The sequence below is a fragment of the Pelophylax lessonae genome (genome assembly GCF_965119305.1).
Source record: "Pelophylax lessonae genome assembly, chromosome: 2".
NCBI lineage: Eukaryota > Metazoa > Chordata > Amphibia > Anura > Ranidae > Pelophylax > Pelophylax lessonae.
The window spans coordinates 645847521-645991699 of NC_138769.1; the positions used below are offsets into that span (position 1 = coordinate 645847521).

The 144179-nt window shown below is 43.1% G+C and overlaps 1 protein-coding gene across 1 annotated transcript; it reads left to right on the forward strand.

The window, feature by feature from the left end:
* Positions 1 to 628: 628 nt before the first annotated feature.
* On the forward strand, positions 629 to 90028 carry SERTM1 (serine rich and transmembrane domain containing 1). Its single transcript, XM_082247436.1, has 2 exons — positions 629 to 903; positions 88765 to 90028. Exon 2 carries the CDS (start codon positions 88874 to 88876, stop codon positions 89204 to 89206), a length of 333 nt encoding a protein of 110 aa, XP_082103562.1. The 5' UTR covers positions 629 to 903; positions 88765 to 88873; the 3' UTR covers positions 89207 to 90028.
* The last annotated feature ends 54151 nt before the right edge of the window (positions 90029 to 144179 follow it).

Consider the following 144179-nt stretch of genomic DNA (forward strand, 5'->3'; position numbering starts at 1 on the left):
TATTAATTTCCTTCACTTGTTCAGTATTAATTTTTTAGCGCAACACATAGTGGTTTTATATTGTTTTTTTCTTTCAGTCTGTGTATGCTGCTTGGTATTATTTCTCATTTTTTACACTGTTTTTTGACTTAGCGCAGGAATTTTTTTGATTTATATTGTAACCATGAAAGCATGTCGGTGAATATCCCTATACATAGTCAGCTATTCTAGAAGACACATGATACCAGTGAATGAGAACTTTTCTTTTGGTTTAAACCCCTTCTAATTTTTTTTTTTTTTTTTTTTTTGTATATGCTGTATGATACGGTATGTGTTTTGGAATATGCTACAGGGTCACTGAGTTTAATAACATTTATTTAGTACCAGCTGGGCACATATTCTTTGTATTTCTATATGAGATTGGAGTATACCGTATGTATAAATGTGTTTTCCCTGTTTTTCTACAACACCAAAAAAACAGCACAGACTGATGCCCAGTGGTCACACTTCCTTTGCCACACAAATTCTGAGCCTACACACAGGGAGAACTTGCAATCTGTGCTTTTCTCTGTCACCGTACAGATACACAGCAGGAGCACTGCCAGTCCATCCAACAATGACAGCAGCAGAAGCACACATGCAAGTTCATTATAAAGCATTGTCTCCTTTTCCTTATCACACACAGATAGCGGATAGAAATACTGCAGCAGTCCCTCACTGAACCCCTGCATCAGCATCTGCCTCCTCCTTCTGCTCCACGTGTTCTGCTAGGTATAACCCACCCTCTCCCCTTCCACTCTGGATCTGCTCAGAGTGGGCTGTTAGTTGCAGGGAGAGAGCTAGTGCAGATCAATGCTGCCTTTTGTCTCATGCTCCAACCCAGCCATCATATTAAGGAACTGCAGGAAAACAAGAAAAGGACAGGTACAGTCATTCTTTGTAAACATCTGCTTATCCTCTCTGCTTTTTCTAGGCTAGTAACTAATTTCTACATTATAGCCTTGTTTGAGTATTATTAAGTATAATAATAATGATTGAATTACTTTATATTTTTTCTTAATATTTTTAATCATATCTACAATGTGAATTGTATTTATTTTTTTGTACACATTGCACAAATTGTATTAGAATTTAATGTTTTTATATTTTATTTTATCTTTTAAATTGTATCAAATATGCAAAGAAAATTACATAATATTATCATCTGATATATAATATCTTTAGAAGTAAGATTTATATTATTTTCATATTATTATTATGAGTGTCAAAATAAATATAGAATTGACGGACCAGTCTGCCCATTGGGGCCATTGTGCATTTTTTTGGCCCCCATATGCCACTAACAACAATAAAAAAGGCACTAAAAGTTAGGGGACAACTGTCACTTTTAAGTTGTAACCTTGCTCTTGGGACTTTCCCAGGCCCAATTAGTAGCATTATTATCACTAGTATTACCATTATTATTATCTTTATTTCTTGTTTTATTCTTTTTATTTTATTATGGTTATTATTATGATTAATAATATGCCATCATAGTTATCTTTCATGTTTTGTTTGGGATGGAAATGACTTTGCTTACAGTTTATTGCCTCCATGACTTCTTCTGAGGAATAAATATACCTTCTGCACCTGTATAATGCAGAACTCAGATTGACGGCTTGGAATGCCTTTTGAGTTGATGGATTTGTAGAAGTATTCTTGAGGGGAGATGAAATCTTTTACAGTTTGGTTTGATTTTAGTTATATTTTCAGGGTTATTAAGAGGGAAACATGAGGGAGGAAAGGTATGATTGACCACCGTTCTTCTTTCCACATAGATTTGTAAATTATTTACAAACACTTGTCAGTTGAAATGGATGCCTCCAGGAAGCTCGTTGATGTGATTTTGCTGTCTGATTTTCTCCATCCTCCTAATGGGTTTAATGTTAGACTCTGTGAATCAATTACAAGCTTTTAAAAGGAGAGCGTATTCCTTGGTGACAATCAGAATACAGGCAGCACTTCAAGTTTGCCACAACATTTTATGTACACTTTACACAACTTCTGTCCCTTCTGTAGAAGACGACTCGTTAATGGTCCACAAAACCTAAGAGACAGGGTGTCTTATAAGAAAAAAAATATAGTGCCATTAACAGCGTATAGTGTAGGTTTTTGGTTTAGCATTTCGATTTGAGAAATATGGAGGATAATAGATGTCCTGCAAGAAACTTTTTGGAAAAAAGGTCAGGTAGATGGCAGCGTGAATCATTTGGCTTTTTATATTATTTTAAGACTCTAGTGCAGAAATCCCAGCTCTGCCAACCCCTGACATCAAGTCTCACTTCTTGTGCTTCTTGAGTCTCAATCCCTGCAATATCATCCAACTGAAAGACTTGGTTTGAAGACTGAGCTACACTTTGTAGACAACTGGTCATGATAGGGTTTCTGCATTAACCTTAATAGTCTTTCATTAAAATTGCATAGGTGCCTTATAAAATATTTATATTTACCCTCTTATTTATTTTCCTTTATCTTGCCTATGTTTGACTTTTCCTGCTTAAAGCAGACCTTTGCCCTAAAAAAAAAAAACATATCTTCCTCTGCCTTCTCCCCCTTTTCTCTCCCACATTTGGTTATTTTTTTCTTTATAGTGCCTTTCCACTGCAATGCAGCATTTCCATCTTTCTTGCCGAGACGAGAATGACATTTGCCCTCAGATTCTGTGTAGGCGCAGACTTGGTTCCCAGCAAAGTTTTACAGCACATCTGTGAATATGTGGCTTTCCCATGCATGTGTGAAGATTGAGCCCGAATGGAAATACCAACATTTTCCTTTTCTGCACATGCCTGAAAATCTACCCCAGCACGTGCGCAGGTGTGCTGCAGGGCTTTGCCAGGACCTAAGGGCCAGTCAGAGCCTTGTGCTCCCACAAGTCCGAGCCTTGAGCTCTCGCACATGCGCAGATGTGCCACAGGGCTCTGCCAGGACCCAAAGGCTGGCCAGAGCCTTGTGCTCCCCCCAGTCAGAGCCTTGAGCCCCCATACATGTGCAGATGTGTCGCAGGGCTCTGCCAGGACCCAAAGGCTGGCCAGAGCCTTGTGCTCCCCCGGTCAGAGCCTTGAGCCCCCATACATGTGCAGATGTGTCGCAGGGTTCTGCCAGGACCCAAAGGCCAGTCAGAGCCCTTTGACACATTTGCATATGTGTCAGAGTGAAAAAGATGGGGCAGAGCTCGATTCTAAAGGAGTCTGAAGTTTTAGCAATGAGATTGTTACAGATGCTGTTCTGATGACATCACATACTGTCTCCCAGATTCTAAGTGTGCATAATAGTATCATATATACTATATATATATATATATATATATATATATATATATATATATATAGTATCATGTATAATAAAGTCCTGTAATTGCTAATATTACTATGAACTGGTTCTGTTGTCGGAGGCTATTATCCATTCTTGGAAGTTGTGAGTATGAAAGCAGGCAAGTTGACTGGGCAGCAGCTGTCAAACTTTAGGTAACCTTTGACCCCTGACTCATAGCAAGCCTCTGGCTCAGGTAAGGTAAGTAAAGTTAATAAAGGGGCAAGTATACATCTTTTATAGGTAAGCTTGCACAGTTATTAAAGCTGAACTCCAGCAAATAAGCCTAATATATATTTGAAATACATACAGTATATGCAATCGGGTTTACTTGCCAAAGGATTTGTATTTTTGTCCACCCAGTCCTGGGATGCACATAACCTTAAGTCAAGATCACCAACATGGTATGCCACCTCCCTGTCCCAGCTTGTGAACACAGTGGAGGAACAGCATCAGTTCAGCCCTCTGTTCTCTCTGTATTTTCTTCCTGTCGGCACATGCAAATGCAGCATACCTGATCTAGAGATGCCGGTCCCTCTACCAGTCTAAGTTCTGCTGTCCAGAGGATTACAGGAGCCTGAAACCAAGGAACTGCACAAGCTGCATTAAAAAAAAAATACTTTATTCTAAATAGAATACATAATTGCCTCAATCTGAGTTTTTTTGTAATCTGTGTCTGGAGTTAAACTTTAGTTTAAGACAGAATATTCAGATTTTTGAATGATTCTCTTCAATGGCCACGACTGTGTCTGGAGATGGGAAGTATGTCAGGTGTGTGATTCAACAAACTGGCATTCTAAAACTGAATCATCAGCTGATGGTCAACTCTCTTGAGGAATGATCCTTAAATGACAAGAAAGAACTGGAGAGCCTCAATGTATCACATCTTGTTTCAGTGTCTGGGGATCTGAGTTCCTTCCCGCTAATCTCAATGATTCCAAACTCATTACACCTTTCTGAATAGACGTGTTCTTTCTGCTAAGAAGGAGAAGAGAAGAGGTTTTTGAATGCTCTCACTGTTCAGTATAATAGCCACCCCATGTTCCCTGTTTTGTGTACGTTTGGTGAAATCACTCAAGGCATATCTTTTGTATCGATGGCAATCTCTTTAGAAGAGAATTACTATAATTAGAGAAGAAAGCCTAGTGGGATATTAAACATCTATACGTATAAATAGAGTGTACTGGGCTAGGCAGCGGAAGTGTCAGTGCTTATATGCTCCCATACATATATTTCGCAGCAATTGTTATTTTGGCATACTCAGCTCGATTAGACCCTATAAAATGTTCTTTGGCACAGAATACTTGTGCTTTGTTTTGGAGATAATATTTGATCTAATTGTCAGGCTGTGTTAAGTCTAATTAGCATTCTCAGCAGTTTGAGTTGGAATAGATTTGTTTTATAGCATTCTATGGGCTTCCCACAATGCCAGAGAGAACGAGACTTGGAGCAGAGACATCTGCTTTGGAGTCTGCCTTATTTAGTCAGGGTATAGGAGGGCAGCAATATGTCAACTCTGGGATAAGCTCACCATAGGTCTCAGGGGCTTACCTCTTTCAACCTTTGTATTATTAATCAGATAGCTGGAGCTTCAATAGCCACCTGTGATCTCTAGTGATTTTTTTTATTTCTGTGAAAAAAATGAAAATATTGCAGGGATCTAATTAAATCATAGGATCATTTTCTTTGAGTTTTTATCCAAGCATGGAAAATTAAATGTATCCTAAATGCATGGCTTTTACCGTTGTATGACCCTTTGATATAAGTATTGTAAACTGTTGTCTTAGCCATGCCTATTTCCTTCTTATGGTTAGCCATGGCCCTGGCATATTTCTCAGTGGTGTACTGTTCCGAGGCATGCAACGATGCCATCTGCAGGCTGAAATGCAGAATGCACAATAGGTACAATCATGTGTACTTGTGAAGTCAGTAGATGACATATTGTAATGTGGTGTTTCTCAACCTTTTTTTAGTCAAGGCACCCATTTAAAATTCTGCACAATCTTGAGCCACCCCATTCAAAAATGCAATACACTAAACTAATAGTTTTACAGAATGCAGCAACATCCACACACACAGACACCCAATGTTAGTAGTGATTTATCCTTTCAAAGCAAGCACAGCTTTGCACGCTGATACTGACTAGTATTACAATGTTTCTCTCCTTTGTTTAGCTAATGTGACCCAGGTGCTGACAGAGAGGGGCAGGGGAAGGGCAAACAAGGATGCTGTGCAGGTGCCCTTTTTATCAACCGATGACATCATTGGTTTTTATGACGCCAGAAGCTGGAAAGTTGTAATGATGCACAATGAAGACCTATGGCTTGATCCATCTTCTGGCTTGTGTACAATTTGCGGGCAATTTTTTTAGCCATTTTGCCAAATCACCCTTGAAGAAACATAAAGGCACCCCAAGGTGCCTGGGCACCCTGGTTGAAAAAGGCTGTTGTTGTGTACTAAAACAGTGCTAAGATTCCTAATGGTTCATTTTCACACCTTGGCATTCTGTTTTGCAATTCTTGTTACTACTTTGGCTATGACCCTGGTCTGTGTTCTGTATTGTTGGTTTTCTGCTCTGATCTGTTCCTGTGTTATGACTCTGGCTAAACATTCCGTGGCTTGACAAAGCGCATGCGCGCAAAACAAGGCGTCACGGCAACCTGTTGTTTCATGCAGTTCAAGCTGGTTCCACTTCCGGTTTTGTCATTTCCGCTCTGCTTGGCTCTGCATCGTGGGAGGCGCCTCATACTGAGCACCAGCTGGTCTGGCATTGCTCCCAGGCTCCACTAACTGGATGCCCAGCTTGGCTGGGGTTCCCCCTATCCAATCCTGGTGTTTCAACTCCTCACCCAGTGGCCCTGCAGGTCATTACTTCTCACCATTAGCAGACACAGCCCGGATGGATACTGGTTTGAATTGTTTTTTATTGATTGAGATATTCATAACGTTTACTTCATTAACGTTCTCTACAATAAATATGACTTTTTCCTATGGGCTGTCCTCGTAGCATCTATAATACTAAATTTTGGATAGCGCTGCTCTTCTCTCTTTTGGCAAACTTTCAGGCTGGAATCAGCATCTTTTAGGCAGCAGCACCACTGGTTAGTTTGGACCTTTGCCAAGTATAATTGCTGCAGTGTCAGAGCTGGAATTTTTGTTATAGTGTTCCATGCCCCGATCACTGCTTGTTTTTGGACTGCACTCTTGTCTAAATTACATTGTAGATATCTGCATACCTATCAGCATTTGTCAGTGGTCACAATCAAAGGGTTGGCCTTTTTACAGTTTATCTTGCCCTACTTTAAACTGGCCTAAATAAGGGTTTGTGAGCAAAAAATACACATCAGTGTACAGTATAAGTTGGGGTGAGGTTAGCATGTTCCTACCTATGTTACAAGGTGGAGGATTCCCTTGTGCATTTATAACTGATCAGCAAATCAAATTATTCTTATTATTATAATATTATTATTATTATAAGTGTCTGAATATGATAAGATTCTCCTTTTTTATAATCCATATGATGAAATGTTCCTCAATTTAGAAGAGGGTGGTATACAAAGTCAACAAAAGGCAAACAGTTTTTGGTCCCTCCGTACTGCTGAAGAACAAATGTGTGTTTACTGCATGTAGAAAGAAAGAGAGATAAATAAGTAATTAGATGCAGATGACACTCTGAACTTGCTCTAGTAGACAGATAAATAGATAGATGGGGATGACACCCTGAACTCGCTCAGCTAGACAGATAGATAAATGGATTGATGCAGATGACATCCTGAACTCATTCTGGTAGACAGATTGATAAGTAGATTGATGCAGATGAAGAACAGCATTTGTGATACTCTTAAATCACTCATAGTTCACAATATGCAACTGGAATCAGGCTGGAAACATCCCTTCACTTCTAACCTAATGGTGTCAAAGGAATATGGAGAAGGGTTCTGCATGTTTTTTATTGGAAGTTGTTAGGCAGGCAGTGAATAGGGACCAGGCTCAGGGTTGTTGCTATCGTGAGTTCAAGGAGAATTCTGTGGTTTCAAGATCAGTGAAGATTTGCCTGGAAGAATTTTTAAAACCGTAAAAGGGTGAATAAGGGAGCTTTTTGGATAAGTCCTCTCACTAAAAAGGGGGGGGGGGGGCAGAGCAGCCATGGTGTTAGTGAATTGGAAGCTGCTCTAGGGAAAGATTACAAACTGCATAGGGAAAAATGGGGGTCAGGTAGGAAACTGATTGCTAGCTCTTTGAGCAATCAACACCTTCACTTTTTTTTTTTCAATTTCAGTTCTTTTTGGAGGCTTTCTTTTATTTTCTTGTTTATTTTAGATCAGTGTTTACTTTTTTGCTGCAATGGTTTCCTTTAAAAAAATTAACTTTTTTTCGGGTTGGTATTTTGTGGTTTTGATTTTCTTAGGGGTATACTGTTCATTATTTTCTTACTGTTATTTTTTTTGGGTATATTGGTATTCTTGTTGATAGGTCCTTTTTAAGATTAAACTGCTTTTAAAAAAAAGTGTGCTTTTGCTTTGGGGTTTTCTTTTTTTTTTATTTGTTCTGATAAGGCTTTTTTTTTATTGTAATTTGGGTTGCTTAATGTGGAGCATTCACTTGCTTCCGACCATCTGTTCTTGGAGCTGCCTTTTTGTTTGCAGCATTTCACTGCATCATTTGAAAGAAAAAAACTGCCAGAACAGCGTGCACCTAAACTACCTCAAATTATGTCACTAACATTCACAGCACTCCGATTCCAATAGATAAAAGAAAAGTTAGGCATACACCAGTTAGGCCTAGCGTCCATGATTACAAATGTCCTGCTGCTAGCCAGTTTAAAAGCCTAGCTTTTTAAAATTGTTCTGCTGATGGCCACATTTATACTGCTGTGTTGTCTGTGGTATCTTAATTCTTATACTAAAAGGATAAAAGTCTGACAGATGCTTTTCTAATAACATGGCATCACATGCTGTTTCCCAGCTTCTAAGTGTGCATTATAATAATAATAATATAATGATATAAAACAGTCCAGCAAAGTGACCCATTTTTCAAATGTCTTAAAACTGAGCAGTGTCCAAGTGGTCTCAGCATGAATGGGTCAATAAGTCCAAAAGGGCCCTTGTGCAGCTGCACAGTGTTCACCAATGTTATGCCCACCCACAGACATTAGAAAACTATGGGTTTCCTATTTTCATTAGTAGGCACTTTGCTGAGGACCCACAAACATGTAGGGCTCATAAATACTTTTTTAACTGTCTCCCAATTGTTCACCCCATCCTAGAGCCACCAATGTCTCATAGGGCATGCCAAATGATCTGCCAAGATCCACAGACCAAGACATTGCCTGTACTATGGCTTGCCACTTCACAATCTAACAGGCACTCTTGCAATCACTTTGTGGAAATTATACTTAGGATGGCAATCAGGGTTGCCAACCATCAGTAAATTTACTGACAGTTCGTAAAAATCAGTGACTTTTGCAAATGTCCGTAAATATAAGGGACTGATAATTTGTCATGTTGTGTTGACTTTTTGAAAGGAAACAAGGCCAATTACCTGTTATGGGTACTGTCAGTGTTTACAGGTTGTGTTTATACTGTTTAAATATCGATTGATTTAGATTCTAATATGAGTTCTGTCATTTATTCAGGTTGTCAGTAAAAAAATGTGCTCTGTAAATTTTCCATGTTCTGTCAGTAAAAAAAGTTGCGGGAGGTTGGCAATCATTATGGCATTGATCAACCCCTATTAAGCACATCATAAAAGGAAAACAGACAAGGAACAAACGCAAGAAAATACACACAAAAAGAGATAGGGAAAAAAAAATGTAATACTCACTTCTTAAATGCCTATGCCATTGCCTATGCCCTAGGGTAGTGGTCCCCGGGAGGCTGGATGTTTCCCTTTGCTTATCTTTATCCAGGCCTTAGGGCACTATTCGTCCCTTTGATAAAAGGCACTGTACTCTCCATTGACCCAACAGTGGGGCATAATTTGTGCCACTGACACCAACAATGGGCCATAATTCCTCCCATTGACACGGATAGGGCACTATTCCTTCCACTGACCGCAACGATGGGGCACTATTCTGCCAACTGACACCAATATTGGGGTGCTATCCCTCCCCTGATACCAAAGATGGGGTATTGTTTACTTCCACTGACGCCATGAGATTTTCTGTCCCCACTGGCCACAGTTCAGCCCCCCTAAAGCCTGAAGGACAGTAAACTGGCTCTTCGTTGGAAAGTTTTGGAGACCCCTGCCCTAGGAAGTATGGGAGGGAAAATCAAGATAAATAGATATATGATAGATAAATAAATAGGTTTGTGGGCACCAGCATGTGTGCATCAGCCTGACACAAGCCCTTCAATACCGAAGATATTGTAATACAAATACTAAATTATACAACACTTGTGCCTTAAGGACAATCTTAATATCATCTAACTCATATAATTAATGTAAAAAAAATGTAGTTTGCCTTTGAGACATTTGAATAAAAAAAGGAAGAGCATAAATTGGTGAAAAACTAAACTTTCACATAGCAGCAGTTGTCAAATCTTGATGGATCCATGCTCATTTTCCCACAGGATCTATGTGCATAAAATATATATTAGAGGACATTTATTAAACTAGCGCAGGTTGGAAGCAAAATCTGTGCTGCTGGACAAATACTCTCTTTAGTGTATATTTTTCTGAATTAAAGGCTTTTGATAAGACACGCACTTTAACATTTTGTTGGGTAAATATTTAGCAAAGTTGTGCCTTTTTTTTTTTTTGAGCCAAAGCGACCACCAATTTATCAGCCTGCATTAGTCTTATACAAATGCCCTCCAATGAGCTACTGCAGGGAATAGCACATTTCAGTTGAAGGTACAGTTTGGTAACTGAGCTTGGTATTAGCACAGCTTTGACTTGGATTATCCTTCCTTGTTATGCAATGGTGGTAAAGTTAGGCTGGCCATACATGATCAATTGTCAAACCATATAATATGAGATCAAAACTAAACAACTTTCAATTGTATCCAATTACAGTGCATCCGGAAAGTATTCACAGCGCTTCACTTTTTCCACATTTTGTTATGTTACACCCTTATTCCAAAATGGATAAAAATCCTTATTTTCCTCAAAATTCTACAAACAATACCCCAAAATGACAACACGAAAGAAGTTTATTCAAAATCTTTGCAAATTTATTAAAAATAAAACATGAAAAATACATCACATGTACATTATTATTCACAGCCTTTGCTCAATACTTTGTTGAAGCACCGTTGACACCAATTACTGCCTCAAGACTTTTTGAGTATGATGCTACAAGCTTGGCATACCTATTTTTTGGCATTTTCTCCCATTCTTCTTTGCAGGACCTCTCAAGCTCCATCAGGTTGGATGGGGAGAGTCAGTGCACAGCCATTTTCAGATCTGTTCATTTGGGTTTATGTCTCGGCTCTGGCTGGGCCACTCAAGGACATTCACAGAGTTGTCCCATAGCCACTCATTTTTTGTCTTGGCTGTGTGCTTACGGTCATTATCCTGTTGAAAGTCCTTTGCCCCAGTCTGAGGTCCAGAGAGCTCTGAAGCAGGTCATCAAGGATGTCTCTGTACATTGCTGCATTTATCCTTCCCTGGATTCTGACTAATCTCCCAGTTCCTGCTGCTGAAAAACTTCCCCACAGCATGATGCTGCCTCCACCATGCTTCACTGTAGGAATGGTATCGGCCAGGTGATGAGCAGTGCCTGGTTTCCTCCAGACATGACGCTTTCATCAGACCAGAGAATTTTGTTTCTCATTGTCTGAGAGTCCTTCAGATGCCTTTTGGCAAACTCCAGGCAGGCTGTCATGTGCCTTTTACTGAGAAGTGGCTTCTGTCTGGCCATTCTACCATACAGGCCTGATTGTGGAGTGCTGCAGAGATGGTTGTTCTCCTGGAAGGTTTTCCTCTCTCCACAGAGAAATGCTGGAGCTCTGTCAGAGTGACCATCGGGCTATTTGTCACCTCCCTGACTAAGGCCCTTCCCCCCCCCCCCCGATTGCTTAGTTTGGCCGGGTGGTCCCCTCTAGGAAAAGTCCTGGTGGTTCCATATTTCTTCCATTAATGGATGATGGAGGCCACTGTGCTCATTGGGACCATCAATGCTGCAGAAATTTTTCTGTACCCTTCCCCAGATGTGATGCAATCCTGTCTCGGAGGTCCACAGACAATTCCTTGGACTTCATGAATTGGTTTGTGCTCTGACGTGCACTGTTTACTGTGGGGCCTTATATAGACAGGTGTGTGCCTTTGCAAATCATATTCAATCAACTGAATTTACCACAGGTGGACTCCAATCAAGTTGTAGCAACATCTCAAGGATGATCAGTGACAACAGATGTACCTGAGTTCAATTTTGAATGTCAATGCAAAGACTGTGAATATTTATGTACATATGATTTTTTTATTTTTAATAAATTTGCAAAGATTTCAAATGGGGTATTGTTTGTAGAATTTTGAGGAAAGTAATGAATTTAATCCATTTTGGAATAGGGCTGTAACATAACAAAATGTGGAAAAAGTGAAGCGCTGTGAATACTTTCCAAATGCACTTGTAGGCAGGCCCTTGCACTACATAGTTTAGGGTAAATGTAAAGGAAAATTGTAAAAGACAATTGAATATGTATGAAAGCCTTATATAACAAGAGGCAATTCTTTTTATTCCAAAAACTTCAGTTTTTTTTATGTGTTAATGAGTCATTTTGTTTTCTGTTGGTTTGTTTGTATACTACGTTGCTCACTAACTACATAATCTGGACTCAGGATTTTTAAATGGAAAAGACTAGTAAGATTGTGCCTGGAAACTGTACAAGGAAATGATAAAATGATTTGACTGGGGCACTAGATTAAGGAACGTGTTCTGGACATGGAAAATGATGCAGGGAAAGATACAGCACAATTATGGCACAGGAAACATTTGGAACACAGAATGTCATCAAGACTACCATCATTAAAAGGTTTGCTTTTATAAACTGGATGTAGCACAGTATTTTATCATTAGATACCAAGATAATTGTAAAAAGCAACTGAAAATATGAGTCATTATAGAAGTTCTGAGTTGCAAAGTGATTCTAGAGCTATTCACTACCAGAAAGGTATTATAAAAAAAAAAAACAATCTGAAGTAAAACAGTATGGTAAACAAGTTACTCAACCCCTCCAGCTAGAGACCCTCTGATGCCCACCATCACCATTCCTTCCTCATTACTTGGATCATCATTGCCATCCTTTCTAAATTAATAGCAGTTTCCTACAATTCCTGACAACTGGCAGCATATGCTTTGAGTGTTGTTTTATGGGAGAAAGGTGATGTACTCCTTCATACCTGGAGGTACTAGACCAGGGATCCTCAAACTACGGTCCTCCAGCTATTGGGGAACTACACATCCCATGAGGAATTGTAAAACTCTGACATTCACAGATAAGACTAGGCATGATGGGAATTGTAGTTCCTGAACAACTGGAGGGCCATAGTTTGAAGACCCCTGTACTAAGCTTTTAAAGAGCAGAGGCCAGGATCAGTGGGGCTGGGTTAAAGTAAGTTTAGGTACCAGGGGGGTGTTAAAATCCATGTCTTTTACACACCCCGTCTCCTAAAGGTTTGAACATCGAACTGGATATTAATTGCTTTATTAGTGAGTAGTGTTGAGCGAACACGGACCGTATTATTCGTGTTCGTACCGAATAATTGGATTTTTGTTACCCGAACACGGACCCGAAAACTTTACTGTATGTTCGGGTTTAAAATCCGTGTTCGGTCATTTTATTTCCTGTTTTGTATGTAATGGCGCGCTTTTAATGGCGGGCTTTCAACAGCCAATCAACAAGCGTTTAACTGGTGTGCCTTAAGCCATCCCAGCCATGCCTACTAATGTATTAGTAGTTGTGATTGGCCATCTGAAGCATGTGACCATGTCTTTATAAGTTCGAGAGCCCCAGCGCGCCGCGTCATTCTGCTGTAGTTTAGGGACAGAGTACACATCATACGTGCTGGCTGCTGATTAGGGACAGACAGTGATTCTGTGAAAAATTGTGTCCGAAAAGAATGCAGGGACAGGTCGGAGTGCAGGCAGGGAAAGTTATTAGAGCATTTTAGGGCGAGGCTGGAGATTAGGCAGGGTCAGTCTTCTACATAGATTTTGCTGTGTGGGGGGTGGTGCAGTGAACGATCTTATTGAGCATATTAGGGACAGGCTGGAGATTAGGCAGGGACAGTCTACATCGATTTTGCTGTGTGGGGGGTGGTGCAGTGAACAATCTTTTTGCCCTCACTTGATCCCACTGAGGAGGAGGAGGAGGAGGGAGAAAAAAAATCTATTTTTATCAGTCTGTTGTGTGCAGCGTTCAGCTATATTTCACTACAGATTGCTGTTCTAATCTAGGGGAATTTTTTTAAGAGAACTTGCCATGCTCTTAACTACATTTTGCTGCCATTTGCAGCACTCTAGCCCTTTCCATTGGTGTTTTAGAGCCATTTTAGTGCCTGAAAGTTCGGGTCCCCATTGACTTCAATGGCGTTCGGTGTCCGGGTAAAGTTCGGAAAAAGTCCGGGACACGGACCCGGACTTTTTTTTCAAGTTCGGGCGAACCCGCCGAACACGGACATCCAGGTGTCCGCTCAACTCTATTAGTGAGTATTAATGATATTTAATTGTGGATGGGTTCCATAGCTAGATTGTTTTTAATATATATTTTATTTTATTTGCATTTTAATAATATTTTTTTAGAGGGGTAGATCATATTAATGTGTTATATGTATTAATACATGTTGGAATTAATATTAAATGCGCATCCTCCTCCAAATTACTCCTGCACTCTGTCATAATTCTATTGCATTTAGGTTAAATAATACATTTGGGTATACCACTTTTTGAGTTGTGTCCTGTAAATTTTAACCACTTCCATACAGAGCAGTTAGACACCCTTCCTGCCCAGACCAATTTTCAGCTTTCAGCACTCTCACACTTTAAATGACAATTGCTCAGTCATGCTTCACTGTAACCAAACAAAATTTTTATCATTTTTTTTTCACACAAATAGAGCTTTCTTTTGGTGGTATTTGATCACAACTGGGTTTTTTTTTCTTTTTTTTTCGTGATATATGCAAAAAAACAGCAAAAATTTTGAAAAAAAAACACTTTTTTTTAGTTTCAATTATAAAATTTTGCAAAAGATTTATTTTTCTTCATACATTTGGGCCAAAATGTATACTGCTACATGTCTCTGGTAAAATTAACCCAAATTAGTGTATATTATTTAGTCTGTGTGAAAGTTATTGAGTCTAGAAGCTATGGTACCAATTACTGAAAATTGATCACACCAGATGTACTGACGGCCTATCTCCTTTCTTGAGGCCCTGAAATGTCAGGATAGTACAAATACCGCCCAAATGACCCCTTTTTGTAAAGTGGACAAGTCCAAGGTATTTAGTAAGAGGCATGGTGGCTTTTTTGAAGTTGTAATTTTTTCCCACAATTCTTGGGAAAATGAAGAAAAACATTTTTTTTTCTTTTTTTTCCCACAAAGTTGTCAATTTATAAGCTATTTCTAACACATTTTTTACACAAAATTACACCCAAAAATACATTCTGCTACTCCTTCTGAGTATGGCGATACCACATGTGTGAGACTTTTACACAGCCTGGCCACAAAAAGAGACTCCACGTCCAAGAAGCACCTTCAGGCGTTCTAGGAGCATAAATACACATAAAACTTTTTTACTACCTATCACACTTTTCAAGGCCCTAGAGCACCAATACAATGGAAAAGTCCACAAAATGACCCCATTTTGGAAAGCAAACACTCCAACGTATATTCTATGAGGCATTATGGGTCGTTTGAACATATCATTTTTTTCCACAGGTTTTTGGAAAATGTGGAAAAAAAATGAAAACTTTTTTTTTTTACACAAAGTTGTCAATTTATAGGATATTCCTAACACATAGCATGTACACAGCAAAAATGACACCCCAAAATACATTCTGCCACTCCTCCTGAGTATGGCAATACCACATGTGTGAGACTTTTTTACAGCCTAGCCATATAGAGGGGCCCAACATCCAAGGCGCACCATCATGCATCCTAGCCACTTGCCTAGGCCTATTTTTGACATTTGGTGTTTACAAGCTAAAATCAGTTGTTTTGCTAGAAAACTGCTTAGAACCCCCAAACATTATATATTTTTTTTTAGAAGAGACCCTAGAGAATAAAATGGGGATTATTGCAATATTTTTTATCAAACCGTATTTGCGCAGTGGTCTTCCAAACGCATTTTTTTTGGAAAAAATTCACTTTTTTTAATTAAAAAATAAGAAACCAGTAAAGTTAGCCCAATTTTTTTCCATAATGTGAAAGATAATGTTACGCCGAGTAAATAGATACCCAACATGTCATGTTTCAAAATTGCGCACGCTCACGGAATGGCGACAAACTTTGGTACTTAAAAATCCCCATAGGCGACAATTTAAAAATTTCTACAGGTTGCCATCTTTGAGTTACAGAGGAGGTCTAGGGCTCAAATTATTCCCCTTGCTCTAACGATCGCGGCGATACCTCACATGTGTGGTTTGAACACCGTTTACATATGTGGGCGGGGTTTCTGTATGCGTTCGCTTCTGCGCGCGAGCTCACGGGGACAGGGCACTTTAATTTTTTTTTTTTTACTATTTATTTTATTTATTATTTTTTATTTTTACACCGTTTAAAAAAAAAAAAAAATGATCATTTTTATTTCTATTAAAAGGAATGTAAACATTCCTCGTAATAGAAATAGGTACGACAGGACCTCTTTTTTGTGAGATCTGGGGTCAAAAAGTCCTCAGATCTCACAAGTATACTAAAAGATAGAAAAAAAAAAATTATTATATAAAATGAAAAAAAAAAAAAGGACCTTTAAACCGGTTGCTAGGCAACAACATTTTCCGTAGCTCAGGTCCTCCAAGACCATAGAGTCAAGTGAGGGCAAGTTTGCCCTCACTCGACATCCTGTCTGTGAGGATCTGGGACCGGATCGTTTTCCCCGCTGCCGGCGGGTCCGGGAAGCGGGGAAAAGGACCGGAACGTGGCGGGAAGGGGGGGGGGCGCGCCTCTTCCGCCATCCCGGAAGGGTGATCCCACGGCGAATCCGCCGCTGGGACCACCCTTATCGGAAAGCCAACCGTCCACCGTTTAAAAAAATACCAGGGTTATGGCAGCTATCTGCTGCCATAACACCGGTATTTAGGTTTAAACGGAGGACGTATATAAACCTTTTTGGACTTGGACATGGTGGCTGTATGAAGGGTGATAGGTACTCGGGTACTTTGTTGGGCAGGTGACAGGTACTCTGGTACTGATGAGCAAGTGGCAGGTACTCGAGTACTCCGATAGGCAGGTGACAGGTACTCGGATACTCTGATGGGCAGGTGACAGGCAGGTGATAAGTACTGATGAGTAGTACTGATACTGATAGGTGATACTGTACTGATGGGTACTGATGATCAGTACTGATACGTGATAGGTACTGATGAGTACTGATGAGTACTGATGAGTAGTAATGGGTACTGATGAGTAGGGTTGAGCGGACACCTAGATGTCCGTGTTCGACGGGTTCGGCCGAACTTTAAAAAAAAGTCCGGGTCCGTGTCCCGGACTTTTACCGAACTTTTCCCGGACACCGAACCCCATTGAAGTCAATGGGGACCCGAACTTTAAGGCACTAAAATGGCTCTAAAACACCAAAGGAAAGGGCTAGAGTGCTGCAAATGGCAGCAAAACGTAATTAAGAGCATGGCAAGTGCTCTGCAAACAAATGTGGATAGGGAAATAACTTAAAACAACAAAAAAAAACAGAAAAATAAAACAATGTTCTTCTTCATCTCTGAAGGACGAGGCCCATATGGAGTAGGAGGGAGGTTGAGGTGGTGGTGGATGTGGCGGTGACATAGGCGTGCGCACAGGGTGTGCTGGGTGTGCCTGGGCACACCCTAATCACCTAGGGCACATAGCATTGCCAGTGAGGAGATGGGAAAGATCTCCCTGGGACCTGCTCTGCTCTATTTCTCCTTGCCTACAGGTACATGGCCCCGATACATTACTCTCCCTGCTGGCAAACACATGCATGTGTATTTCAACTTTGGGGTGCACACCTTAATGCAATAGGCTGCGCACACCTATGGGCGGTGTAGGTGGAAGCGGCGGTGGAGGAGGACCAGGGCCGGATTAACAGCATCATGGGCTTGGTGCTGAGGATTTTGAAGGGCCTTAAGGGCCGTGCCTTGCCATGCACCCAGAGGAGGAAGGGTGCAGCCATGCATGCCTAATTCAACATGGGATGCTGTCTCTGAAGCCCATAAACACATCCATGCATCGCCAACTGTCCCTCCTTGTCCGGCCTTCACGCTGTGTGGGGAGGTTCTGAGGGTGCTGCCTGGGGAAGCGAGCATAGAAGCCAGACTTCTGTGTTTACAAGTGACAGAAGAGCGGTAACAGTGAATATGGCCAACCCGGGGCCTATATAAAAGGTAGGGGCCTGGAGCTGCAGCTCCAATAGCCCCTACATTAATCTGGCCCTGAGGAGGAGGACGAGGTAGCCAACACTGCTTCTTTTCAAAAATTTTAAATGAGGGTACACCCCAAAAGAGTGAGAAAGAGCAAAAATGGAACAATGGGTGGGTAAGGTCGGTATCCATTGCTATTCTGCATAAGGTACGGAAAAGTCCCGTGGGATCCATGCCTGGTTCATTTTAATGAACGTGAGCTTGTCCACATTGTCTCTGGACAGGCGGCTGCGCTTGTCTGTTATAACGCCCCCAGCCGTGCTAAATACCCGTTCAGATAATACACTGGCTGCAGGGCACGCCAGCACCTCCAAGGCGTAAAGGGCAAGCTCAGGCCATGTGCCCAATTTGGAGACCCAGAAGTTGAAGGGGGCAGACCCGTCATTCACTACATGTAGGCGTGTGCACACATACTGCTCCACCATGTTGGTAAAATGCTGCCTCCTGCTAAGACGTTCCATCTGAGCTGCTGGTGCTGCTGTTTGTTGTGGCGTGCTGACAAAGCTTTTCCACATTTCGGCCATGCTAACCCTGCCTTCTGAGGTGCTGGCGGTGCCCTGGTTGCGTTGGCGACCTCCTCCTCCTCCTCCTCTGCCTTGTGCTTCCACTGTGGCCCCGCTGTCAGATGGGAATGCCAGCAGCATGGCGTCTACCAGCGTGCGCTTGTACTCACGCATCTTGCGATCGCGCTCCAGTGAGTGAATTAAGGACGGTACGTTGTCCTTGTAACGGGGATCCAGCAGCGTGGCCACCCAGTAATCAGCACAAGTTAGAATGTGGGCAACTCGGCGGTCGTTGTGGAGACACTGCAGCATGTAATCGCTCATGTGTGCCAGGCTGCCCAGAGGCAACGAAAGGCTGTCCTCTGTGGGAGGTGTATCGTCCGTGTCCTCTGTATCCCCCCAGCCACGCACCAGTGATGGCCATGAGCTGGCCTGGGTGCCACCCTGCTGTGAACATGGTTCCATCTCCTCCTCCAGCTCCTCCTCCTCCTCATCCTCCTCATCCTCCAGAACTGTGCCCCTGCTGGACAATTGCGTCCCTGGCGTTTGCGTGTGCAGGAACCCACCCTCGGAGCCCCTTGCGAATGACTGCCCTGAAAGCCTTGGAAATGTTACCTCTTCATCCTCCTCCTCCTCCTCATCCTGTGCCACATCCTCTTCCATCATCGCCCGAATTGTTTTTTCAAGGAGGCATAGAAGTGGGATAGTTAAGCTGAGAACGGCGTCATTGCCACTGGCCATGTTGGTGGAGTACTCAAAACAGCGCAACAAGGCACACAGGTCTCGCATGGAGGCCCAGTTATTGGTGGTGAAGTGGTGCTGTTCCGCAGAGCGACTCACGCGTGCGTGCTGCAGCTGAAACTCCACTATGGCCTGCTGCTGCTCGCACAGTCTTTCCAGCATGTGCAAGGTGTTCCACCTTGTGGGCACGTCACATATGAGGCGGTGAGCGGGAAGGCCGAAGTTACGCTGCAGCGCTGCCAGGCGAGCAGCAGCAGGGTGAGAACGCCGAAAGTGCGCACAAACGGCCCGCACTTTCTGCAGCAGCTCTGACATATCGGGGTAGTTTTTAAGGAACCTCTGCACCACCAAATTCAGCACATGCGCCAGGCAAGGGATGTGCGTCAAACCGGCTAGGCCCAGAGCTGCTATGAGATTTCGCCCGTTATCGCACACCACCAGGCCGGGCTTGAGGCTCGCTGGCAGCAACCACTCATTTGTCTGCTGTTCCATGCTCCTCCACAACTCCTGCGCGGTGTGTGGTTTGTCCCCCAAACAGGCAAGTTGTAAAACTGCCTGCTGTCGTTTACCCCTGGCCGTGCTGAAGTTGGTGGTGAAGGTGTTACGCTGTCCGGATGAGGAGGCGGTAGAGGATGAGGAAGCGGAGTAGGAGGAGTTAGGAACAGGAGGCAAACTGAAGCGCCCTGCAATCCTCGGTGGTGGAAGGACATGCGCCAAATTGCTATCCGCCTCAGGCCCATCCGCCACTGCATTTACCCAGTGTGCCGTTAGGGAGATATAACGCCCCTGACCGTGCTTACTGGTCCACGTATCCGTAGTTAGGTGGACCTTGGCACAGATGGCGTTGCGCAGTGCACACCTGATATTTTCCCCCACTTGGTTGTGCAGGGAAGGGATGGCTTGCCTGGAAAAGTAGTGGCGGCTGGGCACGACGTACTGTGGGACAGCCACCGACATAAGGTTTTTAAAACTGTGCGTCTCCACCAGACGGAATGACAGCATTTCAAAGGCCAATAATTTTGAAATGCTGGCATTCAGGGCCAGGGATCGCGGGTGGGTAGGGGGGTACTTCCTCTTCCTCTCAAGTGTTTGGGAGATGGAAACCTGAACGCTTCCACGGGACATTGTGGAGATGGTTGTTGGTGACCCAGGTGGTGGTGTTGCTGACAGATCGTCTGTTTGCGGGGTGGCAGGTGCCGGTATCACTACAGATGTGGCTGGAGCGGCCGAGACTGCAGCAGAAGAGGAAGCAGGATGAGCCAGAGACGTTTCTTGGTTTTGAAGGTGTGTACTCCACTGCAGCTCGTGCTTTGCACTTAGATGCCTGATCATGCAGGTTGTGCTCAGGTTGAGAAGGTTTATGCCTCGCTTCAAGCTCTGATTGCACAGGGTGCAAACCACTCGTGTCCTGTCATCAGCACATTTTCTAAAGAACTTCCACGCTAGAGAACTCCTTTGAGCTGACTTTGGTGCGCTCGTTCCCTTGCTGCGTTGGGCAGTAGCGGGCGTAGTGTCTAGGGCACGGCCGCTCCGCTTCTGCACCCTGCTCCCTCTTCTGCTGTGCTGGTGGCTCTGTGCGACCACCGCCTCTTCCTCCAAACTACTCAGGTCACCTGCATGACGTTCATTCCATGTGGGGTCGAGGACCTCATCGTCCTCCACATCATCTTCCACCCAGTCTTCACCCCTGCCCTCCTTGTCGGTCTCCACAATGCTGAACGCCGCAGCAGTTGGCACCTGCGTTTCGTCATCATCGGAGACGTGCTGCGATGATCCTTGCATGTACTCATCTTGAGAAATAAGTGGTTGGGCATCGCTGCACTCAATCTCTTCCACTTCTGGGGCAGGGCTAGGTGGATGGCCCTGGGAAACCCTGCTGACAGAGTCCTCAAAAAGAATAAGAGACTGCTGTATGGCTTGGGGCTCAGACTGCTGGCCTGATTTGCAAGGGGGTGAGGTGAAAGACGGTTGGACATTGGCTGCAGGTGCCAACTCTGACCTTTCTGCAGTAGACTGGGTGGGAGACAATGTGAAGGAACTGGAGGCACTGTCAGCAGCAAACCAATCTACTATCGCCTCAACTTGTTCTGGCCTCATCACTTCTAGGGGCGTTTGATGCCCTACCAAATACTGATGCAGGTTCTGTCGCCTACTCACACTTGAGGAAGGTGTTTCACTTGTGCGTGTAGCTGGCACAGATCGACCACGTCCTCTCCTTGCAACAGGAGCTCTACCAGCAGCACCACGACCCAGGCCACGGCCCTTATTTGACGGTCTCCTCATATTTCTGTAATTTAAGATCTTGCCCTAGAAAGGTTTTTATTGAATAGCGGAATAGGAAATATGATCCAAAAAAGTGTATGTATCTCGCACGTACAAAACCACACTAGGCCCCAATTACTATTGTTTCTACCCCTAAAAGGATGGATGAGGAGTAGGAGGAGTATGGAACAGACAGCACCCTCAAATCTTCAGAAGTATGAGATGAACCCCAAAAACTTGGAAAGGTGGATCTCACACGTACCGACACAGACTATCCCGCAATTCAATTGATCCTCAAAGGTTTTTATTGAATAGCGGAATAGGAAATATGATCAAAAAAAGTGTATGTATCTCGCACGTACACAACCACACTAGGCCCCAATTACTATTGTTTGTACCCCTAAAAGGATGGATGAGGAGTAGGAGGAGGAGTATGGAACAGGCAGCACCCTCAAATCTTCAGAAGTATGAGATGAACCCCAAAAACTTGGAAAGGTGGATCTCACACGTACCGACACAGACTATCCCGCAATTCAATTGATCCTCAAAGGTTTTTATTGAATAGCGGAATAGGAAATATGATCAAAAAAAGTGTATGTATCTCGCACGTACACAACCACACTAGGCCCCAATTACTATTGTTTGTACCCCTAAAAGGATGGTTGAGCAGTAGGAGCAGGAGTATGGAACAGGCAGCACCCTCAAATCTTCAGAAGTATGAGATGAACCCCAACAACTTGGAAAGGTGGATCTCACACGTACCGACACAGACTATCTCGCAATTGAATTGATCCCCAAAGGTTTTAATTGAATAGCGGAATAGAAAATATGATCAAAAAGAAAGTGTATGTATCTCGCACGTACACCACCACACTAGGCCCCAACTACTATTGTTTGTACCCCTAAAAGGATGGTTGAGCAGTAGGAGGAGGAGTATGGAACAGGCAGCACCCTCAAATCTTCAGAAGTATGAGATGAACCCCAAAAACTTGGAAAGGTGGATCTCTCTCACACGTACCAACACAGACTATCCCCCAATTTAACTGATCCCCAAAGGTTTTTGATTAAATAGCGGAATAGAAAATATGATCCAAAAAAAGTGTATGTATATCACACGTACACAACCACACTAGGCCCCAATTACTATTGTTTGTACCCCTAAAAGGCTAGATGAGGAGTAGGGGGGGTATGGAACAGGCAGCACCCTCAAATCTTCAGAAGTATGAGATGAACCCCAACAACTTGGAAAGGTGGATCTCTCTCACACGTACCAACACAGACTATCCCCCAATTTAACTGATCCCCAAAGGTTTTTGATTAAATAGCGGAATAGAAAATATGATCCAAAAAAAGTGTATGTATATCACACGTACACAACCACACTAGGCCCCAATTACTATTGTTTGTACCCCTAAAAGGCTAGATGAGGAGTAGGGGGGGTATGGAACAGGCAGCACCCTCAAACCTTCAGAAGTATGAGATGAACCCCAACAACTTGGAAAGGTGGATCTCTCTCACACGTACCAACACAGACTATCCCCCAATTTAACTGATCCCCAAAGGTTTTTGATTAAATAGCGGAATAGAAAATATGATCCAAAAAAAGTGTATGTATATCACACGTACACAACCACACTAGGCCCCAATTACTATTGTTTGTACCCCTAAAAGGCTAGATGAGGAGTAGGGGGGGTATGGAACAGGCAGCACCCTCAAATCTTCAGAAGTATGAGATGAACCCCAAAAACTTGGAAAGGTGGATCTCTCTCACACGTACCAACACAGACTATCCCCCAATTTAACTGATCCCCAAAGGTTTTTGATTAAATAGCGGAATAGAAAATATGATCCAAAAAAAGTGTATGTATATCACACGTACACAACCACACTAGGCCCCAATTACTATTGTTTGTACCCCTAAAAGGCTAGATGAGGAGTAGGGGGAGTATGGAACAGGCAGCACCCTCAAACCTTCAGAAGTATGAGATGAACCCCAACAACTTGGAAAGGTGGATCTCTCTCACACGTACCAACACAGACTATCCCCCAATTTAACTGATCCCCAAAGGTTTTTGATTAAATAGCGGAATAGAAAATATGATCCAAAAAAAGTGTATGTATATCACACGTACACAACCACACTAGGCCCCAATTACTATTGTTTGTACCCCTAAAAGGCTAGATGAGGAGTAGGGGGGGTATGGAACAGGCAGCACCCTCAAACCTTCAGAAGTATGAGATGAACCCCAACAACTTGGAAAGGTGGATCTCTCTCACACGTACCAACACAGACTATCCCCCAATTTAACTGATCCCCAAAGGTTTTTGATTAAATAGCGGAATAGAAAATATGATCCAAAAAAAGTGTATGTATATCACACGTACACAACCACACTAGGCCCCAATTACTATTGTTTGTACCCCTAAAAGGCTAGATGAGGAGTAGGGGGGGTATGGAACAGGCAGCACCCTCAAATCTTCAGAAGTATGAGATGAACCCCAAAAACTTGGAAAGGTGGATCTCTCTCACACGTACCAACACAGACTATCCCCCAATTTAACTGATCCCCAAAGGTTTTTGATTAAATAGCGGAATAGAAAATATGATCCAAAAAAAGTGTATGTATATCACACGTACACAACCACACTAGGCCCCAATTACTATTGTTTGCACCCCTAAAAGGCTAGATGAGGAGTAGGGGGGGTATGGAACAGGCAGCACCCTCAAACCTTCAGAAGTATGAGATGAACCCCAACAACTTGGAAAGGTGGATCTCTCTCACACGTACCAACACAGACTATCCCCCAATTTAACTGATCCCCAAAGGTTTTTGATTAAATAGCGGAATAGAAAATATGATCCAAAAAAAGTGTATGTATATCACACGTACACAACCACACTAGGCCCCAATTACTATTGTTTGTACCCCTAAAAGGCTAGATGAGGAGTAGGGGGGGTATGGAACAGGCAGCACCCTCAAACCTTCAGAAGTATGAGATGAACCCCAAAAACTTGGAAAGGTGGATCTCTCTCACACGTACCAACACAGACTATCCCCCAATTTAACTGATCCCCAAAGGTTTTTGATTAAATAGCGGAATAGAAAATATGATCCAAAAAAAGTGTATGTATATCACACGTACACAACCACACTAGGCCCCAATTACTATTGTTTGTACCCCTAAAAGGCTAGATGAGGAGTAGGGGGGGTATGGAACAGGCAGCACCCTCAAACCTTCAGAAGTATGAGATGAACCCCAACAACTTGGAAAGGTGGATCTCTCTCACACGTACCAACACAGACTATCCCCCAATTTAACTGATCCCCAAAGGTTTTTGATTAAATAGCGGAATAGAAAATATGATCCAAAAAAAGTGTATGTATATCACACGTACACAACCACACTAGGCCCCAATTACTATTGTTTGTACCCCTAAAAGGCTAGATGAGGAGTAGGGGGGGTATGGAACAGGCAGCACCCTCAAACCTTCAGAAGTATGAGATGAACCCCAACAACTTGGAAAGGTGGATCTCTCTCACACGTACCAACACAGACTATCCCCCAATTTAACTGATCCCCAAAGGTTTTTGATTAAATAGCGGAATAGAAAATATGATCCAAAAAAAGTGTATGTATATCACACGTACACAACCACACTAGGCCCCAATTACTATTGTTTGTACCCCTAAAAGGCTAGATGAGGAGTAGGGGGGGTATGGAACAGGCAGCACCCTCAAATCTTCAGAAGTATGAGATGAACCCCAAAAACTTGGAAAGGTGGATCTCTCTCACACGTACCAACACAGACTATCCCCCAATTTAACTGATCCCCAAAGGTTTTTGATTAAATAGCGGAATAGAAAATATGATCCAAAAAAAGTGTATGTATATCACACGTACACAACCACACTAGGCCCCAATTACTATTGTTTGTACCCCTAAAAGGCTAGATGAGGAGTAGGGGGGGTATGGAACAGGCAGCACCCTCAAACCTTCAGAAGTATGAGATGAACCCCAACAACTTGGAAAGGTGGATCTCTCTCACACGTACCAACACAGACTATCCCCCAATTTAACTGATCCCCAAAGGTTTTTGATTAAATAGCGGAATAGAAAATATGATCCAAAAAAAGTGTATGTATATCACACGTACACAACCACACTAGGCCCCAATTACTATTGTTTGTACCCCTAAAAGGCTAGATGAGGAGTAGGGGGGGTATGGAACAGGCAGCACCCTCAAACCTTCAGAAGTATGAGATGAACCCCAAAAACTTGGAAAGGTGGATCTCTCTCACACGTACCAACACAGACTATCCCCCAATTTAACTGATCCCCAAAGGTTTTTGATTAAATAGCGGAATAGAAAATATGATCCAAAAAAAGTGTATGTATATCACACGTACACAACCACACTAGGCCCCAATTACTATTGTTTGTACCCCTAAAAGGCTAGATGAGGAGTAGGGGGGGTATGGAACAGGCAGCACCCTCAAACCTTCAGAAGTATGAGATGAACCCCAACAACTTGGAAAGGTGGATCTCTCTCACACGTACCAACACAGACTATCCCCCAATTTAACTGATCCCCAAAGGTTTTTGATTAAATAGCGGAATAGAAAATATGATCCAAAAAAAGTGTATGTATATCACACGTACACAACCACACTAGGCCCCAATTACTATTGTTTGTACCCCTAAAAGGCTAGATGAGGAGTAGGGGGGGTATGGAACAGGCAGCACCCTCAAACCTTCAGAAGTATGAGATGAACCCCAACAACTTGGAAAGGTGGATCTCTCTCACACGTACCAACACAGACTATCCCCCAATTTAACTGATCCCCAAAGGTTTTTGATTAAATAGCGGAATAGAAAATATGATCCAAAAAAAGTGTATGTATATCACACGTACACAACCACACTAGGCCCCAATTACTATTGTTTGTACCCCTAAAAGGCTAGATGAGGAGTAGGGGGGGTATGGAACAGGCAGCACCCTCAAATCTTCAGAAGTATGAGATGAACCCCAACAACTTGGAAAGGTGGATCTCTCTCACACGTACCAACACAGACTATCCCCCAATTTAACTGATCCCCAAAGGTTTTTGATTAAATAGCGGAATAGAAAATATGATCCAAAAAAAGTGTATGTATATCACACGTACACAACCACACTAGGCCCCAATTACTATTGTTTGTACCCCTAAAAGGCTAGATGAGGAGTAGGGGGGGTATGGAACAGGCAGCACCCTCAAACCTTCAGAAGTATGAGATGAACCCCAACAACTTGGAAAGGTGGATCTCTCTCACACGTACCAACACAGACTATCCCCCAATTTAACTGATCCCCAAAGGTTTTTGATTAAATAGCGGAATAGAAAATATGATCCAAAAAAAGTGTATGTATATCACACGTACACAACCACACTAGGCCCCAATTACTATTGTTTGTACCCCTTAAAGGCTAGATGAGGAGTAGGGGGGGTATGGAACAGGCAGCACCCTCAAATCTTCAGAAGTATGAGATGAACCCCAAAAACTTGGAAAGGTGGATCTCTCTCACACGTACCAACACAGACTATCCCCCAATTTAACTGATCCCCAAAGGTTTTTGATTAAATAGCGGAATAGAAAATATGATCCAAAAAAAGTGTATGTATATCACACGTACACAACCACACTAGGCCCCAATTACTATTGTTTGTACCCCTAAAAGGCTAGATGAGGAGTAGGGGGGGTATGGAACAGGCAGCACCCTCAAACCTTCAGAAGTATGAGATGAACCCCAACAACTTGGAAAGGTGGATCTCTCTCACACGTACCAACACAGACTATCCCCCAATTTAACTGATCCCCAAAGGTTTTTGATTAAATAGCGGAATAGAAAATATGATCCAAAAAAAGTGTATGTATATCACACGTACACAACCACACTAGGCCCCAATTACTATTGTTTGTACCCCTAAAAGGCTAGATGAGGAGTAGGGGGGGTATGGAACAGGCAGCACCCTCAAACCTTCAGAAGTATGAGATGAACCCCAACAACTTGGAAAGGTGGATCTCTCTCACACGTACCAACACAGACTATCCCCCAATTTAACTGATCCCCAAAGGTTTTTGATTAAATAGCGGAATAGAAAATATGATCCAAAAAAAGTGTATGTATATCACACGTACACAACCACACTGGGCCCCAATTACTATTGTTTGTACCCCTAAAAGGCTAGATGAGGAGTAGGGGGAGTATGGAACAGGCAGCACCCTCAAACCTTCAGAAGTATGAGATGAACCCCAACAACTTGGAAAGGTGGATCTCTCTCACACGTACCAACACAGACTATCCCCCAATTTAACTGATCCCCAAAGGTTTTTGATTAAATAGCGGAATAGAAAATATGATCCAAAAAAAGTGTATGTATATCACACGTACACAACCACACTGGGCCCCAATTACTATTGTTTGTACCCCTAAAAGGCTAGATGAGGAGTAGGGGGAGTATGGAACAGGCAGCACCCTCAAACCTTCAGAAGTATGAGATGAACCCCAACAACTTGGAAAGGTGGATCTCTCTCACACGTACCAACACAGACTATCCCCCAATTTAACTGATCCCCAAAGGTTTTTGATTAAATAGCGGAATAGAAAATATGATCCAAAAAAAGTGTATGTATATCACACGTACACAACCACACTAGGCCCCAATTACTATTGTTTGTACCCCTAAAAGGCTAGATGAGGAGTAGGGGGGGTATGGAACAGGCAGCACCCTCAAACCTTCAGAAGTATGAGATGAACCCCAACAACTTGGAAAGGTGGATCTCTCTCACACGTACCAACACAGACTATCCCCCAATTTAACTGATCCCCAAAGGTTTTTGATTAAATAGCGGAATAGAAAATATGATCCAAAAAAAGTGTATGTATATCACACGTACACAACCACACTAGGCCCCAATTACTATTGTTTGTACCCCTAAAAGGCTAGGAGTAGGGGGAGTATGGAACAGGCAGCACCCTCAAACCTTCAGAAGTATGAGATGAACCCCAACAACTTGGAAAGGTGGATCTCTCTCACACGTACCAACACAGACTATCCCCCAATTTAACTGATCCCCAAAGGTTTTTGATTAAATAGCGGAATAGAAAATATGATCCAAAAAAAGTGTATGTATATCACACGTACACAACCACACTAGGCCCCAATTACTATTGTTTGTACCCCTAAAAGGCTAGATGAGGAGTAGGGGGAGTATGGAACAGGCAGCACCCTCAAATCTTCAGAAGTATGAGATTGTGTTCACTGTACCCCACAAAGATTGAGTTCACTGCACCCCACAATGATTGTGTTCACTGCACCCCACAAAGATTGTGTTCACTGCACCTCACAAAGATTGTGTTCACTGTACCCCCCAAAGATTGTGTTCACTGCACCCCACAAAGATTCTGTTCACTGTACCCCACAAAGATTGTGTTCACTGCACCCTAAAAGGATGTTGTTCACTGCACCCCACAAAGATTGTGTTCACTGCACCCTAAAAGGATGTTGTTTACTGCACCCCAAAAAGATTGTGTTCACTGTACCCCCCCAAAGATTGTGTTCACTGCACCCCACAAAGATTGTGTTCACTGCACCCCAAAAAGATTGTGTTCACTGTACCCCCCAAAGATTGTGTTCACTGCACCCCAAAAAGATTGTGTTCACTGTACCCCCCAAAGATTGTGTTCACTGCACCCCACAAAGATTCTGTTCACTGTACCCCACAAAGATTGTGTTCACTGCACCCCAAAAAGATTGTGTTCACTGTACCCCCCCAAAGATTGTGTTCACTGCACCCCACAAAGATTCTGTTCACTGCACCCCACAAAGGATTTTGTTCACTGCACCCCAAAAAGATTGTGTTCACTGCACCCCAAAAAGGATTTTAATCACTGCACCCCAAAAAGGATGTTGTTCACTGCACCCCAAAAATGATTTTGTTCACTCCACCCCAAAAAGATTGTGTTCACTGCACCCCACAAAGATTGTGTTCACTGCACCCCAAAAAGATTGTGTTCACTGTACCCCCCAAAGATTGTGTTCACTGCACCCCACAAAGATTCTGTTCACTGTACCCCACAAAGATTGTGTTCACTGCACCCCAAAAAGATTGTGTTCACTGCACCCCAAAAAGGATGTTGTTCACTGCACCCCAAAAAGGATGTTGTTCACTCCACCCCAAAAAGATTGTGTTCACTGCACCCCACAAAGATTGTGTTCACTGCACCCCAAAAAGATTGTGTTCACTGCACCCCAAAAATGATTTTGTTCACTGCACCCCAAAAAGGATTTTGTTCACTGCACCCCAAAAAGGATGTTGTTCACTCCACCCCAAAAAGATTGTGTTCACTGCACCCCAAAAAGATTGTGTTCACTGCACCCCACAAAGGATTTTGTTCACTGCACCCCAAAAAGATTGTGTTCACTGCACCCCAAAAAGGATGTTGTTCACTGCACCCCAAAAAGGATTTTGTTCACTGCACCCCAAAAAGATTGTGTTCACTGCACCCCACAAAGGATTTTGTTCACTGCACCCCACAAAGATTGTGTTCACTGCACACCAAAAATGATTGTGTTCACTGCACCCCAAAAAGATTTTGTTCACTGCACCCCAAAAAGATTGTGTTCACTGCAGCCCAAAAAGATTGTGTTCACTGCAGCCCAAAAAGATTGTGTTCACTGCAGCCCAAAAAGATTGTGTTCACTGCAGCCCAAAAAGATTGTGTTCACTGCAGCTCACACACAGAAAAATGGATGTGGATCACTGACACCTGCCTATCTCCAATCCCACACCACACAGCAATATCGATTGTAGTTTGTAGAACACAGTTTCCCTAAAATTCAGCAGACTCTGTCCCTAACAGGATTGAGAAGAGATCGTAGATCAGGATTGAGTGCAGATTCACCCCACCCCCCACACAGCAATATCGATTGTAGTTTGTAGAAGACACTGACCCTATAATTCAGCAGACTCTATCCCTAAAATGCCAACAACTCGCCCTGCCTAAACACTCCGACCTGTCCCTCAATTCTATCCGGACACAAATGGTTTTTTCCTGCCTATCTTTCCCTAATCAGCAGCCAGCACATTGATGTGTGCTCTGTCCCTTAGCTAAGCAGCAGAATGACGCTGCTGCGGCGGCTGCCTCGAACTTATAAAGACTTGGTCACATGCTTCAGACGGCCAATCACAGCTACTAAGACATTTGCAGGCATGGCTGGGATGGCTTAAGGCACACCAGTTAAACGATTGTTGATTGGCTGTTGAAAGCCCGCCATGAAAAGAGCGCCAAAGCATGCAAAACCCGGAAATAAAACGACCGAACACGGATTTTTACCCGAACATACAGTAAAGTGTCCGTGTCCGTGTTCGGGTAAAAAAAATCCAATTATTCGGTACGAACACGAATAATACAGTCCGTGTTCGCTCAACACTACTGATGAGCAGGCGGCAAGTACTCGGGTACTTCAGGCGTCAGGTACTCTGATGAGCAGGTGGAAGGTACTCGGGTACTCTGATGGGTAGGTGACAGGTACTCAGGTACTCTGATGACGGGTACTCCATTGACAGGTACTCAAAATACCCGAGTACCTGTCATCAGAGTACCCGAGTACCTGTCATCAGAGTACCCGAGTACCCGTCATCAGAGTACCCGAGTACCCGTCATCAGAGTACCTGCGTACCCCTCATCAGAGTACCCGAGTACCTGTCATCAGAGTACCCGAGTACCTGTCATCAGAGTACCCGAGTACCTGTCACAAGCCCATCAGAGTACCCGAGTACCTGTCATCAGAGTACCCGAGTACCTGTCATCAGAGTACCCGAGTACCTGTCATCAGAGTACCCGAATACCTGTCACCAGCCCATCAGAGTACCCGAGTACCTGTCATCTGAGTACCTGATGGGCTGGTGACAGGTACTCGGGTACTTTGATGGGCTAGTGACAGGTGCTCTTTATTGGGGGGGGCAATCAGTGTGTTTGGGGTGCACTATGATTGGTAACTAGCTGTTACCACAATCTCTTCCTCACACAGGATCAGTGTGTGAGGAGGAGAACACGGTGACAGCTAGTTACCATGTTCTCTGTTGACATTTGTGACCGGCTGTGATTGGACACAGCCGGTCACGTGGTAAAGAGCCAATTTTATTGGCTCTTTACCTAGTTCGAGGATCGACTCTGTCCGAGGGACGAGCCTCGTCCCCGATCGCTGCTCTGAGCGCCCCCGGGGCGCGCATTGCAGAGAGAACGAGCGGCTCGTGCTGGAGCCGCTCATGTGATCGGCTGTGATTGACACAGCCGATCACGTGGTAAACAGCCAATTTCTATTGGCTGTTTACCTTGATCAGGGATGGGCTATGTCCGAGGGACGAGCCTCACCCCCGATCGCTGCGCTGCGCGCCCCCTGGGGCGCGCAGTAGAGGGGAGATCCGGGCGACGTCATATGACGGCGGCCCGGATCCTCACAACCACTTTGCCGACGTCATTTTACATGACGCGGTATGGAAGTGGTTAAAGTTACTATCTTCTATGTAAAATTGGATGCCATAGGATTTTTCTAATTGGCATATTAATGGTACAAACGGCCGGATTGTCATTAATTTGTGCTTCTTGTATTGGAGTTATATTGGACACACTCATTAGAATAGGCACTTATGGTAGTAATAGTATAGGTGGCTAATGGGACAATGAGTAAACCCGATATGGTCAGATATTTAGGGGTTAATGGCGTAGACGGATAAATGCTCGAGGGAGTAATATATTGCAGCCATGTCAGAGAAGTTAACAGCCTTTGAAGGGCTAAGCATGTAGAGGAGGAGGATAGAAAATCCGGACAGCGTTGTATAACCATGCCCTGTGACAAAGACGGATATGACGAAACGCGTTGGTTACGTGGCAACCAGATGTGACGTTGTAACGTCAGGGGGACAAGTGGTGAGACTCTAGCAATGTAAATGTGAGTGGATTTTGTTTTAAACAAAAAAAGCCTGTGGTGGACAGTAATACACTATTGGAGGCTATTTGGTTCTCATTCTTCTGCATATGTTTGGGGAGATGAGAACTAATAAAATAAGGAATTTGGAGAGTCGATTTGGAATTTACAAAGTTGAGTTACATAGTTACATTGTTAGTTGGGTTGAAAAAAGACCAAAAAGTCCATCTAGTTCAACCAATAAACAACTGTTAAAGCGCTATAGCAACTCATTGGGTGTCAGAAATACAAGCACAAGTTACTCACTAGGGAGGGAACCTCTGGGTGAATCTAAGATAGAAAAGGACCTGGGGGTCCTAGTAGACAACAGGCTTGGCAATGGCCTGCAATGCCAAGCCGTTGCAAGCAAAGCCAACAGAATACTGGCATGTATAAAAAAGGGGATTCACTCCAGAAATAAAAACGATAATTCTCCCACTCTACAAGACTCCGGCCCATCTTGAATATGCTGTCTAGTTGTGGGCACCGTTACTCAGAAAGGATGTACTGGAACTGGAGAGAGTTCAGAGAAGGGCCACAAAGATAATTAGGGGAATTCAGGACATCAGCTATGAGGAAAGACTACAAGCATTGAATTTATTCTCTCTGGAGAAGAGACGCTTGAGAGGGGATATGATATCAATGTACAAATACCGTACTGGAGACCCGAGCATAGGGAACAAACTTTTCAGAGAAAGGGAATTCAATAAGAAATGTGGCCACTCACTAAAACTAGAAGAAAAGTGGTTAAACCTTAAACTGCGTAAAGGGTTCTTTACTGTCAGAGCGGTAAGGATGTGGAATTCTCTTCCACAAGCAGTGGTATCAACAGGGAGCATCTATAGTTTCAAAAAACTATGAGATGGGCACCTTAAAGACCACAACATACAGGGGTATACAGCAAACACACACACCATAGGTTGAACTGGATGAACTGGTGCCTTTTTTCAACCTCACTAACTATGTAACTATAGGAATGAGGGGCAGTGTGTGTGTGTGTGTGTGTGTGTGTGTGTGTGTGTGTGTGTGTGTGTGTGTGTGTGTGTGTGTGTGTGTGTGTGTGTGTGTGTGTGTGTGTGTGTGTGTGTGTGTGTGTGTGTGTGTGTGTGTGTGTGTGTGTGTGTGTGTGTGTGTGTGTGTGTGTGTGTGTGTGTGTGTGTGTGTGTGTGTGTGTGTGTGTGTGTGTGTGTGTGTGTGTGTGTGTACATTTTGAAAGATTTGTTGGCATTACTGTGGATTATTATTAGTGTGTCACTGATGATTATTTCACCTTCCTTTATATGCTTTATACTGTATGCTTTATATATTAAGTAGCAGCACAAATAGTATTGTCACTAGTTATTGTATTTGATCATTTTTAGAAGTGCGGATTAGCATGGGACTAAGCCATGTATTTGCATATGAATAAATAACACTGAGATTTGCATATGAATGAGCGGTCTTAGCATTTACATATGAATAAGCTGTGGAGATAATGTAACAGGGCAAAGCTGATGGTCAGAAGTAGTGTCAGACAGACTAAGACAACTTCAAACTATGATCCTGAGACCCGCTGAATGAAAAGCAAGATTGTCCATGCACATTCAGGACCGCTGGTAAGTATCTATATGGGCAGTCTTAGTGGGGAAATAAATTATGTAGAATGAGTGATTCGCCTGTGCAAAAAAAAAAAAAACAACTCCACAAGTTCTCTTCCTTCGAAGAACAAGACTTTTTTAATGTAGCTAAGATAGGATTGCTTGTACTGTATATGGTTAGGGTGTGGGATTTCGCACTACCTCCATCTTACATCACTTTATAAAAATGGACTTCCATTAATTCGATGGAGGAGGCCCAGCCAAGAGATATGTGAAGAATTGTCAAATATTATTAGGTCTGGGCTGTAGGAACAAATGACAATGACAAAGTACCTTCAATATCTGGTAATTAACAGAAAAAAGCAGAAAACCACTTCAGGCAAGACACTCTAACTTGTATCAGCTAAGGCAGGCTCCCTTGGGATTGCTAGCTACATCAAGTCTCAGTTCCCAATTCAATGTTCTCAAGAATTTGAAATCTGACACAATACAGTGAGGAGTCAAACATTCCAATCACAGTGATTACAGGCCATGAAATTTGGAAGCTTTATGGGCAGCTGTTGACCAATATCAAGGCCTTGCAGTCAGCAATTCATTACAGCAGTTTCTATCAAGGTTGCTCTGAATGTCTGAGAAATGTTCCAGCAGCCTACGTGGCACTCTTAAATATCAGAAACAGTGAAATAGAAATATACACTACGAGTTACATACCACTGATAAATCCCAATGTCACCTCCTTCAGGCAATGTATTTAAATCAAAAGTAACGCTTGCTCCTATAGTGTTTGGGGAGTGAAAAAGAAAGAAAAAGAATAGATTATAGAATATAGATTCATGGTGCAGCAGTTCACAGGCATTTACACATTGTTCTACATACAATATATATAATTAGACAGTTATATAAATGTGTATGGACTGGAAGCTAGGCACATTCTGCAATGATGTATTTTTTAAAAATGTCTGGGTTTTTAAATTAAAGGCCATTTTTATACACAGTTATTTTGTGATTTAAATACTTTGGAAATGTATATATTTGTACTAAAACAAAATATACTGATAATTTATAATTTTAAACTATTTTTAACTTCCAGCAGTCAGTAAACCGAGTATCCCATTTTGAATATTGTCAGTCTTTCTTGTGAATTGGAATATTTGCATAATTACTTTTGGGTTCTGTGCAGCAAGTATTACAGGTCTGTCTGCCCATTTCCTTTACACTGGTTACACCTTCCTAAAAATATCTCTGGAGGGTCCTGATCCATACTGTATATGACTTGATACACCAAATCCTTTTTTTATCTTTTCTAGTGGACTTAGAGCACAAAGTGTATGCTTGTCAATAGTTCTGAATTTCTCAGACTTGAAACTGATTGCAGAGTTTTTAAATACCAGGGGTTGAGTGGAAATGGGTGTATATGATGTCTACTTGGGGCAAATAAGGGTAGGGTCCTTTTCGTTACAAAATTAGATTTTAAACATTTTAGCAGATATGATTGCCTTTAGTTTTTAACCACTTTACCACCGGAGGATTTTGCTGTCTTACTTCCAGGCCACTTTTTGCGATTCGGCGCTGTGCGACTTTAACTGACAATTGCGCGGTCATGTGACGCTGTACCCAAACAAAATTTACGTCCTTTTTTTCCCACAAACAGAGCTTTCTTTTGGTGGTATTTGATCACCTGTGCACTTTTTACTTTTTGCACTATAAACAAAAAAACAGCGTTTATTTTGAAAAAAATAACAATATTTTTAACATTTTTTTATATGAAATTCCCCCCCCCCCCAAAAATGTAAAAATCAAAATTTTTTTAAATTTTTGGCCAATTTGTTTTCTGCTACCTATGTTTGGTAAAAAAAAAAAAAATCACAATAAGCGTATTTTGATTGGTTTGAGCAAAAGTTATTGCGTTTACTAAGGGAAAGATTTCTGTAATTTTTGGTGGTTTTTTTTTAACGCGTAATGGCGGCGATCTGCAATTTTTTTTACGGGACTGCGGCGGACAGATCGGACCCTTGACTGATATGTTTTACACTTTTGGGGGTACCAGTGACATTTCTATAGTAATCAGTGCTATAAATATGCACTGTTACTGTAAAAATTACACTGGCATGGAAGGGGTTAATTTTATTGGAGAGGGAGGGGTTAATGTATGCTTGGTGCTTACTAACGTGTGTGGGGGGGGATGTGACTGAGTGACACAAGGACAGATCGCATGTTCAGCTATGCTGAACACTGCAATCTGTCACTCCTTGTCACTTAGGAGATCCGCCCGCTTTGTTTACACAAGCGGGCGGATCTCCAAACTGGATTCCCAGACGATCGGGGAAGAGCAGCGGCGATTGCCACCGCTCCTCCCCTGGCCCGACTCCCGCTGTAACTGAAAACAGCGGGAGCGCGCCTCCGGTGGCGTGCGAGCGCCGCCTACAGGGGGAGGAGTCCAGCGACGTAGGTCTACGTCGCTGGACGGAATCGAGCCACTTTGCCACAGTACGGTCAATGTGACCGGTCGGCAAGTGGTTAAACAATAGGTGGTAAAAAACAATGCTCTGTAAATAAGAGACTAAAATATATTTTCATTCAATAAGTGGACCTTTCACATTATTCTCTGCCCCAGATAAGTCTGCAATCTTATGTCCCTACAGTGCTACTAGAGTAAGTTTGTGTGGAAGCCAGTTAACCTAATTATGTTTTTGGTTTGTGAGAAGAAGCCAGAACAGCCAGTAAGAACCCATAGAAATAATATAATGTAGTTAACAAGGAGTGCCCTGATGGGAAGTCAAGCAACAACTTGGGAAGACAAGAGGAAGGCCACTAGTCAGTAAAACTAGCAAATGGAAGTACACAAGTACATACTCCCAGGGGTTTTTTGGCAGCAGAGAAACTATGTAAAGAGTTTAGAAAACTGTATTTTGATTTTTTTTAAAAGTTCCTTTATTTGTGAAATAGAAAAATATGTAGAACATACATGATAAAATTCCCAACGAGGGATAGAAATATATTATGAGCTCTGGTTACAAATGGAATGACATAATGTAACAACAAGGAAATGATAATCACATAAAATAGATCATCACATAGAAAATGCAAAAACTGTGACATGTTTCGACCTATGGAGTGAGGCCTTCCTCAGGGGGTCTGTGATGTCTAGAAGAAACATGTTTATCAATTAAACAGTGTACATGAAATGTAGCACATTACAAAATATACATACAAACATGTGCAATATCTTTACCAAAATGGGGATATCATTTGGAGACCAGAGAACATATTAATGACTAGAAGGTCATCTTCCAAAATGGAGGCATGGGTCCTCCCTCCAAGGGCGATGTAAAAGGTGCCCAGGACTGCAAGGAGCCACACATATGATGTGTATATGATGTCTACTTGGGGCAAATAAGGGTAGGGTCCTTTTCGTTACAAAATTTGATTTTGAATATTTTAGCAGATATGATTGCCATGTTTTCATTTTTAAACAATAGGTGGTAAAAAAACATTGCTCTGTAAATAAGAGACTAAAATATATTTTCATTCAATAACTGGACCTTTCACATTATTCTCTGCCCCAGATAAGTCTGCAATCTTATGTCCCTACAGTGCTACTAGAGTAAGTTTGAGTGGAAGCCAGTTAACCTAATTATGTTTTTGGTTTGTGAGAAGAAGCCAGAACAGCCAGTAAGAACCCATATTAGCATAGAAATAATATAAATAACTACAAGGAGTGCCCTGATTTGAAGTCAAGCAACAACTTGGGAAGACAAGAGGAAGGCCACTAGTCAGTAAAACCACCAAGTAAGTAAGTAGGAAGGCTACTAAGACTGGCCATACATTTTTTTTTTTTCATTCAACTAGAGGGTTGAAGGAAAAAGAATAAATTGATTTCCCCATCCACACATTCGATGTGAATGGGGGATCACTCTCACCATTATTGTATTCTGACTGCAGGGAGCCTTTCTGCGAATAGAACACAAAGATCAGTGCTGCCGGCTATAGCTGGCGGCAATGATCGTTCAGGAAAACCCAACAGGCTGGCTGTACACAAGTCAATCAATTGGCAAGACAAACAGTGGTCATACCAAATATTGATTTGATTTGGATTTCTCTTCTGTTCATTAACTTTCAATTTTTTTTAATTGATAAACATAAACTAATAACACTTCTATTTCTGAAAGCATTCTTAGTTACTCTTACTCTCAATGTATACCATTTATTCACACCTGGCTAAAATGTTTGCACAGTACTGTGTTTATATACATATATTTATATATACTATGTGTTTCAGGACATAATTTTACATATGAACAGAAGTACAGTATCCCTGATATCACTTCCAGCCCAACAGTCCAGTTATGTGGGCTTGTATCCCTGTGGGAGGTCACTGCTCACTGTCCCCTTTTGCATGGGAATACCACCCCATATTGGTCAGCATTAACCACTTGCCGACCGCCGCCCGACTATATACGGCGGCGGTCAGCCCGTCCCAGGCAAAGTGACGTACCGGTACGTCACTAGCCTGGGAGCCAATAGGGGGCGAGCGGGCACCACCGGAGGCGCGCTCCCGCCCCGCTCGTTCCCTAAGCAGCCCACACGTGTGACCGGCGGACCCGATGTCCGGCGGACCCGATGTCTGCCGGTCACTCGCGATCGTTGGGTGGAGAGGGAGAAAGGCAGGCGGATAATGTAAACAAAGCCGCCTGTCATTCTTCCCTGTGTAAAAGCACAGATCATACGGTCCTGCTATGTAGGACCGTTGATCTCTGCTGTTACACACACAGCCACATCCAATCACAGTTAGAAGCACGCCCCTAGGGACACACTTAACCCCTCCCTCTCCAATAAAGTTAACCCCTTCCCTCTCAGTGTCATTTTTACAGTAACAGTGCATATTTATAGCACTGATTACTGTAGTAATGTCACTGGTACCCCCAAAAGTGTCAAAAATGTCAGTCAAGGGTCCGATCTGTCCGCCACAATGTCGCAGTCCCGCAAAAAAAAAATCGCAGATCGCCGCCATTACGCGTTAAAAAAAAAACAATAAAAAGGACAAAAATCTTTCCCTTAGTTAGTAAACGCAATAACTTTTGCGCAAAGCAATCAAAATACGCTTTTTGCGATTTTTTTTTTACCAAACATATGTAGCAGAAAACAAATTGGCCTAAAATGGTAAAAAATTTTGATTTTTACATTTTTTTTGGGGGGGGGGGGGAATTTCATATAAAAAAATGTGAAAAATATTGTTATTTTTGTAAAATTGTCGCTCTTTTTTTGTTTATAGCACATGATCAAAAAATCGCACAGGTGATCAAATACCACCAAAAGAAAGCTCTGTTTGTGGGAAAAAAAGGACGTCAATTTCATTTGGATACAGTGTCGCACGACCACGCAATTGTCCGTTAAAATCACGCAGTGCCGAATCGCAAAATAGGCCCTGGTCAGGAAGGGGGTAAAATCTTCTGGGGCTTAAGTGGTTAAGGATGGCTTAAAAGGGGTTCTAAAAAAAGGTGTCCCTCCCAAAGCACCGGTAACCAATGCTGATGGGCAGAGGACACTTTGGCACCTCCAGCTGTTCTTTAAATGGTGTCTTCAGGTTGGGGTATATAAGCAACCAGCCTTCATCCCATGTGAGGTAAGTAGGCTCTCATTCCAGTGCATTTGTGTGTGTGAAAAGCAAAAGCACATGCATTCAGCACACAATTAAATGTTTTAAATTTAGCCAACTATCCAATGACTTTTCAGTTGTTCCCATAGCATCTCCTATTCGGTTGTTGTTAGGGACAATTTCACAATCCAAGTAAAACACAGGTTCAGCACCGTGGAGAGTGCTAGTAGTTACTGTACTTAAAACATTCATTGACATTTGCCGGGTTGAACTTTTGGTGACAGTAATTTGTTGACAGATGTGCAGCAAATGCCACTGAAAACAGGCCAGCAAATGTTCCTGAATGTAATCTGATAGTTTATAATTGTGCCTTTGAAAATTAGTATATAAACCTCAGTTTAAACAAACTCAATGATTTGTATGGTTATATAATAGTGCCGGTACTGACTTATCCAAAATAATAGCTAAAATTGAAATAATTGAAAACATACATATAGTACATACACTCACCATTCACTTTATTAGGTACACCTTGCTAGTACCAGGTGGGACCCCCTTTTGCCTTCAGAACATCCTTCATTCTTCGTAGCATAGATTCAAAAAGGTGTTGGAAACATTTTTTGGTGCATATTGACATGATAGCATCACGCAGTTGCTGCAGATTTATAGGCTGCACATACATTATGTGAATCTCCCATTTCACCACATTCCAAAGGTGCTCTATTGGATTGAGATCTGGTCACTGTGGAGGCCATTGGAGTACAGTGACCTCATTGTCCTGTTCATGAAACCAGTGGTGAGATGATTTGAGCTTTGTGACATGGTGCATTATCCTGCTGGAAGGAGCCATCAGAAGATTGGTACACTGTAGTCATAAAAGGGATGGACATGGTCAGCAACAATACTCAGGTAGGCCGTGGTGTTTAACCACTTAAGCCCCGGAAGATTTTACCCCCATCCTGACCAGGGCCTATTTTGCGATTCGGCACTGCGTGACTTTAACAGACAATTGCGCAGTCGTGCAAAGCTGTACCTAAACGAATTTGACGTCCTTTTTTTCCCACAAACAGAGCTTTCTTTTGGTGGTATTTGATCACCTGTGCAATTTTTTGATCATGCGCTATAAACAAAAAAAGAGCGTCCATTTTGCAAAAATAACAATATTTTTCACATTTTTTTAAATGAAATTCCCCCCAAAAAATGTAAAAATCAAAATTTCTTAACATTTTTGGCCAATTTGTTTTATGCTACATATGTTTGGTAAAAAAAAAAAAAAACGCAAAGAACGTATTTTTATTGGTTTGCACAAAAGTTATTGTGTTTACTAACTAAGGGAAAGATTTTTGTCATTTTTGTTGTTGTTTTTTTGTAACGAGTAATGTCGGCGATCTGCGATTTTTTTTTTTTTGCGGGACTGTGACATTGCGGCGGACAGATCGGACCTTTGACTGACATTTTTGACACTTTTAGGGTTACCAGTGACATTACTACAGTAATCAGTGCTATACGTATGCACTGTTACTGTAATAATGCCATTGGCAGGGAATGGGTTAACTTTATTTGAGAAGGAGGGGTTAAGTGTGTCCCTAGGGGCGTGATTCTAACTGTGATTGGCTGTGGCTTTAGGTGTAAGAACAGAGATCAACAGTCCTACATAGCAGGACCGTATGATCTCTATTCTTACACAGGGAAGAATGACAGGCGGCTTTGTTTACATTAGCCGCCTGCCTTTCTCCCGCTATAACGGACACTCGCGAGTGCCCGGCGGACATCGAGGTCCGCCAGGCACACGCGCGGGGGGGTCCGTGAATGAGCGGGGGCGGGAGCGCGCCTGCGGCGGCGCGCGCTTGCCCCCTAGAGCCTCACAGACGAGCGACGTAGACCTACGTCGCTTTGCCTGTGAGGGGCTGACCGCCGCAGTAAATATACTGTGGGCGGTCGGCAAGTGGTTAAATGATGCTCAATTGGTACTAAGGGGTCCAAAGTGTGTCAAGAAAATATCCCCCAAGCCATTACACCACCAGCCTGAACCATTTATACAAGGATGGATCCATGCATTCATGTTGTTTACACCAAATTCTCACCCTGCAGCTCAATGTTGCAGCATCGAGACTCATCAGACCAGGCAACATTTTTCCAATCTTCTATTGTCCAATTTTGGTGAGCCAGTGCAAATTGTAGCCTCAGTTTCCTGTTCTTAGCTGACAGGAGTGGCACCCATTGTGGTCTTCTGCTGCTGTAGACCATCTGCTTTAAGGTTCGATGTGTTGTGCGTTCAGAGATAGTATTCTGCATACCTTGGTTGTAACAGTTGGGTATTTGAGTTACTGTCACCTTTCTTTCATCTCAATCCAGTCTGCTCATTCTCCTCTGACCTCTAACATCAACAAGGCATTTTCCTGACAGACTCCATGGCAGCACACGTATGGGTAGGCTCCGCCTCCTCTCCTACCCTATAGGACCCCACTCCCATAAATTTTTGCTCCAAGCCAGGAGCCGTGTTCCTTTTTTGTCCTCCTTCCGCAAGAGAAGTCTTACCTTATAGGATGCGTTTTCTTACATACCTGGTGGCGTGTGGCTTTCCTGGATGATGCCTTTCTACCTTAGTCCAGCAATCTCAGTACTACTGGGTGGACCCGGGCAATTTGAAATGATGCCGGAAGATGCCATAAATCCTGAATGAGAGGTGGGCTGCATCGCTTGGCCAAACGTCCTTGCTACTAGCGGGAGGCCCTTATGCCCTGACGCACACGCTAGTCTCCGGTTGAGGAGCGTTCCAGGTCCTTCTGTCGGTATTGGTGGTAATGTATTGCTTACTTTATACTTTATATCGTTTTGCTTCCTGGTTAGTATGGCGGCTGGAGCGCTCCTGCGTTCCAGGCCGTCGCTCTCGGCTCCTCCCCCTGCCTCCTGATTCCCAGTTGGGTGTTCATTGCGAGGCTTGGTTCCTAAGTGGTCTGCGCATGTGCGCACGCCACTTCCGGTCCTCCATGACGCGGTGGCGTCGGGGGGGGCGTGGCTTTACGGCTCCCGGGAAATTTAAACAGCTGATGGAGCTGTCATTCTTGGGATGTCTGTGGGCTTTTGCGGCGGCCTCCCCACGCTGTGTCTCTGCCTGTGTTTGGTAAGTCCTGTGCTGGGTCAGTCCTGCTTGAATGGGGGAGGGGAAAGGCGGCTATGGGAAGGTAAGATTGAGTTCTTACATCCTTCCTATTGCAGGTTATCTCGCTGTGATTTGCAATGGATGCCTCACCGCCCCCCGGTGGCCAGTCCCTGCGCAACAGGTGAGCTTTAGCTTTTAACTCTCGCTTGTCTGCCAGCTGGCTTACTGTAGCCTGAGCTTTTCTTTCCTTTGTTTTCAGCCCTTTTAGGTCTGACCAACGTCCTGCATCGGGATCAAAGGATAGATCACCTTCAGGCCATCACCATGCATCATCCAAATCCAGGCACCATAGATCCAGGTCTAGGTCTAGGCGCCATGATGATTGTCCAAGCCGGTCTTCCCGCCATGCTGACCGCCCCGCACACAAATCTTGCTGGGGTTGTAGGGCTGTAGTCCCTGAGGATAGATCCTTGTGTGATGCCTGCTATTCTCGGGCAATCAAGGAAAAACAAGTCCCAGATCCACCAGTGGAAACCCTGGTCAGGCGGATCGTGCAAGAATCCTTAAGGGATTGGGATTCCAACCGGCTGTCTGGTCATACAACTGATACTCCAGTTCTCCCTCAGAGGGAAGACGTAGAGCCAGGCACTTCCCAGCCGAGTCGCTTCTCGGATTCCTCTGAAAGTGAGGATGACCTAGAAGACCAAAGTTCAGGTTTTGATTTTGCCATGATCTCTCCGCTAGTAAGAGCGGTAAAAGAGGCGTTAAAATGGGAAGAGCCAGCAGACTCCCCAGCAAAACAGAAGAAATACTTTAAACATCTCAAGAAAGAACGGGATCATTTCCCTTTTCTGAATGAGCTGGGGGAAATCATTACAGACGAATGGCATGGAGTTGAAAGAAAGAATTCCTTATCGTCCAAATTTTCCAGGTTATATCCTTTTAAGACCGACAAAGTGAAGCATCTTGATTCTGCACCTACAATAGACGCAGCCTTGATGAGGCTAGTCAAACACGTTACCCTACCTTTGGAAGATTCCGTCTCATTTAAAGATGGTCTGGATAGACGAATTGATACGGATCTCAAAAAGATCTATCTGTTAGCTGGTATGATCTGCAAGCCAGCCCTAGCCCTTGCAGCCACATCCAAAGCTATGGAGGCTTGGGTAGATAACGTGGAGACCACACTGAAAGGTGTCTCAGAAGAAGCAGCCAGAAGCTCGGCTGTGTATGAACTAAGGTTAGCAACGGCCTTTTTGGGAGAGGCTTCCATTGATATCATTCGCCTGGTGGCGCGGGTCATGCTCTCTTCTGTCACGGCCAAACCTGCTTTATGGTTACGTCCCTGGCTGGCCGATCCTGCTTCCAAACAAGCCTGGTGCAGGATTCCGTTTGAGGGTGCGTCCCTTTTTGGCAACAAGCTGGACAGTGCCATTACCCGTGCCACTGGTGGTAAATCAGGTTTCCTCCCTCAGGATCGCCGTTTGTTTGACCGCAGAAGATTTCAGCACAAACCAAGTTCGGATCGATCCAGAGAAGCTCGATCTTACAGGCCTGGACGTGAGTTCAGAAAGAATTGGAAAAGATCTCAACCTACAGGTCAGAAGTTCAACAAGGGAACACCTTCTAGTGGTCGGGAGACCACAAAGTCTTTTTGATATCAGGCCTGCTCAAGCGTTGCGAGTAGGCGCTCGTCTACGTCAGTTTGCGCACGTTTGGGCAGCCTCGATTACGGACCAGTGGACCGTCAAGACTGTGTCTCATGGTCACGTTTGGTCTTTCGAAGAAACTCCAATTCTGCGGTTCATCCCGATTCCCTACGGCTCTACCTCGCGTGGAAGAAAAGAAGTCAATTCTTCTGTCATACGTAGATTCCCTGATCTCTCAAGGTGCTGTCATCCCAGTTCCGGCCGAAGAAAGGTTTCAAGGCCTTTATTCACCTCTATTCATGGTGCTAAAGAAAAACGGTTCTTGGAGACCGGTCATAGACCTGACTCATCTGAACTCTTTCATAAAGAAAGAGAGGTTCAGGATGGAGACACTCTTCACTATCCGCCAAGTGGTGCAACCAGAAGATTGGATGATCTCCATAGATCTAAAAGATGCCTATTTCCATGTCCCAGTGGCAGCAGAACTACAAAAGTTTCTTCGCTTTGCCGTGGGTCAAGTGCATCTCCAGTTTACCTGTCTCCCTTTCGGGCTTACCACCTCACCTCGAGTCTTTTCAAAGATCTTACTGGCTATTGTAGCTCTGATCAGATCGAAAGGGATCCGACTGTTTCACTACTTAGACGATCTGCTTCTTCTTTCTCAAGACCAAGCACAGATTCTGCAACACAGATCTCAGGTAATCTCCACCCTTCAAGAATTCGGGTGGCTCTTGAATCTGGAGAAAAGCCATCTGGATCCGTCAAAATCCTTGATCTTCCTGGGGGCACTCTTCAACACCTCCAGAGGCACCATCTCTCTTCCAGTGGAGAAGATTCCGGTGATCCGCAGCAGAATACAACCGGCAATGTCAACTCCTTATCTTCGGGCATCACAGTGTCTGAAAATAATAGGGACCATGGTCTCCACGGCCCCCATGGTCAAGTGGGCACAGTGGAGGATGAGGCCCTTTCAAATCGGTTTCCTCCGCCAATGGAGCTCTGGGAATCCAGACACTCCTGTACGGATAACATCCTCTATGAGGGCGAGTCTGTCTTGGTGGCTACAACGGGAAAATCTCCTGAATTGTCATTCGATCGTTCCCGTTCCTTGGATCGTTGTGACATCGGATGCCAGCCAGACGGGCTGGGGTGCGCACTGCCTGTCAGAGGTGGCCCAGGGCAGGTGGGACTTTCCCACCCTCGGGTTGGTCTCAAATGTCCTGGAGCTTCGGGCAGCTTTTCGTGCCATCATGGCTTTCCGTCACTTGCTGAAAGGGTCCTCGGTCCTTCTACGGCTAGACAATACGACGGCAGTCGCATATATCAAGAGGCAAGGGGGCACCCGCAGTTCCTCCCTTCTGGAAGAAGTGAAACCGATCATGGCATGGGCCCAACGGAATCTTGCCAATCTATCAGCTGCTTATCTTCCAGGAGTCCAGAACGTTCAGGCAGATTTTCTGTCAAGAACCAATCTAGACAACAACGAATGGTCTCTTCATCCAGAAACCTTCAAGTGGGTCGTCTCTCTGGGGATTCTTCCGGAAGTAGACCTGTTTGCCTCTCCAAACAATGCCAAACTGACGAAATTCTACTCGAGATGGCGTTACCCCCAAGCCTACGGGGTAGATGCTCTGACGGACCACTGGAAGTTCCACAAAGCATATGCTTTTCCCCCGGTCCCAGTGATATTCAAGTTCCTGCAGAGACTCAGGAGAGAGAGGGTAGAAATCATAGCAATTCTTCCGTTTTGGCCAAGGAGGCCCTGGTTTCCTCTGCTGCTCCAACTGAGCTTTCGGGATCCTGTTCCCCTGCCATTCAGGTCGGACCTTCTATCTCAGGGTCCAGTGCTGCATCCATGCCCAGCGCAGTTACATCTCATGGCATGGTCCTTGAGAGGGAAAGACTAAAAGCTCTTGGCTGTCCAAGTGCGGCAATGTCCACAATGATGAGTGCCAGGAGACCGGGCACCAACAAAGTCTACGAGAGGATCTGGTCTAAGTTTGAGGATTACATGTCTAATGAGTCCGATTTCATCACTAATCCTAAGATCCATCACATTCTGGGGTTCCTCCAGACAGGCTTAGACCTATCTCTGGCTGTTGGCTCTCTCAGAGTACAGATCTCAGCAATCTCTGCCTTCACGGGGACCTCATGGGCAAAACATCCTCTGGTCCGGCAGTTTTTCAGAGGTGCGTCAAGAATGAGACCTCCCAGGAAACCCAGGTTCCCCAAATGGGACCTTCCACTAGTCCTTGAGTTTCTCTCAACAACAGTTTTGGAACATGGAGATTCCTTCTTCCTTAAGAATCTGTCTATGAAGACGGCCTTTTTAGTAGCCATCACATCGGCTAAACGTGTCTCTGAAATTAGTGACCTAGGTTGCAAAGAACCTTTTCTGACATTTTTTCCCGATCGGGTTGTCCTGGTCCCTATGCTAGGGTCCAATCCGAAGGTAAATTCAGTTTTTCATGTCAACCAAGAGATTGTTTTACCTACATTCAAGTCTCAAGATGACCAGAGTACCCATCCGTTGGATGTGGGCGAAGTCCTTCAAACATACTTGAAGTTCACAGCTTCCTTTCGCAAGTCAGACTATCTATTTGTTCTCTTTTATGCAAAGAACAGAGGCAAGAGGGCTTCTTCCAGAACAATTTCTAGCTGGATAGTTCAGACCATCCAGTGGGCATATAGAGCCAAGGGACTGGCTCCTCCGGAAGTGGTGACGGCTCATTCCACCAGAGGGATTTCTACGTCTTGGGCGGCTTCCCTTCATGTTGCACCAGATGTCATTTGCAGAGCGGCCTCATGGTCCTCAATTAACACTTTCATGTCACACTATTGTGTTGAACCTGCTTCTTTATCCTCAGTTGATTTTGGTTTAAAAATTTTGTCTGTTGACGGTGCAAATTAAACCTATTTCTGTTTGACCAGCAGTTGCCCACCCGGGTGTGTATGGCTAGTTATTTCCCATACGTGTGCTGCCATGGAGTCTGTCAGGAAAACGGAAAATTTATATCAATACTTACCGTAATTTTCCTTTCCTGATAGAACTCCATGGCAGCAGGAGTTCCCTCCCATCTGCTGGAGTAGTCTATATATGGAACACGGCTCCTGGCTTGGAGCAAAAATTTATGGGAGTGGGGTCCTATAGGGTAGGAGAGGAGGCGGAGCCTACCCATACGTGTGCTGCCATGGAGTTCTATCAGGAAAGGAAAATTACGGTAAGTATTGATATAAATTTTCCGTTTTCTTCAACGCAACTGGAGATTTTCTCTTTTTTTGGACCATTCTCTGTAAACCCTACATATGGTTGTGTGTGAAAATCCCAGTAGATCAGCAGTTTTTGAAATACTCAGACCAGCCACATTCAAAGTCATGTAAATCCCCTTTTTTCCCCATTCTGATGCTTGGCTTGAACTTCAGAAAGTTGTCTTAACCACGTCTAGATACCTAAATGTATTGAGTTGCTGCCATGTAATTGGCTGAATAGCAATTTGTGTTGCCAAGCAATTGAACAGGTGTGCCTAATAAAGTGGCCAGTGAGTATGTATGTATATATATATATATATATATATATACAGTATATACTGTATAATGTATACATATCCAATACTAGTTTAAAGGCACTCACGGGTCTTGCAGAGAAGAAAGTGACTATCTATTTGATGAATTATTGTTATCAGGGCCGGCGCTACCAGTAAGGTGACCCAGGCAGCCGCCTAGGGCTCAATCCAGCAGGGGGCGCCAGCATCCTGCTGCTGCACCCGGAATCAATCAAGTAATGTACTGCTGGCGGGTACGGGCGGCCAGGGGTGGACTGGCTCGGCGAGCAGGCATGCATTCCCCCCAGGCAGCTCTGATGGACTGTAAAAAGCCTGCTTCTGCAGCACCAGTCATGGGACTATTTTTTTTTTTCGGCAGCTTAGCCTTACTTCAGAGAGCAGAAGCAATCACTTCCGCTTTTCCTGTCACAGCTAGATATTGCAGTGAAGGGAGTCTGCTGCCTGTCCCGTCGCCGCCCACTGTCTTGCTCCTCCCTCACACTCGACTTCCTGTTTAATCTGATACTCCTCCTCCCATTTGTTTCCAGCCAAACTCTGTCTTCACTCCAGCCCCCTACAGGCACTGTGCGTCTGTGCTAGAGGGCTGCATTGGGTTTGGGCTCCTGCGGGACCCGCGGGACCCAATGCAAATCTTGCGGGAGTGGGCGGTTTTACCTCTGCTGCGGGAGTGGGCCCGCGGGCAACTGTGCAATTTGGCAATTTGGTGTAACGGATTTTCCTGTGTATAAGACCACTTTTTTTATAATAAAAAAGATACCCCAAAAATCCGGGGTCGTCTTATATGCCAGGTACTGTAGCTTCAGCTAGTTACAGAACATCCCTATTAAAAATGTTAGCCCGCTGGATGTGTATACAGTACAATGGCAACTTACAGAACGTCCCTGTGCTGTAATACTCTACGTACCATGCTGAGCCAATCACGGCAAGCGGTGTATTCTATTAATGCATACAAAGCCTGCTCGGATTGGCTGAGTCAGAGAGGCAGGCTTATACAACCTTTGCCAATCGGAGCAGGCTTTGTATGCAATAATAGAATACACAGCTTGCCGTGATTGGCTCAGCGTGGTACATAGAGTATTACAGCACAGGGACGTTCTGTAAGTAGCCAAAGCTTACTGTATACACATCCAGCGGGCTAAACTATTAATAATAAAGAAGTTCTGTATGTAGCAGAAGCTACAGTACATATTAGGGCACATCCAGCGGGCTAAAATATTTAATAGGGACATGATGGCTGCACTGATGTTATGAAATGGTGTTGCCTCAGAAGATGGGGTAGTCTTATACGGCGAGTATAGGGCAAAACCGCAGGAGTGGACACAAACATTGTGGGTGCAGGCGGGAGTGGACACAAACATTGTGGGTGCAGGCGGGAGTGGACACAAACATTGTGGGTGCGGGCGGGAGTGGACACAAACATTGTGGGTGCGGGCGGGAGTGGACACAAACATTGTGGGTGGGGGCGGGAGTGGAACACAAACGGTGCGGGCGGGAGTGGTCATACATTCAGCGGGTGCGGGCGGGAGCAGGTTTAATAAAACAGTCCCGCGCAGGGCTCTAGTCTGTGCTTATTCTACCTGTGGAGACCAGCCTGAGGGGAGAAACTTAATTTGTGAGTGAGCTATCTGCACCCTGCACAACCCCCTCTCTCCCCCTCTCTCCCCCAACCTCTTTTTGCTTCTCTTCTTTCCCTTTTCATTTCTTACAGTGCAGACTTGGGGGAGGTGGGAGGTGGGATTGTGTAAACCGAGGGGGGATTGTGAAGACTGGGGGGAGGTGGGATTGTATAAACCAAAGGGGGGATTGTGCAGACTGGGGGAGGTGGGATTGTGTAAACTGAGGGGGGGCTGTGCATTCTGGGGGAGTGGGGGAATTGTGAAGACTAGGGAGGAGGGGGATTCGGTAAACTGAGGTGGGCTGTGCATTCTGGGGGGGGGGGATTTTGAAGACTAGGGAGGAGGGGGATTCTGTAAACTGAGGGGGGCTGTGCATTCTGGAGGGGGGGAATTGTGAAGACTAGGGAGAAAGGGGATTCTGTAAACTGAGGGGGGCTGTGCGGGGAATTGTGAAGACTAGCGAGGAGGGAGATTCTGTAAACTGAGGGGGGCTGTGCGGGGAATTGTAAAGACTAGGGAGGAAGGGGAATTCTGTAAACTGAGGAGGGACTGTGCATTCTGGGGGGGGGTAATTGTGAAGACCAGGGAGGAGTGGGGTTCTGTAAACTGAGGGGGGCTGTGCAGACTGGGGGGGGGGTTGTGCAAACTGGGGGGAGGGGGGATTGTGCAAACTGAAAGGGGAGTGTTCAGACTGGGGGAGGGGGACTAGGCGGAGGGGGACTAGGGGGAGGGGAAAATGTGGAGACTGGGGGTGGTATGTACAGACTAGGAGCATCACCCTCCCAGGAGTCTGTGCAAGGACCTGTTAAGCTGCCATCGCTGAGGTGAGAGACCATAACACAGCTGACCCTCACAGCAGGCTGCATTGATGGATACTAGTGAGGCTGCATTGATGGGTACTGGTGAGGCTGCATTGATGGGTACTGGTGAGGCTGCATTGATGGGTACTGGTGAGGTTGATCTGATGGACACTCATGAGGCTGAGCTGATGGGCACTGGTGAGGCTGAATTGCTGTTGAGAAAGGGGTGGGACATATGTGATGTCATGATATGGGCAGATCATATGGGTTTGTGATGTCACATCGTGGGCCGAGCATATGTGGGAGGGCAAAATTTTTTATTTTGCTTAGGGCGGCAAAAATCCTTGCACCAGCCCTGATTGTGATTTGCTCCTTTCGTGGTCTTTCTCTACCCTGTATATGTTTTTTAACCCTTGCACTGTCTGAAGTCATCACTAGGGGTGTTGTTGGTGGGTGGGGCTTTGAGTTTATTAGTCTGTTCACTTCTATATTGTAGGGTCTTGAGTAAGATGGACTGAGGTTCATCAAAATGTAAATGACAATAGAAACACTGCTGTTTTTGATCTTTCTCCTAAACCTTGTGGACAGCCATCTCAGAAGAGTTGAAGCTGCTATAGCTGCAAAGGGTGGGTAAACTTGATATTGAACCCTACGGACTAAGGCTGGAATGCCATTAAAATTATTGTGCGTGTAAAGGCAAGTGTCCCAATACTTTTGACAATTTATATATAGATATATATCATATATAATGATTTATATATATCTATATATATATATACCCAATGGAGTTTAAAAATAAAAAAATGCTCTATTCAAATGTCTCAAGCATTCGCACAGCTATCATGAATAAGGCCCCTTTCACATGGGGTGAATCCGTTTTGAGGGACTCCACTTGCTCAGTGGGGATCACTCCATTGATCCCCACTAAGCAGGCAGATGAAAGGTCTGTCTCTGCTCACTGTGCAGAGGTAGACTTATCAGAATTCCGCTCTCCTCTATGGGGAGATCGAATGATCCGTTCCAATCTGATTCGCTGGACGGATGCCGGATGTATCACCATCTGTCTGTTTTCAGCTGATGTTGTCGGATCGGATGCCAGGCGGGTGTCAGCGGACACATGCCTTCTGACATCTGCCTCCCCATAGAGGAGAATGAGTGGCCCGATCGGGTCCGCCTGAAAAACGAACAGGCGGACTCGAATGGTCCGATCGTGTAAAAGGGGCCTTATCCCTGTAATTAGCCTAATTTGTTTATTTCCTATGTTATATTATATATATCTATTTTTTTTTTTAGGTGCTCCCATTGAAGTCTGTAGGGGCCAAAAGAAGCTTTGTCGCTCAATCTCATGTAGATTTTTGAGCTACCAGCTTCAAGCGACATTACTCTCAGGTGTGAAAAAGCATCATTGGGATTTTAGATGTTAAGGCTGGGTTCACACATGCCACGGCCGCAGCTCACAGCAGGGGGTCCAGTGCATTCCTGTTCACTGATTCAGGTGCGAATCAGGTCCCGTTGTTTGCCTAAATTCGCACCTAAATTGGAACCAAAGATGCACAGGACCCTTTCCAAATGCGGACAGCGACTGACCCGGAGCTGTGTGAACCATCTCCATTGAAAGCCAGTCAAACTCTACTGTCATACGAAATGGCAATTTGCACATGTGTGAACCCAGCCTGAACATTTTGGAGCTTCCAACTACAAAACGCTCAGGTGTAAATGAGGCCGTAGCCTTCTGTATTGTACTTTTATAAAGTTAGAGGTTATCTTCACATCATATTATCTAGTGATCCAAGAACACATTGCTACAAAACTGATTTAAAGTGTAGGTATACCAACTATTATATTTTTTTGTAGTTTTTTGATAGAATTGAAGATTTAAAAGCCCTATTAGGTTCCCACTTCAGATATTCTTCTTCACTCCCTGTCCTGGAGATGCAACAATAAATTGGAGGAAATCTCTCCTAAGTGAAGAGAATTCCCATGTTAGAGAGTTTTCATATAAACAGGTGTCTCCAGTGGAGTATTTTACCTTACTTCCTGCTCTTGTGACAACTTAAATCTTTTTAATTTTGCCCTCACTTTCGGTCAATAGTCAAATATAGAGGTTGAAAGAACATAAACAGCAATACACTTGACAAATGGTCTAATCCTTCCCTATTTGGCTAGGGAGTTTTGAAGAGTAATTATATGAGCTTCTGCAAGTATTTTACCATAGGTGTTTTTTCAAAGAAAGATGCTATGAACGGTATTACATTGTATAAATTGTTACAGATACTGATGAGAAGATTCTCTTTAATGACTGCAGATATAGTAATAATGCTTTTATTCTAGTATTAAATCCCTTATACACATTTCAACATAGATATTCCAGACAGAGTGCTGAAAAACGGACGCTGAATCATTTTTTTTTTAGCAATTTTAAAATTCTTTGTTATATCATCAGCACTGACGGTATAGCAGCCATTTATTATGCGTAGCTATGTGAGAACTTGTTATAATTCTGCTCTGTCCCTGATTCCTAAAGCATTTGAGTAGCTATGGCTATGTGATTTATGCTACAGTCTGGATGCTTAGATTCCATTATAATTGAAGTACAGGGAATGTTTGTAAATCCATTCAAGGGAAAAATCCAGATAGGTATATGTATAAAACTAGAGCAAGATGGAACAGCTATGCTTATTGTGTACCTAAATCCAAAAATGTAATATATTGCAGTCCTTGGATGATGTGGCTGCATTTGTTTTCTTTTTTTTAGGGTTTTTCTTTTATTTTCACCCCCTAATCCTGCCAGCAAACACCCTTCCTGTCTTAGGATGACAACACTCACTCACTGTACTGAATCTATGGAGGAATAGCATTGTCACAATGGGCCACTTTCCCCTTTAGCATTACCCCTAAAAGAGCTGCTGGTATTTTTGGCCAGGTCTTGCCCCTTCTTGCCCTGCAGCCAGGCACAAGGTAGATTCACACCGCTAGCTGCACACACTTCTGCTCGTTGTCTTCAATGACCAGTTTAGGGGTTTTGTTTTTGTTGATTTAGTTTTAAAAAACTTGGATAGGGAAGGGAATTTAGTGGGATAGTCCAAGAAACAGAACTATTCACACTTGAGGACATCTAAATGATCTCTCAGTTAAGCTCCAGTGGAGACCTTGCTGACAGCAAACCTCTCCTTCAAAGTAGTACAAAGTAGTTTCAGAAGTGAGCAAATTCCCTATACGGTAGCAAAGAGTTGGATAAGCTCTTCAGGAAAACAAAGCAGTGTTCCCTCATTCAGACCCTCAGCTGACTATATAGCACATCAGAAGGAATTAAAAGCACAAATCTGTAGACCTATTAGGTTGTCTGTACTCACAAAATGTCCAGGGACAGCTGGTAGCCTCCCTCCAACTTCCAGGCGACACTCTATACCAGTGATACCAGACCAGATTTTGAATAGACAGCCCCTTCAGCCAGCTCTCGGCAGAACCAGGGTCACTCTCACTAACTTCAGACCCTCAGGACTCCCACCTGAGGGCGTATAGCAGCACACTCTCTCTCAATTCAGGCCCTCAGGTCGCCCATCTGAGGCCACATGGCGGCAGATGCTAGGGAATTCAGTGCCTCCCTCCCTAGTTCGTGCAATCCTCTGCTTGGAAAGACCCAGTGCTCATGTGCTCCAAAAATGTAAATACAGGCACCCAGCATTCATAGGGATACTTCCCGTTGTAATTGGTCAGGGCTTTATGAATATCCATGCTCCCATCTGCATGGTTTCTGCCTATTATCGAGAACTTTCCTTAGTTGGTTGGATACAGGGAAACTCCAGACAGCATTAGCAGTACCAGAACACACAGAGCAGGCTACACTAGCCAATCACCACTCTCTGTTAAGCAGACTGCAATTAAATGTACCTATCTGCCCCTCTGTAAAGCAGAGAAATCTGGAAAAAAAAAAAAAACTATAATACACTAATCCTAGCACCTATCTAGGAGGGTGCTACATCCCATTTGGACTACAAACCCCCTATCCTGTTCTCTTCTCTATAACTAGATGGAGGTGCCTTGTAATTCACAGATAATAGATGTGAAGGCTGATTAGATTGCTTGAGACTTCAGTTCAGCACACAGAAAATTATTAATACATAATTGAAATATGTTTTCGTACTAATAAGATTTTTAGACAAACTGATTTTATGCACTGTACTGTACATGTTTATCCATGAAAAAAATCGAAAGACTAATTTCTTTAATTGTATTAGGAACTCAGTTTTTTTGGTTTTCATAAATCATCTTCAAAATTTCTGTATTGTATCGGTGTAGGCACTAAGGCAAGTACATATGTGAAAAGAATCTTAGCGCTATATCTGCTGGCTGAAAATGTACCATAAAAATAGTTAAAAAAATGTTCACATGAACAATAATAATATATATAAAACATACAGAACTATGCATTTATTTGTAGAACTGCCCCCTTGAGAGCTGCTGAGAACGGATTCCTCTGGGTTACCCTTAGCAACAAATTGTAAATTCTTAGCACTTTAAGTCCTTGGCTCAGTCAGTAAACAGTCCAGGGGATTTGTTTTTTTTTTTGTATTTTAATTGAACTTGGATGGGAGAAGGGATGAGCAGGATACTCCAACCTAATAACTATGCAAAATCTTGAGGACTTCTATCTGTATTGAGTGCGGCAAGGCCGCTGCTTCACCCTGCCACTGAGGTGAAGTATTGAAAGGCGAACTATACAGTAGATTGCTCTTCAGGGTCTAACTTGGCACCCCCTTTCTTGCTGACTGTGTGTGCTGACCTTCTGTCCACTGACCTCACTGGAGTGGTCCCCTTCCTGGGCAGACCCCTGGCAAGCCCCCTGGTACTCACGGACACTGTTTTTTCCAGGTAGCTCTGCCTTCAGCTCTGCTGTCAGTTTCCTGAGGACTTCTCTGGCTCAGCTCCACACCTGGCTCACTAGGCCAACTGCCTGTGACCACCTTCCTCTCTGACAGGAGGAGAGACAGCCATCACTCTCCTCCTGGGACCTGACCAAAGACACCCTGCCTCATGTGCTCTCTGCTTTTATGGTCAATCCCAGGATGCACTGCTGTGGTCCCCCCCCACTGGGACTGCCACAAAAGCCTGTGTATTATTGGCCAGGTTTCCTCCACTGCCCAACAGGCCTCCCTATTGGATGCAGTGGGGACATTCCCTCAGACCAGATGAATACACATTGAGCACAATGAGCAGGTTTAACTAAAGATCAGGGTCCCCTGATAAGCAAATGGAGCAAAACAAATGCTTTTACCTAGCACCTGTCTAGGAAGGTGCTACATATAGTATCCTAGTAAGTCAGTAGGGGCCAACTTGCACAGTGGCCTGCAGGATTAAGGGTAGATGAATATTGCCATATTGCCCTGGCATGGTCCTTCTTATCCTTCCACTGGAAAATGACTCAATTAGAGAAGGGCATAAACACTACTAGTGCACCTAGCTGGATGTTATTAATTATTTCATAACGTAGTATGTATTGCAGTGTGACTCAAGACAAGCTCATTTAGGTAGTCAATGGTGGTAGTCTCATCTCTTGCCTTTAACTGCCCCCTTGACTGTCAGCTTTTTTTTTGTGTTAAAAGGAAAGGCCAGAACAGCATGATAAAGCTCAATGCTACATGCAAACCCAAAGAAATGTAATTTCGTTGGAGTGCTAGTAACCAGATCATAGTTACATGCAAAAAGATCAAACCTGGGATCAGGCCACACAGGCAAGAACCTATTCTGTGGCAGGAGTGCAATGGTAGTGAATTTTCTATCCACTAGTGTTAGCAACAGCATTAATTATTTTTTTTCCTGTAATTATTATAAGAATAGGTAGTAGAATCAAAGAAAGCTGATGCGTTTCATCCAATCAGGGCTTAATCATAGACGATCTCTACGATTAAGCCCTGATTGCATGAAATGCACCTGCGGGACAGTCATAGGGTGGCGATTGTTATTGCCATGCTTGTGGTGCATAATTTATACAACAAATGAAGACTTTTGTGATACATCCAGTGTGCAGTGGCTTTTCTCTTTGCTTCTAGTTTATGTGCGGAGACAGCTCAGCTTGCCTCTAGCACCTGGGGTTCAGCAGCAGGGAAAAGCTGCTTGGAGCAGAGAGTTCTTTCTGTTTGGTGTTATCCAAATATAAAGTAATAATTTTATATTCTAGTTTCTTTAAAGCGGAGTTCCACCCATTTTTAATAGGTTGGGATACATAGATCTTTGTAATCCCCTTTAAAACGGCTTTTACCAATGGAAACTTTTTTTTTTTTTTTTTGCTAGTAAATACCTTAATTTCGGCTTTATTCCTCCTCTCCTCACTTCCTGGTCCGATCGGCGATGACGTCATTCGGCGATCCGCAGTGTCTGCTGGGATGTATTCTATTCCAGAAATCTCAGTAGCTGTATCTGTACTGAGCCGTGCCTGCCCCGCCTCCGCCCCGCCTCCTCTCATTCAGTTGCATTGTATGAATGTATTAAGGCCGTTCTCTGCCCCGCCTCCACCCCGCCTCCTCTCATTGAGTTGTATTGAGAGGAGGCGGGGCGGAGGCTGGGCAGAGAACAGCCTTAATACATTCATACAATGCAATTCATTGAGAGGAGGCGGGGCGGAGGCGGGGCAGGCACGGCTCAGTACAGATACAGCTACTGAGATTTCTGGAATAGAATACATCCCAGCAGACACTGCGGATCGCCGAATGACGTCATCGCCGATCGGACCAGGAAGTGAGGAGAGGAGGAATAAATCCGAAATTAAGGTATTTACTAGCAAAAAAAAAAAAAAAAAGTTTCCAATGGTAAAAGCCATTTTAAAGGGGATTACAAAGATCTAAAGTTCCAAAAATGGGTGGAACTCCACTTTAAGCAACAGGTTTTAGGTATATGATAGGAAATGATGTCCATGTTTTCTCAGCATAATAAAGAAGGCTGAATATAAGACAGGGTTTCATAGAACTCTAGGGTTCCTCCAGAGGTTGCTAGGGGTTCTTTGAGCAATGAGCAGTTTCTGACTCTCAGATAAGTTCCTACAGACACCATTGATCTTTTTAGCTTTTTGTAATGGGGTAATTCTTCCCAATAACCACAAGTGTAAGGAGCATTTTTCCCACTGAATATAACACTAACGTATCATGAGTTGTAGATCTATTCATTTTTAGCAGGGGTTGCAGTCCACTCAGATTTACTACCGAAACATTCCAGATAAAACCTCAACAGGTGATTGGGAGTGTACTTCTTATAATCCAGTTACACTAGACAACAAATGAAATCAGTTAATGAGCTACTAATGCTATTCAGCAAAACCCATGACCACGCTAATCTAGAGAGATCACTCACTTTCACTACAACCATAATCCAGAGAAAACCTCAGAGGGTCATTGTGTACGTACATTCTGAAATATGTTGTGCAATGCCTGTCTCTTTGATTCTTGTACATCCAATCACATTAAAACTTGTAAGGCAGGTTTACACCTGTAGGAACTTCTGAGGCTCCTTGCACATTGGGCCATTCAGCTGCAATGCATCCCTCCTGGCATTTTAGAGTGCCCTAAGAAGGACAGGTGCAGCATCCAGACTTGCTGTAGGCAGCCTGCCAAACAGTGGTGTATTTAGGTTTTGTGCTGCCCTAGGCCTGACTAAACTTGTGCACCCCCTAATTTAAATATGACCCACCCCTTTCTGTAAAGACCACACCCCTTCCTGTTTATGACTCACCCTGTCATCTGTAAACCACAGACCATAACCACAGTCTATCAGTGCCCATCAGCATAGCTTCATCAGTTCCCATACGTTCAGCCTAATCAGTGCAGCGTTATTAGTGCCGCCTCTTTACTGCCCATCAGTGCAGCATATCAGTGTGACCTCATCAGTGATCACCAGTGCAGGCCCATCAGTGGCCACCAGTGCAGCCTTATCAGTGCCCATTAGTACGGCCTAATGTCACGGGTTAAGTAAGATTACTCTTTTAAGATATTTGGACTTGTGTTTGCTGCCACTAATTGTAATTATAGGATTATTTCACTTGTTTGTATAATAAATAGGAAGTCCATAGTCATTATACAAATAATGAAATATTTTTTTACTGCCCCCCTGCAAAGTGCCGCCCTAGGCCTGGGCCTTGTTGGCCTAGGCCAGGATACAGCACTGCTGCCAAAGTCTATGTCATGCTGCAGCTGGATGAGGCTGAATGTTGTATCAAGTGGTACTGCCATTTAAGGCCCTATCCATTCAAGGAGACTTGGAGTGACTGGCTTATGCAGATATACTGTGGGCTGGCGGCTCTCCTGCACCAGATCACATACATGTACGTAATCTGGCATTTCCGGGTAGGGGGCGTGCGTGCCCCTGCCACCCCGGCTGTGCTGTAATTTGTTACAGCTCAAGCCGATCAGCTCAACCAATGATTTATGGCCAGGACCCACTGATCAGCTGGGTGAATGACAGAATAGAGCCCTGTATTGGTAAACAGCCAAGGCCTCTCTACAGACAGCAGCAACATGCCATTTTTTTTCCTCCCTGCGAAACAGCGAGTAAAACTGGCACATTGCTTAGTAAAAATAGCACATGAGCACACAATAAACACAGTAAATATTGTTAGGCACACCGTTAACTCTTTGATTGCCCCTTAATGTTAACCCTAGACAGTGTCATTAGTACAGTGTCAGTGTATATTATTAGCTCTGATCACTGTATTAGTGTCAGTGGTAGTTAATCTGTTCCCACGAGGTGTCATTTAGTGTCAGATTGTCCGCCTCACCATCACAGTCCCACTATAAGTCGCTGATCACTGCCATTACTAGTATAAAAAATAAATAAACATTCCAGTATACAAACCATCATTTGTAGATGCTATACCAATTAATATAAACTTATTGGGATTTTTTGTACATGTTTTGCCTAAATTTATTAAGACATTTGATTTTTTTATTTGTAATTTTTTTATAACAGAAAGTAAAAAATATTCTTTATTTTTTCAAAAATATTGGTCTTTTTTTGTTTATATAATAAAACAATAAATAAACCCACCAGTGGTGATCAAACGCCATCAACACCAACAAGAAAGCTCTATTTGTGTGAAAAGAAATGTATATAAATTTTATTTGGGTACAGTCAGGGCCGCTGATAGGGGGGGGACCACAAGCCCTCTTGTAGGTGGCCCTAGCACACAGGGGGGCCCACACAGAGAGGGGGATTAGAGATGGACAACAAACACAGAAATCTTCCGCCAGCACCTGAATCTGATCTGTCCCTCACCCTGCTTTCAGCTTTTATCTGTTAAGAAAGAGACAGTTGTCCCTCACTAATCCCCCTCCCTTCTGTGGGCCCCCCTCCCAGCACTTATCTCTGCTCAGGAGTTTATTTGTAAATTGTAACTTTGTTTCTCTCTCTCTGATCACTGAGCTCCACCTGCCCAGCCTGTATATTTTTCTCATCTCATCTTCTTTTTTATTTAACCACTTAAGCCCCGGAAGATTTTACCCCCTTCCTGACCAGGGGGTATTTTGCGATTCGGCACTGCGTGATTTTAACGGACAATTGCGCGGTCGTGCGACGCTGTATCTAAACAAATTTGGCGTCCTTTTTTTCCCACAAACAGAGCTTTCTTTTGGTGGTATTTGATCACCTGTGCGATTTTTTGATCATGCGCTATAAACAAAAAAAGAGCGTAAATTTTGCAAAAATAGCAATATTTTTCACATTTTTTTATATGAAATTCCCCCCAAAAAAAATGTAAAAATCAAAATTTTTTAACATTTTCGGCCAATTTGTTTTATGCTACCTATGTTTGGTAAAAAAAATCGCAAAAAGAGTATTTTGATTGGTTTGCGCAAAAGTTATCGCGTTAACTAACAAAGGGAAAGATTTTTGTCATTTTTGTTGTTTTTTTTTAACGCGTAATGGCGGCGATCTGCGATTTTTTTTGCGGTACTGCGACATAGCGGCGGACAGATCTGACCCTTGACTGACATTTTTGACACTTTTGGGATTACCAGTGACATTTCTACAGTAATCAGTGCTATACATATGCACTGTTACTGTAAAAATACACTGGCAGTGAAGGGGTTAACTTTTTTTTTGAAAGGGAGGGGCTATGTGTGTCCCTAGGGGCGTGCTTTCTACTGTGATTGGCTGTGGCTTCAGATGTATGAACAGTGATCAACGGTTCTACATAGTAGAACCGTATGATCATCCTTCATATACCGGGGAGAATGACAGGCAGCTTGTTTACACAAGCCACCTGACTTTCTCCCTCTCCCCCGACGATCGCAGAGTGACCGGCGGACATCGGGTCCGCCGGTCACACGCGCGGGGGGGTGCGTGAACGCGCCTCCGGCAGCGCGCGCTCGCTCCCTAGACCCTCATAGGCTAGCGACGTAGACCTACGTCGCTTTGCCTGTGAGGGGCTGACTGCCGCCGTAGATCGGCGTTAGGCAGTCGGTAAGTGGTTAACATGGTTTTTTTTTTTCGATTTAGCAGGAATTATGCGAGTTATGTTATATTTGTGTCTGCTAATAGTGATTTTGTTGGAATTTTAGCAAAATATATCTTTAATATTTTCTTGGGGGGGGCCTGCCAGGTAGTCTGTACGGGGCCCGCGATTTCTAACAGCAGTGTTGCATGGCCTTTCAATTACTAGTTAAAGCAGCACAGTGCTAAATAGCAAAAAGTGGCCTGGTCATGAAGGGGGTAAAATCTTCCAGAGCCTAAGTGGTTAACCTTATTTTTATGTTACCCCTTTGTCTAGATCTCTGGTCTGTCTGCTGCATTGTTTTTTCTTTCCTTCTGTTACTAACCTTCCTCCTTTAACTCCCAAAATATCTACATAGTCAGCAGAGTCTTCAGCCCACTGAAATATTGTTAGACTTTTGCTAGCTCTGCTGTTCTCTGCTTCAGTCTAAAACTAGCTTGTCTTGGTGCAAGTCTTTTAATGAATCATTTACGATTATTACCAACCAGATATGACTTGTCAAAACAATAAATACCATCATACATCATCACTCCCCTATACTCTGTACATGGGTGCATCTGAGTGTGCGGGAATCTCAAGCACTTTTGGAAGACGTTCACACCTTCATTTCCATGTTTAATTCATTTTTGATTTGGTGTTCCAAAGAAAGAACAAAGACTTGCGTCATTTGTTTCTCTGCATATATAGCGGCTCATTTCACCTTAATATCAATATCATAGTCACTGCATGCTAAGCAGTCAAATAAAATGCACAAGTACTATGTCTACTTTTCCAAGAAAACAATGGGGTGTTTTGAATTTACAGTTTCAAATATTTGATATGGGACTCTTCATAAATGTTTGTACCAAAGCTGCACTATTGATTAATAGAATTAAAAATGTGATGTGATTTCCAGATAAAGATTTTAGCATATTTTTACTAAATTGTACAAGCAACAGGAATGCCACACATATAAAATAATATTTTTCCTTTAATAGAATAGCCAGCAGGAACAAGATCTATTCTGACGTGTTTCACACTAGGTATAGCATTTTCCTGCTTTAGAAAGTGTTGTGCCTAGCGTGAAACATGTCAGAATAGAACGTGTTCCTGCTGGCTATTTTAATAAAGGAAGAATATTATTTTGCATGTCGGTGTGCGACCTTCTTGTTGTTGGTACATATGATTGCTTCGGCGGAAACAAACTGAGCCAGCACCTGAGAGGTGATTGCAGAATGTGGAGCCTGATCCTGCTTGGTGCAGCACATTAAATATTTGATATTAGATATATTTAAACTAACTTCCAATTCTAAGGCAAATAAAAGTCTGGCAGTGTCGGCCGTCTATTAGGGCCCCCCCCCCATCCATACGTCCGGACCCCTTATCTACATGCAGGGCGCCGGATGCATGGATTCCAATGGGGGATTTTTTATTTTTTTTGAAGCATGTGATCAGAGCCAGAGGCTCTAATAGGCTTCCAAAAAGGGTGGCTGGGGGCGCAGAGTACTGCGCCCCGAACCCACCCAGTTGTGTGACAATAGCAAATGAATATTCACTATTGCCACACTGATTCTCCTCTTGGCCAATCAGGAAGCGGGTCCTGAGACCTGTTTCCCGATTGGCTGAAACGAGAAGGCATCCTATTTGCCAAGAAGGAGGGAGGAGATGGCCGCCAAGAGGGAACATGGAGACTGAGGCGGAAGCCGCCGTCGCTGCCACCACTGCCTGTCAGTCCCGCAGAGCAAGGTAAGTAAACTGGCACGGGGGATATGGTGGTGCGGGCTGGAGTGATTGGGGGGGGTCCTTCCCCCCCCCCCCGACTGATGGAGCACCAGCCATCACTGAAGTCTGGTGTTCCTACATACCATTTACCTGTTACCATGGCAGCTCAAGTAGGTTAACTGGCGGAAGTGCTAGGTCAGTTGAAGTCACAAAAATAGATATCCACTTCAGCTCTGGAAAATTGTGCTCCCCTTCGGGACCAGGCCATTTTTTTCTATTCAGCACTGTGCTACTTTAGTTGGCAATTGCACGGTCATGCAACTCTGTACACAAACAAAATTTGTAGTGTTTTTCACACGAATAGAGCTTTTTTTTGCGACATAAACGAAAAAAGACTGAAAATTTTGAAAAAAAAAAAACAATATTTTTTTATTTTCTGCTGTAAAACATATCCAGTAAAAAAATTTAAAAGATTACATTTCTTCATAAATTTTGGCCAAAATATATACTGCTACATTTGGTAAACAAAAAAATCCAAATAAGTGTATATTGATTGGTTTGTCTGACAGTTATAGCGTCTACAAACTATGGAATCCATACTGGAATTTTTATTCATTTTTTTTTTACTACTAATCAGCGACTTATAATGATCAGCAACTTATAATGGGACTGCGATACTGCGGTGGGCAATCTGACACTATGGGGAACTAACTGACTCCCTCTGACATCACTAGTGACATTAATACAGTGATCAGTGCTAATACTATTCACTGTCACTGTGCTAATGACAGTAAAAACAAAAAAGTTGCGCTAAACCAATTGCTACAAGTCATAAATATCATTCAAATAAAACATATAGTGAAAAATAATGTTCATAATTCATTAATCTGAAACACCAGTGAAGTGAAGAGTATCTTCAAATGTATTCCTCCCACAAGTGTATAACTGGCATCACCCAAAGTGAAAATCCTCCACCAAGATTAGATGGCCTCTTACCATAACAAGGAGACCTGTAAAGGTCAATAACACCTGTGGTTTAACCCCACCAGGGCCTCTATTATTGAGGAGAAATGGATAGTGATCCCGAAGTTGATGTCCACACATCCACCTCCACATTCATATAGATGTAATTTCCCATAAAAAATGATAATATTTGCCATAGTGTAAAACCTCAATAATTTATTGTATAGAATGTAAAAATTGCACTTACAGCAGATCCATAAAAAGCACATATATAGAAGCATTAGATGCCAGCCGGCACTTCAAATCCAACCGTCCTTGTAGGCGACGATGTCATCTGTGATGAAACGCGTTATGTCGCGTCCTAGGGGTTTTACACTATGGCGAATATTATAATTTTTTTATAGGAAATGACATCTATATGAATGTGGAGGTTGACGTGTGGACATCAACTTCAGGATCACTATCCGTGTCTCCTCAATAATAGAGGCCCTGGTGGGGTTACAACACAGGTGTTATTGACCTTTACAGGTCTCCTTGTTATGGTAAAAGGCCATCTTATCTTGGTGGAGAATCTTCACGTTGGGTGATGCCAATTATACACTTGTGGGAGGAATACATTTGAAGATACTCTTCACTTTACTGGTGTTTCAGGTTAATGAATTATGGATGTTTTTTAACTATATTTTTTATTTGAATGATATTTTGACTTGTAATGATTTATTTTGCCCAACTTTTTTGTTTTTACTGTTTACTCGTGTTGTCACGCATATTGTTGCTGCTTGTTTCTGCAAACGCAGTTAACTTTCCTATTTAAACACTGTACTAATGACACTGGGTAGGAAGGGGTTAACATCTAGGGTGATCAAAGTGTTAAACGTGCCTAACTATGTGCAATGTGTGTGATATGTGCTGCTTTTACTAAGGATCTTGTTGGGTTTTTTCTTCTCCTGAAAAAAAACCCAGCAAGGTCCACTGTCAGTGAACAGATCTCTGTATTGTTTACAATCACAGAGCTCTGTTCCATGAATCACTGAGCCCTTTAGCGAGTCCTGGTGGCCAATCATCACCCGACACCCGCAGATCAGCTTGTGCTGTGACAAATCAAAGCACAGCATAGCTGGGTGGGCACTCGCACGCCCCCTGCCCAATGCGTGTGGATCACGTATTAGGTATGTGATCCAGTGCAGGGAGGCAGCTTTGCCATTGTGCTAGTACTTTAGGCGGTCGTCAAGCGGATATGCAGTAAGATTACTTTGTAAAAACTGCCAACATTTACCATGTTGCAGCAGCTGTGCAGAATGTATAAATATAACCATGTAGTCCAGCATGCCCTGGTGTTAGATCCAGTGCTCTCAGTAATCAGCACTAAGCAACAGAACTGGTTTGACACGCCCCCTCCTCTTCTCTGCAATACATGTCTGTGTGAGGACACGTGATGAGGGGTGTGGCTATTGCTCAGCTCTGCCAGCACAGAACACTGATGTGAGAGGACAGGAAGAAACATTATCATTGGAAGAAAAGGTAGTATAAGATTTTTCCTAGCCAAAATTAGTCATAAATCATAACATGCAGGGGTACTGGACTGAAAAGACATACAAATGTATTTGTAATTAGAAATGTTACAGGAAGCAGTACATACAGGTCTGTTATAAAAGAGGCTGAAACTTTATACTAAAGTTTGTCCCAACATTTCATATTCCTGATATGTGTTTGTTGTACAATGTGCTTGTATGAAAAAATACCCTGTTCTCTTTGCATTGCTTCCCTTGTGTGAAACACCTATCGATCCTGCCAGTCCTCCTGATTTCCTATTTCTGACTGACCACGCTAGGCAAGAAAGCACATCCATCCCAGTGTGCTGCTGTTTCTCTACTTCCTCCTGACATGCTAGACCTGCAGTCTCTGCCCACACCTCTATAAGCTCCTTTTGCAGCTGAGAACAGAGGTCATGTGATCACTGATAAGAAAAGAAAAAAAGTATATATATATATATATATATATATATATATATATATATATATATATAGTGCCTTGAAAAAGTATTCATACCCTTTGAAATTTTCCACATTTTGTCATGTTACAACCAAAAATGTAAATGTATTTTATTGGGATTTTATGTGATAGACCAACACAAAGTGGCACATAATTGTGAAGTGGAAGGAAAATGATAAATGGATTTTAAATTTTTTACAAACAAATATGTGAAAAGTGTGGCGTGCATTTATATTCAGCTTCTGATCAATACTCTGTAGAACCCCCTTTCACTGCAATTACAGCTGCAAGTCTTTTTGGGGATGTCTCTACCAGCTTTGCTTATCTAGAGCGTAACATTTTTCCCCATTCTTCTTTGCAAAATAGCTCAAGCTCTGTCAGATTGGATGGAGAGCGTCTGTGAACAGCAATTTTCAAGTCTTGCCACAAATTCTCAATTGGATTTAGGTCTTGAGTAGTGTTGAGCGAACACGGACTGTATTATTCGTGTTCGTACCGAATAATTGGATTTTTTTTACCCGAACACGGACACGGACACTTTACTGTATGTTCGGGTAAAAATCCGTGTTCGGTCGTTTTATTTCCGGGTTTTGCATGCTTTGGCGCTCTTTTCATGGCGGGCTTTCAACAGCCAATCAACAATCGTTTAACTGGTGTGCCTTAAGCCATCCCAGCCATGCCTGCAAATGTCTTAGTAGCTGTGATTGGCCGTCTGAAGCATGTGACCAAGTCTTTATAAGTTCGAGGCAGCCGCCGCAGCAGCGTCATTCTGCTGCTTAGCTAAGGGACAGAGCACACATCAATGTGCTGGCTGCTGATTAGGGAAAGATAGGCAGGAAAAAACCATTTGTGTCCGGATAGAATTGAGGGACAGGTCGGAGTGTTTAGGCAGGGCGAGTTGTAGGCATTTTAGGGATAGAGTCTGCTGAATTATAGGGTCAGTGTCTTCTACAAACTACAATCGATATTGCTGTGTGGGGGGTGGGGTGAATCTGCACTCAATCCTGATCTACGATCTCTTCTCAATCCTGTTAGGGACAGAGTCTGCTGAATTTTAGGGAAACTGTGTTCTACAAACTACAATCGATATTGCTGTGTGGTGTGGGATTGGAGATAGGCAGGTGTCAGTGATCCACATCCATTTTTCTGTGTGTGAGCTGCAGTGAACACAATCTTTTTGGGCTGCAGTGAACACAATCTTTTTGGGCTGCAGTGAACACAATCTTTTTGGGCTGCAGTGAACACAATCTTTTTGGGCTGCAGTGAACACAATCTTTTTGGGGTGCAGTGAACAAAATCTTTTTGGGGTGCAGTGAACACAATCCTTTTTGGTGTGCAGTGAACACAATCTTTGTGGGGTGCAGTGAACAAAATCCTTTGTGGGGTGCAGTGAACACAATCTTTTTGGGGTGCAGTGAACAAAATCCTTTTTGGGGTGCAGTGAACAACATCCTTTTTGGGGTGCAGTGAACACAATCTTTTTGGGGTGCAGTGAACAAAATCCTTTGTGGGGTGCAGTGAACACAATCTTTTTGGGGTGCAGTGAACACAATCTTTTTGGGGTGGAGTGAACAACATCCTTTTTGGGGTGCAGTGAACAAAATCCTTTTTGGGGTGCAGTGAACAAAATCATTTTTGGGGTGCAGTGAACACAATCTTTTTGGGGTGCAGTGAACACAATCTTTGTGGGGTGCAGTGAACACAATCTTTTTGGGGTGGAGTGAACAACATCCTTTTTGGGGTGCAGTGAACAACATCCTTTTTGGGGTGCAGTGAACACAATCTTTTTGGGGTGCAGTGAACACAATCTTTGTGGGGTACAGTGAACAGAATCTTTGTGGGGTGCAGTGAACACAATCTTTGGGGGGTACAGTGAACACAATCTTTTTGGGGTGCAGTGAACACAATCTTTGTGGGGTGCAGTGAACACAATCTTTTTGGGGTGGAGTGAACAAAATCATTTTTGGGGTGCAGTGAACAACATCCTTTTTGGGGTGCAGTGATCAAAATCCTTTTTGGGGTGCAGTGAACACAATCTTTTTGGGGTGCAGTGAACAAAATCCTTTGTGGGGTGCAGTGAACAGAATCTTTGTGGGGTGCAGTGAACACAATCTTTGGGGGGGTACAGTGAACACAATCTTTTTGGGGTGCAGTGAACACAATCTTTGTGGGGTACAGTGAACAGAATCTTTGTGGGGTGCAGTGAACACAATCTTTGGGGGGTACAGTGAACACAATCTTTTTGGGGTGCAGTGAACACAATCTTTGGGGGGTACAGTGAACACAATCTTTTTGGGGTGCAGTGAACACAATCTTTGTGGGGTGCAGTGAACACAATCTTTGGGGGGGTACAGTGAACACAATCTTTTTGGGGTGCAGTGAACAACATCCTTTTAGGGTGCAGTGAACACAATCTTTGTGGGGTGCAGTGAACAACATCCTTTTAGGGTGCAGTGAACACAATCTTTGTGGGGTACAGTGAACAGAATCTTTGTGGGGTGCAGTGAACACAATCTTTGGGGGGTACAGTGAACACAATCTTTGTGAGGTGCAGTGAACACAATCTTTGTGGGGTGCAGTGAACACAATCATTGTGGGGTGCAGTGAACTCAATCTTTGTGGGGTACAGTGAACACAATCTCATACTTCTGAAGATTTGAGGGTGCTGCCTGTTCCATACTCCCCCTACTCCTCATCTAGCCTTTTAGGGGTACAAACAATAGTAATTGGGGCCTAGTGTGGTTGTGTACGTGTGATATACATACACTTTTTTTGGATCATATTTTCTATTCCGCTATTTAATCAAAAACCTTTGGGGATCAGTTAAATTGGGGGATAGTCTGTGTTGGTACGTGTGAGAGAGATCCACCTTTCCAAGTTGTTGGGGTTCATCTCATACTTCTGAAGGTTTGAGGGTGCTGCCTGTTCCATACTCCCCCTACTCCTAGCCTTTTAGGGGTACAAACAATAGTAATTGGGGCCTAGTGTGGTTGTGTACGTGTGATATACATACACTTTTTTTGGATCATATTTTCTATTCCGCTATTTAATCAAAAACCTTTGGGGATCAGTTAAATTGGGGGATAGTCTGTGTTGGTACGTGTGAGAGAGATCCACCTTTCCAAGTTGTTGGGGTTCATCTCATACTTCTGAAGGTTTGAGGGTGCTGCCTGTTCCATACCCCCCCTACTCCTCATCTAGCCTTTTAGGGGTACAAACAATAGTAATTGGGGCCTAGTGTGGTTGTGTACGTGTGATATACATACACTTTTTTTGGATCATATTTTCTATTCCGCTATTTAATCAAAAACCTTTGGGGATCAGTTAAATTGGGGGATAGTCTGTGTTGGTACGTGTGAGAGAGATCCACCTTTCCAAGTTGTTGGGGTTCATCTCATACTTCTGAAGGTTTGAGGGTGCTGCCTGTTCCATACTCCCCCTACTCCTCATCTAGCCTTTTAGGGGTACAAACAATAGTAATTGGGGCCCAGTGTGGTTGTGTACGTGTGATATACATACACTTTTTTTGGATCATATTTTCTATTCCGCTATTTAATCAAAAACCTTTGGGGATCAGTTAAATTGGGGGATAGTCTGTGTTGGTACGTGTGAGAGAGATCCACCTTTCCAAGTTGTTGGGGTTCATCTCATACTTCTGAAGGTTTGAGGGTGCTGCCTGTTCCATACTCCCCCTACTCCTCATCTAGCCTTTTAGGGGTACAAACAATAGTAATTGGGGCCTAGTGTGGTTGTGTACGTGTGATATACATACACTTTTTTTGGATCATATTTTCTATTCCGCTATTTAATCAAAAACCTTTGGGGATCAGTTAAATTGGGGGATAGTCTGTGTTGGTACGTGTGAGAGAGATCCACCTTTCCAAGTTGTTGGGGTTCATCTCATACTTCTGAAGGTTTGAGGGTGCTGCCTGTTCCATACCCCCCCTACTCCTCATCTAGCCTTTTAGGGGTACAAACAATAGTAATTGGGGCCTAGTGTGGTTGTGTACGTGTGATATACATACACTTTTTTTGGATCATATTTTCTATTCCGCTATTTAATCAAAAACCTTTGGGGATCAGTTAAATTGGGGGATAGTCTGTGTTGGTACGTGTGAGAGAGATCCACCTTTCCAAGTTGTTGGGGTTCATCTCATACTTCTGAAGGTTTGAGGGTGCTGCCTGTTCCATACTCCCCCTACTCCTCATCTAGCCTTTTAGGGGTACAAACAATAGTAATTGGGGCCTAGTGTGGTTGTGTACGTGTGATATACATACACTTTTTTTGGATCATATTTTCTATTCCGCTATTTAATCAAAAACCTTTGGGGATCAGTTAAATTGGGGGATAGTCTGTGTTGGTACGTGTGAGAGAGATCCACCTTTCCAAGTTTTTGGGGTTCATCTCATACTACTGAAGATTTGAGGGTGCTGCCTGTTCCATACTCCTCCTCCTACTGCTCAACCATCCTTTTAGGGGTACAAACAATAGTAGTTGGGGCCTAGTGTGGTGGTGTACGTGCGAGATACATACACTTTCTTTTTGATCATATTTTCTATTCCGCTATTCAATTAAAACCTTTGGGGATCAATTCAATTGCGAGATAGTCTGTGTCGGTACGTGTGAGATCCACCTTTCCAAGTTGTTGGGGTTCATCTCATACTTCTGAAGATTTGAGGGTGCTGCCTGTTCCATACTCCTGCTCCTACTGCTCAACCATCCTTTTAGGGGTACAAACAATAGTAATTGGGGCCTAGTGTGGTTGTGTACGTGCGAGATACATACACTTTTTTTGATCATATTTCCTATTCCGCTATTCAATAAAAACCTTTGAGGATCAATTGAATTGCGGGATAGTCTGTGTCGGTACGTGTGAGATCCACCTTTCCAAGTTTTTGGGGTTCATCTCATACTTCTGAAGATTTGAGGGTGCTGTCTGTTCCATACTCCTCCTACTCCTCATCCATCCTTTTAGGGGTAGAAACAATAGTAATTGGGGCCTAGTGTGGTTTTGTACGTGCGAGATACATACACTTTTTTGGATCATATTTCCTATTCCGCTATTCAATAAAAACCTTTCTAGGGCAAGATCTTAAATTACAGAAATATGAGGAGACCGTCAAATAAGGGCCGTGGCCTGGGTCGTGGTGCTGCTGGTAGAGCTCCTGTTGCAAGGAGAGGACGTGGTCGATCTGTGCCAGCTACACGCACAAGTGAAACACCTTCCTCAAGTGTGAGTAGGCGACAGAACCTGCATCAGTATTTGGTAGGGCATCAAACGCCCCTAGAAGTGATGAGGCCAGAACAAGTTGAGGCGATAGTAGATTGGTTTGCTGCTGACAGTGCCTCCAGTTCCTTCACATTGTCTCCCACCCAGTCTACTGCAGAAAGGTCAGAGTTGGCACCTGCAGCCAATGTCCAACCGTCTTTCACCTCACCCCCTTGCAAATCAGGCCAGCAGTCTGAGCCCCAAGCGATACAGCAGTCTCTTATTCTTTTTGAGGACTCTGTCAGCAGGGTTTCCCAGGGCCATCCACCTAGCCCTGCCCCAGAAGTGGAAGAGATTGAGTGCAGCGATGCCCAACCACTTATTTCTCAAGATGAGTACATGCAAGGATCATCGCAGCACGTCTCCGATGATGACGAAACGCAGGTGCCAACTGCTGCGGCGTTCAGCATTGTGGAGACCGACAAGGAGGGCAGGGGTGAAGACTGGGTGGAAGATGATGTGGAGGACGATGAGGTCCTCGACCCCACATGGAATGAACGTCATGCAGGTGACCTGAGTAGTTTGGAGGAAGAGGCGGTGGTCGCACAGAGCCACCAGCACAGCAGAAGAGGGAGCAGGGTGCAGAAGCGGAGCGGCCGTGCCCTAGACACTACGCCCGCTACTGCCCAACGCAGCAAGGGAACGAGCGCACCAAAGTCAGCTCAAAGGAGTTCTCTAGCGTGGAAGTTCTTTAGAAAATGTGCTGATGACAGGACACGAGTGGTTTGCACCCTGTGCAATCAGAGCTTGAAGCGAGGCATAAACCTTCTCAACCTGAGCACAACCTGCATGATCAGGCATCTAAGTGCAAAGCACGAGCTGCAGTGGAGTACACACCTTCAAAACCAAGAAACGTCTCTGGCTCATCCTGCTTCCTCTTCTGCTGCAGTCTCGGCCGCTCCAGCCACATCTGTAGTGATACCGGCACCTGCCACCCCGCAAACAGACGATCTGTCAGCAACACCACCACCTGGGTCACCAACAACCATCTCCACAATGTCCCGTGGAAGCGTTCAGCTTTCCATCTCCCAAACACTTGAGAGGAAGAGGAAGTACCCCCCTACCCACCCGCGATCCCTGGCCCTGAATGCCAGCATTTCAAAATTATTGGCCTTTGAAATGCTGTCATTCCGTCTGGTGGAGACGCACAGTTTTAAAAACCTTATGTCGGTGGCTGTCCCACAGTACGTCGTGCCCAGCCGCCACTACTTTTCCAGGCAAGCCATCCCTTCCCTGCACAACCAAGTGGGGGAAAATATCAGGTGTGCACTGCGCAACGCCATCTGTGCCAAGGTCCACCTAACTACGGATACGTGGACCAGTAAGCACGGTCAGGGGCGTTATATCTCCCTTACCGGCACACTGGGTAAATGCAGTGGCGGATGGGCCTGAGGCGGATAGCAATTTGGCGCATGTCCTTCCACCACCGAGGATTGCAGGGCGCTTCAGTTTGCCTCCTGTTCCTAACTCCTCCTACTCCGCTTCCTCATCCTCTACCGCCTCCTCATCCGGACAGCGTAACACCTTCACCACCAACTTCAGCACGGCCAGGGGTAAACGACAGCAGGCAGTTTTACAACTTGCCTGTTTGGGGGACAAACCACACACCGCGCAGGAGTTGTGGAGGAGCATGGAACAGCAGACAAATGAGTGGTTGCTGCCAGCGAGCCTCAAGCCCGGCCTGGTGGTGTGCGATAACGGGCGAAATCTCATAGCAGCTCTGGGCCTAGCCGGTTTGACGCACATCCCTTGCCTGGCGCATGTGCTGAATTTGGTGGTGCAGAGGTTCCTTAAAAACTACCCCGATATGTCAGAGCTGCTGCAGAAAGTGCGGGCCGTTTGTGCGCACTTTCGGCGTTCTCACCCTGCTGCTGCTCGCCTGGCAGCGCTGCAGCGTAACTTCGGCCTTCCCGCTCACCGCCTCATATGTGACGTGCCCACAAGGTGGAACTCCACCTTGCACATGCTGGAAAGACTGTGCGAGCAGCAGCAGGCCATAGTGGAGTTTCAGCTGCAGCACGCACGCGTGAGTCGCTCTGCGGAACAGCACCACTTCACCACCAATAACTGGGCCTCCATGCGAGACCTGTGTGCCTTGTTGCGCTGTTTTGAGTACTCCACCAACATGGCCAGTGGCAATGACGCCGTTCTCAGCTTAACTATCCCACTTCTATGCCTCCTTGAAAAAACAATTCGGGCGATGATGGAAGAGGATGTGGCACAGGATGAGGAGGAGGAGGAGGATGAAGAGGTAACATTTCCAAGGCTTTCAGGGCAGTCATTCGCAAGGGGCTCCGAGGGTGGGTTCCTGCACACGCAAACGCCAGGGACGCAATTGTCCAGCAGGGGCACAGTTCTGGAGGATGAGGAGGATGAGGAGGAGGAGGAGCTGGAGGAGGAGATGGAACCATGTTCACAGCAGGGTGGCACCCAGGCCAGCTCATGGCCATCACTGGTGCGTGGCTGGGGGGATACAGAGGACACGGACGATACACCTCCCACAGAGGACAGCCTTTCGTTGCCTCTGGGCAGCCTGGCACACATGAGCGATTACATGCTGCAGTGTCTCCACAACGACCACTGAGTTGCCCACATTCTAACTTGTGCTGATTACTGGGTGGCCACGCTGCTGGATCCCCGTTACAAGGACAACGTACCGTCCTTAATTCACTCACTGGAGCGCGATCGCAAGATGCGCGAGTACAAGCGCACGCTGGTAGACGCCATGCTGCTGGCATTCCCATCTGACAGCGGGGCCACAGTGGAAGCACAAGGCAGAGGAGGAGGAGGAGGAGGTCGCCAACGCAACCAGGGCACCGCCAGCACCTCAGAAGGCAGGGTTAGCATGGCCGAAATGTGGAAAAGCTTTGTCAGCACGCCACAACAAACAGCAGCACCAGCAGCTCAGATGGAACGTCTTAGCAGGAGGCAGCATTTTACCAACATGGTGGAGCAGTATGTGTGCACACGCCTACATGTAGTGAATGACGGGTCTGCCCCCTTCAACTTCTGGGTCTCCAAATTGGGCACATGGCCTGAGCTTGCCCTTTACGCCTTGGAGGTGCTGGCGTGCCCTGCAGCCAGTGTATTATCTGAACGGGTATTTAGCACGGCTGGGGGCGTTATAACAGACAAGCGCAGCCGCCTGTCCAGAGACAATGTGGACAAGCTCACGTTCATTAAAATGAACCAGGCATGGATCCCACGGGACTTTTCCGTACCTTATGCAGAATAGCAATGGATACCGACCTTACCCACCCATTGTTCCATTTTTGCTCTTTCTCACTCTTTTGGGGTGTACCCTCATTTAAAATTTTTGAAAAGAAGCAGTGTTGGCTACCTCGTCCTCCTCCTCAGGGCCAGATTAATGTAGGGGCTATTGGAGCTGCAGCTCCAGGCCCCTACCTTTTATATAGGCCCCGGGTTGGCCATATTCACTGTTACCGCTCTTCTGTCACTTGTAAACACAGAAGTCTGGCTTCTATGCTCGCTTCCCCAGGCAGCACCCTCAGAACCTCCCCACACAGCGTGAAGGCCGGACAAGGAGGGACAGTTGGCGATGCATGGATGTGTTTATGGGCTTCAGAGACAGCATCCCATGTTGAATTAGGCATGCATGGCTGCACCCTTCCTCCTCTGGGTGCATGGCAAGGCACGGCCCTTAAGGCCCTTCAAAATCCTCAGCACCAAGCCCATGATGCTGTTAATCCGGCCCTGGTCCTCCTCCACCGCCGCTTCCACCTACACCGCCCATAGGTGTGCGCAGCCTATTGCATTAAGGTGTGCACCCCAAAGTTGAAATACACATGCATGTGTTTGCCAGCAGGGAGAGTAATGTATCGGGGCCATGTACCTGTAGGCAAGGAGAAATAGAGCAGAGCAGGTCCCAGGGAGATCTTTCCCATCTCCTCACTGGCAATGCTATGTGCCCTAGGTGATTAGGGTGTGCCCAGGCACACCCAGCACACCCTGTGCGCACGCCTATGTCACCGCCACATCCACCACCACCTCAACCTCCCTCCTACTCCATATGGGCCTCGTCCTTCAGAGATGAAGAAGAACATTGTTTTATTTTTCTGTTTTTTTTTGTTGTTTTAAGTTATTTCCCTATCCACATTTGTTTGCAGAGCACTTGCCATGCTCTTAATTACGTTTTGCTGCCATTTGCAGCACTCTAGCCCTTTCCTTTGGTGTTTTAGAGCCATTTTAGTGCCTTAAAGTTCGGGTCCCCATTGACTTCAATGGGGTTCGGTGTCCGGGAAAAGTTCGGTAAAAGTCCGGGACACGGACCCGGACTTTTTTTTAAAGTTCGGCCGAACCCGTCGAACACGGACATCTAGGTGTCCGCTCAACCCTAGTCTTGAGTTTGAGTGGGCCATTCTAACACATAAATATGCTTTTATCTATCATTCCATTGTAGCTCTGGCTGTATGTTTAGGGTCGTTGTCCTGCTGGAAGGTGAACCTCCAGCCCAGTCTCAAGTCTTTTGCAGATTCTAGCAGGTTTTCTTCTAAGATTGCCCTGTATTTTGGCTCCATCCATCGTCCCATCAACTCTGACCAGCTTCCCTGTCCATGCTCATCGTGAAACATGGTGGTGGCAGCATCATGTTGTGGGGATGCTTTTCTTCAGCATGGACAGGGAAGCTGGACCGAAATCCAATTGAGAATCTGTGACAAGACTTGAAAATTGCTTTTCACAGGCGCTCTCCATCCAATCTGACAGAGCTTGAGCTATTTTGCAAAGAAGTATGGGAAATAATGTCACTCTCTAGATAAGCAAAGCTGGTAGAGACATACCCAAAAAAATTGCAGCTGTAATAGCAGTGAAAGGTGGTTCTACAGAGTATTGACTCAAGGGGAGCTGAATACAAATGCACGCCACACTTTTCAGATATTTGTTTGTAAAAAATTTAAAATCCATTTAGCATTTTCCTTCCACTTCACAATTATGTGCCACTTTGTGTTGGTCTATCACATAAAATCCCAAGAAAATACATTGATGTTTTTGGTTGTAACATGACAAAATGTGTAAAATTTCAAGGGGTATGAATACATTTTAAAGGCACTGTGTGTGTGGGTGTGTGTGTGTATATATATATATATATATATATATATATATATATATATAATATGTACACTATATTACCAAAAGTTTTGGGACACCTGCCTTAACAAGCACATGAACTTTAATGGCATCTCAGTCTTAGTCCGTAGGGTTCAATGTTGAGTTGGCCCCCCTTTGCAGCTATAACAGCTTCAACTCTTCTAGGAAAGCTGTCCACAAGGTTTAGGAGTGTGTCTATGGAAATGTTTGACCATTCTTGCAGAAGCACATTTGTGAGGGGAGGCACTGATGTGAACGAAGGCCTGGCTCGCAGTCTCCACTCTAATTCATCCCAGAGGTGTTCTATCGGGTCGAGGTCAGGACTCTGTGCAGGCCAGTCATGTTCCTCCATCCCAAACTCACTCATCCATGTCTTTATGGACCTTGCTTTGTGCACTGGTCCAAATCATTTGGTGGAGGGGGGATATGGTGTGGGGTTGTTTTTCAGGGGTTTAGCTTGGCCCCTTAGTTCTTTTGAATAATTTCATGCTCCCAACTTTGGGGATGGCCCCTTCTTGTTCCAACATGACTGCGCACCAGTGCACAAAGCAAGGTCCAAAAAGATTTGAATGAGTGAGTTTGGGGTGGTGGAACGTGACTGGCCTGAACAGAGCCCTGACCTCAACCTGATAGAACATCTTTGGGATGAATTAGAGTGGAGACTGTGAGTCAGGCCTTTTTGTCCAACATCAGTGCCTGACCCCACGATTGCGCTTCTGGAAGAATGGTCAAACATTCCCATATACACACTTCTAAACCTTGTGGACAGTCTTTCCGGAAGAGTTGAAGCTGTTATAGCTGCAAAGGGTGGGCCAACTCAGTATTGAACCCTACGGACTAATACTGGGATGCCATTAAAATTTATGTGTATATGTATGCAAATGTTTTGCCTTGCCTTTCTATTTTAAACTAACTGGGTTGTTTTACAATGTGTTATTTTCCCATATGCTTTAGGATAAAATAGTAAGCTATTCCTCGTTTCATGGATATGAGTTGACAGATGTGATCTTTGCCCTGACCTGTCAGATTGGGCAGAGGCATTATTGAGTGTGTGTATAGAAAGATCAATATCTCCTATTCCCCACCAGAATAATTTTCCTATAACAATATATCATTGAAGATAAAATTAGTACAGAATTAAATTTACAAAGTGCCAGCAAATGGCACGACATCATATATTCTGAATTTACAGATAACTACAGCTGTAATTTAAAATGGCTTGGCATTTCATATCCCCAAAAGTGTATGCATAAAATATTAACTTGTTATAGAACAGAATGGATTGCAAATCGTTATCTCTGATTATTTACCACAGTAACAAAGTTATGTTTGATGGAAATGCTGTACATTTATTTTTTATAGACTAAGAAATAATGCACTGGAATAATAATGCATAGATAGTAAAACTGAGATTATAGAACAATACATTTTAGTAAATTAAAATGAAGGCACAAGATTATTAGTATTAGTTTCCAGAAATACAGAGAGTGTTCCCACAAGATCATAAAATATTGTAGCGCAACCAATTTCCCTAAATGTAAAATAATGCACCTGGGGAAAAAGAATCCCCGGAGAGAGTACAACATTAGGGGTACGGGGTTAGCCAGCACTACAGAAGAAAAAGATTTGGGTTTTTTATTTTAGATTATTGTAAAAAGAGCAAACAGTGTGAGCAGGCAGTGGGAAAAGCAAATAGAATTCTAGGATGCACCACTAGGGGATCACCAGCAGAAGGAGGAGGTTCTGGTTCCCCTATATACTGTATATATATCTTTAGTGAGACCTCATTTAGAATACTGCGTCCAGTTCTGGAGACCTCATTTACAGAAAGATATTGATAGAATAGAACGAGTCCAGAGATGGGCAACAAACATGGTGAAAGGTCTGGGAGATAAAACATATCAAGAGCAACTTCAGGAACTTAATATGTACAGTCCGGAGAAATAAAGGGAAAGGGGAGACATGATTGAAGCCTTCAAATACATCAATGGGGTGAATAAGGTTCAAGAGGGCAGTGTTTTCAATATGAAACCAAAATCAAGAACACAGGGACATGACCTCAAACGAATTGGAGGAAAGTTCAAAACTAATTCTAGAAAGTATTAGTTTACTGAAAGGGTAGTTGATGCTTGGAACAGACTTCCAGCAGAGGTAATGAGAGAGTCAACAGTAAGTGGTTTCAAACATGGAGCAATACTCTTTAAAGTGGGCAGTCTTGATGGACCACTCGGTCTTTGTTCTGTCATCACTTTTCTATGTTTCTATGTTGCATATCAGATTTTCTTGACATGAAAGACATATTGCCTATGCTATGCAGTAAATCACAAAGTGTGATCAGTCTTACACCAAACCATCCCAAGTTGTATATTGTCTGAATAATAGGCCTCCTGCACACACGGCTTAAAGTGGTAGTATACTCCGCTTTTTAATTTATACCTACAGGTAAGCCTATAATAAGGCTTACCTGTAGGTAAAATGAATATCTCCTAAACCTGCACGGCTTAGGAGATATTCACCCTGCATGCAGCCGCTGACACCAGCAGTTTCAGGATCTGACAAAAAGAATTGTTACACTACATAAAGATGGCCTTGGCTATAAAAAGATTGCCAAGACCCTGAAACTAAGCTGCAGCACAGTGACCAAGACCATACAGCGGTTTAATGGGACAGGTTCCACTCAGAACAGGCCTCGCCATGCTCAACCAAAGAAGTTGAGTGCATGTGCTCAGCGTCATATACAGAGGTTGTCTTTGGGAAATAGACATATGAGTGCTGCCAGCATTGCTGCAGAGGTTGATGGGGTGGGGGGTCAAGCCTGTCAGTCAGTGGCGGAGCCAGAGGGCTAGCTGGGGTGGCAATTGACACCCCAGACAAAGTCCTTGCCACCCCTGTTGCCACCCTGCTCGCTGAAAACATTTCCCATGAATTAGCTGTCACAGCTGTGCTCAAGGGTGGACTGACAATTCGGGCATATCGGGCTGTGATCCGGACCAGACACATGGTGTGCCTGCTGCTGGATAGAGAAGCGATCTGGTCTTGGAGGGCTATCCAAGGAGGAGAGAGGGCAGGAGAACAATATGCAGCGGCTTGGAACGTACTATGGACTTGTCTGCTTCACACTGTAGTACTGGTGAGCTGGAGGAATCTAGGGTAAGATTGGAGGGGGGAGGGGGTGTGTGTGGGAGGTGATAGGGGAGGAATACACTCTGAGACTCGGAGCTGAAATGGGAACCCCGCCCCCGGACCTCTGAGCGCCCCGCCCCCGGACCTCACAGGACAGCAGGTGGTGAGACAGGCTGGCTAGGTAGGTCCTTCTCCGAATTGACTGCTTTTGTATTTTTATTCTAACCCTAACCTGTTTACCAACATCATAGCTGTGTACATTGCTAAATTGACAAAATGTGTGAAGTTACCTGCACTCAGGAATGTGTATTAATAAATGTGCTCAAAATCAATAGTGTGCTAATCTGTGCTGCTGCTGACAAAAAAAAGGGGATACCTTTAACAGAGATTTTAAATATGACTATCAGTGCTGCCCTATATGCAAAATCATAAGAATATATCACTCTAGTGCTATCAACAGTCCCAAAAAGTTCTTGTGCAATGAGAAGGTGCAAAAAAAAAAAATGCCCAATGCTGCTAGGTGCTCCACTGTGTGCTCCTCTCTCTTCACCCCATTTACCTGATCGCCAGAGATATAGCACCCACAAGACCACCTTCTATGTATGAAGCCTTATGCTGCTGAGACCTCTCTCCTCTAGGACTCCGGATGGCAAGTAGGTGGGTGCACACAGGAACACAGCAAGGGTGATATTCCACTGGATTCCACGAGGAAGTAAACGTGGTTACCTGATTTTAAGCTTGTAGTGCATCACCTATTTGGCACTTTATGTTTTTTGCACCTTCTCATTGCACAAGGACTTTTTGGGACTGTTGATAGCACTAGAGTGACATATTCTTATAATTATTATATTACCTGCAGAGAATTACTAGGCACCTTAATGAATATTTTGCACCTTATTTTTGTGACTGTATCCAAGGGCTTTGCAGGACTAGAGATAGCACAAGAATTGCACAGTATTTATTTATATATTTTTTTTAGAGTATCACTTGGCACTTTATATACTTTTATACATTTTATATATGTGATTCTATGATCATGATGACACTTTGATGATTTATTGTATGATATTTGTTATATCATTTATGCACCAAGAGCACTTTGTATTTTGCATATAGGGCAGCACTGATAGTCATATGTAAAATCTGTGTACATTGCTGTAAGGTAGAATTTTAAAATGGTTACTTAGCTGGTCACCTCCTGTACTAGATCCGCAGTCTCTGGTCATCTCCTGTACTAGATCCGCAGTCTCTGGTCATCTCCTGTACTAGATCCGCAGTCTCTGGTCATCTCCTGTACTAGATCCGCAGTCTCTGGTCACCTCCTGTACTAGATCCGCAGTCTGGTCATCTCCTGTACTAGATCCGCAGTCTCTGGTCATCTCCTGTACTAGATCCGCAGTCTCTGGTTATTCCCTGTACTAGATCTGCAGTCTCTGGTCATCTCCTGTACTAGATCCGCAGTCTGGTCATCTCCTGTACTAGATCTGCAGTCTCTGGTCATCTCCTGTACTAGATCCGCAGTCTCTGGTCACCTCCTGTACTAGATCCGCAGTCTGGTCATCTCCTGTACTAGATCCGCAGTCTCTGGTCATCTCCTGTACTAGATCCGCAGTCTCTGGTCATCTCCTGTACTAGATCTGCAGTCTCTGGTCATCTCCTGTACTAGATCCGCAGTCTCTGGTCATCTCCTGTACTAGATCCGCAGTCTCTGGTCATCTCGCCTGGTCTGCTGACTGTAAGGGGGTGATCTATATGGGGGACCTCACCTCACCCTGGCCTGCTTTAAGGGGGGATCTATATGGGGGGCAAGGGTGAGGTGAGGTCCCCCATTAAGATCCCCCCTTACAGCAGGCCAGGGTGAGGTTCCGTCCCCCATATAGATCCCCCCCTTACAGTAGACCAGGATGAGGTGAGGTCCTGTCCCCCATATTGATCTCCCCCCGAACAGTAGGCCAGGGTGAGGTCCTCTGACCTCACCTCACCCTGGCATGCTTTAAGGGGGATCTATATGGGGGACGGGACCTCACCTTACCCTGGCCTACTGTACAGGGGGAGGTCTATATGGGGGACTTGTTGCTGCTACACTTTTCATTGGTTAAGCTGACACGCAACTCCTTTGTGCTCCAAACGGCTCCAAAACAAAACATAACGCGGCAGCACACACAGGAAATGTATTTTTAGTGTAATTGAACACTTTGTATATTGACCCCCCAAAATAATACCTTGCCACCCCTTTGCCACCCCTGTTTTAAAAGTCTAGCTCCGCCACTGCTGTCAGTGCTCAGACCATATGCAACATACTACATCAAATTGATCTGCATGGCTGTCCTCCCAGAAGGAAGCCTCTTCTAAAGATGATGCACAATTTTGCTGAAGACAAACAGACTAGGGACATGGATTACTGGAACCATGTCCTGTGGTCTGATGAGACCAAGGTAAACTTATTTGGTTCAGATGGTGTCAAGCGTGTGTGGCAGCAACCAGGTGAGGAGTACAAAGACAAGTGTGTCTTGCCTACAGTCAAGCATTGTGGTGGAAGTGTCATGGTCTGGGGCTACATGAGTGCTGCTGGCACTGGGGAGCTACAATTCATTGAGGGAATCATGAATGCCAACATGTACTGTGACATAATGAAGCAGAGCATGATCCCCAACCTTTGAAGACTGGGCCTCAGGGCAGTATTCCAACATAACAACCCCAAACACACCTCCAAAACGACCACTGCCTTGCCAAAGAAGCTGAGGGTAAAGGCGATGGATTGGCCAAGCATGTTTCCAGACCTAAACCCTACTGAGCATCTATGGGGCATCCTCAAATGGAAGGTGGAAGAGCGCAAGGTCTCTAACATCCACCAACTCCGTGATGTCGTCATGGAGGAGTGGAGAGGACTCCAGTGGCAACCTATGAAGCTCTGGTGAACTCCATGGCCAAGAGGGTTAAGACAATGCTGAAATAATGGTGGCCACACAAAAAATTGACACTTTGGGCCCAATTTGGACATCATTAGTTAGGGGTGTACTCACTTTTGTTGCCAGTGGTTTAGACATTAATGGCTGTGTGTTGAGGTATTTTGAGGGGACAGCAAATTTCCACTGTTATACAAGCTGTACACTCACTACTTTACATTGTAGCAAAGTGTCATTTCTTCAGTGTTGTCACATGAATATAATAAAATATTTACAAAAGTGTGGGGGGTGTACTCACTTTTATGACATGCTGTATGTGCTTAGGTCAAATTTCATGAATCAGGTTTACATCCACATTAAGGCATCAGAATTCAGGTACAAAGTATTTTTTAGAAATGTGATGCAACAAACATGAGCTAACACAAATATAAAATGTTTGCATACAAAAAAATCAGCAAAAAAAAGTTAAGGAATGAAGTTAGGATAATGGAGTTAATTAAAACTAGTTTGGGTTCAGTATTAACAGGAGACTATTTTTTTTTCTTTAAATCATTATCACCTAGCGTGTCCTTGATAATACCAGTTTATAAATTGATAGATCCCATTGGAAATAGATTCTGACTGTGTGGAGCCATAAGTACATGTAAGCAGATAAATAGCTCAAAGCAGGCAACAATCCAAACTCTTATACGAGTGGCATGGCTAGCAAGCTACTTTCTATTGGGGCGCTAATGCAAGCTCGCTCCTGATCCTCGCTGTTGGCCCTGCCCCCTCATCACTGGTTTTAATTGACAGCAGCGGGAGCCGATGGCTCACACTACCTCAGCAAAGCCTAGGAGACCAGGAAGTGAGGGGAGAAAAGAGCTGCAGATGGGTACAGCTCTGGATCGAATGAGGGCTCAGGTAAGTAAAAGGAGGCATAAGGGGGGATGCTGATGTCTAAACATGTTTTACTTTAATGCAAGGAATGCATTAAGATAAAAAGTGTTAAGGCTTTAGATCAACTTTATTGATCAAGGATATAACTTAAAAGTCCTGAAGAGACTTTTTCTGCTTTTTTTTTTTTTTACCAATTATCGACTTCTGCTTGCCTTTAAAATGTACAGCGAATTATGTATTTACAATAAAAGAGTAAAGGTAATTGGATTGAATCTTGTATTATTCTGGCATCTTTGCAGTCCACAAATGTCTCCCAAAGATCAGCCCCCTGCTGCAGTCTCTCATTTTGGAGTTACAAATTTACAATCTTGGGCCCCGTTCACACCTGTGTGTTTTATGTGCATTTTAGGTGCAGCACATTTAAGCGTAACTCCACTTTTGTTGAGAAAAAAATATTTCCCCTCTGGGTGATCGCTGTACATTGCAAAGATTTTAACAAACTTTGTTGCAGATTCCTACCTTTTGTTATTCTGAAGAAATCACTGTTTGTTCCTCTGTGCTGAGTGGGTCAAATGGGAGTGGTTTCCTAATTATCTATCAGCTGTGGCAGCTGCAGGACACTAATGAGGAAATCTGCTGGGCCTGCATTCCTTTAGACGTGTTCCTTGTAGGATTATTTCAACAAAAATTGCCTTTTTGTTGCAGGGGATGCCTGAAACCTGACTTGTATCTTAGGCAGACTTCTGGGAAATATGGTGAGCCAATCACACAAGTAGGAAATTATGTTTCTGGGGTGTGGTCAGTATACATTATGTGTACAGAACAGCTCCAGGTAGCCAACTTGCATTACATTTTCAGAAAATTACAGCTGCTGCAGATTGAAAAGGAAAGGTCATTTTTAACTACCTCAATACTGGGCACTTAAACCCCCTTCCTTCCCAGACCAATTTTCATCTTTTAGCGCTGTTGCATTTTGAATGACAATTGCGCAGTCATGCAACACTGTACCTAAACCAAATTTGTGTCATTTTTTCCCCACAAATAGAGCTTTCTTTTGGTGGTATTTGATCACTGCCAGGTTTTTTCTTTTTTGGTGCACAAATAAAAAAAGACCGAAAAGTTTGAAAAAAATAAAAAAGTTTTTTTGTTTAGGTTATAAAATTTTGTGAATAGATAAGTTTTTTCCTGCACTGATGAGCACTGATTACGCCGCACTGACAGGCACTGATGAGGAGACACTGATTGGGTGGCACTGATGGGGAGGCACTGATGGGGTGGCACTGATATACAGCACTGATGGGCACTGATAGGTAGCACTGATATGCAGCACTGATGGGCACTGATATGTGGCACTGATAGATAGCACTGATATGTAGCATTGGTGGGCACTGATAGGCAGCGCTGATGGGCACTGATAGGCAGCACTGATGGGCACTGATCGGCGGCACTGATGGGCACTGATAGGTGGCACTGATTGGCACTGATGGGCGGCACTGATTGGCACTGATGGGGGGCACTGATGTGCACTGATGGGGGGCACTGATGGGCACTGATAGGCAGCACTGGTGGGCAATAATGGGCACTGGTGGGTGGCACTGGTGGATGGCAATAACGGGCACTGGTGGGCAGCACTGATATATGGCATTGGTGGGCAGCACTGATAGGAGGGCACCACTGGCAGGCTGTTTGCCATCCCTGGTGGCCATGGTGGGCATCCCTGGTGGTCATGGGTGGGCATCCCTGGTGGCTCTAGTGGCACCCCACCCCCCCCCCCCCCAGGGCTGCACTGGTAATCAATGTTCTGATTACCAGCACAGACCCCCCCTGTGATCAGTGAGTACTTAGAAATACTCACTGATCACCCCAGCTCCAGTATCGATCCTCTTCTTCTCCTCCCTGACAGGATCTGTCAGGGAGGAGAAGAGATCGAAGCCGTTACAACGGCTGTATTTACATTGCATGACGGCTGTGATTGGACACAGCCGTCATGTGATCAGGAGGGCCAATCACAGGGCCCTCCTGACGCATCTTGTTGCGCTGTGTCCGAGGGACACAGGCACATCGAGATCGCTCCGCTGCGCGTACCCGCGGCGGCGCGATCTCACTCCTTCTGAAGGACGTTCCCGAACGTCCATTCAGAAGGATGAGACTCCCACCCGGCCGTATATGTACAATGGCCGGGTGGGAGGTGGTTAATAATATTCAATTACAATATGATTTGTGTCGCAACTGTATATGCTATATTGTTTTTATTTGCTATTTTTTTTCCCCACGAATGTGGAGTTACCCTTTACCTAAGTTCTGCATGCCATATCTTTGATGCGCTTTCATTAAAAGGTGGGTTCTATAGAGTGCGATGGTAACATGTCTAGACTCCGGTAAAACACACCTAAGATGCAATGCACAAATGCACCAAACAGATTTGAACTGGCCCTTATATTTTGACCATTGGGAAAAGGGAGACTGAGGAAATGCTTCCTCTTGTCTGCAGCAGACTAATGCAATCATCTCAACTTAAAAGTCACTTGGATAAAGCTCAAGGATGTGTGTTTTATAAAAAAGCAAGACTAGAGCCCTCCTTTTTCCCTTTGTCCCTGCAGAAATGACTGTAAATTGCTTTATAAGGAAGTTATTAATTCAAGTATTTGCTGTTACTGTAAGTTCCACTTTATTATATTGTTTGGGTACATTTTGAATTTTGAAATAGTGTAAATATAACAGCTCTGATTTTAATTTATTTATGGATATTCTGAAAACAATGTGTATCAGTAAATATGGAGTATGCTAACTTTGCATAAGAAGCTCTAAAGATAGAAGTTGTAATTCGAAGCACATCCGTAGAATGCAGACTCGTCACAATGAATACTTAATTTGTTCTAGTGACAACTGCTACAAAAGATGAGTTTGGCCTTTAGGCTGCCAGAACATGCAGTGAGCAATGTGATAGGACTGCCGTAATGAGGAAATTCTGCAGTCCGTGAACTCACAGAGACCTGCAGAGTGAAAGACAAATAGCTGTGGAATTGCGTCTGAGAATTTCAGGGCTTGCAGAACCAATAACAAATGTATACATTTCAAATAGGTTTACAGAAGGTGAGATCTAGCAGCCTTTGCCTCTAGTTAAGGATTTCTGATTAGATGCACAGCAAAAAAGGTTCAGTGGCTAAACAGTTTGGAATAAAGGAGCCCTCCTTTTATCCCTTTGCCCCTGCAGAAATGTCTCTCTGCCACTAGATGTCCCTCCTCTTCTAGACTGAATGGTGGCCAGCATCATTCATCCCATTTTCTGTGAGCCCAGGCTTCCATGGGCACCTCCTGAGGGAGCATCATCACACCAATCTAGGTTCCCATACTGCAGCACAAAACATAATTTCAATGTCATCATGTGAGTTTTGTGCAGCAGTTAGGACAACATACTACTGAAGCAGAAGATGAGGAACATGCAATGTCATCAGTGCTTGTTTTAATGTGGAACTATAGGCAACATTTTTTTTTCATATTGGATCACAACCCACAAGGCATTGTAAAACTCTGACATTCACAGACATGACTAGGCATGATGGGAATTGTGGTTCCTGAACAACTGGAGGGCCATAGTTTGAAGACTCCTGGGATAGAGTATCAGTTTATTATTTGCCACCTGTGTCCCATTGGGGAGTTGTTCCTTCACTGCCTGTCCCATAGCCAAATAGGAAATGCGAGAAAATCCCTGCAAATTAAGGGAATTTCTTGGGGACCCCCAGATCACCAGGACTCGTGTTCCCTATTAGAAAATTTCCCCTCTATTATTTTTCTGGGGACAGCCCAAAATTTTTGATTTTCTTTACTTTCGCTTTTAATGATAAAGGTAAACAGGACAAATAGACAAAATGAATCTCCCCCAATGGGGGCACAGGTGGGTATTCCAATCCATCTCCACTCTATCCAAAACTAAAAAAAAAAACGTTTTGCCTTTAGTTGTACTCTAAGGCTCTGTGTGTGGCCAGGGAGTCTTTTACAGAACTGGAAATGGACTTACTGATAGAACACTTGCCAGATGTTTATTGCTGGGAAAATTCACTTTTTTTGTTTATCCAGTTGATCACCTTTGACACAGAGACAGAAAGTAAGAGAAAAATTCTGAATTCAGAACAGGAAAAAAGGGTAAATCTGTATTTAACCACCTTCTTCCCAAGCCTATTCTGACACCTTGCTGCTGCTACGAAAATCTACTTTTTTTTCTGTTAGAAAATTACTTTGAACCCCCAAACATTACATATTTTTTTAGCAGAGACCCTATAGAATAAAATGGTGTGTGTTGCAATTTTTTATGTCACACAGTATTTGCGCAAACGCAATCTTTTTGGAAAAAAAAACACATTCATGAAAAAATAAAATAAAACAGACAGTAAAGTTAGCCTGATTTTTTCTATAAGGTGAAAGATGATGTTACGCCGAGTAAATAGATACCTAACATGTCATGCTTTAAAATTGCGTCTGCCCGTGGAATAGCAGCAAACTACGATGCTTAAAATTCTCCATGGGCGACACTTTACACGGCTCTACAGGTTACCAGTTTAGAGTGGCACAGGAGGCCTGGTACTAGAATTATTGCTCTCACTCTGATGTTCGTGACACTACCTCACATGTGTGATGAGATCACCGTTTATATATGCATTTGCATTTGCGAATAAGCACGATAGGACGGGGGTGCTTTACATTTTTTTATTTTTTTATTTTATACAAAAATTTTTTTTTTCTTTAACTTTTTTTGTACAAACTTTATTGCTATCACAAGGGATGAACAACCTACCTTGTGATAGCATGGGCCGTGACAGGTACTCTTTATGGAAACATTTGGGGTCTTTTAGACCACATATCTCTCCTCTGGTCCCCCATGCAGCTGATCGGACTGAGATCGGTCCGAGTGGCTGCTTCTCTGTGGCCAGGTAAACAAAGGGGCTGAACCGGAAGTGATGAATACTCATTGCTCCTGGTTTCCAGGGTTACAGAGAGAGGGGAACAATGTCAGTTCCTCTCTCTCTGTCCCAGGCAGCTATCGCCGCCGGCCGCATCGCTCCCAGCCTCTGCAATAGGCCATAAAGCCCGGCTGAGGCAGCAGCGGCTGTGGAAGGGGGGTGGGACCGCCTTCTGTCACCGGGTGAAGTGATTGAGTGGCTAATTAGCCACTCAGATCACTTCTGCTTTGTAGAGAATCACCGCCTGAAAATAACAGTATGGGGATGATGTTTTTGTTTGCATTGTTAATTTCTTTTTGTAGCAGCACATTTCCAAAAAACATTATTTATTTTGTGAATAACACCATGCTTTGGACCAGAAACAACATTTTAGTGTCATTTTAAAGGTGAAAAATTATAGAATAAAATGTACACTTTTTATATAAAGTAACACTAGTTTTGCCCACCAAAAAATATCCAAAAAAGATATATGTATTACCCTGCTTTCATAAGTTATTGCCAAAGTATTGAGACCATATCACAAATGTAAAAATTGCTGTGGACCATATGAGGTATACTGGTTGGAAGCTCAAGTGGGTAAAGAGAAAATGTCACCATGTTCATGTAGAGAAAAGTGACAGTGTCTCTGCAAATGCTGCTAATGACCCCCTTATACTTACCTACCAGCATCACTTTGCTGGTTCTTTCACTGTTGGTGCTTCTTGGCATGGAGGGATCATTTGACATCTTGTGACAGTGCTCAGGCCTAGCAGCCAATCGCTAGAGCTGAGCACTGTCACATGATGAAAGGAGTGATATCACCATACACCCTGGTTGCTAACATTACTGATTTAAGTCTCAGTAATGACTGAAGAAGGATAAGTGAGGAAGCAACAGCAAAGTGAACATAAGGAGAAGAGGGAAGCCCTTTGAAGAGACAGTGTCACTTTGCCCTGCAGTGTCACTTTTATTAACAATTCAACTGTCCAGCTTCTGGGTAAAATGTACCTATCATTTAGCATTAATCAAAGCAACATTGTGAAATGTCAAAAGGTTTTCTTTAGCACTGCATATATTATACAATTAAAATGCCTTATTGTATTTCAGGTTGACCTTCCCTACTAAAGTGGATGACTGAATCATAACATCACTGGTGGCTCTCAAAGATGTCCTGAGTTGAATCTTTTTGAAAAGTCAACACATTGTCCATGCCACTATGTCTGGATTTGGTCCTTCAGCAGTTTTACCAGAAGACATCGGGAATGGAACATTTTTGGAATTGTTCCCTACCTCTCTTTCAACCTCAGTGGATTCCTCATCATCAACACCCAATCGTTTATCAAACGTTTATGTCTACGTGTCCATCTTTCTTAGCCTGTTGGCCTTTCTTCTTTTGCTGCTAATTATAGCTCTTCAGAGACTAAAAAATATCATATCCTCAACGTCATCTTATCCTGAATACACAAGTGACGCAGGGAGCTCCTTCACTAACTTAGAAGTTTGTAGTATTTCTTCCCAGAGGTCTTCTTTTTCTAACCTTTCTTCATGAAAAGAGATTAAACGGAATTCTTAAAGACATGAAACCTGAAATTCTTGCATGTGGATAACACCTTTGAATCTGAACATACATCCCTTATTCTGTTTGAAATGATGCTGCTTTTTAGCTCAATTTTGCTTTTGTCATTTATTCGTTTTGTCTGCTCTGTGCCCAGTTTTAGTCAACGTGAATGTTTCTCATGTTAAATGAACTTATCAAGCAAATGTACTCTCTCTAATCAGGACCCTCTGGGAGATCAAAGTCCTTCATATTATAGAGCTCTTGATCTAAACACCAACCTGTGCTTTTTCTCCTGCTCATAAACTGCCACACACTGTACCTCTATCATACTTGGCAATTGTACTTGCATTTACTAATCTTCTGTAAATTTGTTACTTTTAAAGAGATTATTTTGAGATAAACATTTCTAATTATATATTTTTTTCGGCATGCAAAATACCCAAGGGCCAAACTAGCACAAGTTTAAAATACTTTTAGGTAAAAGGTGGGATAATATATATGTGTACGGAAGTATTACGTCTTATCTGTGGGATATCTATGAAAACAATACATTGCAATGGTTAAAGAGTAGTATATGTGCTTGAGCATGACGTTTATTTACTTCACTTAGAAAGAAAAAAATTGGCTTATTTCATATGAGCTGTACAAAAAGCTGTTAAATATAAGCAACAAAGTAGTGTATCACCAAATGAAATGATCTATTCCCTTAAAGGGTCAGTCCGGCCGAAATTGATATTTCATTCTGTGTGGATGCTGTTGGGCTTAGCCTTTTGAGCCTGTTCACCAGCCCTGATTATGGGTATTACTTTAATCTACTGGATTTTTATGAAACAGTCTACACACACACAGACACACACACAACATACTCATAACCAAAGTATCAGTTTTGCGTAGACCGGGCCAAAAATGGCTCTAGTCAGAGCTGTGCTTTTCCTTAAGGCACCCATTGGCAAGAGTTGGCAGCACACAAGCACAATAATTACAGTTTTTAAATTACTTTTTGAATCTTTCTGGCCAACTCTTGACCCTTGTGGGTAAATCAGTAAATTATTAGGGTGTTCATGGAGTTATTGAAGATGCACCCAAAGCACAAACCACAGAGAAGTCATAGGATGCCCCGAAGCTCAGACGAGCCCTGTCACCAATAGCACATTTTTCCTATAATAATTATCTTACAAGGTTGTTGACCAAAGGGAGCCATCGTGTTAGTGGGCCAAAAACAGCACAATTATTCAACAAAGCAATGGCTCAAAACATTTATTCCAGAAGCATGGCACTTTACCATATAAAGCACAAAACGGCTTATCAGGAACTACCCATAAATATGTGAAATGCTTAACAAACATCATGACCTTTATGAAAAAAAGGCAAAGAACATTGTGTAAATGTGCTCTTTGCTTTATAATAAGGCCAGATACAAATTATTTTATTTTACCACACCGAGGTGAATTCTCTTGTGGGTAGGTTTTTACTTTCTGCTGCATTGAAGACCCGATTAAAATTAAAAATTAAAGACAGGTTCAGTAAATGCTCATAATACAGCATTCAATGATGAGGGCACTCACAGACACATCTGGGCTCACACTGGCTACCAATGATCTTAAAGTGTGTATTTTGTGTATTGACAGCCTTTCCAGTTATAAAAACGAAGACAAAAGTGTTAAAATGTTATAATTAAAGATTAACATAGCTCTGCATACGTAAACTATAAAAATGTTCTTGTTTGGACAAGAGGACCTGTATATTGGAAGTTGAGCCCAAAAAGGCAAACATAGAGAAAACAACTATATAAATCAGTATTGCCTGTAGGCTTCTAGCAGCTGATCTTTTTTACAGTACTAGCTTACATGCTTTTCTCCATACTGTGTCTCTGACAACCATCTTGGTAAGGACCAGGGATGCCCCCCCCCCCGTCCTCGAATCCCCCCCCCACCCGATACCTGACAATAGAGAAGCAGATGAGAGAGATGTTGAAAGGCAGTGTGCACAGAACCAGAAAATTAATGAAGCAGGAGCAGCAAAATATTTTCACTATGGGCCCTCAGCAGTCGCTTAGATAATCATTTAGCTATGAGGGTACAGGGTAGGAGTGCCTAGGCACAGTCATATGTCAAGGAGTACACAGCTATTTTTCAGGAGTTATTCAAGGCAAAATGTAGATCCTTCAGGCTGGATTTGTGCTGTTGCAGTGCTTTAACATATCTTATGCTGTATGTTAACGTGCGTTATGCTGCATTCACTTGAATAGGCTGCCTAATGCACCAAAAAATGGTGCATGCCCAATTCTTTCTAACAGACTTCACGAAAATACATGGTAGCGTTTTACTGTGCATTTTGATGTACTGCAATGCATTTATGATGGTAAGGTGTTGAGGTGCCGTTACCAATGTATGACACCATAGTGCAGCAACATGCATAATATGTGTTTATCCATGATCTGGTAATGTACATGTCACTTCAGTGCAACAGTATGAACCCAGCCTCAGTGTACAACTTAAGCACAATTAAATATGTTTAGATGTCCCCTGTTATATAGTAAATCTTCACTCCTTGAGTTCCTGTTATATAGTAAATCTTCACTCCTTGAGTTCTGGTCCACTTTAATAAGTGCTTGATAATGTGAATCAAAATGATGAAAATTGCAGACAGAATGGATATTAGCATACATGAGTACATGAGTGTTTCAGTAAAGAAAAAGGTATTCTGGTTAATAGATCCCCTGACAATGAAATATGATGATCATTTCTGTTTCAGATTCTGACCTTTAAATCCAGTTGCCAGTTGCAAAGTACACACTAACCATAGTACTATTTGACAGCGTCATCCCTTAATGCTACTGGTGTGATAAATGAACCACTTTCCTCATAGTGTTCCTCAATACTTTATGCCTTGCAATGGATCTTAATCCTGTGCCTTTGACGATCTCAACCAATGTATAAATATCATGTTAAATGTTTTAATTGTCTGTGCTACATACTGTAAAAAATAAATGTAAATATATATAGTTTGTCATTTTTTTTTATACTTCTTAGTCTTTTACAAACTTAAATGAACCAATCAGTAATGGGCATTTATAAACATCTGAAACTCCATTCTTAAGGTCCCTTTCACACTGGTGCCCTTTGCAATGCTTTTCCTGGGCAATAAAAGCGCATGAAAATTATGTAACTGTTCACACTGCAGGTGCGCTGTGCTTTGAAAACTTCCTGCATGCTTTATCTTTGGGGCAGTTTTTCAAAAGTGACCCGAAAAGGCACCTTCTATTGCAAGTCAATGGGAACCCATCAAAAAAGCATAATTTTATTTATTATATTCGCTCCCTGTAAAAACTGAAGTTTCTGCCCAGTTTCAGGCTGTAAGATATTGACAACTTATTATCGCCTGCTTCAGCTCAGTCCTGAAAATGGAAACTTTCTTGGCTTCATAAGGAGAGTAAAACTGTATAGCAAAAATAATTTTGTTTTATTTATGTACCTCTGAGTGTAAGGCCTGAAAAACCTCTGTTGGGGCTTCAATGCTTGACGCTCAGGCTTATACTTTCTAATAGAAGGAATACAGGTAAATCTGAAATCGAGTAATCCCTGAGAGGAAAATCTGCGCCATTAAATAATTAAAGAGTGGACAGTCAGGGGATCTTGTATTGTCACATTATTAGCACAATTCTCTGTAAATATTATCCAAGTTATATATCTGCATTGCTAATACCACTGTCCAGTCCACATATAAAGGATCAATATATCAAATAGTATTAAGTCCATGTTCTAAATCATGTTTTACGTTACACCTATATTTAGGGTGGTAAATGAAGCATGTTCATATACATCATATCTAAAACCCAAACCATCCCTCTTACCAAAATCACATCATGCAGAATTTTGTGATCTTATGAATTTACCATGGTTGTAAGAAGCTCCCACAAAGTCCCACAAAGCCACATCATCCATGTCTACAAGGTATCCTACATGACCCATCTCAGTTCATTGAAACTACAAATCTGTCTTCCTTGGTGGAAGATGGGACTCTGTGAATGAATGCCATGGCTATGTTGGTGGAACCCCACACAGCTGTGCCATTTTAAAAAAGTGACAGGGGATGCAGGGAGAAGAACCCTGCCTTCTGTTACAGTGGTTTGGGGGGTCGAGTGGGTGCTTAACGGTAACATGTTATGTGTTACACCCTAAATGTTACCAAAGGTGAACTTATCCTTTAAACCATGGGTGTCCAACCTTTTGGCTTCTCTGGGCCACATTGAGTGTAGAGAAATTTTCTCGGGCCGCATATAAAGTAATAAAATGCTGCCATGCCCCTGCACTAATTTAACATAACTAGAGGATGATCAAATTAAATTGAATCGGTATACAAAGGTTTACTTCTTCTGAGAGATAATAAAGGAACACTCTAACCACCATGTTCACTTCAGTGATTTGAAGTGGTCATGGTGGTAGGAGTCAGAAACACTGCACATGCTCCCCTACCCTCTGAGGCAGCCTCTGCCTACCGTTAGTTGGAAGTCGCTGTGGCCGTGCCCCCGACCCAACTTCTTTCCTCCCCAGCAAAAAAAAAATTGTCAGGCGGCAGTGGGCCGCATGCGGCCCTCGGGCCGCAGGTTGGACATGCCTGCTTTAAACAATATAGTAAAAATATCTAATTGTACTCATAATGAACACCATGAATAAAACTTTCTCACAGGAGAATTTATTCACAAGTATGTGCCTGTTTAGATTTACCCAACACAAGAACGTTTTCAAACACATTGTTTACTAAGTATTTTGCCTCGGTTTACGAGGGACTGCTCATTAGCTTAAAGGTGTTTAAAAAAATATCAACTGCCTACAGTGGCTACTACACCAGCCTCATGTACACAGGTGTCTACTGTTGGGGTGTATACTGCCCCATGTTATTGATTTGCACTTTGTTATAATAAAGTTTGTTAGGGCTCGCTTACACTTGTTTCAAAACATGGCATTGGATACACTTTTTTAAAGCTCCCTGAATGCCAGTCAAAGTGCCTGTCACTAAATAAAATGGTAAGCTTACAGTCCTGTTTAGACCTTGTGTTTGCTTTGCTTCAAAAATGATGCCCCATGTCACTTTAGTGGTGCTTCAAATCGTCTTCAAAGCCTCCACAGAAGTCTATGACAAAGCTCACTTGAAGCACCTGCAGCTTTTGAGAGGATTTAATTTAGCTTTAGCTTCACTTTATTTTGAAGGTGTTGCAGGTATGAGATATCAGCACACACACAGGGCGTCTACCAAGCTTCATTAAAGCTTCAAAAAAGAACCACCAAAGCATCATTCAAGCACCATTGAAGCACCAACGAACCATTACAGAAACATCAAAAAAGCATGTTAAAACGGTAGGCACTTTAATGTGTGTTGAAGTCTAAGCTCTTAGTGAGTTTTGGTGTAACAAGCTGGCCAGGTTCAGTAAATGTTCTTTGAGTTACAAAATGTCTGGTCTGAGGTTTCTGCAAAGGGGTGCATGCAAGGCATGCAAAAGAACAGGGCTTGTTTCAGGGGATGGACACTACCAGGGGTAACAAGTGGTGAATGCTGCAGAGGGAAAAGGATCACCTTGCCCTTGCCATGAGTAACCAGGGAAGTGTTTTGGTGCCAGGGCTGCCAGCCAGCATGAGTGTGGAGTGACTTGGCAGGGATGACAGAGTGCTCTGGCAGCAAGCGTGGTCCTGAGTGTAACCCCCTCCCTAGGGATCGGTGCTTGATGTCCGGGGCCGGAACTGCAGCACAGAGCCCCTATGTATCTAGCCAGCAAGTCAGTGGAAAAATTAGAAAAGAGGCTCTTCAAAAGTACAGAATGTCAGCAACCTTAAGTCTTAAGTCATGCTAATGTAAGGTTACAAGCATGTCACTGAGAGTAAGGTGACATCAAAGCTAGGCTTAGAGAGTGGGATGTAAGGAAGATTGTGTACAGTTAGTCAAATGTAACGCTGCTGTGAAGTGGACAAGATGTGAAGAGTTAATTGGGCATGACATTTGCTTGCTTCTAAGTTGTTCTAAGTCATTCTATGAAGAAATTAAGGAGGTGGATGGCGCTGCCAAAGATGAAAGTGAGGAAGGAAGAAGATACTTGGAGTTTATATATCTTAGGTCAGATCAGCCTTATGTGGGGTAGATATATGCACTCTAAACCTTAAAAAACACACACTATGCACATGTAAAGTGGATATATAAAAATATATGCAAGTAAGTGACTATTAGTGTGATTTAAATAAGTGCAAAAAATGGCTAAGGTGACTAGGTGATTTAAAGAAATATAAATAATCGATCAAGTGCGAAACAGCAACAAGTGCAGATATAAAGTGCTGACGTGCTTAAATAAATTAGAAGGCACACCATCTTAAATAAACAATGTCCACACAGGATGCTTTTCAATGGTTTACTGTGAATTAACATTCTGTACAGCCCATTCTTCAAAGTTATACTTTAGACCTCCAGTAAAATTCAACTCAGAGCAGATAACTCAGAACTCAGAAATCTCAGCCAATTCTCCCATTCTCTCTCCACTGTCCCCTTCCACAGACTCTTGACAGTCAAAAGGTTTTCTTTCCTGCTCAGGTCAAAAACCCACATAAAATCAGGGGTAACCTGTTCTAATACTTCCAGCTCCACCCACTACATCTTATAAAAGAGCAGGACTTTTTTTCAGTGGGAATGCGGGGGAATGCAGGGGAATGTGGGGGAACGCAGTTCTGGCACCTCCAGCACTAAATGTATGTAATGGAAAAGGGATCTGGAGTGTGCTGAAGGGTCCATTGATGCTGGCTGTTGGGGGATCTATTTTTCCTGAAGAAGATCTATTTTTGCATGGTGGTCTATTGTTGCTGAGGAGGTCTATTATTGTTGCTGGTGGGGGAGAGGGCTTATGTTGCTGGGGAGGTCAATTGTTGCATGGCAGTTTATTGTTGCTGGTGAGGAATCTATTGTTGCTGGAAGGGATCTATTGTTGAGGGAGGGGTCTATTGTTGCTGGCTGATGGAGAGTCTATTGATGCTGGGCTGGCTGCTGGGAAATCTGTTGTTTGTGTGGGGGTCTAGTGTTGTTTGGGTCCATTGATGCTGGGGGAGTCCATTGTTGCTGGGAAGCACCACAAAATTATACTTGGTTCTGTATTCTCTAAAAGGGGTGATACTGGGAGGCGGGTAGGGAGTGAAACCAAAGGATGGTGCTCAGAGGGGGGTAGGGGACAGAGATGAGAAGTGACTCAGAAAGGGGGAGTTCCTGCACCTATTCTCTGAGAAAAAAAAAGCCCTGTAAAAGAGTACTGACTCTATTCACCAAGCAACCGGGGTGGGGGGGCTTACTAAAAGTACTAACCCCTGTTTACACATGAAAACAGACAAAAAGGAGGCGCAAACACCTAGTGCATTAACTTTGACACCTAATAAAATGTTTTAATTAGAAAGCTAAAAACAAACTCACAAGCATGAAGAGTAAAATCGCATGCCGAAATCAACTTCTGCGTGGAGGAGGACACATCCCTGTGTTTGGATCGCTAACTTGTTTCTGGACACATGCTACCTTCATCAGAGCTGGTCCATTGTCCTAAGGGCTCTACATTTATACTGACCAAGCAGGTATGGATCCCTCCCCTTCTGCCATGCACACTGGGTGGAGCTGAGTGCCGATAGGGTATAGGGCACCCCGTCTGTATTGATCGCAAACCAAAGTTAGTCCCGATGAGAAGGTTGGAGTAGGGGGCTTGGGGTTGCAAGTATGAATGGGTGATGGAAGTAACAGTTAGGTAAGTGACAACACCGATCTTTGAACAGAATGTGAGGGATTGCCAAAGAGCCGGTTTACATACAGAGTTTACATCATGACAGAGTACGCATTGTGTTGGCCCTAGGCCTCAATGCCTCCCATCATGTGATGTCGGGTGAGTACTATCGCAAAAATCATAGGTCCCATTATGGTACAGGTCACCACTCAGTACATGGCAATGTATGGTCAGATAGAACATTTATTGTCCCCAACTTTGGGTTGCGATCAAAGCAGGCAGGGCGCCCTATACCCTATCGGCACTCAGCTCCACCCAGTGTTCATGGTGGAAGGGGAGGGACCCATACCTGCTTGGTCAGTATAAATGTAGAGCCCTTAAAACAATGGGCTAGCTCTAAAGAAGAGAGCATGTCCAAACACAGGGACGTGTCCTCCCCCACATAGGAGTTGATTTTGACATGTGATTTTACTCTTCATGTTTGTGAGTATGTTTTTGGCTTTTTAAATAAAAATAAAAAAATAAGGTGTCGAAGGTAATGCACTAGGTGTTGGCGCCTCCCTTTTTGTCTGTTTTTAGTGTTTTGGAGTTTCCCCATTAAAGGAGAGCAGCATGCCAACAATACCTAACAGAGTGAGTGCTTGGGTTATATAAGATGTTTGGAGAATCCCTGTTTACACATGTAAAAGTATAATAAAGTGTGCTCACTTAGTTGCATTTCTGTGGAGTGAACAGAGCCTTAGCCTCGGTTTCCACTGCTGCGGCTACAGAGTGGCGCTACTTCTAGCACGACTCTGTAGTGTTACTTGTTCGCGGCTTTCAGTGAGACTTGTCCCTCATTATAGAAGTAAGTCACACTGAATTGGGCCCAAAAGTAGTGCACAAACTACTTTTCAAGTCGCCGCAACTCAAGTCGCGGCAGTGAGAACGGGCCAAATAGAAATGAATGACTTTTGACTTGCTGTGCGACTTGACATGGGTCAAGTCGCACAGCAAGTCGCAACAGTGGAAACCGAGCCTTAGTGAACAAATAATTCCCACAAATCAACATGCAACATGTTGAAAAACATTCTCATGCTGGGTAATTATATTTCTGTTTTGTGTATGTAGTTTCAAATTATGCATAAGATGATGGTAGTCATATTAGCTCCAAAGACTTCAAATACTATGGCACGTGAATGTCAAAAATCTAAATTTTATACAAAAAGCAGAAATAAATATAAAAGATAAATTTAGAACATTAAAACAAAATGTAATTTTCAACCAATAACTTTCATAGTTTCCATTTTAAAGTGACTCTGTAACTAAATCAAAACGTTTTAAAAAATGTGGCTACTGCAAATAAAGTGTTTAATTGCAACCTCTTCTGCTGCGTGACCGTCCCTTTAGCCCCTATTCACACTTGATCCTTTTTCTACTTGTTTCCCTATGCCGGACTTTGCCATAATATGCCTGACTATGCAGAATCCCATTCTTTCTAATTGTCCCTGTTCAAGCTTGTACGTTCAGTTGCCTTATGCACTAAGTCCTATACTCAAAAAAGTACTTGAACCTTTTTTTTTCTTTTTAAGCATTCAGGCATTTTTTAGCCCATAGACATCAATAGGGATGCCTGTAAATGCACAATTTCATGCACAATTTGAATGCCTGAAAAAATCCTCTACTCCTATAGAATTGCTATCCTCCCGTTGCCGAGCCCAGGAAACAAACTCCTTGAGTTTGATACATGTACAAAAACGCATGTAATACACTTATAAAACACCTGAACAACACCTTAAAGAGAGTAGAGAAGCCACCACTGGAAAAGTCCTCAGAAATGGACACTCTCAGAAGTGTTGGAATCAGAGTATTTTTTAAGGGATGATTTCAAGCGGTAAATTTCTAGACAAAAAAAGGGTTTGGATCAGTTTCATTATGCAAAAAATATAAACAGTGACATGTGCTCTTTGTAGTATATAATAGAATGTTAATCCAGGGAGACATATTGTATAATTGCCTTTAGGACCCATTCACCCTATTCAGTCTGTTAACGTGTACAGGTTAAAGAAGCCAAGAACTTTGTTTTGTAAATGGACTGCCAAAAATTGACCCTACTGCATTTTTTATTGTAACACACCACAACTAAATGAAGTGTTAGCATGTATTTTAGTGTTGTGTGGTAAAACATGCTATGCCACAAGGCATAAGGCCTCATGTACACTGCAGCTCAAAAAATGCCTGGTTTACAGGTGTTTCCTTTTTTTTTTTTCTTCTGCCACTAAACACCCTTTCTTGATAGCCTATGTGTCTATGCACATATATGCACGTATCTTCTGCCTTCTGCTCATTTCAGCCCATTGCGGTGTAAAATTGCATGCTTTTTTCTCCCAGGCTCGCTTCGTGAGTATTCGGCCAGCATGCTATGGATTGACAAGGTCCCACATCTCAGGAGGAAGCTATATGATGGCTATAAGTGGAGCTTGAGTCACATCTTTTGCCATATAGGTTTTCAGCAGAAGAGCAGCACACCAACACATGCAGAAATCAGAAAAACAATAAGAGGCAGGACCACTGGGAACTTCCTGTACAGGCAGAAATTCCTGAAATGTATCCAATCAAAATACAGTCCTTTCTGACCACTGTAATCCATGAATTCCCAAAAACCTGATCGTGCCAAAACATGGTTTACACATCTTTAGACACATTTGTGAGTTTTTTTTTTTTCTCAAATGACCTTCTTCTGAACATGTTTTGTTTTTTTTCTGTGGCAGATAGACCAAAAAGAGAAATATGGGACTTTATATGAGGTGTGCATCCACCCATAGGTGTACTTCATGGAAATGGTATACATGTACAAAAAGAGAATAAACGTATAATGGAATTAGTTATTCATTGGAATCTATAGATGGATAGTAACATTGAATGTCATATGTAGAGCATTCAAAAAATATCTTAGGTACATAGGTGGTATGGTAGAGCCATGGCACAATAAAAGCACTGATAAGTAAATAGAATAATAAATATACACAATGGACAAAAATGTATATATGTACAGAAATATTAATAGAAATATAAATGTTGCATGATAAAAACCACAGAGATTGTATCCTATAATGCTCTACATGTGAGATTCACTTCTTCAAGACCAGGTGCAATTCATATATCTACAAAAATATATATGTAAGGGTAGTAATATATCTAAATGTACATACAGTAAAAACAATATCCATCACTAGTTGTACTTACAAATCAATTCAAATTGTTGCCCTAGGGGGTTAGGAATGAGGATCTACTGGAAAGTTCTATACCAGGAACTGTGGGAGCTGTATCCGCACACGTGGGTGTAGCCCAGGAGGACTGCAGAGAAAAGTGCCAATCTCCATGGAGAGAATATTAATGCCTCAACTAGCCATCCGAGTAAATCTCTATAAGAAGTGTTGATATATGTGTATGGTTAAAAAGCAATATATGATTGACAAAGCAGCCTATGTATAGTATAGTGAGGCTGTAATTAGATCCCAAGACCAGGAGACAAGAAATTAGGAGTGCCAAGGTAGTGCATACCATGTCCACAGTGCTGAGACTGGAAGTGGAAACCTGGTAAAGGGAGTAAAGAGTGAAAAAGGAAGAAAAAGTCTGTGCCCAAGAAATCAAGGCCAGAGAAAAATCAGAAAATGGTGAACCAACGAGGAGCCTACAAAGTGTGACAGACCACCAAGCATAGGAGAACCAAAAATAGTGTCCTAGGTGTATATACTAATATAGGTAAAATAACATGTATAATCGTGGATGGATTACCTGCTGTGGTCTAATAACTCCATGTGTAGGAAAGAAGACAAAAAGTGCCCAGAGAAAATGCAGATTGCAGTCAACCCACGGGGAGACGAGGATGTGCTCCCTTTGGGGTGCATCAAAGAAGCTCCCAACGTTACCCAGCTGTTTGTGAGGGAGGGGTGCGTCACAACCCAGCGGATGCCGATGAGGCGTTTGGCGCCAAATATCCCCTTTGTAGTGAACGCTGCTGGTAATCACGTGCCGCACAACACTACTATGGTGACGTCATGTCCGGCACAGTAGGGCGTGGCGCCGATGCTCTGCGATACCAAACACCCCGCCCCCCCCCCCCCCCCCACCGCCGCATCAGGAGAATGAGGAGGGGGGAGGGGGTGGGTGGCTGGAGTGCCTCGCAGTTCCTGGGACAGTTTCTGTCTCTAAACACTCCTGCCTCTAAATGCCTCTATATGCCTATCTCTGCATGATGCAAATTTTGCTTTTTTACATAAATGTTTTGTAATAATTTAGAACATTTTAAACATTTTTAACAGGTTTTTTAATGTATTTCATGTTGCACTCAGCACCAGATGGAAGTCACTTCATGATCAGGACGTTACAGCAGAGAAGGAGGCATCCAGGAGTGGAGCCCCAGCCCATAAACCCAATCTATACACTAGGCTCAATGGAGTTGAGGGAGTAAATAAAGTTGCAAGTTGTATTTTTCTGTGTACACTTTAAATTACTTTAGCACTGTTATTTGTTACTAAAATTAGGTAAATGTCTGGTAAGATGTAATGAATGTGAGCTTGTGTACATCTGACCACATCCAAGTACAAGTCCACAAAAGTGACCGCAAGGCACTTCAGTTTGATTTAATTTGTTATGTTTTCCTACTGGATAACAGCCAACTGGGCTGTTACTGAGATGTTGGAGGAGCGTGTGGATGAGAGTGAGGCCAGGCCTTCCAACGCTCCCACAACTGTGAGCAAATCATTCAGCTGCACACCAGTCGCCTCCCCTTCAGCCTCTCCAGGAGGATCAGATCCCCAGGAAAGCCAAGATAGCACACAGGGTAAAGCCCCGTACACACGGTCAGATTATCGAACGATCTGTCGTCCGTTTTTTGTGGCATGCTAGTCTGCTGTGGAAAGTGAAGAGGTTATTTTCATATGAATTTTCCCGTACAACAGAATTCTACTTCAGAAGTGATGTCATGTTTTGGATTGCTTTGTATGTGTTCTTTCGTCTCTGAGCATGCCTACTCTTGCCCATAAGATTTTTCCCCGTCGAAATCTGTACTAATGAGACGAAAATCGGACGTGTGTTGACGGAGGACAAAAATTATATAGCCTGCACATCAGGATTTTGTCAGCCGAAAAGTCGGAGTCGGCTGTCAAAAGCACCATACTAACAATCCGAAAATCGGCAGATCGGTCGTCGGACGAATTTTCCCTTCCGAATTTCTTATCGTGTGTACGGGCCTTTAGGTATATATCTGTATGTCTATCTGCATCTATCTGTCTACATAATTTATCCTTCTTCTATACATTAGTAATATATTTTTTTGTCTCTCCTAAGGTTGCTGCATTAGCAGTCTTCTTTGGCACCACTGGTCATGGAAAAGCTTGCTGGCGGAGGAGACAGCAAATTAGTGAGCAGACAGAAGACAGAATCCTTTCATTGCTCGGGGAGAAGTCCAGAGGGAGCGCAGCAACAGGGATCCATTCAGTGATCCACTTTTTTCTGTGTGTGTGTTGTTTGTTTTCCCATAAAAATAGAGTGGTTTCATTTTTGCATTGCCGTTAATAACATTTTTATGGCAAATGCATTTTGTTGTCTATTTCTGTTTTTCATTCTAAGAAATTTTGAGCTGCTCTGCAGCACAAAGTGGGTTACTTTTTCACCAGTGTGGGACAAAGTTTCCATTCTCTATAACAGAAGCATTACCTTACACTTGTAAACAAGGCCATGCAAATTTTTATCCATGTGGGGAACATTCCCCAATTCTCATAGAGAATACCTCACACTGATAAAAAAACAAAAAAATTACAGTTCTCTTTTTCATCTGCGTGGGGTAATGTTTCCATTTTCTGAGAACAGAAGCTTTATCTCACATGGGTGAAAAAGATGATGCAAATTTTTATCCATGTCGGGTAAATTCCCCAATTCTCATGGAAAAAAAAAGGGCAGTTTTTTTTTTCACCCATGTGGGATAAAGTTTCCATTCTCTGACACTGCAAACCTTACCTCACATGGGTGAAAAACAAAACTTTGTAACGATAAAGAAAACAAAAACTCACTAATATTATTTTTAAAATCTTTATTCAAATGAAAAAATATATTATTTATTAAGCAAAAATTCATGTAAGCTAAAAAGCAACTTCAATCTGGAGAAATTCAACTGCACAAGATCATCTTGCTAATACAGTCTACAGACTCTAAATACACATTCAGCTATTCAATGGGCACGGCTCAGTTGGTGTTTTTTGTTTGTGGCAAAGTCTATGGCCACTGTAGGGCCAAATTAAGTTCTCAGCAAGTCCAAAAGCCTAATCTGCCACAATGACCAGTGGCAGACTCAGCTCTGTTGTGCATGAGAGAGGCCTTCTTGGGGGAATCCGGAGATGACCTTCAGATACAACCCATCCCAGACTCATGGAATATTCTGGAATCTCCTTGACTCCCATAGGCTCCCACATCAAGTGATATGAAACAGAGGTTGGCATCCACCAAGTATCCTAAAGAAAGAAGCTGTGACAGCAAAGGATGTGTCCGGTAACGATGACAGGTTAGTTTCGCTTTAAGTTATCTCTGTCTTCACTCCCTCCTCAACAAATACAGCAGGATTATCTCATGAATCATATTGGTAATGGGATCCATGCTGAATGCAGTCAAAGAGGACAGATATATCTCTGCCCTAACAATGCTCTCTTTGCTCTCAGTCAAAATGGCACCTGGAAATAAATAAATATGGTTTTGCAATGCATTGTGGTCATTTGGGAATGAAAAAAGGGGAGTGAGGAGGATTTGGCAAAAACGCTTGTAAATAGAAACACACATAAGCATGCATAAAAGCACATAGATTCTCATGCACAGCGCATTTTTAAACATGTTTTTTCCTGCTAGCATGTTTTCAGATTTCAAGTGTGCATGAAGTCTTATGTGAAGCCAGTCTCAGGGGTCAAGGGAAATTGTAGCAAATTGAGACACATTTTTACCCCTTCTTCTGCATTATCTATGCTTAAGGGTTCCAATTCTTTATAGTCTTTAATTTTTTTCACATTGTTATTTACTTATACTTTTGACCCTGGCAGCTTTTCCTTCCCAGGACCCCACCTGGCCACCTGTCAGGTATTTATTAGGATACTATAGCCTGGTATCTGGCGATTGCTGTAGTGGTTTCTGCATTGTAGATGTCCTGCAGTCATTAGGCACCCATCTAAGCCAGTAGCACCAAAGTACATGGATTTCAGGTCGGAGTTTATGCTTTCTGTGTGTTTCTGCAGTGAAATTGCCAAACAAGGGCTCATTTCTTTAAAGCATTAGTATAGGAAAAACTATTTAAAAAACAAAAACATGTTTTGGAGGAGATGACTCTGTAGGGGGAAGAGTGGGAGAGAGTCCTCTGCCCTGATCCCCCCCCCCCCCTTCCCTGTCTTGCCCACTTTTTAATTCCCCCGTGCCCCTTTTTTTTCTCTTTTTCCTTCTCTTTCTCTCTTTTCTTCTTTCTCCCTCCTAGATCCCCCCCTTGAGGATTTCTTTTGAGATGCTAATTTAGCCTTGTCACTCCAACCCCAGAGAAATGGGAATTGCTTATTAGTCATCAGTTTAATGTATAAAGAGCCTTCCGGTGACATGTACAGTTGAATTTCGATGGCCCTTGCTTTATATGTTCATATTTTCTTGCTATACGTCTATAGTTCCCTTGGAGGCTGAAAATCCTTTACTGTGTGATTCTCCACCTGGGGTAGATTCCTTCAAGGGCTGGCATGGTACATCACCCAACCCATGGAAGGAAAATGTATTCCTCTGTGGGATTGGCTTGTAGACCTGCAGTAGCCCTCACATCCATGACTAGGGCTTTGCAGACTGGGATAGAGAATGTGAAAGAGGCAATGCATTTAGCAATGGAATCAATTGTTCTTTATGTGAACTGCTAACAAGAAGTCAGTGCAAGCCACGAAGTCACAAAACAAATTGTTCTGATATTTTGCCCACCTAGATTTCATTAGTCCTGCAGATTGGCCCACTTTCACAAGATCTGCGTAAAAAAAGACTGCCGTCAGTTGGAATGCATTTCCAGATCGTCTTCATCAGATTTCTGTATACATACTCATATTCAAATTTTTTCAAATTAAAAAGCTCATCTTAGGTTACTAAAAGAATAGTTGGCAGTGCGAGCAGTTCACTAGTTCCTCTAAAAGACCAAGAAAAAGGTCCTAAATCAAACAGCAAGTTCAGACCAGTCCTGGACTTGAAACACAAAATCACTAGAGACCATAATCTCAATAGTTGGGGAGGAAGATTAGATCTGTTTGATAGATCTCTCCAAGGCCTACTTTCATGTGCCAGTGGTTGTATCTCACCAAACATTGTGGTAAAGACCAACCAATATCAATTGTCTCCACGTTTGGACGTTTTTGACAATTCTGCTTTTTTCTCAGAAGCTTTGCCCTTTGCTACTTATTTAATATTCAGTACCTTTTGGAAAAGTATTGGTGTAGAGTGGTTTATTTCTTCTCTCCCTTTATAACCATTGCTTGCATTGTCTGTAGAATGCTGACATAAAAAGGGTTTTCCTGGTCGATCGTCATACGTTTTCATGTTCTTCTGTCGTGAGGATTCTTGTGATGGAACACAGGAGGGAAATTGTCTCTCTTTTTTATAGATTAGCTATAGGTGGGTATATGAGGTTAGAGGAAGTCAAGTTGACCCATAGTATACCAATATGAAGGTAAGCCAGGAAATTAAAACTACATTAATTATTTGAAAACAATTTTCTGTAATCCATGTAAAAAGGAAATACTGGACTGTACCAAAAGCTTTTAATGTTCTTAGTTCAAAATTAGAATCCCTCTTTGATAACAGACTTCTTAATATTTGTTGCATGACAATATGACATTGTTTTGCAGTGTTCTTCAAGGTATTTATCAGTAAAGTTAAAAATAGTTGCCGGTGACTTCTAAGTAGATTGCTGCCTGATTTCTGTTAATTTTATTACAAAAAGTAAGTTTTATTTGTATTCATTTTTTAAAAAAACAAGAAACTCTAATTAGCATCCTCATTCAGTACTGTATCTCTCCCTCAGATGAAGATTTTTGCAAGCAATGCAAAGTATGTCAGCATCGTTTGCAATAATAAGGCAGAGTGGAGGTACCGTTTGTAGGTGAGTGCACTTGCAACTGTCAGAAGGACTCATTATTGCAGACAAAATGCTGGGAATCAGCCTGTAGAGAAAGAAGAAAATCCTTTGCTGTGTATTTGCAATGTTAAAATGAAGTCCAAATCCAGAACAAGTGTCAAATCAGATTTTCAAACATTTGTTGGAACCTTAAAAGTAAGTGCTAGTTAACAACATTTTGTATTGCGATTATTACTAATATTATATGTTATTTACACTTCACTGTTATCCCCTAAACATACAGTACCTGCTTCATAGCATCAGTCCATTTATATACAAGCAAATAATACTACTAATAATGAAAATACAAATATTTAAAAAACAACAATAAAAAATAGTGTTGTTAAAGTGGTTGTATACTCCCATCACTGACTTTTACCTATAGGCAGGCCTTTTTTTCAGCAGGAACGCGGGGGAATGCAGTTCCGGCACCTCAAGCACTGTATGTACAGTATGTAATGACATTGAGTGCTGGAGGCTCTATTATTGCAGACCGCTGGGGGATCTATTGTCACTGATGGGTATTTTGTTACAGTGGTTTCTATTGTTGCTGTAGGATCTGTTGTTCCAGGAAGCAAACTATTGTTGAGGTAGGGATTCTTTTTTTGTTTGGGATCTATTGTTGCAGAGGAGGTCTATAATTGCTGGATACAGGGGATCTATTTTACTGTTTTACTGTTTCTCTTGCTATCATTATCAAATTCCACAGCACCACAAAATTATACTTGGCTATTTTTTCTCTAAAAGGGACGTTGCTTGGAGGTGGGTAGAGGGTGGAACCAAGGGACGGTGCTCGGAAGTGGGTAGTTGGTGGAGACAAGGGGTGACTCTAAAAGGGAGTACCTGCACCTAATGTCTGAGAAAAAAAGCCTTACTATAGGTAATGTAGAGAGGCGACCCCGGGTCACTGTGTGTGTTAGCAATCTACACCTGGCTATGATTAAGACAGGCCTGCTGATTGCACACCTGTGGGCTGGGTTAATTTTATTCCCAGGGTTAGCACTCAGAGGTCCCAGTTGGAGACAGCTGCACCCCGGCAGACAGGAGGTCTGGCCCAGGAGTCAGGAGGACTCCAACCGACAGACACGATGTCTGTGTATGGAAGTCAGGAGGGCTCCCACCACCCCTGAGAGAGAGGCCGCAGTTGGCAGCCAGAGCGTACAGGTCTGCAGGAGGCAGATGTAGTCCGCAACAGCGCAGTATGAAGCTGATCCCAAGGAAGCTACAAGGGAGCTTGACCAAAGAATACTTGTTGGTCTGAGGATTAGACCTTAGGCCTAGGCGTGAGGCCTGAAGCAGCCGTGTGGCATGTGAGTAAGCCAGGAGGCTTAACTAACCATATACAGTAATGGTGGAACCCCTGCGAGGGAAAATTGCTGTTTTGTGAACTTTCTTTATGCCTTTAACCACTTTACCACCGGAGGATTTTGCTGTCTTACGTCCAGGCCACTTTTTGCAATACGGCGCTGTGCAAATTTAACTGACAATTGCGCGGTTGTGCGACGCCGTACCCAAACGAAATTTACGTCCTTTTTTTCCCACAAACAGAGCTTTCTTTTGGTGGTATTTGATCACCTGTGCGCTTTTTACTTTTTGCGCTATAAACAAAAAATAGCGTTTATTTTGAAAAAATAACAATATTTTTAAAAATTTTTTATATGAAATTCCCCCCAAAAAAAATGTAAAAATCTAATTTTTTTTACATTTTTGGCCAATTTGTTTTCTGCTACCTATGTTTGGTAAAAAAAATCATGATAAGCGTATTTTGATTGGTCTGCGCAAAAGTTATTGCGTTTACTAACTACGGGAAAGATTTCTGTCATTTTTGGTGTTTTTTTTTTTAACGCGTAATGGCGGCGATCTGCGATTTTTTTTGCGGGACTGCAACATTGCGGCGGACAGATCGGACCCTTGACTGACATTTTTTACACTTTTGGGGGTACCAGTGACATTACTGCAGTAATCAGTGCTATATATATGCACTGTTACTGTAAAAATGACACTGGCAGTGAAGGGGTTAATTTTATTGGAGAGGGAGGGGTTAATGTATGCCTGGTGCTTACTGACGTGTGGGGGGGGAGGTGACTGAGTGACACAGGGACAGATCGGATGTTTAGCTATGCTGAACACTCCGATCTGTCAGTCCCTGTCACTTAGGAGATCCGCCCGCTCTGTTTACACAGGCGGGCGGATCTCCTCACTCGATTCCCCGACGATCGGGGAAGAGCGGCGGCGATCGCCGCTGCTCCTCCCCTGGCCCGACTCCCGCTGTGACTGAAAACTGCGGGAGCGCACCTCCGGCGGCGCGCGAGCGCCGCCTACAGGGAGAGGAGTCCAGCACAGTGGCTGGGGCTAAAGTGGTTAAATAAAAGCGGACTGCCATGCCCTTAAAAATGCAGTCTGGACTAGCACTACTTCTTCAAATTGCATGCACCACTTGAGTTGAATCGCCCCGAAACGTTACAGTAAGCATATAAAAAGGCTTAACTATAGGTACGGTAAATATCTCCTAAATGTGCACCATTTATTAATTATTCTCAGTGCGGGAGGAAAAAGTATGTGAATCCTTGGAGTTAAAAGCTGGTTGAACCTCTATATGCAGCAATGACTTCTAACCAGTGCTTTCAATAGATCAGACCTGCACAACATTCAGGAGGAATTTTGATAATTTCCCTTTATAAAACTGCTTCAGCTCAGACACATTTGTAGGATGTCTGCTGTGTGTCATTCTACAGCATCTCTATGGGGTTAATGTCTGGGCTTTACTGGACTGCACAGAGTCCTGAACGATAGAACACCTTTGGGATGAATTAGACCGTACCACTCAAAAAGGCAAATTTTTTTTTCTGAAGCCAGTCTGTGGTGGATTTACTTCGATGTTCAGGGTCATTGCCCTGCTGCATCACCAAACTTCTATTAATCTTCAGTTGGTGGACAGCCACGCTGAAATTATCCTGTAGGATATTTTGGTAAACTTGGGAATTAATTTTCCCCTCATTGATGGCAAGTGGCCCAGGCCCTGAGGCAGCAAAGCAAGCCCATATCATGACGTTTCCTTCACCATTCTTCACCTCTGGGATGATGTTTCGATGTTGGTAAGCTGTGCCCTTTTTGCACCATACATAGTGCTGAGTATTCTTCCCGAACAATTCAACTTGTGTTTCATCAGTCCACAAAACATTTTCCCAGTAGCGTTGCAGTTTGCCAAGGTGCTCTTTGGCAATTTTTAGGCACGCAGCATTGTTTGTTTTGGATTGCAGCAGCTTCTTCCATGTTGTTCTGCCATGGACACCTACCTGTTCAAAGACTCAGGGTAGACTCATAAACAGAAATGTTTGCCAGTTCCAGTGATGTCTTCAAGCCTTTAGCTGTCACTCATGGGTCCTTCTTTATCTCATTGAATAATCTGCATTGTGCCTTGGGAGTCATCTTGACTGGGCACCCACTTCTAGGAAGAGTAGCCCCAATGTTAAACTGTCTCCAGTGCCGAAACACTGTGAGATTGCTTTGTTTCCCTTCCCAGCCTTATGCAGTTCAACTACTCTTGATCATATGTTTTCAGAGAGCTCCTTTTTGGGAGGCATGGTTCACATCAGCTGATGCTTCCTATGAACAGCAATCTTAAAATGTTGAAATGTCTTTTAGCAATCAAAGTAGCTCTAAACTACACATCCAAACTCATTTCATTAATTTCCACACTCCAGGTGTGAAAACTACTGACTCCAATTAGCTTTCCTTGAAGTAATTAGTCTATTGGCTCACATACTTTTTCCTCCAGCACTGCAAATTTTGAATGGGTGTGTTCAATTTAGACAAGAGAAATTGGAATTATCTGTGTGTTATCAGCTTAAGCAGATTGTGTTTGTCTATTGTTTTGACTTGATGAGAATCAGATTACATTTTATGGCGAATTCCTGCAGAAAAACAGTTAATGCCAAGGGGTTCACATACTTGCCATCACCTACATAATTGTATTTGTAAAACAGAACAGATATTGCATGTGATTATGGTTTTTACATCAGTAACCATATTAACCTTTGAAACTCACTTTAGGGAATATTTGAAAGAGTAATGGGGCAAATGTAATATGTCTTCTGAATCTGCAGTCTTAGAAAATTACATTTTGCTGTAATTATAATGGAAACTGATATCTTTGCTATTGTGCTCTCCATAAAGTATATAATATCTGACCAAATAACTCCAACCTGAGCCATAATTTAAAACAAATCTTTGATGATATTATCTGTTATTGGAATGCCTCACACTAAGCATTGAATTTCATTACAGGTTGGACAAAACATACAAACTGATGAAAGCTCATTAGAAAGATTTGCTATTTCTGCAGTGTGCTGCAGCAGTCTGTAGAGTCAGACATACACTATATTGTCAAAAGTACCGCCTGTCTTTACACACACACATGAACTTTAAAGGCATACCAGTCTTAGTCCATAGGGTACAATATTGAGTTGGCCAACCCTTTGTAGCTATAACAGTTTCAACTCTTCTGGGAAGGCTGTCCACAAGGTTTAGGAGTGTGTCAATGGGAATGTTTGACTATTCTTCCAAAAGCACATTTGTGAGGTCAGGCATTGATCTTGGACGAGAAGGCCTGGCTTACAGTCTCGCTCTAATTCATCACAAAAGTGTTCTGTCAGGTTGAGGTCAGGACTCTGTGCAGGCCAGTCAAGTTCCTCCACCCTAAACTCGCTCATCAATGTCTTTATGGACCTTGCTTTGTGCACTGGTCCAAATCTTTTAGTGGAGGGGCGATTATGGTGTGGGGTTGTTTTTCAGGGGTTGGGCTTGACCCCGTAGTTCCAGTGAAGGGAACACTTAAGGTGTCAGCATACCAAGACATTTTAGACAATCTTATGCTCCCATAAGAGCATGGCCCCTTCCTGTTCCAACATGATTACACACCAGTGCACAAAGCAAGGTCCATAAAGACATGGGTGAGTGAGTTTGGGGTGGAGGAACTTGACTGGCCTGCACAGAATCCTGACCTCAACCCGATAGAACACCTTTGGGATGAATTAGAGAGGAGACTGCGAGCCAGGCCTTCTTGTCCAATATCAGTGCCTGACCTCACAAATGCGCTTCTGGAAGAATGGTCAAACATTCTCATAAAAAAACCCCTAAACCTTGTGGACAGCCTTCCCAGATGAGTTGATGCTGTTAAAGCTGCAAAGAGTGGGCCAACTCAATATTGAATCCAATGAACTACAATTATTGTAAAGAAGATGTTATACTTACTTGCAATGTTACTTCACAGAGCGGTCCCTTTCTTCCTCTTCTGGATTTCCCCGCTGGTGCTGTCTGCTCCTCCTCACCTTTGTTTGAGTGTCCCTTCACCAAGCTGTGTGCTGGGGGGGGGGGGGGGGCACCTGTGCACGCATGCTTCTGAGCTGGGTTGTGTGCATTCATAGACACACACAGCGTGCTTCCTCCTTACAGGATTTGACTGACAGCAGCAGGAGCCATTGACTCCCAGAAACAAAATGCTCTCAGAGAATAATGGTTTATTGGTTGAACTAGATGGACTTGTCTTTTTTCAACCAGACTATGTAACTTCTGTAAGACTAGAGTAAGAGGGAGCAGCAGTGCTGCAGATGGGACAGCGTTGGGTCTGTGGAGGATTCAGGTAAATGTTTAGGAACGGGTCACAAAAAAAGGAGCTTTATGATGCAACAAAACACAGAACACACCACCCCCCTGCACACAGCTCTGCAGCCCAGAATGATGTGCATAGCTCTGCAGCCCAGAACGATTGTTAATGGACCCTTACAGCTCGTTTTCACCATATAGGCGTTCCCGCATGTTTCCATGTGGCACATTTCCAGCAGCCCATTTATTTCAATGAGCTGCTAAAAAAGCACGAAAGTGCCAAAAGTATGGCAGGTACAATATTTAAAATCACACCACCTCAAATTTCATGGTATTACGATACTATTCATTTTGGGGACTGCAAACACACCTGCATTTGCTAGATGCATAGGGGTGCCATTAAGAATGATTGGCCCCCATGCATATCTTGAGAGGGCAGCGAGTTACCATGCAGTGTGGGAAAATGTGAGCTCTCGCACCGCAAGTGGTGTGAACCAGCCCTTAAAGTGGTTGTAAAGGCAGAAGGTTTTTCATCTTAATGCATTTAATCCATTAAGATAAAAAAAAACTTTTGTGTGCAGCAGCCCCCCCTCAGCCCCCCTTATAGTTACCTGAGCACCATCTCTATCCAGCAATGTTGCAGGAGAGATTCAGCTGCCTGGAACTCTCCTCCTAATTGGCTGAGACAGCAGTGGAGCGTCATTGGCTCCCGCTGCTGTCAATCAAAGTCAATGAGCCAAAGAGGAGAGAGGGGATGGGTTAGGCCCCGGCTCCATGTCTGAATAGACATACAGAGCCCCCCTAGCAAGCTACATATAGTTCGGGCACTTGTCAGGAGGGTGGGGCCTGGAGAGACAAAGAGGGACCTGAGAAGAGGAGGATCTGGGCTGCTCTGTGCAAAATTGTTATTTTTAGGTAAAAAAAAAAACAAGACTTTAGTATCATTTTAATAATATGTATCCAATGGAAAGCAATATTTACCTCTCTCTCTCCAGTGGGTAGGCTCTTGACTTTAATGTACAGGTATGCTGGGGTGATCATGGTTATGCCATAAGCGTTGTTCAGTGTAGTTTCTTACTTTGCTTTCGCCATGTCTTCTGATCACAAACTAATGTCTGTTTGTACCCCCCATTCCTGGAGTGAGGCCGGGAGAAAGGGAAAGGAAAGACAGATGCTGGTGGTAGGGGACTCAATTATTAGAAGGACAGACAGTGTAATCTGTGACAAAGACCGTGTGCGCCGAACAGTCTGTTGTTTGCCGGGCGCTCGGGTTCAGCACATCGCGGATCGGGTGGACAGATTACTGGGTGGGGCTGGGGAAGACCCAGCTGTCATGGTACACGTGGGTACCAATGACATAGGTAGAGGAAGATGGAGAGTCCTAAACGATTTCAGGGACTTAGGCGCTAAGTTGAGGAGTAGGACCTCCAAGGTAGTATTTTCCGAAATACTACCTGTACCTCGAGCCACACCAGAGAGGCAGCGGGAGATTAGGGAAGTTAACAAGTGGCTGAGGAGCTGGTGTAGTAAGGAGGGTTTCGGGTTCCTGGAGAACTGGGCCGACTTCTCAGTCGGCCACCGGCTCTTTGGTAGGGACGGATTGCACCTAAATGGGGAGGGTGCAGCCGTACTGGGTGAGAAGATGGCCACAAAGTTAGAGGGGCTTTTAAACTAGGTGATGGGGGGGAGGGTACAGATGTAGAATTAGCCAGTGGAAAGCAAGTTTCAGAGGGCAGAAATGGGGGCATTAGCGGTAGGGTGTTCGGAGCTCCTATACCCAGGGTGGGTATGGGGAAAAATCATGAGAGCAGCCTAAAAACATCAAATGAGGATATATGTAACCGGTCAAAATTAAGAGGTTTGTATACCAATGCCAGAAGCCTGGCCAACAAGATGGGAGAGCTGGAGCTGCTGATGTTTGATGAGGACTTAGATTTTGTGGGATAACTGAGACTTGGTTTGACAGCTCCCATGACTGGATGGCGACCATTCAGGGGTATTCCCTTTATCGCAGAGATAGAGAAGGTAAAAAAGGGGGAGGGGTATGTCTGTATATTAAGAACAGTGTACAGGTAAATATGAGGGATGATATTAATAATGGAGCTAAGGACGAGGCAGAATCCCTATGGGTAGAGCTTCAAAGGGAAGGCACGGTGGGGAAGGTAATATTGGGCGTATGCTATAGGCCCCCCAACCAAAGGGAGGAGGGGGAGGCGGACCTCATTTTACAGATAGGATTGGCAGCAAGGATGGGAAATGTCATTATAATGGGGGACTTTAATTATCCAGATATAGACTGGGCAGAAGGAACCGCACACTCAGCCAAGGCTAGGCAGTTCCTAAATGTTTTGCAGGATAATTTCATGGGTCAGATGGTGAATGCACTGACAAGAAACAGTGCAGTACTTGACCTACTGATTACCAACAACACAGACCTGCTCACGGATATAGAAATACGGGGCAACTTAAGAAACAGTGACCAAAGGTCAATAAGTTTCAGTATTAATTACAGTTATAGGAAGCAGATGGGGTAATATAAGGACACTGAATTTCAAAAGAGCCAATTTCCCAAAACTGAGCTCGCTGCTAGAAAATAGCAATTGGGATAGAACCGTGCGAACAAAGAACACGGAGGAAAAATGGAAGTGCTTCAAGAGCATACTTAACAAAGGGATTGATCAATGCATTCCAAAGGGAAATAAATTTAAAAGAGCAAAACTAAACCCTGGGTGGCTAAACTCCAACATAAAAATGCATATTAGTGCTAAAGAAAAGGCCTTCAAAAAATACAAGACTGAGGGGTCATTGGCAGCATTTAAGCATTACAAAGAGTGTAATAAGAAATGTAAAAACGAAATCAGGGTGGCTAAAATAGAACACGAGAGACATATAGCGGAGGAGAGTAAAAAGAACCCCAAGAAGTTCTTTAAGTATATAAACAGTAAGAAAGCGAGGCCAGAACACATTGGCCCCATAAAAGACGACAAAGAAAATATGGCCACTGAGGACAGACAAAAGAATCGGGGGGCTATACTAACCCAGCTTGTAAGACCGAACTAAACAACACACCTCAGGAAATGCCGCCATGGCTAACAGAAGATAGACTTAAAACTAAACTAGAGAAACTTAACATAAATAAATCACCGGGACTGGATGGCTTGCACCCGAGGGTTCTTAAAGAGCTCAGCCAGGTGATTGCCAGACCATTATTCTTGATCTTTAAGGATAGTTTACAGACGGGTATGGTGCCAGCTGATTGGAAAAAAGCCAATGTGGTACCAATATTTAAAAAGGGGCCGAGGTGTATCCCGGGTAACTATAGGCCGGTCAGCCTAACATCTGTAGTCTGCAAGATTTTGGAGGGGATGTTAAGGGACCACATACAAGACTTTAGTAATGAAAATGGTATTATTAGTAGTAATCAGCATGGATTCATGAAAAATCGTTCTTGCCAAACCAATCTATTAACCTTCTATGATGAAGTGAGCTGCCACCTAGATAAAGGTAAGCCTGTGGATGTGGTGTATCTGGACTTTGCAAAGGCTTTTGACACCGTTCCCCACAAACGCTTACTGTACAAACTAAGGAAGGTAGGTATGGACCATAAGGTGAATACCTGGATAGAGAACTGGCTCCAGGGGAGAGTCCAGAGGGTGATGATTAATGGGGAGTACTCGGATTGAGCGGGTGTGGAAAGTGGGGTCCCCCAGGGTTCGGTCCTGGCACCAATCCTGTTTAATTTAGTCATAAATGATCTAGAGTAGGGGATATCAAGTAAAATCTCAGTATTTGCGGATGATACTAAACTAAGCATGCCAATATCTTCTGGGCAGGATGTGGAAACCTTACAAGTGGACCTGAACAAAATAACGGGGTGGGCAACTACATGGCAGATGAGGTTTAATGTTGAAAAATGTAAAGTAATGCACTTGGGGGCCAGAAACACGAAAGCAAGCTACTCACTAGGGGGGGAACCTCTGGGTGAGTCTAGGATGGAAAAAGTCTTGGGGTACTGGTAGACAACAGGCTTGGCAGTGGCATGCAATGCCAAGCCGCTGCAAGCAAAGCCAACAGAATACTGGGATGTATAAAAAAGGGGATTCACTCCAGAAATAAAGAGATTATTCTCCCACTCTACAAGACTCTGGTCCGGCCACATCTGGAGTATGCTGTCCAGTTCTGGGCACAGGTCCTCAGGAAGGATGTGCTGGAATTGGAAAGAGTCCAGAGAAGGGCAACAAAAATAATTAGGGGAATGGAGGACATCAGCTATGAGGAAAGACTACAAGCACTGAACCTATTCTCTCTGGAGAAGAGACGATTGAGGGGGGATATGATATCAATGTACAAATTCTGTACTGGCGACCCTAGCATAAGGAACAAACTATTCAGAGTAAGGGAATACAATAAGACACGTGGCCACTCACTAAAACTAGAGGAAAGGCTGTTTAACCGTAAAAAGCGTAAGGGGTTCTTCACTGTAAGAGCGGTAAGGATGTGGAATTCTCTTTCACAAGCAGTCGTATCAGCAGGAAGCATTGATAGTTTCAAAAAACTATTAGATGGGCACCTTAGAGACCACAACATACAGGGGTATACAGTGTACGGTTAACAGCAAACACACACACATCATAGGTTGAACTGGATGGACTGATGTCTTTTTTCAACCTCACTAACTATGTAACTATGTAACATTAAGCTCCACCCTCATAGGACACACTGTCCATTGCTGCACTTATGTAGGTGACCTTGCTACTGTTTACGCTGATCTGGACATCTCATTCTCAAAGCTTGCAACTGATCACGCTGCATGCCAAATTGTGGTATTACTCTTGTCAATTCATCTGTATGCTTTCTCTCATTACTATTCATATTGTGTGACAATATATCAGGACTTGCCTTTTTTAATTTGTTTAGTGCCTGTTTTTTTTTTTTTTTTGGGGGGGGGGGGGGTTTACGCAGTGCCACTACTGGGTATCAGGTATTGCCTTCAGTGATTTTCTGTGATATTGCATGCTTTGTGTTCTCAACCTGATGTCTCAGATGGGCTGAAGTTCTTGAGGAGGTCAAGCAAATAACAGAAGACCCATCCTAGGCTTAATTTACTGCGTTCAGGAGACTATACTGCCATGATGCATTAGTGGCAATTGTGCTATGACCTATAGAAGCACCAGAAATGGGTAAGGGGAGGGTTGCAAAATTGCTTTATATGGGGTAGGCCATTATCGTGTTCTTCTGCTGGTTATGGTTCGGGCAACAGTCTTGATAAACCAGCATGCAGTATAGGTGTAGTATAGGTGCAGTGTAGATGTTAAGTACTAAATGGCCTTCTTCCAGCATCTCAGTCTCTGCTAATCAATATGCGAATAATGGGCAGTTAACCCTCTCGCCAGTTCTTGTGATGCGACTGTAAGTTCCTGCTTACAGTCTGCTTAGCAGACTGAAAGTTCCTGCTGTAGAAAAGTTCCTGATGTCTTTGCACAGAAGGCTCTGTTGATCAGAAGTGCAAGAGAGGACAATGAGGGAACATTCTGATCTCCCTGCAGCAAAAGCAATATTGATGCGATTGCCAGGGTCCCCACAGCACTTCCCCTGGTGTAACCGTTCTCAGGCCTCAGGCTCTGGCCCCCACTGGTTTGGTCTCCTGCAGATATGTGGGCACACAGGCATATATGCTCATATAAACACCTGCTACACCAAGAGGAAGGAGTTCCTCGAGCAGTCCAGTAAGAGTTATTCCACCACTCCCCTCTGCCTTATGGCACTTTTGCACTGCAAGTACCGGCTAGTACCGGCTCGGCTCTACTCGGCCCTGCTTGGCCCGATTTGCTTTTCCACTGCTGGTACCGCATGGTATAGTGTCGGAACGGTTCGGTACGGTACGGTATAGGTTTGCTTTTTCACTAAAGTAGTACTAAAGTTAAGTGGGTGGGATAACAACGGGGTGGGTGGGATTCTCTGACCAATCAGTGGCTAGTAGTGACTACATGCAAAGGATTGTGGGATATGGTACCAGTTTGGTACCTGTTGGCACCACAATCGAGTAGGTACTGTTTTTTCAGAGCCGTACCGTACCGTACCGTTCGGTTCCATGCAGTGGAAAAGCAAACCTATACCGTACCGTACCGAACCGTTCCGACCCTATACCATGCGGTACCAGCAGTGGAAAAGCACAAAAGCGTGCCGAACCGTTACGGTTCCATGCAGTGGAAAAGCGCCATTAGTGTCCTCTGGGAGCCATTGTGTGAAGGGTTCATGAGTCCCAATGAATGGCTGCCGTCCTGGACTTCAATTCCAATGATCCTCATCATTCTGTATAGAAATCTATAGGCTTTCCTGGTAATAGCTCTTCCCCTGCTGGCTGGAGAGGATAGTGCAACAGAACATCCAGCAAAGCAGCAAAAAGTAAAAGCAAAAAAACTGACTGTGAAGAGGACAATGTCTCCTTCTCCAAGTTTCTGTAGTCCAGTATTACACTACACCTACATACTTTCAGTACAATACAATTTAATCCTCAAGGAAACTTTGTTTCTTCTAGTAATGGAAAGCTCACACTTGCTTTCAATAAGTGACTTTTTGATAGACTCAGTGCTTCATTTGTTTTCTAATCACCTCAATACCAGCATGCATTCAGAGTGGGCATACTGTCCCCGGCCCATTCTATTGTCAGCTGGGAGATTCCCCAGCCAAAAGCCTAATGTGAACAAAAATAGTAGTGATGTCATGACCCCAACATGGCAATGCCCATATCTGTGAAATTACTTCAACACTGGGTGGGCAAAGCTTGAAGGGAAACTGATAGCCCAGCTCCCCACCAGGTTTACTTTTTGATTTATGATGCACAACAGTGGGTAGATTAAAAAGCTACTATTGGACTAAATAGTGGCTATGGATCTGCCCACTCCTGTGCGTTGTTAATTAACAACAAAGGGGACCTGATGGGGAACTATTACACTATAATACTCCATTGTCTGATTCCGATCAGAGCGTACCAACATCCCCATTAGAATATTTAAACACATACAGAAACAATTTACATGACTTTTTAGATACACATATATTAAGAATATATTTTTTTAATTAAAACTTTCATGCAAAGGCATAAAACACATTGTATTGAAAACAAATGAACGGCTGACTATTTAGTTGAATTGATTATGTTATACTGTACATCCTTCAGTATTACCCCTTTTATTCTATTCATACATTGGTCCATAAATACACACATTTTCAGGGAGTATTTGTAGACTTCAGCAAAACAGATATATACTTCTCAACAAATTTCTTTTTCAGGGGAACATAAGAAAAAATATGTAATATATCTATCAACTTATACTTTCAGATCAGCCACAATCAATAAAAACTAGAAATGTCCAAAGTTGTGCATTGCCAGCAGTCACCAGGGCCTGGGGTTCAGGAAAAGGGGGGATAGACTCGTTCCATGTCCTATTTAAATGTCTTAATAGGTTTGTAAAAGCTTGACAAGTTGCCTAGGGAGCCCCTGTAGATGGCCTTATATTTTTCAGTGTTTAGTGTATCTGCATATTGAATTCCCCTGAAGCCCCTGCCCCACCCCCTGCCAGCCAGTCCAGGAACCCCAAGTCAGTGCAGCAGGCGCTGTTCAGCCTCTCCAGCTCGACCTGCCCGGTGAGCAGAGAGTACCTGGAGTGAAGCTTCAGTCTGAGATGGAGGTCAGGAAAAGGCAGGGAAGAGGGAGAGCGGGAGGGTGACCAAGTTGCTGCACCATGGGCCTCTAGGTTGTACTTGCCCCCTGGGCTGGCCAAAAGTTGCTAGTCAGCCCCTGTAGTATGCACTTGATCACTTACTGCTATAGAGCCCAGAGAGATTCACATGGTGTTCCCTCTTATGTTTAAATTATACTTTTCTTCCCAGGTCCTTCTTGTGGCCACAGTGCCAGGACAAGGTCCTCTGGAGCCCAGAGCAAACATGCCAAACTGCACCCCCTCCCATAGATGTATGAACATTGTGTGTCTGCATGCTTACCCCCTAAGCATAAATTCCTGCTCCACCCCCTGCTGAAATTCCCCCCTCCCAGTACAAATCTTTGCCCCCCATTCCCCCTCCCAGCTAAAATCCTCTGAAACCCCCCCCCCCAAAAAAAAATCAGCTCCTAGCACAATTCCTCTTCCCCTCCCACTTCAAATCCCCCCTCTCATTACAAACCCCCCCAAATCACCCTTTCTAGCACCCCTCCTAACTTTCCCCTTCTACATTAATTTGTATCCCCTGCAGCCCCTCAATTTCCCCCACCCAACACAAATCCCCCCCCCCCACCCCAAACTCCTCATGGTGCCTTTCCACCTCACATGATACTACAGTGCCCAGGGCAGCCTCCAATCCTGGTCACCCCTTGTCCCAGCCCTGAGTGGCCATCTTGGCTTTTGTCACAGATGGCACATGCTTTTTAGCTGCAAGTCTTCCATGAAAACCGCTTATGACCAGACTTCTCTAGTTGGGTGTACCATTATCCCACTGGTTTCTGCCTAGTTTGACCTGATGGTGTCACTGAACAACATAGTCAGCATGATGTGTCTTTCAGTTTTCTTTTTCTTATGCGGTTTGGACCAAGCATAAGTTCAGCCGGAACTTCACCTATTCAGCGAACACCCGAATTTGCGGGGCGCTCAGCTGGATGCTCTATAGCTGAGCACCCCACAATGCACTGTGCACTGCACAGTGCATTCTAAGCCCTGATTGGCTGAAGTGAATAGCTGGTTGTTAAGGAGTGGGCTGGGAAGCTGGCCACTGCATCCTTAACAACAAATGAGTCATCAGCTTTCAACGGGCTGCCCCCCTGACAGCTAAATGAAAAAAAAAGCAAAATGTGGAAAAATTGGGGCATGGGGATCCCGCCCAATCCATACCAGGCCCTCTGGGTTTGGTATGGATTTTAAGTGGAGCCCCATGCCAAAATTTAAAAAACAATGGCATAAGGCCCCTTAAAATCCACACCATACCCTTGAATGAGCTATGGATTTTAAGGGGAGCCCCCACTCCAAAATAAAAAAATGGCATGGCCCCCCAAAATCAACACCAGACCCTTATCCGAGCATACAGCCAGGCAGACCAAGAAAGGGGGGGACGAGCTAGTGTTTCCCCCTTCTGAACCATACCAGGCCACATGCCCCCCCACTACAAAGTACCTTGCCCCCGTGTTGATAGGGACAATGGGCTCTTCCCCACAACCCTGGGATGTGGTTGTGGGGTTCTGCAGGCAGGGGGCTTAGCGGAATGTGGAAGCCCCCTTTAACAAGTAACCGCCCCTATGTGACATCACTGACCCAGCATGCACCGATTGGTGACCTCAAATGGGGGCAGTGCCACCAGGTGATATAGCCAAGTGGCTCCGCCCCTTGCCTATTAAAGAACTGGCAGATGGCAGAGTAGGCAGATGGCGGCTAGCCTTCGTCGCGGGCAGAGCTTTTTTTTTCCTTTTTTTGGTCCAGCTCTGGCCGTGGCTGTTGGGATTGATGATGGATTTATATTGGGGGCCATTGTTTTTTTATTTTTAATAAAGCAATTGTCAAAAACTGTGTGTGGTTTTATTTATTTTTTACACTTTTTTGGTGAATGGTTAGGGGTACTATGTACCCCATACTCATTCACATAGGGGGGGGGCAGTATCTGGGGGCCAGTTCTTTAATAGGTAAGGGGCAGAGCCATCTGGCGATGTCACCTGGTGGCACCGCCCCATGTGACATCACCAATCGGTGCACGCTGGGTCAGTGACGTCACATAGGGGCGGTTACTTGTTAAAGGGGGCTTCCATATTCCAATGAGCCCCCTGCCCGCAGACCCCTACAACCACAGCCCAGGGTAGTTGGGAAGAGGCCCTTGCTCACACTCCCCCCCCCCCTTTCCTGGTCTGGTCTGCCAGACTGCATGTTTGGATAAGGGTATGGATTTTTGAGGGGACCCCACATTCTGGCATTTTAGGGCCTCAAGGAATAAGAAATGCAGTCAGTACATCAGGATTAATACATTTTCAAAAATATATGCCATAATTTGTAGACTTTAACTGTCAAACAGACTAAATAATATACACTGATTTGGGTTATTTTTACCAAAGAAATGTAGCAAACTACATTTTGGCCTAAAATTATGAAGAAAGATTATTTGTTTGCAAAAGTTTTATAACAGAAACTAAGAAAAAAAATTTTTTTTTCAAAATTTCATTTTTTTTTTGTTTTTTTTTATATAGCAAAAAAAAAAAAAAAACTCAATGTTTATTAAATACCACCAAAAAATAAGCTTTATTTGTGTAAAAAAAAAAAAATTATATAAATTTCATTTTGTACAGTGTTGACTAAGCAATAGCTAGTTAAAGTAGTACAGTGCTGAATAGCAAAAAAAAACCTTCCGTTGGTCAAGTGGTTATGTTGCTCAGTCATTGTGTAAGCCTATTTACATTGTATTATTTCATATGCACCTGAATTAAAAAAAAAAAATACTCATATACATTTTACTTTTTTTTAATAAGATTACTAGGATCACATTGCTATGACTAAGAAAAGCTTCCCCTAAAAAAATATGTAACATTGGTAAGCACTCTAATAAAAATGGAAAATAAAAGTATTTAAAACAGATTATAATTTCTACTTCTACTCGAATGTTACCAGTTCCTCCTAATTATCTCCGGAGCTCTCTCTGGAGTTAATGGGTTTGCTGATTCCAGTTTTGTTGGGATTTTACTTTTAGCAAACATCCTTTTTTCATTATTATTGTGTAGTGGCACCTTTACAAGGTCACAGGATTGTTTAAGAAACCCTTTTTATCTTGTAATTATTTCTAGACAACATAAAGCCAGTTGCGGCTTTTATCAAGGGAAGAGGCAGGAGAGAATGTTCCCGAAAGACATATAAGCATCTATTTTGTGGAGTAAATGGCCTTATCTTGTTCTTTAGTACTTTTGTTTCACCAGCCGACATATACTTAGGAACAAAAAAGATGTACTGGTGACACACTACCCGTCTTATCGCATATGAAGAATCGCACTGTGCATTTTTGAAAGTATTTTGAGGGCATCAGTGCTTTAGTCACATCCTTTTATCTTTCCAGATGTATTTATAGCTGCGTTTTTTCAATTAACAACCTCTAAAGTGCATTTTATATCTAAGCAGATTTCAGTTAAGGTGGTATGAGAACTATTCTTATATGTAAAACCAACAATGAAGGTCAGTCAGAATATAGCTCATACGTTCTCAAGGTGAGTTTCATCACAAATGGGATAGTTTCCTAACATATGGCATGTTTATGTTTTTATTTAGTACACAGGAAGGGTTAGTGAGTAACTAAATTAAAGTGTTTGTTACCCCAACATTTCATACTCCTGATATGTGACTGCTGTACCAAGTACTTGTATGAGAAAGCTAGAGAGCTGACCACACTAAGCAAAAGAACACACCGTGGTCAGCTCTCTAGCTGTGCTGGAAACTCAGCCTGCTCTCCTCCAATGATCAGACTTGTCCTGACATGCCCCCCTGCACAGCCATTCACTGGGAAGCTCAGTGTAAAGTTGCTTCTCCTCTCCCCAGCTCTTATGCAGCTGAGAACAGAGAGAATGTGATGGGAAAAAAAGGTACTTTAACAATTTCTGGACTGGAAGAATTTACCCCCTTAATGACCAGGCCATTTTTTGCTATTCGGCACAGCGTTAATTTAACAGGCAATTGCGCAGGTGTGCGACGCTGTACCTAAATAAAACTGATGTCCTTTTTTTTCCCACAAATAGAGATTTCTTTTGGTGGTATTTGATCACCTGTGTGATTTTTATTTTATGCGCTATAAACAAAAAAAGAGCGTCAATTCTGAAAAAAAAAAACAATATTTTTCACTTTCTGCTATATAGCATTCTCAAAAAAATAATGTAAAATCTTTTTTTTCATCCTTTTAGGCCAATTTGTTTTCTGCTACATATTTTTGATAAAAAAAATCCCAATAAGCGTATTTTGATTGGTTTGCGCAAAAGTTACCACGTCTACAAACTAGGGGAAAGATTTAAGTATTTTTTTTTTATACTAGTAATGGTGGCGATCTGTGACTTACTTTTAGTGGGAATGCAACATTGTGACGGACAGATCGGACCCCTAACTGACTTTTTTTACACTTTTGGGGGGGCCAGTGACATTACCACCATAGAGGCATATTGGATTTATTTATTTATATTTTGCACTATATATAATCACGTTTATACTTTTAAGTGACCACCTACTCCCAGCAAAAAAGAACACGGTTTTACCCAATTATTAAATATACAGTAAAACCTTGGTTTGAGAGTAACTTGGTTTAGAGCGCTTTGCAAGACAAGCAAAATTTTCAAATAAATTTTGACTTGATATACAAGCGATGTCTTGATATACAAGTAGCCTCAAGTCACAGCTGAGTATAAAAGAGAAGAGAGGCACCTCTAAGTGTAGCAATATGGTTAAATTTAATGAAGGTACAACATTTAGCAACTCACATGGTTGATGATTGGAACAGGCACATCTAAGGATGCAGGCATCCAGGCTAAAGCTGTCCACATAGACCAACCTCCGCACCGCAATCTACGTCATCCCTTCCATGCTGCCCCTCGCTTTCAGATCGCTTTACTCCAGGGTGGTCTTCCCGGTCAGGATTACAGACTGGCAGCCGGCGGTGCAGAAGATAGTCTATGTGGACAGCTTTACCCCGGATGCCTGCATACTTAGATGTGCCTGTTTTATTCATCAACCATGTGAGTTGCTAAATGTTGAACCTTCATTAAATGGAACCATATTGCTACACTTAGAGGCGCCTCTTTTCTCTGATACTCTGTAGCTCCTGCTGGATTTTGCTTCTAATCCCCTTGTGGAAGCGCCATTTGTGGATGGACATTTTATGGTTACACAACCTATCGCAATGCTATAATCTTTTTATATTGACTATAAACTGAAGGACATTTCTTATGGGGAAATTTGCTTTGATATAAGAGTGCTTTGGATTACAAGCATGTTTCCGGAACGAATTATGCTCGCAATCCAAGGTTTTACTGTATATATTCACATCGTTTTATAAATAATTTATATTTTCACTTCTGAAGCGCGCCACAAACCCACACTATTTTAAAAATATGCACTGTTGTTGTAAAAATGACACTTGCAGGGAAGGGGTTAACCCAGGGGGGATCAAAGGGTTAAGTGTGAGCCTATGGGAGTGTTTTCTAACTGTATGGGGAGGGACTTGTGAAATGACCACAGAGACCTGTGATCTATATATATAGAAGGATCACAGGCGCTCTGTGATCATTTCAGAGAGAACAACGGTCAGCTGTGTTTACAACAGCTGACCGTTCTTCTCTCTCAGTGAGGAGCGATCGCGGGTGCCTGGCGGCAATCCGTGCTGCCGGTCCCATGGACCAGCATCACCGCTGCCTAGTGGGGGTGGGCGCACGCGGGCACACGTGGGCGCACAGGTACGGCGATTCACGCAGCTGAGCCAGCCTGCCGGAGTATATATGTGGTGGGCGGTCGGCAAGTGGTTAATGTTTTTTAAAACTACACACAAATATTTTGCCTTTTATTTCTATTTTAAACTGAATTGGTTGTTTTACAAGGTGATTGTTTACATACACATTAACCACTTTAGCCCTGGAGGATTTTGCTGCTTATTGACCAAGCCCTATTTTGCGTCTCGGCACTGCATTATTTTAATGGACAATTATGTGGTTGTGCAACGCTGTACCCAAATAAAATTGACGTCCTTTTTTTCCCACAAATACAGCTTTCTTTTGGTGGTATTTGATCACCTGTGCGATTTTTATTTTTTGCGCTATAAACAAAAAAAGAGCGACAATTTTGAAAAAAATATATATATTTTTCACATTCTGCTATATAACATTCCCCAAAAAAAAAAATTAAAAATCAAAATGTTTTTAACATTTTAGGCCAATTTGTTTTCTGCTACATACTTTTGGTAAAAAAAATCACAATAAGTGTATTTTCATTGGTTTGCGCAAAGCTATTGCGTCTACTAACTATGGGAAAGATTTATGTCATTTTTATTTATTAATTTTTTTTTACTTACTAGTAATGGCGGCGATCTGAGATTTTTTGCGGGACTGCGACATTGCGGCGGACAGATCGGACCCCCTAACTGACATTTTTGAGACTTTTGGGGGGACCAGTGACATTACTACAGTAATCAGTGCTAAAAAGATACACTGTTACTGTAATAATGCCGCTGGAACAGAAGGGGTTAATACTATTAGTAATCAAGGGGTTAAATGTAAGCCTAGGGGAGTGATTCTAACTGTAGGGGGGCTGGGCTTGTGAGATCATCACAGAGACATGCGATCCTATATAGCAGGATCACATAGCCTCTGTGATCACTTCAGGGAGAAGGACAGACGGCTGTGTTTACATCAGCCGTCCGTCCTTCTCTGTCAGCGGGGGAGATCGCGAGTGGCCATTGGAGCCGCCTGTCACACGAACTGGCTCCCCAGCAAATGAGCGGGGGCGGGAGCGCGCCCCCTAGAGTCTCCTGAGCGAGCGACGTAGTACTACGTCGGTTTGCCCAGGAGCGGAGGCCTGACGCAGTAAATCTGCGGTGGGCGGTCGTCAAGTGGTTAAATAAAAACGACACTAAGCACTGTTTGTATCTGAACCAGTAAAAGGACAAAACCATAATGAAAGGAGGCAGACATTTGGGGCCCATGCACATGGGACTGAGGATGCCTAATAGTTTTAAAAAAAAGAAAAGAAAAAAAAAACATTTTTGTGAGGTAAATTCATGGGTTGAAGAATGCAGCTTACATTGCACGTGTAGGAAAGGTGAGAAGCTTGTAATACAGGTGAATTGCTGGAAGGTTCTGTACTCCTATATAAAGGGGGTTTTGACCAGGGTTATTCACTGTTGACTGGCAGCTGCCTGGCGAGCTTCCCTCCCTCCCACCCTTTGTTGCTGACACTTTATGTGGTATGTCACCCTTGATTCAAGAGGGGACTTGTTAATAATTTTAATTATATTTCGCTTTAGTTCTGTGACTAAGCGATATTGTTCATTAGAATAGTTTTCAACGTGATTTAGTTAACAAATCTTTGATTTTAATAATAAACAGAGCTTTCTTTTGGTGGTATTTGATCACCTGTGCGATTTTTTGATCATGCGCTATAAACAAAAAAAGGGCGACAATTTTGCAAAAATAACAATATTTTTCACATTTTTTTATATGAAATTCCCCCCCAAAAAATGTAAAAATCAAAATTTTTTTACATTTTTGGCCAATTTGTTTTCTGCTACATATGTTTGGTAAATAAAAAAACACAATAAGCGTATTTTGATTGGTTTGCGCAAAAGTTATTGCGTTTACTAACTAAGGGAAAGATTTTTGTCATTTTTGTTGTTTTTTTTTTAACGCGTAATGGCGGCGATCTGCGATTTTTTTTGCGGTACTGTGACATTGTGGCGGACAGATCGGACCCTTGACTGACATTTTTGACACTTTTGGGGGTACCAGTGACATTACTACAGTAATCAGTGCTATACAAATGCACTGTTACTGTAAAAATGACACTGGGAGGGAAGGGGTTAACTTTATTGGAGAGGGAGGGGTTAAGTGTGTCCCTAGGGGCGTGTTTCTAACTGTCATTGGATGTGGCTAGTGGTGTAATAGCACAGATCAATGGTCCTACATAGCAGGACCGAGTGATCTGTGTTTTTACACAAGGGAGAGTGACAGGCGGCTTTACACTAGCCGCCTGCCTTTCTCCCTCTGTACCCGACGATCGCGAGTGGCCGGTGGACATCGGGTCCGCTGCTCACACGCGGCGGCTTCGCCGGGTACGAGCGGGGGCCGGAGCACGCCTCCGGCGGCGCGCGCTCGCCCCCTATTCGCTCCCATGCTAGTGACGTACCGGTACGTCACTTTGCCTGGGAGGGGCTGACCGCCGCCGTACATAGTCGGGCGGCAGTCGGCAAGTGGTTAAATCCAGAGACCACTGGAAGCCCTAAGCCCCGGTTCACACTGCTGCGACTTGTCCAGCTTGGGGAGAATAATATGGATGGGGCCAAATTCCGAATTCTCTGCATAAATAAATAAATATTTGATTGTTAGGCCAGCCCGATTCAGGGACTAAAGTATGAGAGCCAGTGCCAGAGATTGAGGATTTTGAGGATTTTGAGTCTCAGTTATTACATCCCAAATCCCAAGGTCACAAGATTGCCACTGTGTTTTTTTTTTTTTACAGAAGTTCTGCTGTTCTTGTCAACTATCTCTTCAAAGCTTCCACATTAAAAGACATTACATTTATCATATATCTGTTTATTCCTTAATTTATAAAACTTTATGTGTGTGTGTGTGTGTGTGCTATAATTTCTGATCACAAGTTTCAGATTTTTTTTTTTAGGCACCTTTAACCACTTCAGCTCCGAGCCATTTTTGGTGACACGGCACTGCGTTGCTTTAACTGACAATTTTGCTATAAAACATATCCAATAAAAAAATATAAAAAAAACGAATTTCTTTATGAGTTTAGGCCAATTTGTATTCTGCTACATATTTTTGCTATATTTTTGGTAAAAAAAATCCCAAAAAGCGTATATTGATTGCTTTGCGCAAAAGTTATAGCGTCTACAAACTATGGGATAGATTTATGGACATTTTATTTATTTTTTTATTGGTTTTATTAGTAATGGCGGCAATTAGCGATTTTTAGAGGGCCTGCGACATTGCGGAGGACAAATCAGACACTTTTTTTGGGGACCAGTGACATCAATACAGTGATCAATGCTAAAAATATGCACTGTTACTGTATAAATGACATTGGCAGGGAAGGAGTTAACACCAGGGGCAATCAAAGGACTAGGTGTGCTCCTAGGGAGTGCTTTATAACTGTGTGGGGGGTGGACTGACTGCAGGAAGAGAGAGATCTGTGTTCCTAATTAGTAGGAACACAAGATCTCTCTCTTCCTGCCTGGCAGAATGGTGGTCTGCCTTTTTGCCATTCTCCTGAACAATCACGGGTGGCCGGCGACCATTGCGGGAGCGCAGCTCCGGCGGTGCGCACGCGCCCCCTAGAGCCTTTCTAAAAAAATCACCTACAGGTACGTGATTTTGCGCTTAAGGGCCACCCTGCCACAATAAATGTATGTGGGGCGGTCCTTACGTGGTTAAAGGGTAACTCCACTTTTGTGGGGGTCAAATAAGGAAAAAATAATATAGCGTATACAATTGCGACACAAGTCATATTTTAATTGAATGTTGTTAAAAATTACCTTTCCTTTTTAATCTGCAGCCACTGTAATTTTCTGAAAATGCAATGCAATATGCCTACCTGGAGCGGTTCTGTACACAGAATGTGTACTGACCACACCCACACCACACCATCATTTCCTGCTTGTGTGATTGGCTCACCAATTTTCCCAAAAGTCTGCCTAAGATACAAGTCAGATTTCAGGCATGCCCTGGAAAAAATGTCATTTTTGGTGAGATACCTCCAATAGGAACAAGTCTAAAGGGATGCAGGCCCAACAGATTTCCTTATTAGTGCCCTGTAGGTGCCACAGCTGATTGATAATTATTAAACCACTCCCATTAGACCCACTCAGCACAGAGGAACAAACAATGATTTCTTCAGAATAACAAAAGATAGAAATCTGCAACAACGTTTGTTAAAATCCTTGTAATGTACACAGATCACCCAGGGGGGAATGTTTTTTTTTCTCAACAAAAGTGGAGTTATGCTTTAACACAAGAATAGAATGTGTATATTTATTCCCTTTATATGTAAATGAGTGCTCATCTAATGTCTCTTCCTCCTTTTTTTATAATTAGCAATGAATAAAATTATTTATTAGTCATTTGTAAAGCATCATTTGTAGCCAAGAAACAGTGAAATATGTCTTTAGCAGCTGAAATATTTCAAAATACACTATATTGTCAAAAGTATTGGGACGCCTGCCTTTACACGCACATGAACAGACATGAATGGCATCCCAGTCTTAGTATGTAGGGTTCAGGGCTGGCCCAAGACATGGTGCTGCCTGGGTCCAAGAATAAAATGCTGTCTAGAAAATATTATATATACTGTTATCTTCTTCCATAACTCACGACCAGACCAGTCCACCAAACACCCACTGTCTGTCCTCAGTCCTCCTGTCACTCCTGTGTCTGCGGTGCCCACTGCCCTAAAGGTTTCAACCTGCCCCGCGTGAGATGGAGTGAGCTGATGCTTGACGTCATTGTGCACACCACAAACACGTGGGGGAAGTTCCCCCGGAGGAGACACTCTGCCTCCTCATACTCATCAGTTTGCACAATGGGCAGCAGTATGAGATTGGAAAATGCCGTCCGTAACACCCCGCAAACTGATGACACACAAAACTGCTGGAAAAAAAATCAATTCAAGTCAATTTGCTGCCCCTCTCCAAGTGCTGCCTGGGTCCAATGGACCCAGTGGGACCCATGGTAGGGCCAGTCCTGGTAGGGTTCAATATTGAGTTGGCCCACCCTTTGCAGCTATAACAGCTTCAACTCTTCTGGGAAGGCTGTCCACAAGGTTCAGGAGTGTGCCTATGGGAATGTTTGACCATTCTTCTAGAAGCGCTTTTGTGAGGTCAAGCACTGATGTGGATGAGAAGGCCTGGCTCACAGTTTATGCTCGAATTTAACCCAAACTCTATCGAGTTGAGGTGCAGGCCAGTCAAGTTCCTCCACCCCAAACTTGCTCATCCATGACCTTGCTTTTGCACTGGTCCAATCATTTGGTGGAGGGGGGATTATGGTGTGGGGTTCTTTTTTTAGGGGTTGGTCTTGGCTCATTAGTTCCAGTGAAGGGAACTCTTAAGGCATCAGCATACCAAGACATTTTGGATAATTTCATGCTCCCAAATTTGAGGGAACAGTTTGGGGATGGCCCCTTCTTGTTCCAACATGACTGCGCACCACTTTTGACAATATAGTGTATATCGTTTTTTTTTTTTGTTTTTTTTCATTCCCTGGCCAAGATTAGTGAAAATTACATATTTGCCAAGAACTAGCATACAAAAATCAGGAAGGTATTGGTCTGATGCTTGCTTCAATATTTAATATTTATGTTGAATATATTCAGATAACAGGTATTTACTATTTTAGGGTGCATTGAACTGTCTTTCAAATAAATCTGCAGAATGCAAAACAAAATAAAATGTCACTATGTGAAAAATTAAAACAAGGGCTTCACTTTTTTATTTGATGACTCCATTGACCTTCTACACAAAAAAAAAGTAAAAAAGAAATAAAGAGCTTTGGGTGCATGTTTTTACCTAGTACCATACTGTATATGCTGTAACATGGATATTTAAATTTTGCTCACTGAGCATATTTACTTGTTTGTCATACACTAAACCAATGCTATAATGCACAGTGCATCTCCTTGGCTTGTGTTGTGAATGGTGAGATGCTTAAATCAATGTTCCTTGTGTTTTACAGCCTGTATTTGGCATACTGGTAAACGTCACAAGAACAATTTTACATCAGTATTGGCAATAATGAACAAAATGATGTATCTGTAAAGAAGCAACTCTATTGTTTATGTTCAGTAGGCCTTTAATAATGCCCTGGAGGATATAGATCATAGGCTCTGCAATAAATTCAAAAGTAAAGCATATTTATTTTGTATATTTTTATATATATTTATTTTTATTAACATATGTTTTATTCATTGAAATAACAAGGTACATGATTAATGTTGACAATACATATACAATGTCTTCCAGCTATTATTTCAAACTAAAAGACCAATAAATAAGTAACCAAAACATTTATATACATCTAGGTCTATTTAATTGATATTTCCCTTAAAGAACAAAGCATGTTGGCTTTAATACCTTCAGGCAATAAGTTAACTACATTCTTTAAAAATGTGATTACTGCTCCTCATTTAAAAAAAATGACATCAATTAGTTTTTCATTAAATCCTATTTTTAACGGTGGCCTCAAGACTTGGCGAAAAGATCAACTGCGTATTTTGAGTGAAAACATATAATAATAATAATAATAATAAAACTTTCAGAACAATAAAGCCATCTGCCTGCCGAAGGTCTAATGCAAAAGAACATAATAACACACACACGCTGAAAGTACAATAACCCATAGCAACTAATCACATTTGATCTTTAATTGATCTGACATCACAAAACGAATTGACTGATTGTTGAGCCTGTGGCTAAAATTTGTCTGATTAAATCTGGAACAAGTATGCAGCCAGTGAAGATAGAGTGAAGTAAAAACTGATGATTTGCATGCCTGCTTCAGGTAAAATAATTAAAGGATCAAGTTTAGAATGAAAGAATAACAGCAATCACAGTGTCCAAAATTTATTAAGAGAAGGTTTCCAATCTTTAAACCATGTACAAATATTCACCCTTATGCCTCGTACAAACGCATCGATAGATCGGCCGATTTTCGGCTTGTTAGTATGATGCTTTCGACAACCGACTCCGACTTTTCGGGCAAATAAAATCTGGTGTGCAGGCTATAAAATATTTGTTGGCCGTCAACACAACGGCCGATTTTCCATCAGTCAGTACAGATTTCGGCAGATAAAAATCAGATGAGCAAGACTGGGCATGCTCAGAGAAGAAAAAACACACGGAAAGTAAACCAGCACATAACATCACTTCTGAAGTAGATTTTTGTTGGCCGAGAAAATTTGTGTGCAGTCTAGAGCACATTTCAACCAACAGAACAACACTGGACAAAAGTCAGCCGATCGGTCGGCCGATAATCGTTGCGTGTGTACGAGGCATAAGTCCTTCCATCCTCAGATTCTTTGTTGTGCTTTTATGAGTACTGTGTAATCAATAGCATTTGTGCATCCTGATTTGAACTTACTTCTTTGTAATATATATAATATATATAATATATATAATATAGTATTTGTTTTAACATATTATTCATATAGTCTACATTTCATATAGTAAACTCATACTACCTCCCTGTTGTTAGAGTCAGGCTTGCTGATCTACAGTACTGGGCTATAGCTTTGTGGTTCTGGTTTTTTTGTACCCCTCTTTAATTGTACAACATGATCCCAACTTGTGAAATTGTCATGGATTTATATACTTGCAATCTTTGTGGAATTTAAAGCGGAGCTCCACCCAAAAGGAGAAGCTCTGCTTGTTTGCCTCCTCTGACCCCTCCGCTACCACATTTGGTACCTTTTAGGGGGAGGCGGGAACCTGGTTTTGACAGGTACCAGCTCCCACTTCTGACCTCAGTTTTTCATATACAGGGATGGAGACCAATAGCATGACCTGCTTGTGTCTCACTTTAAGTCCCAAATATTTTATGAAATTAGGGATGGAGGCACTGTGCTTTACAGGCTAATGCCTCATATAAAGTCCCAATCTGTGTTTTATACTGCATTTGCCAAGGGGATGGAGGTGTATGCTTCTCAGCTGGTCCTTTCAGCTTGTACCATCGCTACAACATCGCTATTAGATTTTTGATATATTAGACCAGTCATGGATGGGAGCAGGCTGGGGGAGGTTTGGGCTGCCACCCTTACACCTGTCTCCCATCCATCGATTAGCAGCCATGTGCTTCCATTGTGGAGACACTTAAAATAGAAAGTTTTAGGATTGCGGGTAACACAGGGTGCCGTGTAGTGGCCCTGCAGCTTACACATACGTTTGCAAATGCGTGTCAACTAAACCCCTGTTCTTTATTTATATCAGAGACAGGTCTACTTGGTTGGTGGCAGACTGGAGGGTGAGTACATCAAACTGGGGGCTGGCTGGCTTCCATGCACCTCTTTAAATCCTTTCAACTTTCAGTTTTTCCAGCTCCCACTTTTGGCTGACTTTGTTGCGCTGGACTTGTTGCGCTGGATGTTTGGCCCCCTCCTCCGTCCCCCAGCAGTTCGCTTCGCACAGGCACAGTAGAGAAACCAGCTGTGCAGCCGCAAGGATTCACTACCAGTTTCCCTTAGCCGAGATTGCAGTGGCAGCACCAGAGAGCCAATTGCAAAATCAGCTCAAGTAAAGACATCACTGGAGCTGTGGACAGGTAAGTGTCCTAATATTAAAAGTCAGCAGCTACAGTATTTGTAGCTCCTGACTTTTCATTTTTTGTGGAGGAGCCTGGAGCTCCGCTTTAAGGTGCACCTGAACTCAAAAGATGAAGATTTGCTATAGGGAACGTCTGTAACAGGATGGGTAATAAGCTGAATCATCAGACAGAGTAACTGTAATTTGCAGTTTACTAAGGTGGAAAGTTAGATACAAAATGCAAAACAGGGTCTGAATGACGAACGGCACGTATGCCCTGCAGAACATTACAAAACAGATAATGAAAGCTGGAGAAACACTGACTATTCTTAGCAATGTGTCTGTGACTCAATTAGGGCAACATGTGGCATGATAGTATAGTCTGCATAAAAACCAATCAGCATCCAGGTTTTTTTTTTGTTTTTGTCAAAGCTTAATTGAACAAGCTGAAGTCAGCTGCACAACATTTTGCACTCTCCAGTATGAGTAAGGCTTTATGTGCACAGGAAAAGGCAAAACTCGGTAAATCGCATTGTGATTTTACTGCGAGTTTGCCTTAATTTGGGGCTGGCCGTCAAAACGTTGCTATCCTGAATGCAATTCTTCCATGTTCAGGAGAGGGAGGTTAAACCTCCCCTAACCGCAGCAGCTCCTCAACGATCCTAAAGGCATATGTGTACATGGACACATTGGGGTAGATTTAGCAAAGGCAAGTAGGCTGTGCACCTTGCAAAGTGCAGTTGCACTCTGCAAGTGCAATTGCTCTAGAGCTTAGTAAAGGAGACGAAGGTTCACTTTGCAAAGAATACCCAATCATCTGCAAGGAACATTTTAAAAAAATGCATTTTTGCTTGCACATGATTGGATGATGGAAGTCAGCAGAGTTTCTGCTCATTTACTAAGCTCTGGAGCAACTGCCCCTGTAGAGTTAAACTGCACTTTGCAAAGTGCACAGTCTAACCTTTAGTAAATCAACCCCATAGGCTTTTATGAAGTTGAGTTATGGAGCTTTGGCAAAAAAATGCCAAAAGCTCTTGAACTCAAGTTAAGGAGCTGTAGTGTACATGAAGCCTAAGTCAACCCCACAGCAACTTGTGGTTGTCATTATAAACAGTGCCCCTCTCAGTGAAGTTCAGGATAGTTCAGCTAGAGAGATCCAAGGCCCAGCACTACTCCATTGAAACTGCAGTACTGTGGTAGCAATTGGGGAGGTCCTCCTCACAGTAGTTTTGTGGGGAGGTTACATTTTATTGTGCCCTAGGCCCTGGCCTGGCTGCTTGCACACCCGTTCTGACAGTAAAGGGTCTCCAACCTTGGCTGCAGATCGCTTGTCTAGCTACCTCATCTCATGTGGCCTCTCAGAGCTGCTGAGGGAAGGAAGCAGAGAAATGTATCTTCGCTGGGCATGTCCAGGAAACCAGGAAGTTGTGGGTAAAAGATTTAAAGGGACCCATGCCTGCATCTTAGCATTGCAAATATATGGCCACTCTTATATATGTCTAAAAATGTTATTTGTGTCTAAATAGTACCCTAGAAATGTCCTTCCTTTTTCTTTGAGTTTAAAAAACATGAATGCGCTTCCTGCAGCTAGTCACTCCTGTGCCTTGAACCTCGGAGCTGTATCTGTAGTGTGAGATTATCTAAGGCAGGGATTCCCAAACTACGGCCCTGCAGCTGTTGCAGAACTACATTAACATGAGACATTGTAAAACTTTGACATTCACATACATGACTAAGCATGATGGGAAATGTAGTTCCTGAACAACTGGAGGGTCGTAGCTTGGGAATCCCTGATCTAAGGCACTGTTGTGTTTGACTGCTATAACACAAGATGTGGAGTGAGATTTGGAGATGTCACTACTATGTTCTCTAGGTAGAGGAAAGGAAGTTGTACCTGAGAACCTGCAGTGCAAGGAACTCCCTTCTTCTGCTTTATCCAAATGTCTTATCTACCTCTCTTGTGCATTTTAGAATATTTACCCACAAACATCAGCTCACCAGTCATGGGGGGGGGGGGGCAGTTCTGGCAAAAGGAAGCAAAGCCCTGGTCTTCTACCAGGATGGCCACCTCCTTTACAGAAACACAGTGCAGAACAAGGAATGGTAAGTCAGTTATGAGAAAAAGGTCAGCTGCAAGGGGACTACAGACTGTCCTGGTCTACATAAATTTTATTTAATTAGCTTATCTGTTTGTTTGTTTGTTTGTTTTTGTCTCAGTCTATGTTAAATTGCTTTCATTTCTTATTTGTTATTAACTGTTTTATATTTAATTCTCTTTTCTGCCTTACTGAAAAAAAAATTGACTTACCATTTTTCTGTTTAGCCATATGGAAAATTCTAAACATGTGTTGCTAGGGTTGCTTAGGCAGCAGGGCTGGTTCAAGACATTGTGCTGCCTGGGTCCAAGAATCAAATGCTGCCCCCCCCAAAAAAAAAAAATCACGCCCAACAAAAAGCCCCCACATCCATTGTTTAATATAAATATAACCTTTAGAAAATATTATGTATACTATTATCTTCTTCCATAACTCACTACCTGACTGGTCCACCAAACACCCACTGTCTGTCCTCAGTCCTCCTGTCACTCCTGTGCCTAGAAGATCCAGCCTGCCCTGCGTGAGATGGAGTGCGCTGATGTCTGGCGTCATTGGGCACACCACAATCACACAAAGGGATGTTCCTAAGAGGAGATGAGGAAATGGCACCTGTAACACACCGCAAACTGATGACACACAAAACTGCTGTTAAAAAAAATCTTGAGAACCAATTTGCCACCCCTCTCCAAGTACTGCCTGGGTCCAATAGACCCAGTGGGCACCAACATCCCTTCAAATTCCAACAAGTGAAAAAACTGCCAAAACCTGGGACTTTAAAAGGTGCCGAATGATATACTGCATGTACAAAGTACAATGTATATTATTATAAATATTATTCAGGAATTATACAGTGCCATCAGTTTGTTCAGCGCTTTACTACAAGAGGGCAGACACTATAGTTACAATACAATTCAATACACCTATATAAAAAACAATATGACGTATTTTGCCTCACACAACAATTTTTTGTATGCAAAAAGAAAAATTGTTGTGTGAGGTGAAATATGCCATATGTTTTATCGTTTTCATAAATTTAATAAATTTGCGAATTTTGAACAGTATTGTACATGCAGTATATCATAGGTCACCTTAAGACCCCATTCAGACTAGTGCAACTTGTCAGGCGACTTTTCAGCCTGACAAGTCGCGGTTGGTCGCTCGCCATTGAGTAGCACAAGACCCGTTCTAATAGGAGCGACACAAGTCGCTCCGACTTAGAAAAAGGGTCCTGTACTACTTTGGGGTGACCTGGGAGCGACTTGCATAGACTCCCATTATGTGAAGTCCCTGCAAGTCGCGCCGAAGTCGCGGTGCGCGCTGTGCACCGCGACTTCACAGGTTGCCCCTCGAAGTCAGATCGCGCCAGTCTGAATGGGCTGTAAAAGTCCCAGGTTTTAAACGTTTTTCATTTATTTATCCATATGGGCTTGCTATTATTCCTATGAATGATGTTCCTATAGGAAATGTAATTATTATAGTGTGTCTTTATAAAAAATAAAAAAAATAAGTAAAAACTGAGGTTACTCATTTACACATTATGCAGTCACCTGTATTGCAGAAAATGCAGATAATGTAGCAAACATTTCCTCTGAATACAGATAGGTGAAGTGTGCACAGCAGAGTTTGTGTTTTATCACTCTTCTTGGATTAGTATCCATTTAAGCAGTTAGCACCTGTGTAGTGCCTCATGACCTTTTGCTCAAATTTAAATTGTATGAGCAATGAGAGCCAAATGGAAACTCTCTGAAATAGATTGAACCCATACTACAATATTATATAAATTTGACCTTGTTGGCTAATTAATGCCATTAGATCAAGTCATGTACGCATTTTATCAGTCAAAGGCAATTAGCCATATGATGCAGATAGCAGTATGAAAAAAACCTTCTTTGGTAATATATTACATACATAACATTGAGCTTTATAACTGCAAAAGGTATTTATTTATTTCAGTTTAAAGCAACCCCCACAATTCACATATAATCATGTAAACAGTCCATATAATCTTCTGCCTTCTCAAGCTGTTAGGCTGGGTTCACACTGGTGCGAATTAGATGTGGGTTTCACCGCTTCCAATTCACATGACAGGAGGTTGTGACCAGCTCTCACTGGAGGCGCTTCATACATCTCTGGGGTGGCCGCAGGGCGGATTGCACAAGGGTCCTGTGCGTCTTTGGCTCCATTTCAGGTCCTAATTCAGGCAAAAATTTGGGCCTGATTCGCCCCTAAAACTGAGAACAGGGACACACCCGGCCCCTGCTGTGAGCTGCACCAGCCTAAGGGTCCTTTCACATGGGCGGTCCGTATGCCCGTTTTTCATGCCATTTTTTTGCGGATGAAAAATGGACATAGTGCATGTCAATGGGATTGCGGATGTCAGCGGATGATTTGCGTCCTTTCCATTCAGTTCCGTTTTTTGGAACGGAAGAGAACCCTATTTTTCTTCAGTTTAACAGACGCAAAAACGGATCAAACAGATGCAAAAGCGGTGTCATCCGCTGACATCCGCAATCCCATTGACATACATTATCTCCGTTTATTATCCGCAAATGGATGGGATGATAAACAGACATACAGACTGGATGACACAAGTGTCATCCGTGTCTGAAAAAAAAAAAAAAGTGCCGGAGCCGATCAAAAAAGGGTCCGCCCGTGTGAAAGGACCCTTAAAATGTTACTAAACCCAGGACCCTGCAATCACTATATGTGGTCTCCCACAGGACACAGAACATGGAAATGTAATTATTTTAGTAAATATAAACGGATAAATACCTTTTCTCATCAGCAGTTAGAGCAGTCTTGTGAATTCCACCAGTTCCAGATTTTAGCTTGTAGGAGTAGTTTTCATACTGCACTGGCTGTTCTATCAGGATCCATGACCCCTGACCCTCTGTCTGGACAGTGCTGATTGGCCCTGTGCTAATCAAATGCACTCTCCCAGAAAAAAACAGAAACTCTCTAGCAATACACACCAACAGGGCTGCTGTTAGAAATCACGGGCCCCGTACAGTCCACCTGGCAGGGCCCCACTGAATATGTCAAGACAATATTTATACTAAAAATACACTAAAATTATTATTAGCGGACACAAACATAACAGAGAACCTGTGTGAATTAGCCCTTTTTAACATTTTAAATAAATCATTTTTACATTTTTTAAAAGTTAAAAATGTTTACAATTATTTTATTTTACAATTTCTTTATTACAATGTTTAATTGTTATTTTTTTTTTTACAATTTTAAATTTTTTTACAGGACAGGGAAGCCTGCAGCGCTGCAGGAGAGAGGGGGGGGGGGCACAGTGAAAAGGAGGGCACCTGGGGGGGAGATCAGGAACAGGCAGAACAGGGAGGGGGATCAATGTCAGGGAAGCAATTACAGGAACGTGTAATTACCCTGTTTCTGCATCCCTCCCTGCAGCAGCTAAAAAGGTGGCTGGAGGGGGAGAAACTGGCTTTCAGCTGCTGCAGAGAGCCGCACAGGGCTTCTTTCTGTAATTGCCCCTCTGCCCGATTGCACCGATTCCCTATGCTGTTGGGGCCCCCTGTGTGCCTGGGTCCCCTACAGGAGGACTGGGGGTCTCCCTCCTACCAGCAGCCCTGCACACCAAACTGAGCATGTGCAGAGTGACTCCAAAGGCTCTGTATTATCCTGATCTGTTCTGGAGTCAGTGAAAGTAGAGGAGGATCTGTGCATACAGGATCAAACAGCCTTTTTACACATTGCAGACGATTACCCCCTTAAGTTCCACAGTGAGTACAACAAGGAAGCTTTATGGCATATACAGACAGATTTTATTGTTGTGGGTATAGTAAAACTTTAAGCTTCTTTTGTAATTGATTGCTTCTATGGATTTATTTAATTTTGCTGTTCTGTTTACTGTTGTTAAAACAGAATTTATTTCCATTTTTGTTGAGGACAAAACATTCCCCTCTGTGTGATCTCTGTACATTACAAGGATTTTAACAAACTTTGTTGCAGATTCCTACTTTTTGGTATTCTGAAGAAATTCCTGTGTGTTTGTCTGTATCCATGTGGGAAGTGAATCTAATGGGAGTATTTCATAATTATCAATCAGCTGCTGCACCTGCAGGGCTCTTATGAGAAAAACAGTTAGGTCTGCATCCCTTTAGACATGAGTATCCATCCAAAATTGACATTTCTGTTGCAGGGGATGCCTGATATCTGACTTGTATTTTAGTGCAGACTTCTGGGAAAATCAGTGAGCCAATCACACAAGGAGGAAATTATGTTTTTGGGGGGGGGGGGGGTCTGTACACATTCTGTATACAGAACACCTCCAGGTAGCCATATTACATTGCAGTTTACAGAAAATTACAGACCTGCAGATTGAAAAAAAAAGGAATTTTTAAATAAAAATTAAATTACAATATGCCTTGAGCCACAATTGTATATGCTAGATAATTTTTTTTTTTTTTTCTATTTTTTTTTTCTATGAAAGTGGAGGTACCCTTTAACTGTATTTGAACACCACAAACTGAAAACACTATATAATTCATTTTAAATTTTCAAAGCAAACTCACCCACCCATCCATTCATGTCTTCATACTTTATTTTGTTTAGAAATCACTTTGCAAAACACCCCTCTAGCATTTGTGGCTGCAGCCATCTGGAGTACAGATGATTATTGTAGCATTTACTTCCTGGAATCTATCTACCCTTAGCTCAGGCATACAGGCAGGAGGGTGTGCCTAGCTGAAAAAGCCCCTCCTCCATATGAAAGAAAAATAATTTTGGCTTAGATCAGAAACTAGGAAGCAAAAAAAAAAAAGTTTGAAACTAGTTAATATACCGTATTTATCGGCGTATAACACGCACTTTTTCCTCCTAAAAATGGAGGGAAAAGTAGCTGTGCGTGTTATACGCCGATATTAAAAAAAAATGTCCAGAAAGCAGCGCAGAGAGGTAGAAGGGGACGGGCGGCGCCGAGAGGTAGAAGGGGGCAGGCGGCGCAGAGGAGAAGGAAGGATGCGCTGTCATCGGAAGTCCCGCCTCCTATGCCGACGTCAATCATAGGCGCCGGGACTTCCGATGAGAGCGCATCCTTCCTTCTCCTCTGCGCCGCCCGCCCCCTTCTACCTCTCAGCGCTGCTTTCTGGAGATTTTTAAAAGTGATGTGTATAGTGGTGCTGGCGAGGCTGCAATTATGGGCGCTGGCGAGGCTGCAATTATGGGCACTGGCGAAGGCTGCATGTATGGGCACTGGCAAAGGCTGCATGTATGGGCACTGGCGAAGGCTGCATGTATGGGCACTGACGAAGGCTGCATGTATGGGCACTGGCGATGGCGAGGCTGCAATTATGGGCACTGGCGAGGCTGAAATTATGGGCACTGGCGAGGCTGCAATTATGGGCACTGGCGAAGGCTGCATGTATGGGCACTGACGAAGGCTGCATGTATGGGCACTGGCGATGGCGAGGCTGCAATTATGGGCACTGACGAGGCTGCAATTATGGGCACTGGCGAAGGCTGCATGTATGGGCACTGGCGCTGGTGAGGCTGCAATTATGGGGACTGGCGCTGGCGAGGCTGCATGTATGGGCACTGCGCTGGCGAGGCTGCATGTATGGGCATTGGTGCTGGCGAGGCTGCAATTATGGGCACTGGCGCTGGCAAGGCTGCATGTAAGGGTACTGCAGTGACGAGGCTGCATGTATGGGCACTGCACTGGCGAGGCTGCATTTAAGGACACTGCACTGATGAGGCTGCATTTGTGGGCACTGGTAAGACTACATTTAATTTAAAAAAAAATGTTCTGAGTTCAAAGCTGTTTATTTTAATTTTCAGCTTTTTTCCTGAAATTTCTGCCCTAAAATTTAGGTGCGTGTTATACGCCGGGCACGTGTTATACGCCGATAAATACTGTAATTTATCTTCCTATCTATTTATTAATGCTAGCAGCATAAAAATTAAATAGTTCATGTTGATTGAGACAGTTCAGTTTACTTTAACACTATTGCTCTCTCCAGCCTCTCACATACATTAACTGGCCAATGAGCGAGCCCACTGTAGTGATGGGTCATTAAGATCGTGGTGGGGAGGAAGATGGCAAACTCTGACACTATCTGGAGAGTACGTATACAGTAAAACCTTGAACTGAGAGTGTTTTGCAAGACAAGCAAAAAACTTTTATAAATTTTGACTTGATAAACGAGCGATGTCTTTATATACAAGTAGCGTCACGTAACAACTCAGTATAAAAGAGAAGAGAGGTGCCTCTAAGTGTAGCAATATGGTTACATTTAATGAAGGTTCAACATTTAGCAACTCACATGGTTGATGATTTTCCATCTGTGTCTCATTAGGGGGATTTCTCTTTACCTTCTGTTCTGTAGACCCAACATTAAGTCAAAGGATATCTTTCCAATGTGGGAGGAAATCATTTCTTAGTTGCCACAGAAACAACTGACTCATTTGAAGATTTTTGATCTATCCCTGTTCTGGAAGCAACTCAAGATTTACCCCCCCTGCTTTCATTCCCGGTGACACTGGTTATTGGGACTGTTAGAGAGAGAGTAGTAATCCTACTCCGTCCTGTATTGGTAGGCATATCTAAGTATGCAGGCATCCGGGGTAAAGCTGTCCACATAGACCTTACTGCCATACATGTCATTCCTTCCACGCTGCGTTTCACGAGAGCTTCCAGCCTTGCTTTCAGATTGCTCTACTGCAGGGTAGTCTTCCCGGTCACAACTGCAGACTGACAGCAGTGATAGCCGGTGGTGCCGAGGACGGTCTATGTGGACAGCTTTATGTGGATGCTGATGCCTGCATTCTTAGATTTGCCTCTTTTAATCATCAACCATGTGAGTTGCTAAATTTTGTACCTTCATTAAATGTAACCCTATTGCTACACTTAGAGGCGCCTCTCTTCTCTTTTATACTCTGTAGCTCCTGCTGGATTTTGCTTCTAATCCCCTTGTGAAGGCGCCATTTGTGGATGGACATTTTATGGTCACACAACCTATCACATTGCCATAATCTTTTTATATGGACTATAAACTGAGGGACTTATAAATAATTGGTTGTGGAACGAATCATCTGAATTTCCATTATTTCTTATAGGGAAATTCGCTTTGATATACAGTACAAGAGCTTTGGATTATAAACATGTTTCCGTAACAAATTATGCTCACAATCCAAGGTTTTATTGTATTTGATTTAAGCCAAGTTATTTTTTATTATTTCATTAATTTTTATGTTTTAAAATATATATGCTTTTCATATTTATTGAAATAAATAAAAGTGCTGCCGTACCTTTTTTAATTTAGCACTTTATCGGAAGGTGTACTGTTTACGCTAAGGAGGGTAAGCAGTAGTTGTTTTTGAACATAGTTGGGATGTACATAGGCTTCATTTTTAAGACAGGACAAAATTTATAGGAAACATTATTTTTCTTCCAAACCGTGAATACAAACAAAAACACCAAAAGTTAATTATCTTTCCATGCTTTGCCTAGAGATCTTTACAATTGGTATTAGTATTATAAATTGAATGCATGTATATTGAATCTTTATTTATGTATGCTGCATGAATTACACTTTTATTTCTTCCCATTCCAACATTTGTTCCTAGTTTGTCAAGTGCCCTAAAGATAATATTGTTTAAAATACAACTCTCCTATTTCAAATAAATCACAGTTCCTTCTTTGTCTTACTTAAGGAGCCGTTTTAAAAATCTAAGCTCTCTCCTTGCACTGACCTCTTTTCGTTTCATATATAGGTAATACACTTAGAAAATAATTTGCATTTAGATTATGTTTCGTCTCTAGGACCTCTGCAACTGGATTTATTAAAATTCACAGTCTTATTTCCCCACGAGTTCTTAATTTTAAATAAGATACAAACATTAAACTTTGAAAAGGAGCTAGCTGAACTCCTTGGGTACAGAGCAGGCAATATTATTAACCCAAGGCCATTCTGAAATTCTTGGGTCCTTCTTGAAACAAACATATTGATATTCAATGACATCCACCATGGAATAACAAGCTGAGTAACACAAGGGATTTTTGTAGAGAAATATTATTCTCTGTAAATTCACATCAGTATGGGGAACAAAACTTACTGCAACAAGAACATTTAAAGGCTTATTCCACTCTAAATTTTTTACTATTAGTGAACAATGGTGTGTTGAATGGTTCACTTCTTACATCTTTCAGGAACTCCATTTGTGAAAACAATCTGCTGGAGCTGCCACCAAACATCATACTGCAGCAAATGACCCTGCTTTTTTTCCCAAAAATGTTACAACATTAAAATAATTAGGACTTCTAGAGGTTAGAGCCCTTCAATAAAATTACAGCCAACCAATGGGACGGATCTAGCAAAACTCACCATGCTGCAA

What these genes read in the sequence shown, in the direction of transcription:
- SERTM1 (XM_082247436.1), top strand. Translation starts at nt 88,874, where the DNA reads ATGTCTGGATTTGGTCCTTCAGCAGTTTTACCAGAAGACATCGGGAAT.